General features: G+C 38.3%; 5 protein-coding genes and 1 pseudogene across 5 annotated transcripts; all 6 read left to right on the plus strand.

Annotated features, from left to right (window-relative positions):
* The first annotated feature begins 29,197 nt into the window (after nucleotides 1-29,197).
* Nucleotides 29,198-48,804, plus strand: LOC121884882 (retinoic acid receptor alpha-B-like). The gene is made up of 9 exons (XM_042393970.1): nucleotides 29,198-30,405; nucleotides 41,746-41,900; nucleotides 42,458-42,599; nucleotides 43,174-43,334; nucleotides 43,626-43,802; nucleotides 43,953-44,157; nucleotides 44,311-44,378; nucleotides 45,864-45,954; nucleotides 46,876-48,804. The coding sequence occupies exons 1-9, from the start codon at nucleotides 30,207-30,209 to the stop codon at nucleotides 47,142-47,144; spliced, it is 1,467 nt and encodes a 488-aa protein (XP_042249904.1). The 5' UTR covers nucleotides 29,198-30,206; the 3' UTR covers nucleotides 47,145-48,804.
* A 2,662-nt stretch (nucleotides 48,805-51,466) lies between these two features.
* On the plus strand, nucleotides 51,467-66,954 carry LOC121883855. The gene is made up of 13 exons (XM_042392314.1): nucleotides 51,467-51,497; nucleotides 52,976-53,290; nucleotides 53,789-54,097; nucleotides 55,870-56,163; nucleotides 57,123-57,416; nucleotides 57,995-58,288; nucleotides 59,180-59,473; nucleotides 60,028-60,321; nucleotides 60,880-61,173; nucleotides 61,727-62,020; nucleotides 64,279-64,602; nucleotides 65,805-65,939; nucleotides 66,095-66,954. Exons 1-13 carry the CDS (start codon nucleotides 51,467-51,469, stop codon nucleotides 66,496-66,498), a joined length of 3,576 nt encoding a protein of 1,191 aa, XP_042248248.1. The 3' UTR covers nucleotides 66,499-66,954.
* A 3,985-nt stretch (nucleotides 66,955-70,939) lies between these two features.
* On the plus strand, nucleotides 70,940-79,076 carry LOC121883856 (annotated as a pseudogene).
* A 6,149-nt stretch (nucleotides 79,077-85,225) lies between these two features.
* On the plus strand, nucleotides 85,226-93,268 carry LOC121883857 (ornithine decarboxylase-like). Its single transcript, XM_042392315.1, has 9 exons — nucleotides 85,226-85,247; nucleotides 85,491-85,615; nucleotides 88,871-89,044; nucleotides 89,178-89,350; nucleotides 89,444-89,660; nucleotides 90,576-90,659; nucleotides 91,151-91,313; nucleotides 91,764-91,882; nucleotides 93,008-93,268. The coding sequence occupies exons 1-9, from the start codon at nucleotides 85,226-85,228 to the stop codon at nucleotides 93,266-93,268; spliced, it is 1,338 nt and encodes a 445-aa protein (XP_042248249.1).
* Nucleotides 93,269-101,008: 7,740 nt separating this feature from the next.
* On the plus strand, nucleotides 101,009-107,802 carry LOC121883858 (ornithine decarboxylase-like). The gene is made up of 7 exons (XM_042392316.1): nucleotides 101,009-101,209; nucleotides 101,345-101,517; nucleotides 101,611-101,827; nucleotides 103,176-103,259; nucleotides 105,245-105,407; nucleotides 105,872-105,990; nucleotides 107,515-107,802. Exons 1-7 carry the CDS (start codon nucleotides 101,009-101,011, stop codon nucleotides 107,773-107,775), a joined length of 1,218 nt encoding a protein of 405 aa, XP_042248250.1. The 3' UTR covers nucleotides 107,776-107,802.
* A 2,137-nt stretch (nucleotides 107,803-109,939) lies between these two features.
* LOC121884884 (ornithine decarboxylase-like) lies at nucleotides 109,940-120,791 on the plus strand. The gene is made up of 11 exons (XM_042393973.1): nucleotides 109,940-110,036; nucleotides 114,547-114,641; nucleotides 115,336-115,368; nucleotides 115,551-115,678; nucleotides 115,831-116,004; nucleotides 116,138-116,310; nucleotides 116,399-116,615; nucleotides 116,732-116,815; nucleotides 118,137-118,299; nucleotides 118,743-118,861; nucleotides 120,472-120,791. The coding sequence occupies exons 2-11, from the start codon at nucleotides 114,602-114,604 to the stop codon at nucleotides 120,727-120,729; spliced, it is 1,389 nt and encodes a 462-aa protein (XP_042249907.1). The 5' UTR covers nucleotides 109,940-110,036; nucleotides 114,547-114,601; the 3' UTR covers nucleotides 120,730-120,791.
* Nucleotides 120,792-121,896: the final 1,105 nt, after the last annotated feature.

A 121,896-nucleotide genomic window follows, 5' to 3' on the forward strand; every position in this document is an offset into this window, starting at 1 on the left:
ATAATGAGAAAAGTTTCCTGTTTTAATGAGATATTGATTTTGTGTAATAGCAAAGGTTTCATGATAAAACAAGATAAAATGTTATGTTGTTACAACAAAAAAAAGTTTCTGGTAAAATGATAATAATTTTGTGTGTAGTAATAATAACAGAATATCTCATAATAATATGTAAAACAGAATGTTATAATGTGAAAAATGATCTCATTAAAAAGAGTTTTTTTCAGTTAATCATAGTGACTAACAATATTACTAAATAAGGGATAATATACAGTATGTATGAAATGTGTGAAAAATATGTTTACAAAATCAATAATACAATAATCTGCTAAAATTGGATCTAAGTATCTAACTATCTTTCTTTTTTTTAATTCTGGAGGCATTTTCTATACTCATAATAAGAGGACCTGCTTACTATCAACACTGTCTTCTTGCAGTAGGAAACACAGCAACTCTTGTGTGCGTGAGTGGGTTTACATCAATCTGAAAATTGGTGCTTCAGTAATTTATACACAATACACAGCTAGTAGAGGCTAGCCATAGTGGCTGCTAGTCACATGCTAAAAGGGAAATCAGAGACATAATCCACCAAATTCTCAGTTTTATCAATACACCCATTTCTTTATTTTCTAATGAATCATTGTACTGTGAAAATGGTTCTGAATGAATTCACAAAAAATTGTTTACATGTTTTATAAAGCCAATAGCATATTTTACATCCCCCATGATATGATATCATAAAGTGAATATATTTATAATAATGATAATAATACTAAGAAGAAGAAGAAAAAGAAGAAGAAGAAGAAAAGGAAGGAGAAGAACAAGAAGAAGAAGAACAAGAAGAAGAAGAAGCGGAAGAAGAAAAAGAGGAAGAAGATATATATATATATACATATATATATTTCCACTCTTGAATGAGAGAGAGTGGCTGCACCAGAGATGGGCTCCTGAATACATCTCAAACTTGGACCTAAAAAGTGGGACATTTTGCAAAATAACCTTCAAATCATCTTCAGAAAAGATTCTAAAGAAGAGGTAACAGCATTAATTAGCAGGAACAGAAGAGGAATTACCATCTTTGGAAGTATTTTTTAAATCAAAACAACTAGCTAGCTTTTAACTGCTAACTGCTACCTGCCACTGTTACCAACCTTCCAAAGGAAAAACTGCACTGAGGAAGCTAACGAGAAGAGTTAAGACACAGTAGTGTCTAAACGTTAGTCTGTTTGCACAATTAAAGGCTGCAAATTAATCAGTGTGCTCCATTCCCTTCTCTTTTTTTTAGAGTCTGCTGTCCTCAAACTGAGAAGCACCTGGTTCAGCTGCTTTTTGTTGGAAGATGCGTGGAGTACCCTGTTTCTACTAACAGAAGAGTTATTTTGTGAAGAGAAAGGAAGGGGCCCTTGTTGGTGGTATTCTCTCTCTCTCTCCATGAACTGGTGTGATGGCGGAGCGACCGATGTTTGCAGCAGCCTCTCCTAGTTCAGACTATGCAATGTCTTTGTCCATGTATACGTCTACATCTGTGTCATTGTGTGGAGTGCAAGGGAAATATGTCTATGATTGTCACTTTGTTTTGGACATTTGTAACAAAGACTTTTGCTCCTCAGCTGAGCTTGCTTGGTCTGCGATGCCCAGTGGACCCAAAGGAGACCACGGTCTTGCCTGGAGCTGCACCGGAGAGGAAACATCAAAAGCAGTGCGACAGGACACGGAAGCTGAGCAAGCATGAGAGAATGCAAACTAGGCTAACTGTTAACCCATACAAACCGTACAGCAGTTCCAACAATCATGCTGCCTAATGTTCTCTGGACAGCAAAATGGATTATTTCACTCCCCCATCAGTGCTGGTCACTCGTTGACATGCCAGAGCTGTCTACATCCAACTGAGACATTTACTTTCTTTATCCTTTCTGTTATTGTTTCACTGCTGTGGGCTGGGAGGAACAGCATTTCATTTTTTTTGTGTATGCAAATGCACAAGAAAATGACAATAAACTAAATCTTGAATCTTGAATATGGCAAATTAATGAAGAAAACAAAAAGGTATGGGACAGATTCCGTCCCAAATTAGAAGTGTGAAAAAGACACTCATTAAAATGCCTCACATAGCTGAGCCCTCACATCCTCACAACAAACTGTTTTCAAATCCTTCATAGCGTTACGGTGTCGTCATTTTCAAACACAAGCCTGTTTCAACCTGCCATGAAGAGAAAAAGTTATAAAAGTGTTTATGATACACCAGAGAAAAGTATGATCCGGTGAAGTAGAGGAGAAAAGGAACATAGAGGGGAAAGTGATTTAGAGAGCGGTTGAGGTATGTAATAAGAGACAGTAAGGTGTGATTTAGGGCTGAGAGGAAAATGGAGGAGTGGGGGCGCGTTCTTGGCAAAGATTGAGTGTCATTTAATGCGGGAGTGAGTGGAGAAATTATTGCATGGCTGCTACACTAGCTGACTATAGATGTGACACATCGCTCATAAGGCTGCTATCCCAGCTGAATGGGAATTACCCCATTAACGCAAGCTGAATGCTAACTGTTACGGCACATATTGGCCTGGCAGCAAAGAGCTGAGCTGGCTAATGACTGTATGTCACTGTAATGGTGTGTCTCTATCAAGTGGCTCTGCCTCTGCGGGATGCTTAGCTCTTCGTCGCTCCGCCCGGCCTCGACTTTTCTTCATCCTGCCACTGGATGACCTTCCAACTGGAGATTTAGCTGAAGAAGTCGTCTCTGCTAGAGGTCACAAGCACCTTGTATATATCTTCATCTTCTGCTTTGATATAGTATTGCCTCATTGTAACTTTTAAGCTACCTGGCTTGTAGACAGATGGCATTTTCTTAAATTATAGTCTCATCCAAGTAAGAAAGATTCAGATTACCCCTTTCACACGACTTGGGAACAATTAGCTCTAATGATCCAGGTGCTTCCCATATAGAAGGCAATTCTCCTTGGGCATCCTTCACTGAAATGTCCTATGAGCTGTCACCGTATAGAAAAATAGATGTGTTTAGATGTTGGGTTCCACGATGCTCCAGACATGATTTTTCACACCAAGCATAGCAGAATTTGATACAGCTCTTAGTCCTGATCTTGATTGGGGTCATTTTTGCAGGGTCAACATACCCAGGAGGATGCTTTCACACTGGCTATCTACCACTTGCGCCTGTCTTGGATCACTAGCTACTGTATGTGTGAAAAGGCATACTGAATTCAAAATATGAAATGTAATGCCTTTGATAGCAGTTGTTGGAGAGTTTAACCCTATAAGATAATTGCAGATTATTTCAGTTTTCTTTTTTCATCGGTTTGATTATTGTATTGGTTACTCGCCAAGTTCATTCCTAAGATCTGAAAACAAGGTCATATCAGTAAAACCAGTTGAACAAGAAAGTTGTTTTGTGATAGGTTTTTTATTTTTTGTTACTGTAGGACAAAGCAAATGTAGTCATTATGTCACGTCATCATGTGCCCATGCACACATACATGAAAATGTAGGTAGGAAATATCTTAGTAAGATGATATAAATCACTTCATTTGGATGTAAAACCAAAAGTGACAGGTGAGAAATCATCCCCAACCGCACAAGAGAACTGTGTGAGCGCATCACTTGCAAGTACAGTAAGTCAAAGTTGAAACAGGAAGTCTGTCTGTAAAGTGTTTCTTGCTCTGTTGGACTTCTCAGACATGATGCTGTGTACCCATATCTCAGCACTTAACTTGGTGAGTACAATCTTATCATAAAGTATAGAAAAGATGACAAAATAAGATCCAACTGGAGTCATCCTTTAAGTCTATAGGATTTTACAAGTAGTTAGCATGGAACTCCACCAATTTTATACATTAGAGTTTGTTTACAGGTGTTGGGGAGTCCTATTGCATATGTGAAAAAGCTGTTTGTGGCTCCAGAGGGAGCTGTGTGAAGTCTGATGAATTGACTCAAGCAATGTCACTTGAACCAGCATTAATTGAAGACTACAGGTTTGAAAATGAAAAATATAGAAAGAATTGAGGTTACCAGACCTCTGTAGCCCACTCCTCATCTCTGCCCTCAGCTAGCGACTCCAGGCTACATTAGCCGCTACTAGCATAACATCCAAATCTCTGACTGAACTGTCAGCAGTTTAGTTGCATTGCGGGTGATGTAGGTGCCAGGTTTTGACAAGGAAGAAGAATGCTTGGAATAAAAAAGATGATGTATCCGGTACTGCTGCATCGATTTTTATCCTTTTAACTTCAAACTTGTGATCCATATCTATGTGCGCTACATCGTAAATTTCAAAGAACTTCAATACAAAGTCAAGAGCTTGTGTTATGTAGCACAAGCAGATAGCACTTTAAATGAAACTGTGTTTCTGCGCAGTGGCGTCTGCCATACAAAGAAATGCTCTTCAAAAATGAAAATGTGCTGTTGTTAGTCTTCTAAGAGTTTTACTGCATAGAGGAATAAGATATATCAGCCTTTGGATACACACACAATACTTGTAAGTAGGATGAGTTCATTGTTTTGGTTTGGCTCTGCACATGAGATTTGTTGACAATAAGAAGAATATAAAAAAAAATCAAACAGTCTTATCCTTCAAGCACATAGCTTTACAACAGTTTTAACTAAACACTGATTACTGTGAAATTTTCCTTTATGGCTGGTTGGGTGCTGTGCAAACTCTTGTGGTACACAGAGAGTATAAAGACTGATTTTTATCTGGCACTTGGCATTGCATTTTACCTTCTGACATCACTTTCATCTTTATATCTAACTACAATAAAGATGGCTCCCCTGGGTATGATTGCTATATTCAGGGGGACTGGACTTCCTAGTTGTTCCCCTGAGACTATCTATCTATTCTTGATACAGAGTGTGAGTCTGAAAGCGGTAGGCTATCTGTCATTCATGCTATTAGTTCATGGTTATCATCAGCGGTGGCCAAGGCCATTAGCCCAAAGACATTAGCGTCAGCCATCAGCAAAGCCATTAACTCCTCTCCCTGCTAAAAGGCTACTGTCCCTCACAAAGACTCATTAAGGAGAGGTAGAGAGATATGGCAGAGGGAGATGGAGGGATGGAGGGGAAAGGAAGAAAGAAAGAGGAGGGTGGAGGTGAGTGAGAAAAAGAAACATTGAAAGAGTGAAAGAGAGAGCCCAGTAAAGAAGGAAAGGGAAGACTTCGATCATTTTAATTGTTCATTGTGTCATTTCCCTCCACTCCCAATCTGCAGTTGGAGTAGGACATATACACTTAAGCCCCTTTCAGACATGCATCCCTTTACGTTGATGTCTCACGTCTGAACAGGCACCCTGGTCGCTTTTACGTGAGCTCTTTTCAAACATAGAAAACGTAACATTGCTGGCTTCATCTATCTGTTAAAGTGATGGCTTTTTGTCATTTAGACAAAGGTGTCTCCTCTATATTAACGTTCCCTCCATTCAAACTCCGTTCATGACAGGACATTTATGTAAAGAGCTGTGTGCACACGTGATATCTGGCACTTGGTGTGCAAGAGGGAGCAGAGAGAGAGAGCAGTGAGTTAGAAATCTTATGATAGCATGAAAGAAGACTGTTTTTTGTTCTTTTACAGGCTGCATCACTGATCAATTTTAAAAATGATTTTGCCAAAAAGCCTCAATTAATGAACATTGTGAGCGTGAGGGATTCTCACCACCTCATCTCTCAGTGAATCCACAAATACATTATCATATCAATTTCATCATTTAACGTTATTAGAGAGCAAATTCTGCTGTCCGTTTTATAATATCCAACATTCTTTTTTTTTTTAATTCTCTTATGTTCTTATGCTCTGTGGAGACTATGTAAATCAGTGCATATTAATGTATTCAACAGTTGGCACAAATGAAAAGTGCAAATAGAGAGAGGACCTGCTGGTCTGATTATTATTGTGGTTGTATGAGGGATTTTCTTAAACTTTTCTGCTCCAGTCATACCAGGAGGGGAAAATAGTTTTTATACACTGATCGAACATAAGATCTCTCCTCAACATCTTAAAATTGGCCTTTTTACAGTGTTTCATAGTTTATTAAACCAATTTAGGGCATAATAAACGTTAAAAGGCCAAACAAGACGTGTATTTTACTCTCTCTGCATGTTTTATCTTGTGCTGCTGTGGTCTTTAAATTAATTTGACAGCATTCAAGTCAGGCTTGTGCTTTGTTGTAAGTGGTACAGAAATGTTAAAAGGTCCAACTTACTAATACTGTTGTCATGACTCTTCGTAAAAGTGACCAGGGTGATTATTCAGATATGAGACCAACATGTTACTGTAAAATGCCGTCAGATTAACATAAAGAGGTGCATGTCTGAATGATTAAAAGCCATCATTTTAACAGATGAATGAAGCCAGCAGTGTTAGGTATTCTCTGTGATTGGAAAGGGTAAAATTGCAAACTTCTCACTGCGGACAAGGGTTCCTTTTAAGAAGGAAAGATGGATCTACCTTATAATGTTACATGATAAAATTAGATATCTTCAGTCTAAAAATGTTTCAACTATTGTATAACTGTTTGTTGTGAATCATATAATCGATAATTTAATTAGAATAGGTGATCAGTGAACATAATTAAACATTATTTTATCTTTCTGCTCTTCTTTTGCTTGGCCCTATATGGGTCAAAGGGGCTGCTGCTGTGTTTCTGTACAATTTATAGTGTTCAAACTTATACATTGCATTGGTCTTTCTACAGGACATCAAAACTGAATAAAGTAAGTTACATTGAATATAGTGAAAATAAAGCAGCAGAATTGTAACCACTTATTGACATAATGCAACCCAACGGCCAGACATGTTGATATTGGACCATACTGCAAAATTATGTGGATTTAGTCCAATGCCAATGATTTTAAAATTCTCTCCTCCTTTATGTTTGCATGCCAGCTATGGTTGGTTGAGGTTAGGGAAAGATTTTGGTTGTGGGAAATAAATGGTTATGGTATGGTAGTTACGAGGTTTCTCTTAATAAAAAGGTAAATGTTTAGGTCTGTGAAGGTTCGCAAACATAAAAGACTCAGTATGTCTGTCTGTCTCAACATTGGCATTGGATGAAAATCTTAAATTGTGGAATTGTCCCATATTGACATAATTCTAAGGGATAATGGTAATAATATGACTGTTAGAGGGACCTAAGGCTATTAGTGTGTGTGATTAAAACATCAAACCTTTCTTTCCTTCATTGTGCCCTCCCACTCTCATACTAGAAACACTACTGCTTGAAACAGCTCTGCGGGCATGTTACCATTACCTGCTGCATCATTGCACTGAGAGAGGAGAACTGTGGAAATTGTCATGGAGAGCAGCTCCCTATTGAAGAGGAAAATCAGACACTTAAAAGATATAAGATTGAAAACATTCACCTGTTAGTAGACTGTGCAAACCACATAACCACATCTACATGGTAACATTTTTTTTTTTTTTACTAAACAGGCAAACAGCATCTTGCAAGCAAACCTTTCTATTACAGGCAATCCCACAACTCTGAATTTAGTTATCATAATGGCAGAACTACACCATTGAAAATAAGCAGAGATGCAATGCTGAGGTCACCTCACAAGAAAGGCCACTTCAGGTAACTCCAAGGTTGTCTTGTTTACATGTTGTGTCTTCTTAGCTGTCTTGCTAATGTTAGCCACTGGTAGGGCTCCATTCAGGGGTTGGAGGCTGTGAGAAAGACGCAGCTTCACTGCGGCTAACATTAAGCTTGCTATTGATGGTCAGTAAATATGTCTAAACTGCAAGCTGACTTCTTACTACTATTATATCTCATTTTCTCAGAAAAAAGGTAATTTAACTCATTACTTTAGCTGTTGAGTAATTACTAAAATTGTGTAATTACTTTTTAAATGAGCAATATGTAACATGTTACTGATACATTTTTCTAAGTAACTGGCTCCCCTATGAAAAAACCGAGCCTGAGCCTGAGCATGCATGAGAGATAGATGTAGACGGAAGGAAAGAGAGGAGTGAACAGAAGTGATGGAAAGAGAAATGAAGAAGGGAAAAAAGAGAGGGCAGAGAAAGAGAAAAACGAGGGAGGTGAGTTTACCCTTTGACCCAACGTTCCATTCTGTCCCAGAATACTTTGGGGCCCACTGACAGACGCTTAATGCCTCACATGGACGCACATGAATGTGCATTAGCTTTTGAGCACGCACACACACACACAAACACACACACACACACACACACACAAAAGCAGACAGACAGTGAGCTGGATGTCAATAGGTTTGTTTTGGAGCCAGGATCAGGTGGTTCACTATGTAGGTCAGAAAGAGACTAAAGGAAGAGAGAAGCCATGTGTCAGTATCCTTAATAATTAATCAATTGTTTTTTTTTTCTTTCTCTGCCTCCATCTCGCACCAACTGACACAGACTTGAGACTAAATGGATAAGCTTGTAGGTAGTCAGGCAGACAAATGCGCAGAAAAAGAGACAGCCACACATCACGCTGTGGAGTTTATTTGTCCTCAGGGAGGCTTTAGCCTTGATAATCACCTCAAGAAGCTTTTAGCAAGCGTGCTGTCATCACAAGTGCGTCAAAATTCAGATTGCATGTTCAAATTTCTCCGTATTTTCTGTGGGAAAGCTTGCACATAATCACACCCAACAGATGCTTTTGAGGAAAGACGTTGTGTTCTGGTAGAGGAAGGTGGAGCCCACAAAGGCTTGACGGGTTTCAGAGAAGGGTGGTACTGCTGAATGATTGACGTCTATACCCGAGGAGCACACTTAGATGACCTCACACACACGCAGGCTGGTGACACAGGATATCCTGCTGTAGGCGTCAGCCCAAGGAAGAAGAGGAAGTGCAATCTGCAGAGGCTCAAGGGAGAGAAGCTTCAGTCTTGATTTCTTCGCACGAGACAAAAATATCAGTATGGAAACATCACAAAAACAAAAATGAAGACAGAGGCTATAAGACATTAAACAAATGTCATAAGTCATAATGTCATAAGACACACATTTAGGTGATACTCAAACCCAGGTGAGTGTAGTAGACTGGGGTTGGTTGTCATTTTTTATTTTGGCTGTTATATGTGCACAAGTTCAGCATCTTTTAAAAGATAAACAGTTAATTTACCCTAAATGAAACTGTGCTGTTAATATTAAAATGCATTTATGGTTGGATGTGTGAAGATTTGCAACAACCACCCTCGGATTTGTAACGGTTGCTTCATGCATGAAGGTGATACTGGGGTGAATAAAAATAGACCTTTTTTCACAGCAGACATTTTCAATGTCATACCAGGAAACCTAAAAATACTAATAACTGCTCTACTCCATTCATGTCTGTATTAGCAACACTAGTGATATTTAAGTGATACTCAACACTAGCGGCCTTGAACTAGAAAAACATGAGATGCAAAAATGTCAGTAAAAAGATCATTTGTTATTAAAATGTAATACAATATAATATGAGATTTAAAAAGAAAAAACTGTTTACAGCAGCAACAACTGATATTCTCTTGGGTGAAGGAGAAGCTTTAAACAAAAATATCCTGCAAACATGAAGCAGCATTGATATAGCTAATGTGTTAGCCAACAGCTATTTACACAGCAAACATGGAGCATTATGTAACGTTAATTTGGAGCTGTGTTTCTGTCCATGTGGTGAATGTAAGTCCAATATTCACTCTTTGTTTAGCTCTGTTTTTGGTTTCCACTAACTCCTGAGAAAACTATCTGGCTCTTTAGCTGATAAATACTCCGCTAAGTTCACCAGCTAGCTGCTAACTTTGTATGTCTTCCATTTGGTGCAGAACAGGTAGTGAACTTTTTAGAGCTTTTTCACTGAATACAGCTGCCTGCTGCTGTAAATGAAATTGATGAAAGCAGAGAGAGTGAAAAATTGCAGTCCATAGAACCAAAACAATAAGCTGAAAGGCACTAAAATCTCTTTGGGGCTGAGGGAAACTGCAGTCTTTTTTTTCTTTTTGTGGATTTGAGTGACCCCTTTGATGTTACACATATCTATTTGCTACATTGTTAAAATGGAAATACTGATTAGTGTAGCTTTAAGCTTTAATTTTGAGTGAACATGTTTTAAATTAAAGGATATAACACAAATTTAAGACCAAACAACTACTTATAGCAACTCTCACAGATGACAGTAATGACAGATGTGTTTCTAGTATTTACACTCATGAATAATACATGGGAAATACACTTCAATAGAAAATAACATCCTTGACAGAGAAATACATCTCCAGAGTGTCACTGAAGGGACATTGTGATGCAAAGTTGCAGAAGCGGTTTGACAACTGTGTTTTTAAATTATTCATTTTTCGTGATGTCTTTCTGATGCATGTCTTTCTCTCACATCAAAGCCATTCTCTGGCTGAGATGAAAAACAAAGTTGCATTACACAAAACTGATCTGAACTATTGTACTGCATTGTGTTTGAATTATGTATGTGCGTGTCATGTGTTGGATGAAGACATGAAGAGAATAAAGAGATGGACTTCTGACAGTCACATCATAATTTGCACAGCCACTAAAGCTCCTTGTCAGGAAAACGTAAATTTTGCTTGAATGCATTTGAACAAACTACAGATGTTGTCATTTTTCTTGAGGACAGTCTTGGAGAAACAGGAGCCAGGTAGGAAGCAAGGGAGGAGGCACAGGAAGTGAAGGGAGAGAGCAGGGAGGTAGCGATGGAGAGAGAGAGGGAGGGGAAGCTTGATGCCTGAAGCAGACGGGGAATAAAACAATGGGGGAGCTGTGACATGATGGGATTCCCCTACATTCCCCTGTTTGGCTGAGACACAGAGGCCAGCAGTGACAACAGTGTGTTTACACACAGCCTGCTTGTCATGTGCAGGAATGAGAACCATGGGGCACACATGCTTGTGTCTGTGCACAGAGAGTTTATTGTTACAGAACGTCTGTGAATCAATAAAATTTAATAAAATCTGATGTTAAAAAGGTTGCAGCACAACCTTTTCATTGCATTAAAGGTGCAGAGGAGCATCTTTGCTTTTGTGGTTTTGCACATACTGGGAACGCATACTGTAGTTGCGTATGTGATGAGAGACTGCACTTATGAACACATTGTGTAACAAGTTGCGCAGTGCAGAGCTGTCTGACCTTACACAACAGATCCAAATATTTCCACACACAGTCACACACACACAATCAGTCATGTTTTCACCCACATTACTGTCACTGCAGTAATGGAGTCAATGCAGTTGCAGACAACTAGCTGAGAGCTCTGCTCCTTTGCCTTCAGGCTCAACGGTCTCTTCCTCTTAATGTAGACTTAGGTGTCTCTGCCACTCTGCATATGTGGCTATGTTCTATGCTCCGCCCACCCTTCAATTTGATTGGTTTATCCAGCTTTGTTTCTTTTTTATTTACCACCCTGGTTGGCTTTAGGTTTTTACTCTAGTGCCAAATGGCTCTCAGTGTCATGCAGCTCTGCCAGTGTATTGATATGGCTGTATTGTTTTTGCACTGCATTTCCCAGAGCTCACCTGTCAAGGTGTTGTCAGACTAAAGACTGATTTAGCTGTGTGTTAAAGTGTTATGGTGTAGCTACAGAGCCTATGCACATACAGTAGCTGAATAACTACAGTGATTTGTCGATTGCTTGTGTTTTCTCCTACACACGTTTCTGATGACAGTGGTGAATGAATACAACATGAATTACATTGAAAAAAGGCTCTGTTAGCGTCTCCTTTTCAGTGAAGCATCTAGCAAAGACATCACTGCAAATCTGCTGCTCACTGTGACCCCCGCTCTCTATCACAGTGAATGAAACAATTTTACGGGCAACTTAACACCGCATCTTAGCTTGTACTGTATCTCTCCCGCTTTCTAACCGACACATTTCAGTTGTTTTGAGAAATTTTAATGCCAAGATAGAAAATCAAGAATTCAGACGTAACACAGGCAGTGGAGAGTGACAGAATAGTGAAAGTGACTCAGTTGTAAATTTTCCGCAAAATCTCTGAACATTGTTCAAGACTGCAAACTACTAGCTTACAAGTAGCAGAGGCAGTACCTCTACTACTACTGCAGTATGTCTACTACTGCTACTCTCCATTGCACACTCTTAATCTTTCATATTCCGTACTGTCCAAACTACTGTCTGTTGACTGCTGCCATATGTCAGGGGTGGGAGTGAAGCTGACATCACCTCATAGTTCGGGGGTAGTTCTAGGATACATCATAGATGTTTCACAGAAGTGGACAGAATTACTGGATTTGCTCTTGAAATCGGAAAACAACTCCTGTTGCAATGAACACATGAACAATTGGTTGCATAATTAAATTACTGAACAAGTAATTTACTAACTCAAAAAGTGTTTTTAGTTGACAGGATTGCAAACAATATAGGCTGTCCAGTAACATTTTCTACCTTTTGATTTGCTGTTGTTGTCAGATATGTTTATTGCTTGTCACACTGTGTGAGACGGGTCAAATAAAATCTTAGTCTCAATCTGTCTGATTTCAATTTGATCCTGTCAGAGGCTGTGTGATGAATGCATAGTGCTATGATGTAAACAGAAAAAAGTATATGAAAGCAGAGGCATGTCATCAGGTCGTCATCCGTCTGCAGGTCTTATGCTTTGAAAATGCAACAAAGTCACACAAACTTTTGTTTTGCCTCCATCGTTTTAGTTTGTGTGTGCCATGGATGTATTAAGGAGATTGTGTTTTTTCCCCTAAACTTCATTCAAACATGGCTACAGACATGTCTCACAGTGCGATCTAGGACCATCATTTTGGCTTGATGACTAAAGGTTTCACCACATTTCTCCCATGCTTGTCAATTTTAATCTCAGACAGCCCAAAATTGCATGTGGGCTAAGATCATCTTAGCCTTATGATGCTTTTGAGAAGCAGCGCCAAATGCCCCCCCGCCCCCCATCACTCACTGAATATAGTGTGAAGCTTAATGAATCTGTGCCATGGTGTTGTCAAGATATCAAAATGCTATGGAGACATTAGTGCTGGCGGTAAATTACAAAAGAGCTGCACAGATCAGAGAGCAGTTGCACCACAGAGATAAGTTACAACATAACTCTTAAGCAACAACTAAATATTTACACACACACTTCTAGGGTAAGTGTAAATCATAAAATGTCACAGAACTCTCTCATGGTAAAACAGTAGTTTTTTTGCCACACAGCATAATTTTTTCATGAATTGCTGCCATTTTACTACACAGTAATCCAGTAGAGAACTTATTTATTGACATATTTCAATGCAGCTTACTCTGATATGCTAAGATGCCAAATGGCTCATGCTAGCTTTCACATAGGTGGTGCAACTCAGTATAATTTGTTGGATCAGCTGATTGTGTCAGCTGATGTCTCACCCAACCTGCATCTGCAGCAGCTGCCCGCTGCTCCAACAACATGGGTGCAACTTTCCAAATAGGCATTATTTGGATAAACTGACCACTTACTGGGAGTCTACATGGTTACTTTCTCACCTAAAAAAAATATTAAAACTTAATGAAGTGACATATTAACAGTCCTATAGTGACATTGTTTCAACAGCATTCAGCCTGGTTCCACCATTACTGGGCAGCGGTACACTTCTTCCTCTCATATTGGACTAGGGGCAGACTAGACACTACAGTGACTCACTATCACCCCTGTGGCACAAAGTTGTATTATGAGACAGTACAGGCCAAAGCTAGCTGGTTAGCATGCTAACTTCAGTAGATACCTCTGCAACACAATACATATAGGTCTTTGACATAACATCAAAACTGTTATTTCTTCACATTCTGTTGGTAATTTTACTTAATTTTGGAATGTTTTAAACTAAAATTCTGGCCAGTTCTTACAGATTATACTTTTAAAGTGCAATGCCACTGACGGCTGCTAGATGCTGGCTCCAACTGACTCCCATTCAAAAGCTGTCAACTTCTCTCTAGAAATACTAAGTCAATCATTTTTTCAATCAAACTTTATGGTCTCAAGCTCTAAATCAGGCCCTCTAATAAGTGTGCTGGTGGTCATTTTGGAAATTATTGCTCTGTCAATAAGATTTGAAGACTTATAGCAGCTTTGATGTCTGCTGTGTGGGTGTTGATTGACAGCTGTGATTGACAGTTGGCTCACCTGCTGCTCTCCCTGGCTCTGGGATGTATTATTTTGGTAAGGTAAATGATTCTTGATTACAATACCTGCCCTGTTAGCACAGTTTAGCTACAGTAGCTAACATTAGCCCAAGTGTGCAGCATTCGTTGTTCTCAGTAAGCTAGCATTAACTTGGGTTCAAGGTAGCGGGGTGTGTTTCCAGAGCATGAAAGGCAACACCCCACTCTCCTTATTTGGGAGGTCCTGGATCCAAACAGAAAAGATGGCACCTCTCCACTGGAAAATCCAGCTTGAGCTGGCAGTTTGAAGCCCAGATTTGCTGACTATGTAAGCTAACATAGGCAAACATAGGCAATAGCAAATCTGGGCTTCAAACCAGCTCCAATGCAAACCAACAGGTGATGACAAACCTCACTACATCCATCTTTATACATAATCTATGAGTGGCACCCAGAGTTGTAGTCATGATGCTTGACATGGACTTGAGCCAAAAGACTTGAGGCTCTGCTGAATACCTGCTCACTACCCGTTTCTTCTTCATTGCAAACAAACCACTGGTGCTGCTGCTAGAAGCACAACAGGAAAATATCAAGCTTTCAAAATGTTGCAGATTTTATTTTTAAAAAGCAGGCATGTATGTATGGCTGCATAAAGTCTTCGTTATAGCAACAGCAGACATACTCTGCATTACCTCAGCTCTCCAATTATGTCCTGTACGGTAAACTGTGCTGTCCAAGTCAATCACACAAACACACACATACACACACACACAGAACAAATTACAGGCAAAGCCAGGAATCCTGCAGCATTGTAGAAAATTCAAGAGTGTGTGTGTGCGCCGTCATATACTCGTCATGTTTAATTACTAAATTCAGTTTGATCTGTTATTCTACTCTACTCACGCAAGGGGCACACACACACTCACACACACATCCACACACACACACACACACACACACACACACACACACACAGCTTGCAAAAAGAAATAAAGATGAAGAGCTTGTTTTTAGGTTTACTCTCAAGAGCAAATGCACATATGAGTGTGTGTGTGCGTGTGTGTTTGTGTGTGTGTGTGTGGTCCAGGTGTTCCTCATGTTGTGGGGACGTAAATCTGTTACACTGTCATGTTATGAGGACTCGCCTCCCTTATGGGGACACAAAGCAAGTCGCCTCAACACACAAACTGTGCCAAACTCAAGGCCTGTGGCCCAAATCTGGCCCAGCACCTCATTTTATGTGGTGCACAAGAGCTTGCAAAGAGTATAATTTGCATAACATATGCTGATATGTACATGTATAAATTTGTGGGTAAAGGTCATCTCAGGCATTCAGGAATTACCAGCTCTAAACTTAATTTGATTCTAAATCTAAAATCTGTGAGAACATTCATATCATGCATACTTAATAGGTGGATTTAATATATATATATATATATATATATATATATATATATATATATATATATATATATATATAACAATTGAATATTGCCTAATAAATAATGGCAGGCATATTAATATTAATATGCCCGCCATTTCTATTTTTCCGCTTTCAGAGCTAGTTATTTATTATTAAGGTATTACTGAAACCAATATAAATCGAATGAAGAGGCAATTATGTAATATGATAACAGATAGATACATTTATATAGTCTTACATTTACAACCGGCCCTTTGGGGGCAACCATAATGCTGATGTGGCCCAGGATGAAATTGAGTTTGACACCCCTGCCTTTATGTAAATCATTCATTTTAGGGTGAAGACTTGATTTAAAGTTAAGGTTAGTTTAGGGTTATGTTGAAGTTAGGGTAAGGGGTAGGGTTAGGCATGTTTTGGTTATGGTTAAGGTTAGAATAAGGAAATTAATGTAAGTCAATATAATAACCTCTGAAGTGATGGAAACACAACTGTGTGTGCATGCGTGCCTGCGTGTGTGTACAAACACAATGCATATTTATTCCAATTACTATGTATGTTGTGTGTAATCCATGTGTATAAGCATTGAGTATAATTATTGCATTAGTACGTCCTGTGTGTCATGCTGTCCATTTTATCCAGCCATCCATCATCTATACCTGATATTCTGTGCAGGGTTGCAGTGTCCTTCATTTTAGTCTTTGTTTACTCACTTGCTCCTTCCTAAATGGCTCAGCTCTCTGGACCAATCAGGTAGAATGTTACCGTGTCTTGAGCCAATCACAGGAACATTCACTGACATGTCTCTTTTTTAAACGTCCATACATACATTTGTACTTACCTGGAAAAAAGAGCGTCATATTAGGAAAAAATATTTCTTCCTTGTTGTATAACATGTCATATATGTACAAATCAAAAATATCTGTGTTTTGTCACAAGACGCTTACCTTTATTTCTCTGTTCATGTCAATATAACTTAGTTTGAGTTAGTCTATGTAAAAGCTTAGCTGTCTCTCTGTCTCTCTACGTTACACTTTTTGCATCTGGGATTTGCCTCTCACTGATGCGTAAATAATGACAACAAAGGGATATCCACCAGCAGGGCAGAACACACACACACTAAACCACAGGAGCATCATCATGTGCTATATATAAATACGGCACAGACCCATATACACACAAATCCACACCACCCCGCTGTCCATGACATGCACATAACACGCAAGGCTATATGTATATTTAATGCAGCTTTGCGCATACTAACACACATGCACATACACACACCTACTTACAGGCTGCGACACACATTACACACGATGCTTGAACTGTGTGCCCTCTTGTTGTTTGCAGCAGTACAGTAACAGTACTAACAGAACTCCCTTCAGCATAAAGTGACTCTTAATGCACTGATGAACAAAAACATCCCTTCAGACTTTAGCTCTGTATTTAAAACATGTGATGGCTGTTAATATTGCTAAATATAAGGCACTGAACTGTTCTTTTGGAGTTGTGTTGGTACGACACAGTACAAACACCAACAGGATTCAAGGTTTCCATTTTGATTTTTATATAAAATTCATTTGGACCTTGGTGTACTGAAATGTAGTGAATAAAGTGTCTTAGAAGGGAACAAAGTACATGTGTTTATCATGAAAAAATTAAGCAAAACTTGGATCCACAGTGATTTCAAATTGCTTTCAATTCAGTTCTCCAAACTTGGAATGCCCATCTGCATTGCAGCCCTTGATCAGTATTGTGGTATTATTTTCAGATGGTGTTGCACTGCGATACATTTCTGGGAACACTTTTCGTACATCGTTCGGTTTCAGGTAACATCGGGTAATGGTAGACAAGGCCAAAAATTACTTTAATTTTAAGCACAACTTTGAGTCAATAAAATCCAGCACTCAAGGCATCGCCCTAACCCACAAACAATTAGGGCAGTGCAAGGCAGTTTTGCCCCAGAGGTACCCCAACCAACCACTAGCAGCCACTAACATAGCGTCAAAGAGGCAACCATCACTGGCTTCCCAGCAGCCAACACTGTAAAAGAATTATGTTTACAGGAATGCAGGAACAATCTGAAGTACCGCCACCAAGACGAGGCTGACTAGAGTTCTAATCCATGTCAGTGTTAAACCTAGAGAAGACTCATAAAACCGGGTTCGCTGACGTGCAACCAATTCAAATGACTGAGATTCAGATCCAGATGCCTAAAACAACCTATGTTTAGCATGACTGTAGTTTGACAAGATTATATTGAATCAAGTTCCACTAAAGCTTACTAATGCTAGTCAGTGGACCCTGAGTTTAGATTATTTTGACAAGACCTTTACCTCACAAGGATCTCTCATGGCACGCAAATCATGATTGTTGTCTGTCAGAAGCATAGGTGGAAGTAGTGTTCCATTGTTATAGCAACACAAAACGTGGTTGGGTCTATAAAGCATGTGACTATGACATAGAGACCACTGTTTCTATCCACTTCCCTTTTTCTACCAACAGTCAATGTTTGTTTCTTTTATGCACAAAAACCCCATATTTTTGTAATGGATGTTTACAATTTTGAAAGGCATTGACAAATAATCTCTTTCTGCCAACAAGGGCGCCAGATCAGAAAAGCTTTTGTGGGCTGTTTTGGAAAGCAATAGCTTACAATCTATTTTGTAGTTTAGTTTGGAGGAACAGTTTAACATGTCACTGTGTTACTGGACATCAATCCAGGAAAGTCTGGATTTTGTTAGAAATTAACCAGTTCATACATGTGTTGTCCGACCACATCTGAAGGCAAAAGTGTTGAAGAAGTGTAAATGAGAAATGAGTCACATGTGTAACCTGGTTTCTCTGAGTAACTTGGTTTCCTAAGTGCATGAAAGAGTGGTGGGAGATGATAACAATAATAACAATAATGATAATATTAACTTTATTGATACAGCACTTTTCAAAAACAAGTTACAAAGTGATTTGCATAGTCATAAAAGTGAAGAGAAAAGTAGAATTCATACAGTAATAATAACAAGTGAGGTTATGGCATGAATTACTAAAACAGAGGAAAAACAAAAAGAAAAAACTGATTCAAGAGATAGCAATTCTAAAAAGTCTGTTTTTTAAGAGGGATTTAAAAGAGGAAACAGAGCTATCCTGCCTGATCTCCTCTGGCAGGTCATTCCAGAGTCACAGGGCCCCGATTCCAAAGGCTCTGTCTCCTCTGGTTTCTGCAGCATTCTGGACTAGTTGAGTTTGGAGAAGTTGTATTGACTGAGACAGGAATAAAGTGAGTTACAGTAATTTGAGCAGGATGAAATAAAAGTGTGAATGACAGTTTCCAAATTCATAGCAAATAAAAAAGATCTAATTTTTGAGATATTTTGAAGGTGCAAAAAGCATTATTGAACAGACTTCACCTGGTGGTCAAAAGTTTGTTATTGAAGATAACACCTAGATTTCTGCACTGGGTTTTGATGCAAGAGGACAGAGAACCGAAGTGGCTGGAAAAGTGTTCACTGGAAGAGTCTGGACCTATGATAATAGCTTCTGATTCATCTGAGTTTAACTGAAGAAAGTTTTGAGAGAGCCAGTTTTTAACATCTGCAAAACATGATTATATTTTGATCAATTGTGTTGTGTTGTTGGAGTCAAAAGAGAAATAGATCTGGAAGTCATCCACATAAAAATATAAACTGATATGGTACTTCTGGAAGATTTGACCTAGAGGTACCATATAAGAGAAATAAGAGAAATGGGAGGTGGAAGATTTACAGTCACTAGTGGCCAGAATTTCCTTAGAAAAGATAGGAATAAAACCAATCTGAAATTGCTCAGCAATTACTTTTTCCAAGACCTTGGCCAAAAAGGGAAGATAAGATATTGGGCGGAAATTATTTAAAACAGATGGGTAAACAGGAGGCTTTTTGAGAAGTATTTCAACTGTACCTGATTTAAAATAATCAGGCACTTGATCAGATGAAAGTGAAGAATTGATATTGGCAAGGACAAATAGAGAGATTGAATGAAATATTTCTTTAAAGAAGTGAGTTGAAAGGATATCCAGTGAACAGGAGGATGATTTCATTTTACACAACTACTAGAAGAAGTAGTTGTGTGAAGACTGAAAAACGAGAGCTTGAGAGAGAAGTTCAAGTACAACCTTTGTCCACACCTCCGCATACATTGCATTTAGTGGGCGTACTTCTCAAATTAGTCATTTTCAGAATATCAGAGGGTTTAAGATGCTGTTCATTGATTCAACTAGCTCTTTGGTTGATGCATACTGATGCCTCAAGGCCAGTTTGAGTGACAGCCCCATGTGTTTGAAGGCTTATCAGATGACAAAACACTGCTAAGCGGTTTATTATACTATGAGCAGGATTTTACAACTGGGGAAAGTTGCCATGGCAACAGTCATTTAATCCCCCATTGAAAGGATTTCAATATAAACAATAGAAATATGTCATTTAGATGACAGGAATGTTACATTGCATTGCATTGCAGCAAAAGCTGAGCCAGGTTATACTTTTTTGCTGATGACCATCCGTTTTATTGCCTTTAGAACGCTCTGAATTAGCATCATTGAAAGGAATGAAGGGAAAACCTCTACTTGTTTAAATGCCTTTATTGGTCAGTGACAGTTTAGAGATGACAAGAAAGGGGAGAGAGAGACAGAGAATGACAGCCAACAAAGGTCCACTGCCGGAATCAAACCGTGTAGTTATGTGGCAGTAACCAGTAGGCGACCAGTGTGCACTGGGAATAACTTTTCTTTTCATGCAAATGCCGGTCTGAACACAACCTTACAGTCACACTCTGTTGGATGGCATCTACTATATTTCTGATATTCTGAACCATTCTGAAGTACATCAGGGTTCAGCTGTCACAAGGCCCAGAAAACATTGAACACAAATGGAACAAAACACTATAAATGTACAAACACACCCTGTTTCACATGGCATGTACAGTTTACAGTACACTGTATGCGTTCTGCATGTAAATGTGAGCTATAAGTGTTCTGCCTCCCTCCAACATTGCGTGATCATTTCTGTACTCTACATGATGTGTGATGTCAACCATAAATTGCTCTTTACATGCATGCGTGTGTGTGTGTGTGTATGTGTATGACTATACTTTCTTTTTTACCCCAGGCGCACAGAATCACAGTGTCGTCTTATCATGTTTGTTTGCTTTCTCTTCATCACTTTTTTTCCTCTGTCTGTTTCTGTTTTCATCTCTATTTTTACACCTCTCTGTCAATCCACCCTTCTTCCCTCTGCCTCCCTCTCTCTGTTCATATCTGTCCCTCTATGTGTCTCTCGCCCCTTCATCCTGTCTGTCACCCTGTGATTTTCTTGTCTAACAATTCTCATTCGCTTCCTCTTTATTTCTCTCATTATTCCTCTATTCTGGTATATCTGTTTATCCGTCTACTTCCCTGTCTCCCCTTCCTCATATCTCTGGCTCTCTCTCTGAAAAGTTTAACCTACTTACAGCACAGCTGTCTGATGAATAATGGAGGAGAGACAGTTACTATCAGCGTCTCCATCAGCAGGATCCCGCCTTTGATCTCAGCTCCTCTCCCCTTCCCTCCTGCCTTTCCTCTCACTTTTTCTCTTCTTCTAAGTTTCTCCTCACCTCCTTTCTCATTTCAACTCCTCTTCTGTCCTCTGTTCTCCTTTCTCTTGACCTTTTCTCTTTGTACAAAAAAATAAGAAAAACAAAACCACTCATGAAAATGATGATGAATCTTGAGACACAGCGTTCCAACATTTGGACAATGTAATAGTATTGTGGTTTTATAAAATGTGAATTACATCAGGCCATTAATGCAAGTACATGACACGTTTTGGCATGTTGTGTTTACTTATTGTTTTACTTTGATGAAACCATTGAAATGTTTAAAAAGTTAAAGTGTAAAAGAAGCACAAGTACAGCAGAGTCAAAAAGTCAGCAGACTGACTCAATAAATATCAATTAAAGAGCAATGTCTAGATAACATTTAATAGCATTAGTCACTATAAACTACTGGTCATACCAGACCAAGTAAAGCTGTTGCAGCAAAACCCTGAGTGTGTTGAATTGTGCAAGAGTGTTTCTTATGAATACAACTTTGAATTTGAAAGAGAAACAATGTGTTATTTTTTTTCTTTTTGAAGTAAATTTGTCTCACTTTAAAATAACCCATGGAGAAATTACTCACTCACTTTACCAAATCATATTGTAAATTATCAGCTTTGAACTCATCATAAATGCATCGTATGCACTAAGGCAAAAAAGGTCTAACTAATTTGTTAATAGGTTATAAGAGTCTGTGTATGCTACTTCGAAAAGAATTAGAATTTAAAATGCAAAAGATGTTGCTTTTTTAATGCAAAGTCAAAGGGTGGCTACAGCATATCTTAGCATACATTGAACAAGAGCCAGGGTACATGCTGTCCATGTTGCCAGTCTATCAGTCTAATTACCCAAAACAGCTGGGCACTGAAGTTTTTAGCAAATGTTATTCAATCAAGGGGGAATGGTGAATTTGTTGGGAACTTTCCCCCTCCATCTGTACACATTCATGCCCCATTAATGCATGTTACCAACTTGGCATCTTCCCTGGAGTTTTGTGTTTTCTCTTCTCACAGGTGTCAACCTTCCGTTGCAGACCACCTGCTGTCTGTGGCTGCAGAACACCTGCTTATATATTTATTTATTATTATTGTATTTATTATTATCGTTGTTATTGTTATTATTGTTGTTGCTGTGCTTCTCTGTGTCTCTCCCCTCCTCTCCCGCTCCCTCTTTCTCTCTCAACCCAACCGGTCAGGGCAGATGGCTGCCCTCCTAGAGCCTGGTTCTGCTTGAGGTTTCTTCCTGTTAAAGGGGAGTTTTTCCTTGCCACTGTTGCCAAATGCTTGCTCATGGGAGAATGTTGGGTCTATGTAAGTTAATGAGTAAGGTCCAAATCTGCACTAAGTAAAAAGTACCCTGAGATAACTTGTGTTGTGATTTGGTGCTATATAAATAAAATTGACATAACCATTTTCAGATTAATACATATTTGGTGCACTTCTAACTATTTACAGCACCTGGAACCAAATTTGCAACATGTTTTCAGTTTTTCTTTCTCGTTTTGACATATTCTACTTATCAAAACAATTCATGACTATGCAAGAGTCTTGTTGGATGCCCTAATTTATCTGAACTTTGTGAGTGGTGATCATTTGTGAAACAACAGTGCTTACTAGGCCCAAGGATGGTGTACGCAGGATCAACTCAAAATAAACTACAGTTCATGATAATTAAGGGAACATTTCACCCAGTGCAACATTGTGTCATGGAGTTTTCAATAGTTTTTGGACAACAATGGATCTGTGTCACAGAGGAATAAGATACGTCAGGCTTTGATACACTCACTATTCATTGTTGGTTTTGGTGTTTTCATGAGGTTTATTAACAATGAAAAAAAATTACAACATCATCAAAATGATACTTTAACAATGCAGCTTTTTAGTTAGGTGTGAAACCATGACCTATACATAACCTCTTACCCTGCTGTACCTCACCATCCCTCCTTTATACTCCTTTACCCTCTACTTCCTCCTCCATCTCCTCCACCCCTCCATTCACACTCTCTTCTCCTTCATGGACAGTCTCTGCTAGTAGCAGTTACTGTTGCTCACCTTGTCCTGATTTCTGTTCTGCCATGTTGTATGGATTTTTATTACTGTTTGACATATGAACCTTTAATAGGTGATATGCATTGCTACTAACTAACAACAACCAAAGCTGAGTGTGGAAGTGCATGGCTGGATTAACCTGATCTGGGACGCCCTGGGAGCCACATGAGCTGCTGGGTGCCTACAAAACTCCCTGTTCCTTCCCCTCTGTGTGTAATGTGCACAGTATTCTTATTCTTGAATGAACACATGAATTTAGAAATGAAACATGTAGCACAACATCATAATCATCAACAAAGGTCTTATGTTTTCAAAGCAGGGCATATTTCCACATTCACAAACAAAATTACAAATAACTGAATTACCACAAATTAATTGCCAAGCGGTGTACCAGCCTTTTGATCCAGTGGTGTCATGGGTAATGTGCTTAAAATGCAGTTTATCCACAATAATAGCCATTAGTTGTCTCCAATGAGACTCATAGTATTGAAATCAATAGGAAAAGCCTAAGCTTCTCTCTAGACATAGTCATTGGGCCTCATGCAACAACATTTTCATATTCTTATCCTAAACCTCCCTTACATTATTCTATGAGGTTTTCCTGTGCAAGTTTTCCAAGACAATTTGTGGGAAACTTTAATTCACAAAAACGTGACCCAAGAGTAAAAGGAAGAATTTCACACTGCAGAGCTTTAAGTCCTGGTGTGGACATCAAATTTTAGCAGTATCAGTAGAAAAACTGAGAAAATATAGTTGCCAACGCTGCCATCGCAGAGATGCACAGTGATAACAGTTTGATAGGACATTAGATACCAAAAAAAAAAAAAAGATTGCTAAAGCAAGTGGTCCATGACTAAAATTGGAGGCAGTCAAAGGGACATAGCGGTAATGCAGATAAATAAGAGAATATATTTAATTGGAGGTGATGTTACATGTCAGGTTTTATAAGGGAGGATGTTCACTTGGACAGACCTGCATAAAGACCCTGAGGCAGCTGGTGGAGTGAGAATTTTTCTACTGAACTGTAAAACTCATCATGCTAGTAAAATAGGAAGTAAAAAAAAACCTTTTGTTGAATGCGTCATCAACAAGCCATGCAGAGGAATATTCATTTTACATTATTTCAGCTTTTTTTTTTTTTGTGCAAGTGGTTCCAGCATGAGGCCCAATGAGTTTGTTGGGGTTTTTTTTAGTTTGAGTTTTCAGTTCCTCTTAAACCTCTTCATACTTATTCACACTTTCACTTAACTCAAACTTTAAACATCCCTTTGAACTTCATCACATTACTTCAGCTTTTTCATTCCTTTCACAGTTTTTATGTTTTATATTACAGTTTAAGTTTAATGCTCTTTCCAGGCCTTCTCAAATGTTTACATAGTTGTGTATTGCGCAGTATGTTCAAAGCTGAAGTGGGTGACATCACACACTCACTGTAGCTTCTCACCTTCACAGGAAATTCAACTGATTCATGAACTTATTCTTTAAATGCGATTATAAGTGCTTTCACCTCTTACATGTCAGCTGACACTATAGAGCAGATTTTCATTCTCCAACTGAAAATTAAACTTCTTATACCACTTCAATGTAAACTGGAATTTCAGCTGCTTTCATCATTTACTCTTCAAACAACACTTCAACTGCTTTCAAAGGTTACACATCAGTATCTCAATACCTGATATTTCAACTGCTTTCACAACTTCACTTAGCACCTACACTTAAATGGACACTTCAACTTCATTCATTCATTCATTACACTGAAACTGCTATTTGAGCTTCTGTTAGCATTTTTATTTTGATTGCAACTTCAGTTGTTTCTGTATTTATCTGTTTCCGATGTTTCAGTTGCAACATTTCAGCAGCCAGCACCAGTACATTTTCTTCACAAAATTTAGCCATTTCTAGTTCCATAAGATCTTATGCCACCATGTCCTTGTACAGCCACAATGCCTTACAGAATAAATAAACAGAAAATCAAAATACAATAATGGTTCAAATGTTGTGTGGTTCCCTCTCACACCTTCCCCCTGCTTCCCCATCCCTCATGCTCCATTGATCTCGCCCTCTTTCCCCCCTCATTCACATTCCCTTTAACAGCTTCACTGAGTTGTATTTCTGCTTACTGAGCTGGACATAAACCACAAAAAAGCAATCTTTTTACTGCCTTTTTCTCATTCCCTCTGTTGGTCTGTCTGTGTTTGTATTTTTACCTCTTTATCTTTGTAGCTGCTGAGCTACAACAGTGAATTAAGACAAAGAATGAAAAGACTCCAGGTTAAAGATGGTCTGACATGGTCTGACAGCAGCGGTGTTATACCTTCTGTAGTTAGAGCTGGATGTGTGTGTGTGTGTGTGTGTGTGTGTGTGTGTGTGTGTGTGTGTGTGTGATAGAGAGAGAGAGAGAGAGCAGACAGTGTGTTAAGCCTGTCAGAGAACTGCTGAGCTCAGTGTTCCTGTAACTGTTTGTTTGGGCTGTAGATATAAACCAGTATGTCTGCTATCATGGGTGTGTGTATGTGTATGTATGTGCGTGTTGTTAGGGGAGTTATACAAGTTATATAAGTGCCATTTGAAAGCATAAGTGGACTATGGGTCAATATGTCTATTCATATATTGTGCGGCTGTGCATGCATGCATGCGTGTGTGTGTGTGTATCTAGGAGTGAGAGAGATAAGCACACATTCTGACAGGATTCCCCCACTGAAAACAAACACTGACACACACGCACACACCACCTCACACACACTATTTACATAATAAGAAACATGTGAATATGAGTTTTGACTTTTCTCAATGTTGGTAATTCTCATATTACTACAGTTACACCATCTCTATTGCAAACCTTCTACTCATCACAATCACTGCTGCCTATCACAGTGAATGAGAGAACGTAAACACTCGTGGAATAGTCTCACATTCAGTGATGAAACAAGGTGGATACGTATTGTTGCACGTATCACAAAGTAAATGAAGGAATGTAGACAGAGTTACTGGTTGGAATAAAATGAAAGCATAAAGCCTGATCATGCACATTACATCCATCAAGTGTTGGTGTGATATTTTATCAACAGGAGACATCAAAACATACGCAGTAGGCCGCTATTTAGGCTAACTTTTTAGGTGTAAAGAATAAGGCTGATGATTTTCTTGTTGTCAACAAATCTCACGTGCAGAGCCAAACCAACAATGAATTGATCTACTAACAAGTATTGTGTGTGTATCCAAAGTCTTATATATCTTATTCCTCTGTGCCGTAGACCTTCATTGTTACCCAAAAACTATTAAAAACATGTCAGTGAGCCACACTACTGATCTGGCTGAGATGTTCCTTCATTATAAAGAGTTTGGTCATGGTAGTTTGTTTTGAAACGGCTCCAAAGACCAATAACATTGATCACGTTTTCAGTCTTTGGAGAGTATAGACTGCATGTGCAGGAACGCAGTTCTGTGCTACATATCACAACCTCTTGATTTTGTAAAGTTCTTTTAGAATTTTACAATATACAATGTAATGATGATGATTTTTTGACAATGAAGAAAATATAGAAAATCGCCAACCATATCCTTTAAGGCAAGTCAGTTATGAAACTGTTTCACTGTCATTGGACTAATCTAAGATCAACATTAAGACTTGCTTTCTTTGTAAAACCGGCCCCAGATTATGTACAATAAGTATACGACATACAGTTTGTCAGGTGCAGCTGGTTACGTGCAGTGATTTACCACTTCTTCCACCACAGTGTATTTATTTGAACTTTTCTCTTCACACCACCTGGTTGTCTATCGCCACCAGCTATCTTGGTTTGCTCTTTGCGAGGGATTTCCCGCTTCTCATAGAAAATGTGTAAGGTGTATTTCCGCTGCATAGTGTATCTAATGCTTTTCTTTCCAGTTGATATGCGTGCTCTGCTGCTGCTTTCACATTTAACCCACTAACCCTCATCCTCATCTCCATCTTCATCCTCCCCCTGCTCTTTGTTGCCCCCCCCCCCCCTCCCCCCCCTCACCATTTTCACCTCACCCCTTCCTCTGTGGTTTCCATAGATTTAATGTCCTGTATTGATTAACAGGCAGCGATGAATGTGATGTGTTTCTCCTTTCTCCACTCATATTTTAACCAGCAGCTAATCAATACAGGGAGGCGTCACAGCAAGGACATTGGCTCACTTATAGCAAAAGGATTTAAGCTGTGTGTGTGTGTGTGTGTGTGTCTATGCATTCATGCATGAATGCGTGCACGTGTGCTAATGTGCTTCTACATCTGCATGTACAAAAATACATGCAAACGCCAACCATATTTTGAATGCACATGTAAACACTCAAGCTTCTATAAAATAGTCGCATCAGATTAGACGAGAAACCAGGCAGGTGAGTAAACAATCTGACTCATTTAATGGTAAAAATAGCATCAGTAAAAGAGTGAAACAGTGAAAATAAGATCCAGCTATACCAAGAAAGAAGGTGGAAGGATGAAAGGGTGAGACGGTGACCACACTACAGATAATTTAGAGTTAACTTATTGAAGTACCAGAAACATTTAACCTGTTGTGCAACACTTTAGCCTTGGTGACATTATTTTCAGGATCACTTATACTCATTCTGACTTTTGGTTGTAAAATTTAAAGATTTAGCTTTATAAATACTGCCTTTGTGAAACTGTTGAGTGTTTCTCATATTTTTTCCATATATGAAGGAGTAAAAATCACAAACACCATACAGTATAATGCAGTCTAATGGCTATGTCATTCAGTGTTTATTTTTCTCATTTCAATGTACACTTTCAACACAACAATCATGCAAAATATTCCACGGACATTCACATTTTTCTGATTTTGACTCTGATTCAGTTTTTATGAAGTGGAATAACCTTTGTCATTTTCAATTTAGCATATAGAAAAATTACAGATATAAGAATACATCAATGTATGTTTGGGGTTTAATAATGCAGACAATTGTCTTTTTCCCTACGGTCAGTCCCATCACAGTTGACTGAGGTTTTGTCTTTTCTTTACAATGGTCACATTTTTTTTTCGCTCACCTCTCCAAGAAACACTGACTGCAGCATTTTACTCCCCTCACATCCACATCTACCTCCCTGTCCCTGCTACCTGTCCCGTACATGAGCTTTGCAAGATTGGACCCAACATTTACAAAAATGAATGACTGGTCTCTTCATTCATACTTTTAATGTTATCAGCTTTAACAAAATAATGTGGAAAACATTTAAGTAGTAGAATACTACTAAATAGAATAGTAGTAGAGTTGTTTCATATAACACTACAAATGAAAAAAAATCCAAGTCATTGTAACGTTATTTTTATTTTCCTTTATTGTAATACTCATTCTTGGCTTAGGTCTTGGTGTCAATGCAATGTTTATTACAAATAATATAATTAGTATTAGTATTATAGATGGTTTAAATTACATATGGTAAAGGTGGACCTCATAACCATTCTGCATATTTAACCTAAAATAATGTGTTGTGTTTTATATGCTGATGATACAGTTTGTATGTAAAATGTTAGTTTTTAATGCTCGTAACTACAGCTGTCAAATAAATGTGGTGCGGTAAAATTACAATATTTCCCTCTGAAATATATTGTAGTTGAAGTGTAAAGTATAAAATGGAAATACTCAGGTAAAGTACATGCACCTCAAAACTGTGCCCAAATACAGCACTTACTAACAGGTTTATATATAGTATTTACAGGTAATGTGCTATACAGGTAAGTATGTAAGTATTTAAGTACATATACAGGTATGCAATAATACAGGAATATGAGGTGTGATAGTACTACAGAGTGTAATAGGCTACTGAGATAAGGTAATGTTAGTGGCCAATATTCATGACAGTGTTACAGTATTATTAGTACAAAATACAAAGAGTGCTAGAAAGTTATTTTATTCGTTTATTTGTTTAGCCACATTGTGACAGTTGGCAGGAAACATGGAGGCACGCGCAGGGACAGGTAGGTGGAGCTCGTGCGCAGCTGGTGTCACTCATCAAACCGGAGAGATAGAGAGAGAGAGAGAGAGAGAGAGAGAGAGAGAGAGAGAGAGAGAGAGAGAGAGAGAGAGAGAGGCCGCCGGGTACAGACCGGAGGTTACCACAGGACACTGTTGCCTGTATCGCTGCTGGACCCTCAACAACTAGCAACAAGAGGCGCACAAACCCCGACTGTCTCGGATTCTCCTCGACGTACCTCACCGCCGGCAATTTTACCTGATATTATTCTGATATTCTGCTACTTGGACACAGAGCGGCAACTTCAGAGTCATATGACAGCGCGTATTCAGCATTAATGTGTCGGGACTGTATGTTTTTCTGTTGTGGACGCTTGGACTCTGTGAACCGGAGCGACCGGAGCAGCGCGTTTTCACCGACTGGACCCCTTTACTTTTCGGTGTGAGACACATTCATTTACGGCATGCACGGGTTTAACGACAAACACTGCTGGTTGTCATATTAAGGAATAGACTGTCTACAAAATGTACTGTTCGCCTGGCTGGCTACAAGGAACAGCTAGCGATAGAAACAGTTTAGCTACTCTGTAAACGCAGAGGAAAGGCTGGTAACGATACCGACGTAAAACCTGTACAGAACAGAGGAGACGCCACATGTGTGTCGGAGTAGTAATGTAACGCCACACTGTTTCCTTTTTGTGGTTGTTCTCTTTTTACAATTTGTGCTACAAAGTAACGAGGGCTCGAACTCCTTCAGTACAACAGTTAAGTTTGTGGCACTTGTAGCATTGTGACTGAAAAAAAAGACGGCAAAGAAGACGACAACGTGTATTTTGTCATCTAAACTAGCTCCGTTCGTGCTAAACGACATAACGGAAGGCAAAGTTTGACAGCAAGCTGTGCTGCTCCAAGGGCTGAAAGGTCACAGCGACCGGTCATCCCTCGTTCTCTCTCCTCCTCCTCCTCCTCCTCCTCCTCTTCCCATCAGTCTGTTATGAAGATGTGAACTCTTCCCTCCCTCCCCTTCCTCTTTCTCTCTTCGCCGTCCAGGACGCTTTGATCTTTTTTTTTCTCTGTTTGGTACAAAGAGATCAAACGCGCCTCCCGGGGATGTACGAAAGCGTGGATGTTGTGGGTTTGAGCCCCAGCCCCAGCAGCCCCAGCCCCGGCTCTTTTCTGAGCATGGACTACTACCACAGACCCCCGGGGCTCGGGCCGGAGAAGGGACTCCTGTCCGGTGTAGGAGGACTCCAGCGGCCGTTCGGAGGGTCCTTGGTGACCGGCAGGCACTGGAGCGGATCCAGCCACTGTGAGTCCCATTGAAAAATTATTTGCCATTTTGGACTTGTGAACAAAATAACTACAGGGTACACCACCATAAGTCAGTGTATATAATCTAACTTACAAAAATAAAAATAGAAAAAGGGGCTGCAGGCGGTTTGAACCCTTGTTTATGCTGTGATATTTGTTGTCAGCTTGAGGATGGGATGCCAGGTGGGATACGTCCTAGCCTCTTCTTTCAGTATTAGTTACCCTGCAATCCTTTTAGTTTCATATTCTTATTAACTAGACTACACTCCACTAATCCAAACAATATGCAGCCTCACTCACTTTTACTCAACTAGCCTCATTTCTTGTGTACTCTGTATTTTAGTTCCTCACACCATGTGTGAGTTTGTTTTACTGTACTGTTGGTATCCTCACTATTTAAGTCAAGTGAATATTTTGAGATGGAATGTTTTATATTTTTGAACATTATGATTGACCAGATGAATGAATAATGTCAGGGTATAATAATGAACTTTAACTTTGAAGTAACTAAACTGCTACAAGGTGAGTCTTTTTAGGTTGCATGTCTTCATTCTGCACATTGTGAATACTGTACATGAGAACGCTGTTGGTTAGTTTCAGCTTGTGACTGCTGTTCCTCTTTGCTGATGCACTTTCTATGTGTTGGCATGTTTATAATAATTATATACACCAAATAGTGTAGCTGTGTAAGCTGTTTCCTTAGCCAATTTTATTCATCTCATGTTGACAAACCCCTTATTTTTTGACAGATGCTGCTATTTTGAACTCAGGTCAAGCTGACCCACCTTTGTAGAAGTGTTTGTGCTTGTGATGATGTTACCTGAGAAATTTTCCATCAGGTTGTCAGTGTAGCTGTATGTCTTCACTGTGTATTATAACTCAAGGGTTTGGTTCATGTTTTGAATGGAGTGACCTCAGTAGGTCAGCAGCTGCCTGCACTCATTTACCAAACCTAGCCCTTCCTGAGCTCCAGCTCAGTGCTTCTCACTGGGTGGGAATGAGCTCACAGCATTTACAGCTTGTCAACATAAACCACACTGACTTATAATATATGGATGGTTTTAAACATGTCACAGCTTCTGTGAGTTAGATACCATTTTACACAACACAACTGATAAAATCACACAGTGAGCATAGTATTAGAAGGGTTATGTGGACTTCTAATTGAATTAACTAGAAATGAAGGGGCATGCTTTCCAAAAAGTATTCTACTACTACAAATAATAATATAATTGATGATTATTAAAGCCCCCTGTGTGGGGAATTTTTATGTGATTATGGCACTTTTCAAATAATTATGGCATAATCAGAAAAAGTGAGACAAACCTGGTGAAAATTGGTGCAAAGCCCATTTATCTCAGTGTCCCTGGTTGGAAAGTCAGACATTTTAACATCCTAAACATAGGGGCTTTAATAAAACAGGGTATTTATATGGCATTATAAAACCAAGACAATAAAAGAGAATATAAATACTATACAATTAATACTACACATATTAATAATATGTTATATTAATGGTAACACTAATTATTCTAATAACTAATCCTAATGTTAAAAAACATTAGTATGTGTTTGTATGTGGTTATCATTTGGCATGTAGCGATCATTTCCATGATTTCACAATAAAGGATATTTGAGCTGTATCAGTGTACCATGTTTGAAAGTTTGGAAATACTGTTGCCAAAATGATCTGCGTTTACCAAAACCATAGGATTTATCATACTTTGTTGTGAGGAACATAAACATGTTTTGTTTTTTTTTTCCTTTTTCATTTAATGAAAGAAGCAAATCTCTCAAATCTTACAAGTTGTTGTAACACGAGCAGCCGCACAAGAACTTTGCCTAAATAAAATAAAAGACCAAAATTGGTAAAATTATGATTTAAATCAGGAACTATCTAATGAAAATAAACAATACCAGACGTTTAACGCCAGCTTACAGGGAAGTTTTTGATATCCGGTGCTATGAGCACATTTCAAAAATATATTGAGCTTTGAGAGCTAACTGTGATAAAGACAGATATTTCCATACAGCAGTTTTCTATACCTACTTAACATATGCAGGATGGTGGGGGGCAGGTAGAAATCCCAGCATGCATTGGCTGAGAGGTGTGGTACACCTTGGACAGGTTGCAGGTCTATAACAAGACCAACACACAAACACAGGACCTTCTTGCTGTGAAATGACAGTGCCGCTCCACCCCAGTGTCACATGTTAGACACAGTCAGCCCAAGAGTCAGACCGTAACCCAAGGGTGATGACGTGGTGATGTCATTATGACAGGGCCCTTGCACAACTGAGTTTAAGTCATAAAGAGAGAGAGAGAGAGTGCAAAGTGGACTCCCGTTGGCCTGCGAGAAACAGAGGAAAAGAGAGACGTATAGAAGCAAGAGAGGAGTGCTCATAAATTAAAGCTGTAAAGATAGGGAGGATTGCCCTCAGAGTGTGTGTGTGTGTGTGTGTGTGTGTGTGTGTGACTGGAATGAAGAGTGTCAAAAAGGTTCAAAGGTCAAAGGCCGTATACAGACGCAGGCACACACACACATTCAGCGACTGCCCCAGTGACATGCAAGCAGTGGCTGGGGGATAGTGGTGTACTCTGCGTGTGTGTGTGTGTGTGCGTGCGCGCGTGTGTGTGTGTGTGTGTGTGTGTGTGTGTGTGTGTGTGTGTGTGTGTGTGTGTGTGTGTGCGTGCGTGCATGTGTTTGGGTGTGATCCAGAGCAATGACTCACTGACAATTGGGAAGTGACCTACATCTCTCCCTCTCTTTATTTCTCCTTCTATCTGCCTCTTTCTTTCCTGTGTCAGCTGCCCAGTCATCACTTCTCTGCGCTGAATGACCTCTCTTTCTGTCTGTAGGAGACACACACAATGACGCACATACACACACACACACACACATTCACTCACACTCACAGTTTGTCTGGGAATGTGTGGGTATACTGACCAAGTTTGACCTGAGTGTGAGTGTGTGAAAAGGGTGGAGGTTGGTTGCGTGTCAGTGTTTGTATCTAATAGATGTCTTTATATCTGCGTGTGTGTGTGTGTGTGTGTGTGTGGGATCACACTGCCATCAGATAAAAGCAAAAAGAGTGGCAGTGGAAAGCTGGTTATTAATTCATTCGTTCTTGACAGAGTCCTCTGGCATTGCATGTCTTTGTCTACATTCTACTGCAGGGATTTCTTCTCTCATGTCACATCTTCACATCTTTTGTATTTATTAGACACAGGATATAAAGAAGAAAGAGAATGATATTAAGCTTGACCGCTATTAAGTCGTACCAATTTCTAATTCAGAGTACGCTCACATTGCTGGCATCAGTAAAACTTCAATACAGCGTCAATAAAACTGCTACAGAGCTAAAGCTTGTTGTTGCCATTTTTGTTTACTTTGCATTTTTCTGTTTAGAGCTGCAGCGATTAGTCATTAATTGATTAGTTTATTGAGAGAAAATTTATCAGCAACTGTTTTGATAAGAATAATTGTTTTAGTCATTTTTGAAAGCAAAAATACCAAACATTGTCATGTGATGATTTAATGCTTTTCTGAACAGTAAACTAGTCTACCAATCTGTGGGTTGTAGACTGCTGGTCGGACACAACAAGACATCTGAAGACTTCACCTTTGACTCTGGGAAATTATAACAGCCGTTTACACTATGTTCAGACATTTTATAGATAAAATGTTGAATTGGTGATCAAGATCATTGGTAGTTGCAGCCCTATTTCTGTTCATGACTTGTTGGCAAGTCGATCAGATTTAAACAATGCGCCCAAGTCTTCTCTTATATACCATGTACAGTAGAGATGTCCCGATCAACTGTTTTTTCTAGTCCTTTAATATTGCTGACATTAAGGCCAATCCAATACTTTCATTTACCTAAATGACACAGCCGCCCAGTACACATGCAAAACACCGCCTGAAAATGATATAAGATATAATTAATTCATCCTGTAAGAAATGTTTTAGCCAAGGTTCAGGTTCAGTATACATAGTAGAAATAATTATCTTGAACCACAGAAGATATGCAATGTTAATTAAATATGTATCTAATACATAAATTTGCCACACCTTGTTCTTCACAAAACCGGGAGAATGCAACCTCTGAGATTGACTTATGACTCTGTTTGTGTTGTCGGAACTATAAAAACACTTTTTTTTGCAAAACATGTTTTTGCACCAGTTTTTTAGGTGCAGATGTGATCCATTCCACCCCAAACATGCCGTATTTATCAAACAGACACAGCAGGCAGGAGCCGCAGTTTATGTGTCATATGTGCAAGTGTTTGGAAGGTGCGCCCCTCTCCTCATTGTGTAGGAACCTAAGGGAGGATCACAGTCGATTATGTTTTCTTCTGCCGAGCTTAGTAAGGTCACACAATTTGCAGTTTAGCAGGGAAAATTCTCAGCAGCTGCCCGCTTCTCGTGTCTAAAACGTAGGCGTAAACATAGCGCAGATGTGATTTACAAGAGACACAAGGAAGGTTGTAGAGGGGAAAAGTAACATGCATCAAATATAGGCTTGTGTATAACTAAAGTACAATTATTAGAAACAAAAATTTAAATTAAATGAAAAATGCCCAGCACAAAATCCTAGCCGTCATCAAATGCCTTGTTTTGTCCACCAAATAGTCCTCAACCTAAAAACGTTTAATTTATTATGATGTAAGACCAAGAAAAGCAATGAATTCTCACATCTTTGAACCTGGAAGCATTTTTGCTTGAAAAGTGAATGAAACAATGTATTTATTATCAAAATAGTTGCACATTAATTTTTCTTTTGATCAACTGATCAATTAATTGACTTGTAGCTCTAGCTCTAATATCAACTCCAGATCCTGCTCCCACATAATGTCACCACAGGAAATTGAAAAGTGTACAGGTGAAGTTAGATTACTGACCACATTCTGAGATTATGGTAACTATTCCTTTACCTCTCTGGCTGTATTAGGCCAGTGTGGGCAAATCAAGGAGCAGTGACTGCTTTATAGCAGTTTTGGTTTTATAGGATTGTAGTATCAATGTGGTCAGGTATAAATCTCTTCATTGGACTAAAACAGATATTCCCATCTAGTTATTTTATCTATAAATGGTCTCATAATTGAATTTTTTTAAGAAAATGTACTATATTATGATATATATTGATATTATGATATAAAATTACATATACGCTGTGCATAATGTGGCTCAGCAATGTAGCCACAAAAATGATGTTCAAGACCTCTGGTCTACACCTTGTTAACTGTCTAGGGAGGAGAATTCAGAATAGTAATTAGAGACTGGAGTCGAAGCTGATATAACATGCTCTTCATTCAGGAACTGTTGGCTGGCATAAAGCCAGGACTGCCTGGGGACACCATTTAATGGTATTTTACATAAGATTTGGTACACAGCTTACCCCAGCACTGGCTAACATCTAACATTGTCACTATTGGAATTGAATTAAACTGATCTGAGGGTGGACTGTCTAGGCCAGGAACAAGGACGAACCAGACTTGAAAGGCTGTAACTATGCATTGTTAGTTGTAGACCTAGCTGGGCTAAACCCAGTGGTTGTAATTAATGTAGGCTAATATTAAGATTTACGTTTGACTTTTATGCTCTTACTTTTCTTTCTGCTCTGAATATATATAGTTGGTTACAGTCACAGTTTTGTCCTTGACAAATGTAAGGCAGCTGCAGCTGTAGGTGTCATCACAATGTTTGTATATAGTTCATATTGTGTACAGTACTCAGTTTCTTTGAAATGCATACAGTACAATGACATGCTTCCACAATTGCAGTCTATTGTGTAATCCTGTATTATATAATGACAATAAAGCTGACCTTCCCGCTTCACCTTGGGAAAGCTTAGAGATACAGATCCTGACAGTGATAACAGAAGCAGAGGAGGTGGCCACTGATTGAAGACTAATACACCAAGCCATAGTTATACATTAACATCCAGCTGGCAGCTGGTCTGACTGCAGGCTGCAGGTTAGCTTGGCTCTGGGGATGGTGACGATGGTTGGTCCACCTCTTTGGTCCAGACAGAAAAATTGCAACTACTGGAATGAGTGCCATGAAATTTCATGGGAGCATGTTAGCATTGTCATTGTAAACATGTTAGCATGCTGACATTAGCTTGACATTAACAGTGTGCCTTAGCACAGCTGCACACAGCTGTAGACTCTAAGATTGTGTCTGAAATCACGTCCTCGTTCACTCATTCACTACTCCCTACATAATAGATGCAAATAAAAGCAGTGAAGTGAGATTTGGGAGCCATTTGAATCATCATCATTTTGCGTCATCACTGACAGGTGTAGGGTCATACAGCATTTTCACATCAATAAAATGTGCCACATTGCATTATGGGATTGTAGGCAGAAAGTAATGTACATACCATGGACGCTGTTTTTTTGTTTCTTTTTTGAGGGAACTAATATGTGCATAAATTTTACACTCACAATTTGGACACATGAAATGGTGGACAGTATAATGCACTGATAATATAGCGCACTATGTCATACACAGGCAGTGAATTTGGAAACACGTCGTGTTCATTCCATATTAGAGTTATTGTAATTTACAGTTTCCAACTTGTAAATAGCGTTCACATTAATGTCCAAGTCATAAATATGACTGGGAAACTATTTGTCTGAGTTGGTGTATTTAATAGATATAGCATGATAATGTCAATACAAAGTATTTTGAATTCTCAAATGACCAGCTATGTAGTAATACAGCACTCTGCATGAACACTATTCAGTTGCAAACATGGGACTCTTTCAACACCAGACATCCCATCAGACCTGAACTGCCTTAGTCTTGTTCCCAAGACTCATGAAAAGCCACAAAACATATTATTAAGACATCATTTCATTCATGATTATTAAACCAAAAAACCAGTGAACTGTGGTCACAGTTTTGTTTGGACATGTTGCCGCCTGCGTCATGTCCTGCACACTAAAGCAGAAGCGGGAAGCAATAGAAAGAGATCAACGAACGCACAGATGAAAACAGAATAAGAGACACTTGGAAATAGGAGAAGAGAGAGGGGGAGAGGAACAGAGGGAAGTTTAAAAGAGGTCAGACAGTGCTTTAGGGAACTGTTGGCTAGTGTGTCAGTGAGAAGAGAGCAAAGACAAATAGAGGAGAGATGAAGAGGGGGAAAGAAAGATGGAGGGATGGTATGATGGCAGAGGAGGAGGAGGATATCTTCTCTTTATTTCTGTCTCTCTCCCTCTCTATGTAAACAGAGCAGGCCAGTAGAGGGGAGTTGAATCTCCTCCATAGTGGAATGTCTGGTATGGCTACTAAAGCAGGGGGAGGGTAGAAGTAAGTGTGTGTGTGTTTGTGTGTGTGTGTGTGTGTAAGTGTGAGTGTGAGTGTGTGAGTGTGAGTGTGAGTGTGAGAGTGTTAGGTTAGAGGTTAGAGGAGGCAGAGTGAGAAAGAGAGAAGCAGAGGAGTTGTGGATGGCCCTGGTTTCTTAATCTGAAGGGTCGTGACCTTAAAATGTGTCACAGTGTATCTTTGCCAGGTCTCTGAACAAAAATAAAACAAGCGCTTTGACAGAATAAGCCCGGACACAGAATTAGAGGCAGGATGTTGTGGTTGAAAAGTTAGAACATAACCACGGTGCACAAAGGGTCCGTATTTTCACAAAGTCTGGTTCATACTAATACCAGACCCATCAGATCACCTTTATTTTCACCACACACAATCAATACATGATGAATTTGAGGAACAGACACCGAGATATTCTGACTTTTAGTCTCTAGTATGGATCAAACTTCAAAAACACTGCATCTAACAACTCCCATAATGCAGCTCAATAGTGCCTTTGATTATGCAACGTTCATTTCATATCAGCGTTATCGCAATTACGAAATTTCGATTTGTAAATAGCGTTCACATCAACTTCTTAGTTGTAATGACGACTGGGAAGCTCAGACTTTTTGAAATCTCCAATTCATTCCATGTGATGCTTCACAATATGGAAATTTCTGAAAATGTAGCAAGTACAGACCCTTCACTTCAGCCAAAGTCTGTCAGTCATTGCAATTAAACCCAGATATAATGGATATAGTGTTACATTTTCAATGTGCAGTATTTTTAACCCTCACAACTCATACGATGGTGTTGAGTTGTCTGATGACTGAATCTTTCCCATCGCTACCATCTATCCTATATAGACATGAATGTGGCATTCATGTGGCACACTAATGACATCATCAGGGTTATTTTTTTTCAGACATTTGAAAGATCCTCCAGAGCCACAGAAGATAATTATACAACTGTGAGTAAACTGAACTTCATTAGGGCTTGGAGATATGGAGAAAATCATATATCACAATATTTTGGATCAAATACCACGCTATCGATGTTGCAACAATATTGTAGGGATGACTATTTGTGCTTTCACAAAATATTTACACAATGAGATTTACGATAAATAATCATCGGTAATGTTGATACAATGAATAAGTGGGTAAAAGCAAATAATAGAACAGCTAGAAGAGTCTGTTAAGTTCGGAAAATTCCATCTTGTAATTCAGCCTTTAAAACCAGGAAAAACACTTATGCCATATCAGGATATTACAATATCCAAAATCTAAGGTGATATCTAGTCTCAAGTAGGGGTGTAACGGTATGCCTATTTGTCCCGAACCACTCGGTACAGGATGTTTGGTTCGGTACGTGACTTTCCTTGGTTTGGTATACTCTGTGACCCAAACAATTACTGTCAAAATAGTTTAATGATACACTTACTCTGATGTGCAGAACAATAATCCTAGAGCGTGAGTCCCACCTGGAACATTTTGGCTGTGCACCACTAATACATCCATGTAGCATGCATGTAAGCTAGCCACCTTAGCCAAATTAGCCTGGTTACCCTGGTTACCCTGTAGTGTCGCTGCCATCAGAATGACAAACGAGAGACCCATAACACTGACAGATTGTAACACTATTATTAAAATATGCTCTGTTATCTCTGTAGTGAAACAATACTGCGTCTCCCCGTCCCCCTCCCCACTCTGTGACAGTTGGCTTTTCAATCCGCCTTCGAGTGAAGCCGTTCAGAATGATAAAAACATTTGATTTCTGACATGGTCAGACAGCATGTCATAAGAACCAGTTCTGGGAGAGAAAAATTTAGTTAAAAAGTGTGGCAGTAAAAGTAGTGGTTTGGTCCCTCTGACTGATATATTATTATATATGACATCATTAGATTATTAATGCATCAGTGTTAGAGCAGCATGTTACCGTTGTAGCTGCTGGAGGCGGAGCTAGTTTCAGCTACTTTATATACAGTTAGACCATAAATCAGCAAAGCACAGCTGTCACCAGGTGTCCTGACTCCTTTCAAGAAACAGAAAGGTTGTTTTCCTTTTCCACTGCAGCACAATTAAATTGTTTCAGTAATATTTATGGTCAGTGAGCAATTGTTGGATGTTTACATTTTTCAAAATAAAAGACCAAAATGTGCTTTTTCCTGCTGTAACGTGCTGAATCTGCTGAGATTGTACCAGACAATGACCACAAAACCGAGGTACATACCGAACCATTAATTTTGTGTACCGTTAAACCCCTAAAATCAAGTAACATACCAATATCCACAATGACAGTGACTCATATGAACACAGAGAAACTCCCTTCATAGGAGGGACAAAAAACAAGACAATATGAAACCAATTAACAAAACCAACAAACAGAAAAAAGTGGGTAAACCCTGTTCAGCCAGCAATATGTCCCTAGACACAATGACCCATGATAACCCACACTGTGTAATGAATAATCTATATCGTCCTCTGAGAAACAGAGATCAATGAGATATAGTTTTCAAACACGGGTGGTCCAGAAGCCATATTTAGGCAGTCAATCAGCTCCAAAGTCCATGGAAAATGATATTCATTCCAGCTGTAGACACCATCCACAGGTACAACATACATAAATCTAGGAGCCAAATAAAGGGGCCAGATACACAAAACTCTGTGTAGATTCATGACTAAAAGAAAGAAACCAGAAGGAAGAAATGCTGTTTCACCGATTGTTGCACCAGCAAGGTTCTCTAACAGAAGAACAGCTGTCATTACACGTGACTATTAGGAACAGCTGTGTGACTCTTGATAGCATCCATATCATTAATCATCACATGGACCTGTAAACCATCATCAGTAGTGATATCTCAGAAATATAATCAATGATTAGTTTGTAGTGCACATATCCAAACTTAATAATGTGTGACACAACTAAGGATAAAATAAAAAGAATATTAAAAGCACAATAAAATGTTGACTCCTATGTAGATTAAAAGAATGATATTATTAATCACACAAAGTAATTAATCAATGTTACGTTTGTAAATGTGCCTTTGATTAGCATTTTATAAATCTCTGTAAACGCAAAAAAAGGTTACACAATTAGTGCAGCTGGTTATCAAACTAAACAAACGTTAAGATTCTTATCTTCTATTCCATCTCCACATCATCACATAACCCCCAGATCACTTTAGAAAAACGTGCGTAGGCCTGGTCTGTGAGGAGCACACATTCTCACCATACATCCTGTGCCGTTTATGTGCGCACCATACTATTTCATGTGCTGGAAATGGCGTGTGCATGGTTTTTGTGCACACACATCGTTTATGCATCTGGTCTCAGGTCTAACATTTTTATCAATGTTTCTCTAATTGGGGGAAAAAAAACATTGTAACACATAACTGATGACATGATGACTATCCTGTTTCAGAAATAACAAGATAATTCAAAATAAAAAGCTGGCTTTCAGTTAGCTTATTTATGATACAGCTAACAAGACAAACAGGGCAGTTGGTGTCCAAAATATACTCAACCTGAGTCAATTTTGACATTAAAAGCATAGTCCCCAAAAAGCACTATAGTATTATCTGTTGTATGTGTAGGTCATCTGCTTTAATAGTAAATACAATCATCTGTAGAAAATGCTCAAGATGAAAGCAACAAACAGGACGGTCACCCTTCTCCGCTAATTAAGTAATCGGCTCCTCCGACAACTTGTGCAAACCTTTTTTTTTTTACAGCAGACATTTACAAAAGAGCTGAATTTCAGTGCTGATGCTGCATTTATCATTGATCACTAGCTTACCTGCATCCATGATTCAGTCTTGTACCATCACCATTTGAAATGGTACCAAAACTAGAGGACACTGTCGCTGCAGATAAATGAATACAATAAAAAATGTGTCCAAATCTTAACACAGCTTCAATCAAATACAAAGCACAGATACTGATTTCTTAGCAAAAATGCATTGTAATTGCAGTCTGACTAAATCTAAATCTCCCTGTTTTCCTTCCCTCTGTCTCCTGCTGCAGCAATAGAGACTGAGAGCACGAGTTCGGGGGAGGACCTGCTGGTCCCCAGCCCCCCCTCACCACCACCTCCACCCCGTGTCTACAAGCCCTGCTTTGTATGTCAGGACAAATCTTCAGGATACCACTATGGAGTCAGCGCCTGCGAGGGCTGCAAGGTACACAGCTAAACATATGCGTGAGCTAAACACACAATCCCGACAAACATACACTACACTGCAACACTCACTCTGGGTAACTGTACAGATGCAGGCTGCCGCTAGAAACAGAGCGTGAGACTACCGATTATTTGCATATTGGGTCAGAGTAGAGGCCGTGACCTTTACACCTCCTCTAGGATCTGTAAGCCTCTTTGCTTCATCTAATCCTACCCACACATAAAGAATCTGTGCATGCAATTAGTATCTGCTTTAATATCAGTGTGTGGGTTTTTGTTAGCTTGTAGTCAAGCTCATGTCCTGTTAGACCATGAACTGACTTGCTACCAGCGGTCCATCATCTAAATCACTCACTCTTTACTCAAACAAATGATTTTACTTAAAGCATTTTAAATAGATAAGCTCACTCATCCACTGTGTTTGTGGTAGTTATGATAGTTGTGGATGGAACAGTTTTGGTTCAAATGCCACACAACACCTTCACATTTTCTGTTCAGTCCCTCCTCTCCCACTGTAACTGTATTCCAGTCATTGCCTCAATGTCTTTGTTTGTTTAGGGTTTCTTTCGGAGGAGCATCCAGAAGAACATGGTGTACACATGTCACCGAGACAAAGTCTGTGTCATAAACAAAGTGACGAGGAACAGGTGTCAGTCCTGTCGACTGCAGAAATGCCTCGACGTCGGCATGTCCAAGGAGTGTGAGTACAGTATAAAGATCCACTGTCATCCTGTGTGTCTGTGTGTGTTTGTGGAGAAAAGTGTGGAAAAGGAGAAGCTTCTTAAAAAATCCACTTTACTGCAAACAGTGAAAATGTATTAATAACCTTGTAATCACAATATAATAAAAGCAGAACAGAGCACAGTGACACAAGTGACTTCTATACCTCAAGCATAGGTCATACAGTTCAAGCTTCTACATTTTACATTTGATGTATTTTAACCTTGATATTTGTCTCCCTCTGGTGGCATTTTATATTTTACACATGTCCCACAAAACTCTACCATTAACTTGCAATAATCAGCCTCCTGCTTTTTCAAATCCTAGCAGTTTAAAAGTGGACATTTACAATTATATCTACAAGTACAAGCCAATGGAAAGCATAAAGAAATATTCCTGTTACTTTATTCATCACAAGAAGAAAGCCTTGGGAGAGCAGCCTTTTTATACTTAAAAAGAGATGATAAACAATCAATATGGATTACAGCTCATTTAGGCAACTAAAAGTTTGAAGCATCTGAGTTAAATCTTGCCATCTTTACCTCCACCGGCAGTGGTGCGTAACGACAGAACGAAGAAGAAGAAGGAAGAGAAGAGGCAGGTGGAGGCAGAGGTCTACGTCCTGTCAGCAGACACAGAGCAGATGATTGAGCGTGTTCGCCGAGCGCATCAGGACACCTTTCCCTCCCTCTGTCAGCTGGGAAAATACACCACGGTACTAACACGGACACCACAGCTTTTTATGACTGAGACTCACACACGCAAACATGAATGAATTTGCATTTGTGTTTCCTTTTGTATTTTATAAATGAATCATTCAGTCGATTACATGATTGTCTTGCACATTTCACTCAATAATGACTGTAATAATGTTCTATAACACAGAAGTCAAAACAATTCTGAAGTGAATGAAATAACATAAAATTACATTAAAAAAAACAGCTGTTAAATAAATGAGCTGCTTTGTCTCTCTGCCTTCCATCCCTTACCTGACTCCAACCTGCAGAACAACAGCGCAGAGCATCGTGTGGCTCTGGATGTTAGTCTTTGGGACAAGTTCAGTGAACTCTCCACCAAATGCATCATTAAGACAGTGGAGTTTGCCAAACAGCTGCCCGGCTTCACGACATTAACCATCGCTGATCAGATCACCCTGCTCAAAGCCGCCTGCCTCGACATACTGGTGAGCTTATTACTTTAGTTGCACACAGAAACACACACACACACACGTTAAACAATTCCATAACCAAGACAAGCCTTCCACACATCTGTAACCTGGACAGACATGGCACAGCAGGGAGCATCCTTTAAAAGACTCTTCCTCTTTTCCTAGATTCTGAGGATCTGTACTCGCTACACCCCAGACCAGGACACCATGACCTTCTCAGACGGTTTGACTCTGAACCGCACCCAGATGCACAATGCCGGGTTCGGGCCGCTCACGGATCTGGTGTTCTCCTTCGCCAACCAGCTTCTCCCACTGGAGATGGATGATGCAGAGACAGGATTACTCAGCGCCATCTGCCTGCTTTGTGGAGGTACTGCACTTGATTTTTATATGTATAGATGTGCCTGAAAAAAAGTTCAATTTTAATTCCTGCTCTTCCTAATTGATTTTTTAAATAAAATGTATTAATTGGCTCATCGTAATGTCGGGTGATTTGTGTATGCGCGTGTGTGTGTGCGCACAGACCGTCAGGATCTGGAGGAGTCAGAGAAAGTGGATGTTCTTCAGGAACCAATGCTCGAAGCCTTGAAGGTTGGACATCTAATTATACATACATATATATATATATATATATATATTATTATTATTATTACATTAAAACCATTTCCTTGCAGTAATGTCAAAAGTTTCATTCCAAAATAAGACATCCACCAGTTCCATAACAAAGACATGTACTCATGTCAGACAGAGTGCAACGTGTCATACCCCGAGAACTACGCCCACCAGAGGGGAAAATAATTGGTGCCATAATATGCAAGCAAGGGCTGACATACTAACAAAATCCCTGTAGCTAGCTAAAAACATTATATTTCAGCATGACAAAGGATTATTTTAGCACCATATGTCTACCAGAGATGAAAAGGCAGTTTATAGTGTTTGCTGAAATCTGTTACATTGTATATGTTAAGATGCAATGCATGAATGCAATGGCTGACAACATCTACAGTAGAGATAGCACAACTGTATAGCAAACCACACCACATAACAGGCTGGCACGACACTTTTCACAGCTGATATGGCGACTACAGGTTGTAAACATAGAGCTGCATGCTAGTTGTGCAGTTCAGGTCGGGTCTGTGTCTTCAACCACACAACACACAGCCCTGTAACGTTATCTACTTTTGTCATCTTAAAGGCTCAGATCTTTCACTTCGGCAGCTTATAAAAACTTAGTTGTGGGTTCTTTACCCTGTTGGTTGTGCTTCCCACCAAACAGCAGCTTTTAGACATTTCTCTGTTGTTTGCTAGCAGACAGAAGTGACCAAGTGGCACCTTCACTTGATACAAAGTCAATAGAGAGCAATGAATTGTTTTCCCCTCCAGGGTGGGCAGGACTTAATTGCACTTTGTCTCTACAGCAAAACAGTATTCAAAAATAACAAATCCATTCTTATTTAAAGGGATAGTTAGCCTTTTGGGAAATATGCTTATTTATTTACACTTTCTTGACAAGAATTAAATTATAAGATTGATTGATTAGAGGTGCTGATAGGCAGATTTTGTTACCTTTGGACAAAGCCAGACTAGCTGCTTCCCCTTGTCTCCAGTCGATGTGCTAAGCTAAGCTAACCTGTTGTTGGCTATAGCTTCATATTCATCACAGCAAGTGAATACCTGTATTTCCCAAAATGGCGAACGACTCCTTTAATGCTGCTTCCTCTGAATGGTCTCTCAGCAGTGGTGTGGTAACCATAACAAAAGAATTACAACTGCTGCCAGAGAGAGACATATTATGACAGACTTGATTTTAAAACACAGGAAGTTAAATATTATCAATAGATACATTGTTAGCTATACAAAGAGAAACAGATTACACACACGAGACAAAGTAGAAAAGTGACCAAAACAGAAGACAAGTGTTAATACTCTCAAGCACCAGTGGTTGATGACAATACAGAGATAGTATTATAATCACAAAGCACATTAATGACAACTGGGCCCATAAAAAAACAAACAAACAAAAGACAAACCAACATTCATACAGAGAAACTAATACTTTTACCTCTGTTTGTGTAGATCTATGTGAGGAGAAGGAGACCTGAGAAACCCTGTATGTTCCCCAAGATACTGATGAAGATTACTGACCTCAGGAGCATCAGTGTGAAGGGTGAGACACATGCACACAGATGCAGATGCATGAGAAAGTGCATATGTGGTTTACCTCAACTGCAGAGAGAAGGTCTTTATTTGAAACAGGCTCATGTTAGAAATACGACTTTACTCCTAATTTCTCCTGTTTTTAGTGTTTCATCATATTTGATTAAGATTCCTCCTTGTTTTCTGACCTGCTCACATTTTATATGTAGGTTATGCTGTTTGCTGTTACTGCAAATTCAACACTTTCTCTATTTAGTCTTGATAAATTCAGTTTACTGTCAATTCCACAGTACAGTTGATACAACAGTCATGTCATACTCATTACTCACACCACAATACTGTTTTTATTCACTAATTATTTCCAATTGCATACACTTTTGAGTCACTGTTAATGAATGAAACTCAACACTTCCTGCAGATGTTTCATATTAAAAGTTGAACAGGAAAGGGACGGTGGCATTTTGAGCCACTTGAAAGCTTTTAATGTGAAACATCTGTGCAGGAAGTGCTGAGATTCCTTCCTTAACAGTGATTGAAAAAACGGCAAAGAAGAAGCGACTCAATGTTCCTCAGTGTCATTTATCATCTTTATTTGTTTGTATTGGCTATTACTGAAGCACCAGCTTTTATTTGAGAATATATGGTATGATCACTTTTCAAGTGGGAGTAACAGGTCAATTACGGTAATTATGGTAATAAATACAATTTTCATCTTCGTCATGTCACAAAAACAAAAAGGAGGTTTTTGAATTAATTTTCAAAGTAAATGTAAATACTTGATAACTGTATTGTTGTGGTGATTTCACCAAATTTCTTTGTCTTATGAGAATGTGTCTCATAAAAAGCAGAGTAAAGGGTTAATGATGGAAGATCCCCACATAATGACTTGTTCTGTTATCCTTAAATTTCCTTCTCTGCCTCCTTCTCCCAGGAGCAGAGCGAGTGATCACACTGAAAATGGAGATTCCCGGCTCCATGCCTCCTCTCATCCAGGAGATGCTGGAGAACTCTGAGGGACTGGAGGGGCACGGAGCCGGGGGAGGGAAAGGAGGAGGAAAAGGAAGAGGAGGAGGAGGAGGAAGCAAAGAAGAGGATGAAGCAGTGCCAGGAAGCTGTCATCCATATCCGTCCCCCAAATCTGTTCCCTCTCCCAGCCCGAGCCCCGTGCCCTGCTCTCCCTCTCCCTCCCCTTCCACCTGAAGCTCTCACTCACTCAGCACCTCTGCTCCACACAGCACCACCCGGTGGGCACGATGTGGTACTGCAAGAAAACCATCCACACAGCAGACTGACAGAGAATGAAAGCAGAAAAAAACTGCACCTAAATAACAGATAATCTGGAGGACAAACAGAACAGTAGTGTGACTCATCTCTGGAGTCTGAATGTCTGAATCCATAAACTCTCTGGGTTGATTTTACTGGTAACATGTGGATGTCCACAACATCAATTAAACCGTATGCATGCCAGGAGGAAGGCTAAATATCTTTATACAAGTGCTGCAGATAGGATGTGTGACGATGAATGAGAGCAGGTAGCTTAAACCGTGCTGCTCATTGTTGACATGTCATGGTTTTATACATTAAATGCAAAAAAACGTGATTTCACATTTTTTAAAAATCTTTTTATAATGCCTAAAAGGTTAATTATATGCAGAATCTGGCTTTATTTTTGTCAAACATAAAGTTATCAGTGACATTACCCCACTTTGTTTAGTTATTTTAGACAAATTTTGTTTGTTTGTGACAAAAACCCGCCGTATATGGACAGAAGAGTCCAGTGATATTTAGCTGTACCTACCTGTGTCTTACTGGTCAGAATCCCATTGACCTCTCAGTAACAAGACTAGAAAGCTCAGTCCGGGGGAGGTTTACAATCTGACCTGCAAAGTGTGTGAAGCGAAATGAAGGATCACGTTGACAGATTGAAGGTTGATGATTCCTCTTGTACATTTCTTCCCTTATGAAAAGTCATGTATAGTATGCTAAATCATTATGTGTAATATATTGTATATAAAAAAGGCTGTGAAATAAGTTGTTGGACTGAGACGGGCTGATAGAAGAAGTTATTTTCCTAAATGTACATGTGTATATACTGTATTTCCCTTTTGCAGCTGACCCTGTAAAGACTTCATCCCCAACCCCCCCTCCCCCCCCACACACACACACACACACCGCCTTCTCCTTTCTTTCCCCTCACAGACACATCAGGGAAAAATAATAATCCTTCACTCCATTTTCATTACCTGGAATCAATCACAGAAATGTAAACGTTAATTGGAGATTTTTTTATAGCTTAAAGTAAATGTATTTCTCTGTGTATCACTTTGTAAGAATAGATGTAGTTGAGTCATTTTGAGATGCAGCTCCAGCAACTCAAACAACCTCAACAAACTGTGAAACATAGCAAATTATTCATTTCAAAGTAATGCATTGTCTGCCTATTGGTGGACAATTTCAACCAAAGCAAACTGTGATTCCAGGAGTGCAAACACCCCTCACTGGGTGTTCTCATCTGGTAACAACCCCCCACCCCCCATATGTGTCACTAGAGCCTGCAGATTTACTCTATGGTTTAATGAAGATAATGTGGAAATCTCTTGAGCTTCATCAGTGACGACAGCTGCTGCCAAAACGTGTCTCAAAATGTTCAAGCTGTATTTTGTTTTTACAGTCTACACCACTTACTGTCATAGTCTGTTTACACAGTGCCACTGCCTCACTACAACATCTCTACTGTCAGGTACAATCTTGCAACTCCAATTTCAGTGTTGTCTTCTTTAATGTATGGCAAGGTTTAAACTCATTGGAAAGTATAAAAAAAAATACAGGGAATTCAATAAAGAAGTATGATTTTCTTCTTATATCCTAAAATGTGTGTGTTCTTTGGTGTTCCCTGTGAAATGCTGTATCTATTTTGATATTTACACGTTACCTTATATCAGAATACCCAGGAATATGTACTACTGATCCAAAATCTGCAGTCCAACACGTTTCTTTTTTTTGTGCATGCATGTAGAAAAGTACAAAACAAACAGAAATGAAAAACTGTCAGTCATTGGAAGAAGCTGCTAATTATAATGACATGAATGCCCGAGCAGATAAAAGGGAAAGCAATACAAGGTCAGTCCATTTTGTAAATACATTAGTCATCAACTTTATAAACTGATATTAAAGGATAATGCTGGCGATTTCTTTAATATTATCATATTCCTCTGTGCCATAGAGCTCCACTGTCTGAGGAAACAAAGAGGGAATTTGATAAAAAGACTGTAAATGTGTCAGATATCCACTTGATATGACTAACTCAGACTGCTGAAGCCTCATATTCTACATTAAATCATGTTTCCAAGTTACTTTTGGAACTGTCAAATTGAAAGTAAAATTGCATAATCTGTTCAACAAGTTCTACAAAACTAAACCTCTTCAAAAATATGTAATACTAAGCTTCATGACAAACTGTGCCACTGAAAATTTGATTTGTCATCTCCATAGGAGCAAGCTCAAGCAGTAACACTACATAGTCAGCAATGCACTGCACAAACGTCTAAAATAAAACATTCAGCATGTGGTAAACGCTAAACTCAAGGCTGGTAACACATTCTCTATACTGTGTGTATGTGTGTGTGTGAGTGTATTCACTGAAGTGAGAGCGAGAATGAGAGGTCTGTTTATAAGAAAGGAGAAGTTATACACCCCGCATATGTCTGTCAAAGGTCTTGTTCTTCACACCTATCGGCTCAATATTTCAACACTTCACCGCCTAAATTAAAGATCAGAACATCTATTGCGCTCCAAAACGTCTGTAATGTGATGCTGTGTTATGTATGATTATACAAATAATTACAGGCGTGTTAAGACGATGTAGTGTTGAGAAAATGGAACGTCTTGGCGTTGTACTGTGCCTTGTTGATTAGTTAGTGGGCCTCATTAGTTTCTTGCACAGTTTGTATTACAGTGCTGACATGTTTTCAAGTAACAAATTTTGGTTTATATGGTAAGTTGTATTCATTTCTTGCTTGCAAATGCCCTACATATGGTGAGAGTGACCTTAGTTTTTATAGTTAGCAGCACATCTTGTGTTTGTGTATGGTATATTTGTGTGTGTGTGTGCATACATTGTGTGTCTATGTATATGTCCAGACTGATTATAAAATGTAAACATGTTACAAAACCAATTATGGACATTAAATGCATTATAGCATTACCTAGTTCATTCATTAGCTCTTATTTCAAACACAGAGTGACTGGACTGAATATTTGTTTAAAACTAGATGGAGCATTTTGTTCTGTTGTCCATTAAATTTGAAGTTGCTCCTTTTACTTATTTTAAAGTGTGCACAGATGGCTTTTTGTGAGTTTTGATAGCCAGTCACTGCAACTGCTGTTTCCCTTGTGTTATGACTAAATGTCTACTGAAAAATAAAATGATTGCTTCAATGTCACTGTTGTGGGAATAGTGTTAGTTTACAAACTGCCTGACTGAGCTGACCTAATGGAAAGCTTGCTGACTAATGAAATGCTCCTTTAGAATGATAAAGCTGGCAGTACAGGTAATGTTTTAGAATTACCAAAAGAGCAACGTCCAACTCAACCTGATAACATTAAATTGAGCGGGACAAGGGTTTCAGGTTGAGTGAGACAGAGCTTCTAAGAAAAAAACAACTCACAGCAAAAATAAAGTTATTAAAATATTTGAAAATATAATTATTTGATAATTAATAGTTATTGATGGGATTGTAAAATCTATAAATATGAACAAATATACATCAAAATTGCAGTGGTAGCTCATCAAAATTACATGGATTAGCCTGCAGGAGATGCATACTTAAAGAGACAGAAAAAGGGAGAAGACATCTAATAAAGGAGAGCAGAGAAGCAGCAGAAAAAGAAAATGATTGAACCAATAGAGAGAAAACAGAATAAGAGAAGCCACAGAGGAGAACAGTAACAGGAGCAGCGGGAGGAAGGGCCGTGTCTAAATGGATGTGTGGATTCTATTTCAAATAAACCAAATGATATTAATACAAATTTAGGTTTTTTTCCTCACATGCATGATGAGCTTCATGTATAAAATACTGTCATACTTTGCCAACAGTAGTGTCTCATTCAACCTGAAAGTTATACTTCAACAAAAGAGGGATGCATATGGGGTGTGTTTGGCTATAATTTTAGATCATTTCTAAAGTTTGATTTCTCTGCAAGCATGTAGTCAAGTATTTGAAGTAATAATAATAGTAATTATTATTATCATTTATTTAAGCACTTATTGTTATTGCAAGATTTATTGATTGCAGCACAAACTCTCATTCAAAGATTTCAGCGCTAAGCCTCAGATCTCCACTGACCCTAGAACCACCCCTGCTATAAATTCCTCATCATTTGTCTAAGTGTAAAGTGAGAAAACTTGTGCCACTGAAAACAGAAGCAGAAAACCAGCAAGCCACACTGCAGCATTGCCTCTTTGTGGCTACACCAACCCTCCTGAGCCTGGACGCTTCTCTATGTCACCTGCATTGACCAGGATGTTAAAACCTCTACCAAGACTGGTTTTTGGTGAGTTAAACATGTGCTGTGTGTGTGTGGAGTCAACATGTTGCAGTATGTATGTCAGTTTTTTGTGTTTTCACTGCAATAGTCATGAAACAATTTGCACACATGATGCTGGCCTAATTAATTCAGTGTTTATATTCAATGACTTACAGTTCCAGCAGTTTAAATTATGTCACAATTCTACATCATAATATGAAAAGAGAAACATCTAGATATACCAGGCAGCATTTTTTTAAACATTTCTTTTTAATTTAGTCGGACATATTTGTGCAGAACTGATGTTTGTGCAAAGTGATGTTAACAAAATATTTTGTCGCTGTACCATGGGAATGAACCGTCAGAATGTCCCATGCTGTTTATTGGACAGTAAACAATTGAAAGACATCAATTATTAGTATGACAACCAATCGAGAAATCTATACTTGATACCATTTGATACCAATTGTAATGTCTGTTGCATCTTTCCAATTCTCTTTATTGTGAACAATCAACGATCAAAAGAGAAATTATATAGAAATTTAAAAGACTACATACTGTATAACATCCTGAATATACATTATACAATGTAATCTATTTCAACACGTGTAACAGTTCATGCCATTGAATTAGCAGCCTAAATCAGAAACAAGTATATGTACTTCTATACATTTTAGTTTATATCATGAACTGAATTGTCTTTTTTTCTCTCTCATATAGTCTGTGTTGTCTTGACCTCATTTTCACGTGCTGCAGGTCAGTCCATTCTCCTGTTTGATGCATACATTTCTTGCTGTTTTCCATTTATGTAAAATATGGAAATTTTAATGTTATGACTTCTGTGTCTGAGAGAGAATCGGATCAGATTAGCTGGGTCCATTCGATGCTCTAAACACCTTGGACACACTGGCTGCCATAATCCAAAGTGCTTTCATCTCTATTTTTCACATAGTTTATTCCAGTCCAACATATCAATGAGTGCAGTTGGACAAGTTGCCAAAGTTACATAGCACTTCCCTAAATTACACTTAAGCTTAAAACAAACTTTAAAAACTGTAAAAATATTCTAAAATAATTTTAAAAACAGAGCTAAGCTTTTACCACTTCCAAATTGTTGTAACTTTTGAAACAACGGGTCCTTGATTTCAGACAGAGGTGGATGAGCCCTGTTTGGCTCCTTAGCTTTCACAGTTGTTTGCATTTCCAAACCATTGACTAGTAAATTAAACATAATGTGGGACCTGACTAAGTGGTGACAACTTTAAAAAATGTTCACCAAATTGCTGATTTCACCATAGTTATTACAATTAGCAGCACATCGTGTGTGTGTGTGTGTGTGTGTGTGTGTGTGTGTGTGTGTGTGTGTGATGGCGCCTTGCCCCTAGTAATGATCATAATGATGATAATGAAGTGTTGAATGCGCTGCAGGCCACAGTTTTCCTGCCTGGCTTGAACATTTATGTAAAATGTGGAAATTTTGATGTTATGTCCTTTGTGTCTGACAGGAAGTCAGATCAGATTAGCTGGGCCTGGGTCCACTCGGTGCTCTGGAAGAGTTGAAATCTATCACAACAGTGCCTGGGGAACAGTCTGTGATGACAGCTGGGACTTAAACGATGCTAAAGTGGTTTGCAGACAGTTGGGCTGTGGGTCGGCACTGAGTGCCCCTCAGTCAGCCTATTTTGGTCAAGGTGGCGGCAAAATCTGGCTTGATGATGTGGCCTGTTCAGGCAGTGAAATGTCTCTAGCTGAGTGTCAACACCGAGGATTTGGGGCACACGACTGTGGACACGGCGAGGACGCTGGTGTTGTCTGTGCAGGTGAGACAACTCTTTCTATCACTTAGCTCTTCCATATGTACAGTACTGTGCAAAGGTTTTAGGCACCCTAGATGTTTAGATTCTTATCCATTATGCAATACCATCAGGGAGGTGTCTGATCAGTCCCAAATTTATTCATGACATGACAATGACCCAAGCATACCGCTAGAGTCATAAAGAACTATTTTCAGCAACAAGAAGAATGATGAGTCCTGCCACAGATGGTATGGTATGGCCCCCACAGAGCCCTGATCTCAACATCATGGAGTCAATCTGGGATTACATGAAGAAGCACCTGAGATGGCCTAAACAATTAGCAGCACATCGTGTGTGTGTGTGTGTGTGTGTGTGTGTGTGTGTGATGGCGCCTTGCCCCTAGTAATGATCATAATGATGATAATGAAGTGTTGAATGCACTGCAGGCCACAGTTTTCCTGCCTGGCTTGAACATTTATGTAAAATGTGGAAATTTTGATGTTATGCCTTTGTGTCTGACAGGAAGACAGATCAGATTAGCTGGGTCTACTTTGTGCTCTGGAAGAGTTGAAATCTATCACAACAGTGCCTGGGGAACAGTCTGTGATGACGGCTGGGACTTAAACGATGCTAAAGTGGTTTGCAGACAGTTGGGCTGTGGGTCGGCACTGACTGCCCCTCAGTCAGCCTATTTTGGTCAAGGTGGCGGCAAAATCTGGCTTGATGATGTGGCCTGTTCAGGCAGTGAAATGTCTCTAGCTGAGTGTAAACACCGAGGATTTGGGGCACACGACTGTGGACACGGCGAGGACGCTGGTGTTGTCTGTTCAGGTGAGACAACTCTTTCTATCACTTAGCTCTTCCATATGTACAGTACTGTGCAAAGGTTTTAGGCACCCTAGATGTTTAGATTCTTATCCATTATGCAATACCATCAGGGAGGTGTCTGATCAGTCCCAAATTTATTCATGACATGACAATGACCCAAGCATACCACTAGAGTCATAAAGAACTATTTTCAGCAACAAGAAGAATGATGAGTCCTGCCACAGATGGTATGGTATGGCCCCCACAGAGCCCTGATCTCAACATCATGGAGTCAATCTGGGATTACATGAAGAAGCACCTGAGATGGCCTAAATAATAAATCCACAGAAGAACATTCTTTCTCCAGGATGGTTACAACATGAAACATGGTTACCATGAAAAACTGTGTTAAAGTGAACCGAGGAGAACTGCTGCTGTTTTAAAGGCAAAGCTGCTCACAGCAAATATTGATTTCATTTAGGTTTCTGCAGTTTACTCAACTTTGTGAGAAGTTAATTGATAAATTAAAACAATTTATAGCAATATTTGTGTAAGCATTCTCACTTTACTTTTAGTGCCTAGAACTTTTGTACAGTACTGTATATGTGATAGTAGTATTAAAAGCCATTAGTTTCTTGTGTGGTACCTGTATCAGTAAAACTGATGGCCTTATTAATCAAGATTCATGATTCAAGAAATTTTACACACATAGTGACAGAAATTCCTCTTTGACACAGCTCAATCAAAGACAAAGGTAGACAAATGTGGTTATGACGGTGGTCATTCCAACATTCCACATTTTTGAATGCAGTTGAATGCTTTTAATGCGAAGCAGCAACATTAACAGTGGGCATATTTGCATTAGCAGTAATTTAAGACAGCTGAATACTGAATTGCTAGTGCAGAAAACATACCAACCATAACTAGAATCAAAAATGGGCTTTAAATTAATAAATGTCTTAAGAATTATAACTTACAGGTCTAAGAGACAGTTCAAAGTTAAACTCCAGCAGTATCATCAGGTTTTAGGCATATAGCTGTTTATCATCAGCATAAAGGGAGATTTAAATGTTGTTCACAAAATATGTGGCAAAGTAGAAGCATGTAATTGTTAAATGAATGAGTGAACCCAAAATGTGGTCTTGGGGGACATCAAAGGTGAAAGGGGGCAGCTGTGGAGTAGGCCCCTAAGAGTATTACTGCTATCTTTCCTACTCAAAGTTATACAGTGTATAGTTTTTACCAAAGTCTCCACTTTCTCATGCAAAATAATCTACTTGATCCAAACCAGTGCGGTATCAAGAGCACTCATTCCACTGAAACTGCCATGCTGTTTCGGGTTAACATGGTCAGTGTTTAAACCAAAACACCTGTCGGCATGCCAACCTCACCTAGCTGCTTTAACTTCCTGCTCCAGCGTCACACACTGACAAAAATTCTGAATAACAGTAACTGCCGTGAACTGAAGTTCAGAGGGTTAAACAAGCTTCTTAGAAACATTAGATTAGATTAAAGATGAAAAAACAGTGAAACTAGAAGTATAAAGACGAGAAAAAAACTGTTGCTGACAACAAAACAAACACCACGTGTCTGGTTTCTTAGTAGCAGCAATCCCTCTTTATTTCTGTCACACTGCAGTGCTACTCTGTTATATGAATATTTTCTAATTGTTTCAGGTCCTCTACCAATGACACTCCTAAATTTTTTATGTTTTTGTCTGCTGATTTCTGAAAACAGGACTTGAAGCTCTGTAGTGTGTATTCTTGTTTTATTCTCTATCTTTCAATTTCTTTCAGTGAGCCTCCCAAAGCCTAGCATCTCCATGAATCCTGCTGGTGAGGTTGCTTGGGGTCAGAACACCAGCATCACCTGTTCGATCTCAACTCAGCATTTAGGTAGAACATTCATTCTAAAGAAGACCTCAGGTTCATTCAGAATGACCCAGTCATCAAGTACCAACTCTGCTACCTTCAACATCCTTCAAGTGACTTTTGACAATGAGGGATCGTACCAGTGTCAGTATCAAACAAGGGTTTCAAGTCAAGACTTCACCTCGGTCCTGAGTGACTCTGTCAGACTCTCTGTTACTGGTATGTCCTCAACTTGATTTTTTATCCATGTACAGTACCAGTCTAAAGTTTAGACACACCTACTCATTCAAAGGTTTTACTTCATTTTTTAGTAGTTTCTACATTGTAGAACAATACTGAAGACATCAACACTATGAAATAACACACATGTTTTACATTTTAGATTCCTCAAAGTAGCCACTGTTTGCCTTGATGACAGCTTTGCACACTCTTGGCATTCTCTCAACCAGCCTCATGAGATAGTCACCTGGAATGCTTTTCCAACCATCTTGAAGGAGTTCACAGAGCACTTGTTGGCTGCTATTCCTTCACTTGGTGGTCCAACTCATCCCAAACCATCTCAGTTGGGTTTAGGTCGGGTGATTGTGGAAGCCAGGTCATCTGATGTAGCACTCCACAACTCTCCTTCTTGGTCAAATATCCCTTATATAGCCTGGAGGTGTGTTTTGGGACATTGTCATGTTGAAAAAAAGAGATCATCCCACTAAGCGCAAATGAGATGGGATGGTGTGCTGCTGCAGAATGTTGTGGTGGCTGCTATTCCTTCATTTGGTAGTCCAACTCATCCTAAACCATCTCACTTGGGTGTAGATAGAACTCCATCACTCTCCCTCATAGTCAAATAGCCCTTACATAGCCTCCAGGTTTCAAACTATTTTTCGGTTTGCGGTTAAGTGAAAATACATAAAACATATAAAAAATAGCCTAAATCTTTACTCAACCCTTCTTACAACAGCAACATATAGTCTACATGCAAGATCCGGAACACCTTACCAGTGGAAATTAAAGAGACCTCAGCGAGCACTTTTAAAATTCAAGTAAAAATGTATCTTTACAGACTGGCCTTCAATTAACTGTCTCCCCAACATCTATCTATGTATGTTAATTGCACATTGTGCACTGTAATGTCACACTAATGTATTTTCATGTTTTATTCTCTATCTTTCAATTTCTTTCAGTGAGCCTCCCAAAGCCTAGCATCTCCATGAATCCTGCTGGTGAGGTTGCTTGGGGTCAGAACACCAGCATCACCTGTTCGATCTCAACTCAGCATTTAGGTGGAACATTCATTCTAAAGAAGACCTCAGGTTCATTCAGAATGACCCAGTCATCAAGTACCAACTCTGCTACCTTCAACATCCTTCAAGTGACTTTTGACAATGAGGGATCGTACCAGTGTCAGTATCAAACAAGGGTTTCAAGTCGAGACTTCACCTCGGTCCTGAGTGACTCTGTCAGACTCTCTGTTACTGGTATGTCCTCAACTTGATTTTTTATTCTCGTACAGTACCAGTCAAAAGTACTGAATACAATACTGAAGACATCAACACTATGAAATAACACACATTTTATATCAACAGTTGCTTTTCCAACCATCTTGGAGGAGTTCGCAGGGCACTTTTTGGCTACTATTCCTTCATTTGGTGGTCTAACTCATCCCAAACCATCTCACTTGGGTTTAGATAGTACTCCATCACTCTCCCTCATAGTCAAATAGCCCTTACATAGCCTCCAGGTTTCAAACTATTTTTCGGTTTGCGGTTAAGTGAAAATACATAAAACATATAAAAAATAGCCTAAATCTTTACTCAACCCTTCTTACAACAGCAACATATAGTCTACATGCAAGATCCGGAACACCTTACCAGTGGAAATTAAAGAGACCTCAGCGAGCACTTTTAAAATTCAAGTAAAAATGTATCTTTATAGACTGGCCTTCAATTAACTGTCTCCCCAACATCTACCTATGTATGTTAATTGCACATTGTGCACTGTAATGTCACACTAATGTATTTTCATGTTTTATTCTCTATCTTTCAATTTCTTTCAGTGAGCCTCCCAAAGCCTAGCATCTCCATGAATCCTGCTGGTGAGGTTGCTTGGGGTCAGAACACCAGCATCACCTGTTCGATCTCAACTCAGCATTTAGGTGGAACATTCATTCTAAAGAAGACCTCAGGTTCATTCAGAATGACCCAGTCATCAAGTACCAACTCTGCTACCTTCAACATCCTTCAAGTGACTTTTGACAATGAGGGATCGTACCAGTGTCAGTATCAAACAAGGGTTTCAAGTCGAGACTTCACCTCGGTCCTGAGTGACTCTGTCAGACTCTCTGTTACTGGTATGTCCTCAACTTGATTTTTTATCCATGTACAGTACCAGTCTAAAGTTTAGACACACCTACTCATTCAAGGGTTTTTCTTCATTTTTTAGTAGTTTCTACATTGTAGAATAATACTGAAGACATCAACACTATGAAATAACACACATGTTTTACATTTTAGATTCCTCAAAGTAGCCACTGTTTGTCTTGATGACAGCTTTGCACACTCTTGGCATTCTCTCAACCAGCCTCATGAGATAGTCACCTGGAATGCTTTTCCAACCATCTTGAAGGAGTTCACAGAGCACTTGATTGTGGAAGCCAGGTCATCTGATGTAGCACTCCACAACTCTCCTTCTTGGTCAAATATCCCTTATATAGCCTGGAGGTGTGTTTTGGGACATTGTCATGTTGAAAAAAAGAGATCATCCCACTAAGCGCAAATGAGATGGGATGGTGTGCTGCTGCAGAATGTTGTGGTGGCTGCTATTCCTTCATTTGGTAGTCCAACTCATCCTAAACCATCTCACTTGGGTTTAGATAGTACTCCATCACTCTCCCTCTTAGTCAAATAGCCCTTACATAGCCTCCAGGTTTCAAACTATTTTTTGGTTTGCGGTTAAGTGAAAATACATAAAACATATAAAAAAATAGCCTAAATCTTAACTCAACCCTTCTTACAACAGCAACATACAGTCTACACACAAAACCTGGAACACCTTACCAGTGGAAATTAAAGAGACCTCAGCGAGCACTTTTAAAATTCAAGTAAAAATGTATCTTTACAGACTGGCCTTCAATTAACTGTCTCCCCAACATCTATCTATGTATGTTAATTGCACATTGTGCACTGTAATGTCACACTAATGTATTTTCATGTTTTATTCTCTATCTTTCAATTTCTTTCAGTGAGCCTCCCAAAGCCTAGCATCTCCATGAATCCTGCTGGTGAGGTTGCTTGGGGTCAGAACACCAGCATCACCTGTTCGACCTCAACTCAGCATTTAGGTGGAACATTCATTCTAAAGAAGACCTCAGGTTCATTCAGAATGACCCAATCATCAAGTACCAACTCTGCTACCTTCAACATCCTTCAAGTGACTTTTGACAATGAGGGATCGTACCAGTGTCAATATCAAACAAGCGTTTCAAGACGAGACTTCACCTCGGTCCTGAGTGACTCTGTCAGACTCTCTGTTACTGGTATGTCCTTAATTTTTTATTCTCGTACAGTACCAGTCAAAAGTACTGAATACAATACTGAAGACATCAACACTGTGAAATAACACACATGTTTTATATTGACAGTTGCTTTTCCAACCATCTTGGAGGAGTTCACAGGGCACTTTTTGGCTACTATTCCTTCATTTGGTGGTCCAACTCATCCCAAACCATCTCACTTGAGTTTAGATAGTACTCCATCACTCTCCCTCTTAGTCAAATAGCCCTTACATAGCCTCCAGGTTTCAAACTATTTTTTGGTTTGTGGTTAAGAGAAAATACATAAAACATATAAAAAAAATAGCCTAAATCTTAACTCAACCCTTCTTACAACAGCAACATATAGTCTACATGCAAAATCTGGAACACCTTACCAGTGGAGATTAAAGAGACCTCAGCGAGCACTTTTTAAATTCAAGTAAAAATGTATCTTTGCAGACCAACATCTACCTATGTATGTTAATTGCACATTGTGCACTGTAATGTCACACTAATGTATTTTCATGTTTTATTCTCTATCTTTCAATTTCTTTCAGTGAGCCTCCCAAAGCCTAGCATCTCCATGAATCCTGCTGGTGAGGTTGCTTGGGGTCAGAACACCAGCATCACCTGTTCGATCTCAACTCAGCATTTAGGTGGAACATTCATTCTAAAGAAGACCTCAGGTTCATTCAGAATGACCCAGTCATCAAGTACCAACTCTGCTACCTTCAACATCCTTCAAGTGACTTTTGACAATGAGGGATCGTACCAGTGTCAGTATCAAACAAGGGTTTCAAGACAAGACTTCACCTCGGTCCTGAGTGACTCTGTCAGACTCTCTGTTACTGGTATGTCCTTAACTTGATTTTTTATTCTCGCACAGTACCAGTCAAAAGTACTGAATACAATACTGAAGACATCAACACTATGAAATAACACACATGTTTTATATTGACAGTTGCTTTTCCAACCATCTTGGAGGAGTTCACAGGGCACTTTTTGGCTACCATTCCTTCATTTGGTGGTCCAACTCATCCCAAACCATCTCACTTGAGTTTAGATAGTACTCCATCACTCTCCCTCTTAGTCAAATAGCCCTTACATAGCCTCCAGGTTTCAAACTATTTTTCGGTTTGCGGTTAAGTGAAAATACATAAAACATTTTAAAAAATAGCCTAAATCTTAACTCAACCCTTCTTACAACAGCAACATATAGTCTACACGCAAAATCTGGAACACCTTACCAGTGGAAATTAAAGAGACCTCAGCGAGCACTTTTAAAATTCAAGTAAAAATGTATCTTTGCAGACCAACATCTACCTATGTATGTTAATTGCACATTGTGCACTGTAATGTCACACTAATGTATTTTCATGTTTTATTCTCTATCTTTCAATTTCTTTCAGTGAGCCTCCCAAAGCCTAGCATCTCCATGAATCCTGCTGGTGAGGTTGCTTGGGGTCAGAACACCAGCATCACCTGTTCGATCTCAACTCAGCATTTAGGTGGAACATTCATTCTAAAGAAGACTTCAGGTTCATTCAGAATGACCCAATCATCAAGTACCAACTCTGCTACCTTCAACATCCTTCAAGTGACTTTTGACAATGAGGGATCGTACCAGTGTCAATATCAAACAAGCGTTTCAAGACGAGACTTCACCTCGGTCCTGAGTGACTCTGTCAGACTCTCTGTTACTGGTATGTCCTTAATTTTTTATTCTCGTACAGTACCAGTCAAAAGTACTGAATACAATACTGAAGACATCAACACTGTGAAATAACACACATGTTTTATATTGACAGTTGCTTTTCCAACCATCTTGGAGGAGTTCACAGGGCACTTTTTGGCTACTATTCCTTCATTTGGTGGTCCAACTCATCCCAAACCATCTCACTTGAGTTTAGATAGTACTCCATCACTCTCCCTCATAGTCAAATAGCCCTTACATAGCCTCCAGGTTTCAAACTATTTTTCGGTTTGTGGTTAAGAGAAAATACATAAAACATATAAAAAAATAGCCTAAATCTTAACTCAACCCTTCTTACAACAGCAACATATAGTCTACATGCAAAATCTGGAACACTTTACCAGTGGAGATTAAAGAGACCTCAGCGAGCACTTTTTAAATTCAAGTAAAAATGTATCTTTGCAGACCAACATCTACCTATGTATGTTAATTGCACATTGTGCACTGTAATGTCACACTAATGTATTTTCATGTTTTATTCTCTATCTTTCAATTTCTTTCAGTGAGCCTCCCAAAGCCTAGCATCTCCATGAATCCTGCTGGTGAGGTTGCTTGGGGTCAGAACACCAGCATCACCTGTTCGATCTCAACTCAGCATTTAGGTGGAACATTCATTCTAAAGAAGACCTCAGGTTCATTCAGAATGACCCAGTCATCAAGTACCAACTCTGCTACCTTCAACATCCTTCAAGTGACTTTTGACAATGAGGGATCGTACCAGTGTCAGTATCAAACAAGGGTTTCAAGACAAGACTTCACCTCGGTCCTGAGTGACTCTGTCAGACTCTCTGTTACTGGTATGTCCTTAACTTGATTTTTTATTCTCGCACAGTACCAGTCAAAAGTACTGAATACAATACTGAAGACATCAACACTATGAAATAACACACATGTTTTATATTGACAGTTGCTTTTCCAACCATCTTGGAGGAGTTCACAGGGCACTTTTTGGCTACCATTCCTTCATTTGGTGGTCCAACTCATCCCAAACCATCTCACTTGAGTTTAGATAGTACTCCATCACTCTCCCTCTTAGTCAAATAGCCCTTACATAGCCTCCAGGTTTCAAACTATTTTTCGGTTTGCGGTTAAGTGAAAATACATAAAACATTTTAAAAAATAGCCTAAATCTTAACTCAACCCTTCTTACAACAGCAACATATAGTCTACACGCAAAATCTGGAACACCTTACCAGTGGAAATTAAAGAGACCTCAGCGAGCACTTTTAAAATTCAAGTAAAAATGTATCTTTATAGACTGGCCTTCAATTAACTGTCTCCCCAACATCTACCTATGTATGTTAATTGACCTCAGCGAGCACTTTTTAAATTCAAGTAAAAACTTATCTCTACAGACCAACATCTACCTATGTATGTTAATTGCACTTTGTGCACTGTAATGTCACACTAATGTATTCTGATGATTTATTCTCTTATTTTTAATGTATCTCAATGTTATTTTTATGTATTTTAAGTATCTTTAATGTTTTTTCTTATGTGCATAGCACCTTGAGTTACAACTACTGTATGAAAAGTACTATACAAATAAATTTAAACTTACACAAAAACAAACATTTTACAGTGCCGGCAATGTCCATGTCTGATGGTAACCAGGCGACCAGGCATGTGTATTATACCGTTTTAAATCGACGTACCTAGTTGAAATTTTAAAAAAGTAGGCATATTTTAAACAGCAATTTATGATATACACCACCATCACACCACTGCCGGTAGATGTTTCTTCCATGCACTCGCCTTAATGTCGCCGCCAGTCTCTTGTCTGCAGTCCCAATCAATCTCAAAACTGCACACAGTCTGATGATGACAGGAGTGTAGACTGCTCCTCCTCCTCCTCCTGGTATTCCTTATATTGGCACTATCCAGTTGCCGTACAAGTGTGCCTTGAAAATTGAATAAATCACCAACAGCATCAACAGCAAAGCCCCCACACATCATCACACCTTCTCCTCCATGCTTCCAGGTGGAAACCACACATGCAGATATCATCCATTCACCTTCTCTGTGTCTCACAAAGACACACTAGTTGGAACCAAAAATCTCAAATTTGGACCAAAGTACAGATTTCCCCTGGTCTAATGTCCATTCTTTGTCTTTCTTGGCCCAAGCATTTCTCATCCTCTCACTGGTCTCCCTCAGTAGTGGTTTCTTTGTAGTAATTTGACCATGAAGGCCTGATTCACACAGTCCCCTCTGAACAGTTAATGTTGAGATGTGTCTATTACTTGAACTCTGTGAATCACTGATGCAAGCTCTAATCTGAGGTGCCGTTAACTGGAGATTTCTGAGGCTGGTAACTCTAATGAACTCCTATGCAGCAGAGGTAACTCTTGGTCTTGCTTTCCTGGGGCGGTCCTCATGAGAGACAGTTTCATCATAGTGTTTTGTTTAGTGTTGGTTTTTGCAACACTTGAAGAAACAAAGTTCTTGGATTGACTAACCTTCATGTCTGAAAGTATGGACTGTCATTTCTCTTTACTTAGTTGAGCGGTTCTTGCCATAATATGGTTACTACAGTAGTCAAATAGGGTTGTTTGCTGTATACCAACACTAGCTTCGCTCAACACAACTGACATCTCAAACACATTAAAAAGGCAAGAAATTTCACCAATTAACTTTTGACAAGGCAAACCTGTTCATTGAAAACCATTCCAGGTGACTACCTCATGAAGCTGGTTAAGATATTGCCAATAGTGTGCACAGCTGTCAATAAGGCAAACAGTGGCTACGTTGAGGAATCTAAATGAAATATGAGATATTTTACTTGAGCCTCTTCCACATGTAGTTCCCTTTAAATTACTGGGATAACCTTTCAGGCACCGCTAGTGATTTTCACTATTTACACATGCAGCTACATTCCGGAACATTTCCATCTTGCACCTTCTCACAAAGCCAGAATAGATGGGGCAAGGGTCTTTTGTATTGCTTTTTTGCAGAATAGTATAGATTTATATAAGTGCAGTATCCATCAAAATGTTGTTGTTGCTGGTTTTCAAGTCCAGGAAATTTGAATTGTTACATTATGTTTTGTACCCAGTGCCACTGCAGCAGCCCAGCATCTCCCTGACATCTCCAAACAGAGGGCTAGTCTGGGGAACTGAAGGTGCAGAGGTCACCAGGGGGTACAGCTTTGTCTTCACCTGTTCCGTTAACTCCAGCTTTCCTGGTGGTTATTTCTTTCTCATCTTCTCTGGCTCCAGCATCAATATCACCCAGCCAGCAGTCAACCACTCAGCCTCTTTTAACTTCCCTGTAGCTGAGTATGAACACCAGGGCAACTACAGCTGTGTGTATGAAGTCACTCTGTCCACACAGAAATGTACTTCTACCATGACAACAATAATGAGTGTCGCCATTAAATGTAAGTAGGCAGAATTGAAGCTATGTAAAACTGCATGCGTATCTTTCTCTGCTGTTGTAGAGGACCGTTTGTGGGAGTGGAGACATCAGAACATCACTGACTTTGAATTGGCCCTTTGCTCCGTGAAATCAGTCCCTGAATATTTTTCAAAACAGCAGCAGTTCTGTGACTCGATGGAAAATGCTCCTCATATTTCTTCCTTTATAGATTAAGGAAAGAATCAAGTTTTATATGTTCATAAATGAATATAAATTATAGGATTATACTTATTATACACCATCACCATAAACCATTAAACATTTTGTCATGAAAAAAATTATTGTGCATTTTCTAGGCCTGTTCCATTATTATGACACAAAAAACTACTATTTATGTTTCCAGGTAAAGACTCTAGCCTCCTTCTTTTTTCATTAATAGTCACATTAACAATACAATTAAAAGAAAAATGTGGTATTCTTCAGCTGTAATTCATAAGGTATGACACAAAAACTACCATCTGTGCGTCCAGAAAATGACTGTGGCATTGGTGATAAGTTTAAAGTGTTATTTCCAAAAATAATGAGCCACGGTTGTTTTTCAGGTTCTAGCCCTGATTCACGTTTATGACACCAAAACAACCATCTGTGTTTCCACCTAAGAAATCTCTGTTTTAAATAGAATATTGACAGTATTGTGAAAACAACTACTATAACCTCATTATTGCTGGCATATCACCCCGTTATTACTATTAACTATGAATCTATTTTCCTCTATTTTGTTAAAATATAACACATTAATATTCATGTAACCACATTTTTATTGTGATTAGATTAGCTTATATTTACCACATTATTACCATGTTATATCATATTGTTATTTAAAATGTTGTTTTCCCCATTTTTAGCTCCACTGTTACCCTATCACAGAGATTAAACCCTTATATTACAGTATTCTCGTTATTATTACCAAAATATTAGTCTACCAGGTTATTATCTCTATAATTACCATGGTATGATACCACTATTATCATTTTGTTAGCAACATTTTACCATATTAGTATTAATGTATTACCAAGCTGAAATGTGAATAGTATATCATAATTAGATTCTGAAAGACTTGTGGAAAAAGGCTTGCAGGACTATACCTTTACTATGGAAAATGCATTACACTTGTAAAGTATCAGACAAACAATAATTGTTTGAAAATGTTTTTTCCTCCTATAGTGCCTTTGTTGCTGATGGTGTCCTCAGCGGCTGCTGGGACTCTGCTGCTGCTCCTGCTGGTCTTGTTGGTGGTCTGTCTGGTCCACTGGAGAAGACGACGAGCCAAACAGCCTGGAGACCTCGTCCTGAGTCAGGGTCTGTGTTCATATGAAACTGTTGCTGTTTGTTTCTCCTCCTTTCAAGACACACTTTCATCTAACTGCTTGTGTTTCAGAGTGTGTAAGTAATTGTGTGATTTTTAGAGAATTGTTATAAATATTCATGACACGTTCTGCCCCCTGCTGTTCCAGTGGCTGTCAGGAACAATTATGAAGTCTCTGAGGAGGAGAGTGAGGAGGAACAGCGCTATATGAACTTCCAACCATTGCACACCAAGAAGAGGCAGGAGGATCAAGCAAGAGGGATGGAGGAAGAGGAGAGCAGTGAAGATCGTGTTCACGAGGAAGAGGAGAGTTTTAATCATTACTATGTGGGAGAGGAGAACAATGAAGGTCATGATTATGTAGAAAGCGAGGACATCTATGATATTGTAGAGAACGACGGAGAGGGGTATGAAGATTGTGTGGTAAAAAAAGTAGCTAAAGAGGAGGAAAACAGTAACACTGATGACGACTATGTGAATGTACACCAACCTTTTGCTGAAGACACTCTCGACATTTACGGAGAACAAGAAGATATTTATCAAAATCTTTAGCTTTCTACTGCTGAACAGTATCACAGGACAATTAAATTAAAGTATTATACTATACTATATTATGATGGTTAGTGTGTAGTACATACTGTTTAGAAATAGGATGTAGTGTGGATTTGGGACATGCTGATATATCATAGAGACATGCTGCCAGTGGATTGTTTTACCTGCTAGATAGATCGTTCTTGTCAAACCTATCCCCTCAGGTATTTTTGTAAATGCACCAAACATTGTCAGCATGTAAAAAAATGCATATTGTGTACGCTATCTGCCCAGCAACAAATGGCCAACAAAGTTAACAACTAGCTAAATTGGAGCATTTAGCAGCTAAAATAATGGATATTTTTCTCAGAATTTGGCGAAAACCTAAAACAGAGCTAAAAGGAATGAATTTTGGACTTATTCATCAGGTGAATAAGACTCCAAATGAATGTTGTGCCATGTGGGCTGGATGTGTAAATAGGCAACTGCTATAGCAAATAAATTCACCATATCAACTTAAATTGTGATGGCTTGTTTCTACTGCCCCTGGTGCTCTAAAAATCAATCATTGCAAGTTTTAAAATCAGTTATTGCAAGTTGTCTTCATTTTGTTTTTATTTATGTTTGCCATTTAATTAAAATCTATTGAGCACAACAGTTGAAAACATTACAAGATGTGATGTGATACAAAAAAGATCTGAATCACAAAATCAGAAATCAGAAATTTTGAAGTAAAATTTCACATTTCACAGAAAACCCTGTAGGGCCTGTGTACTTGCTGAGTATATTATAATGTATATCACCACTTCACAGACCAGGATGGAGCTGATAGGACTGTGATTTTACTGTTTCCCTCTGCTTCCACTCATTAAGTTAAACTATGCTAACTAACTCAGGCTCCAGCACCATAGTTCATGTTCAAACATGAAAATGGTATCTACCACACCACCTAACTCTCAGTAAGTTTCAGAGGGACATATTTTGACAACTTTTGGATAAATTGCCAAGAAATTTTAAATTACATTTTAAATTAAAGCTGCAAGCAGCATTGAACAGGCCCTCGTCCCTTTGCGCTCGTCGGGTCGCAGCGCACTCGAAGGGCTTCTGTAACGGGCATGTAGATGTCTTGTTTTCAGACAGTGCAAGACGGAGATAAAACATCACTTCCTTTGTCCACTATTTTGCCCGCTGCTGGGGCTGCTTTGCTGCAATTTCGTAGGGGGCCCTATTAAGCCAGTTTGCATTACTGACTTAATATTGTCATGAGGACGTGTTTAGGCCAGGACTCTTATCAAACATGCAAAGTTTGGGGCAGACTGGAGCATTTGCACTAAAGTTATAGCAATTTCCTCTGTCATGGTGAAACATCAAAACTCAACGCCACGCCATGCCACACGTTTCAACGATAGCTAAATTATAGCATATTAGGCACATTACTGCCACCCTCCGCTTCGGACTGTAGACCAAATATTGAATCCTACACATCAATCCTGTCTGTCAAATAAACTCTAAAAAACTAAACTAAAAAATTAAAGCTGCAAGCAGCGTTGGTCGGGACCTCGCGCTCTGGCCCATCGGGATCAGATCATTTTTCTTTATAAAAATGAGAGATATTTCTTACAAGTTTGGTGTGCCTTTATTTTGAAAGTTTGATTGAAAGGATGAGAATTTTCTGCAGGGTGAGACATGTCTGTCTTGCTCACACCTGTGTCATCAAAATCATGCAAGTTTTGGGTCCATTCACTTGAATTTCAATTAGTAAATTGAAAACTCTTGATGGGTTTGTGTGTAACACAAATTATTTTCCTAATTTTCATCGTCTATTTTTAGAAAAGGAAAGACTTTTAACGCACATGACCTGGTCAAAGTTTGATTGACATGTGTACTGTCAGGTGTGGAGAGACAATAAGTAACTGCAGCTGGACACAGAAAAATACTCATATATTTGAATGGAAAGTGTGAGCAAACCCACACCTTTTTGAACATTTACTGCTTCCACATAGTTTTAGATACAAACTTCATTTGAACTTTAAATGAGTCATGAGACTTTGACCTACAAATCTTGAATTTACATGCGTTTTCTATCCTCTACTGTGCGGGGTATGGCACAGTCCAAGGGCTTCTGTCACAAGCATGCAGATGTTGTCAGACCTGGGCTGACAGGTCTGACTTTACAAACATCTAAAGTTTGGTGAAGATTGGAGCATGTACAATAAACTTATAGCAACTTCCTGTGTCATAGCAAAACATCAAAACTCAACGGTGTGAGGATGAGAATTTTCTGCAGGGTGAGACATGTCTGTCTTGCTCACACCTGTGTCATCAAAATTATGCAAGTTTTGGGCCCTTTCACTGTAATAAGTTAATTAATAATTTGAAAACTTTTGATGAGTTTGTGTGTAAAACAAATTAATTTCCTAATTTTCATTAAGTTTATTTTTAGTAAAGTAAAGACTTTTGACCCACATGACCTGGTCAAAGTTTGATTGAAATGTGTACTGTCAGGTGTGTAGAGACAATAAGTAACTGCAGCTGGATACAGAAAAGTACTAATATTTTTGAATGGAGAGTGTGAGCGAACCGCTAGGTGCTTGGGCCCTAATAAAGGAAAAACCACAGTACAGAGCTACAAATTTTAGTTTTGATTTTATTTTTCTGCAGCACTTTATCACTAAACTGTCACTCAACCCCCACACCCATTCCCCCCTCCTATTCTCTTTCTCTCCCTCTCAGTTGGAGAGGAGAATGTCACTCTTCTTGTGAAATATCCTCATAAATCCCATGATTTTGGCCAAATCCTACATTAAAAACCACATTTTTTTGTAGGAAATTTCGTCGCGAATCCATTGATACAGGTTTCAAAGTGGTCAGGCTTATAGTTAAGACATCAGAACCATTTGTTTGGCACAAAGTCCATTCCTAGAGATTGCCTCCCCATTGGTTTACATTGTAAGGTGCGATGTGGCACTCCAACTTTCAGGGCTTACAATATGTAAACGTGTCAGCGTATAATTTGTAGGTCTTGATGAGACAAATAATTGAGTTTTGGTTCAATCTCTCTATGACATTCCTACGGGCCGTGGCAGCCATATTAGATACATAGGTGGCACTATAGAGCACATTTTGGCACTTTGGGGGGATAATTTTTACATTTTGTCAAATTTATCAAAGGATTTGGCCAAAGTCATGGGATTTATGAGGATATTTCACAAGAAGAGTGGCATTCTCCTCTCCAACTGAGAGGGGGAGAAAGAGAATAGGAGGGCATGCAAACCTTTTTATGGGTAGTGAAACAGGACATACAACTGTTTCACGCTGTTACTTTTGAGGAGGATTATATGCTTCATCTTATGCACAATGTTACACAGTACCTCCACCCAACACAGCAATGACTGCCAAGACAAGGAAGGGAGCCATCTTCCCCAGAAACTGATACATCACACTGCCAAATGGAGCACCCACTTCAGGGTGATAAGAAATTTCAATCAAACTTTGACCAGGTCATGTGGGTCAAAAGTCTTTACTTTTCTAAAAATAGACTTGATGAAAATTAGGAAATTAATTAGTTTTACAGACAAACTCATCAAGAGTTTTCAATTTACTAAATGAAATTGAAGTGAAAGGGCTCAAAACTTGCATAATTTTGATGACACAGGTGTGAGTAAGGCAGACATGTCTCACCCTGCAGAAAATTCCTCACACTGTTGAGATTTGATGTTTTGCCATGACCAAGGAAGTTGCTATAAGTTTACTGTGTACATGACAGTATTCCATCAGTGATGCAAACTGGCTGAATAGTGCCCCCTACGAAATTTCAGCAAAGCAGCCCTAGCAGCAGGCAAAATAGTGGACAAAGGAAGTGATGTTTATCTCCGTCTTGCACTGTCTGAAAACAGCCCGGGACTGAAGACATCTACATGCCCCTTCAACTGCGCCGCGGCCCGACGTGCGCAGAGGTGCGAAGGCCCGTTCAACGCTGCTTGCAGCTTTAATTTGAACTATTGTTGCTGTGCTTCACTGTGATTGGCTCAGCTGTTTCAGAGCTATGAGACCAGGCTTGCTGAAAGTGTATTTATTAATCACCACATTAAAAGTCAAGCTTGACGCTGTATCCAAATCACTGCCTCATTCACTCATTATATAATAGACACTCAATAGTTTACTCACTAGTGTGCAGTAAATTGAGATTTCCGCACTATATAGTAGATACATTTACACACCTGGATTTCAAACACTCCAAAACAATGGCAGAGAGTAAATACGGTGCACTATATAGTAAATGTGGAGTGATTTCAGACTCAGCCTTAGTGTCAATGTTATTTTTTATGATGTACGACAGGATAAGGTGTTGCCCTTTGTAAATCTTCCTGCTTTGCTGGTACTGTAGACTGATGCACTTCACACAGTCCAAGCTCGTCACACCTTGCAAGCTGCCACTCCACTCTCACTAAAAACTGAAAATATGGGTAAGTTGAATCAGAATATTCTCTGGTTTTGCTTTCTTGGTTATACTATTCAGATTGTTGTCTGCTAAAGTGAATACATGTATTCTACATACAAAAATCTGAAAATGTCTAGATGAAATTGCTGTGGGATACATATTCTGTACTGTATACTTTGTCTTTGTATTTACATAAATATTTGGGTGTTGAGGAAAAATTACAGATAGATAGATAGATAAATATAAATATAAATATAAATATAAATATAAATATAAATATAAAACAAACGATTAGACAAAGTGAGTCAGCATGCATGTTATTACAAATGGATTTGTTAAATTCATATTGACATAAAGAAGTCATTACACAGAGCCTTTCTCTCTGCTTTCTCTTCTGCTATGTAATCTAGGCTTATTGACCTGGCTGAGACAGGAGGCACAGCTGAAGAAGATGGTCCTGGTTATTGTGTTTATTGCCTTGTTCCTGGATAATATGCTACTGTCTGTAGTTGGTGAGGGATATATGTATACACACACACACACACACACACACACACACACACACACACACACACACACATACACACAAATATATACATATAGACAGGTGACAAATGAAAGGAAAAACTGGTACAGGTCTGAATGCTTGATCCCTACAGTGAGGGGATTCGCTGTTATGTTTTGGGGGGCATTTTCTGGAGGACACTCTGGAGGACTTTTTGGAAAATGTCTGTTTTCGGGGGAGAAAAAGGCTGTTTTAGTTTGGACAGATGGCAAAAATGGAGAGAAAAAAGGCATCTATGAATTCAGCCGGCTTAGTGTGGACATGGTCTAAGATTTTATCTTGCTTTATTTTGTTGACAGTGCCAATCCTCCCCAGTTACCTGTACACAATTGATCAGGCCTCCACCACCACTTCTGGGAACAGTACTGACTCACCAGTCATTAACCAATCAGTGATTTTGGGCTCCACATTTGTACCTCTACACCAGAACCCAGCTGTCTCCAGTTATTCATCCACCATGGCCCAGGTATCCCCCTTTCAAACTGCTCTGAAACAGGTGATCAGCTGGACAAAGAAAACGTTAAATTAGGAGTGTTGTTGGCCACAAAGTCTACCATACAGCTCATCATTAACCCCATAATTGGGACACTTACCAACAGGTGAGTGACAAGCTCAAAAACAAGCTCAAAAACACACACTCAATTTTCCCTACCTACAGTATATGTTGTATATTGTACAGGTTTGGATACCACATCCCCATGTGCGCTGGTTTCTGTATAATCATCTTGGCAACTACCTCTAAGTAAGTATCACATTAGGCTGCATTCAGACAGACAATAGCTATGCATGAAATAAACACAGCCCCTCATTCATTTGTATCAGTCCACTCCATTTTCACAGCAAGGGTGCCAACAGAGTTGGCTCGGAAAAAAGTTGAACCAAGCAAACTTTTTAGATTTAAGCAATATCTCACGACTGGCCACCGACTGCTGGACAGCTCTCAACAAAAAGCTACATCACAACTTTTATTAAAAATTAACCAGTTAGTTACCAGTTAATGGGTGTCAGTCTATCAAAAGCAAAATTAACCAAAACTGACATCCCTAATGCCAATGTATCATTGTTTACGATGGTGCACTGAACATCTCTGTCATTCATTTTTTTGAATGGATGAAAAAAAATGTAATTATTTTCAAACTGTCAAGTTATTTTAACCACATTTCTTCCACAAGGACAAGCAGTTATTCCTTCATGTATTATAAAATTAAATATCCATGTCTTTGTTTTTTTGGAAGTGTTTGCCTTTTCATCTAGCTATGTCTTACTGCTGCTGGCCAGGTCAGTGCAAGGTGTAGGTGGATCTTGCTTATCTGTGGCAGGTGAGATACATTTACTTTTTCAATATTTGACATTACTGACTGGAATCCACTTGAAACAACAGATAATTAATTAACTGAAAAAATAGTTTTGTGTTTGACAAGTTCAGATAGATTTGAAAATTGACCATTAATATTGACCTTTTTTTTAAATGTAATCAGTGTGCTGTAACATAATTTCATTTTCACCCATTATTTTTATTTTTGTTGTTGTTATTTCATTACCTCTGTTTTGCAGGAATGGGTATGCTGGCTGATGTGTACAAAGATGACAAAGAGAGAGGAAGGGCGATGGGTATATCCTTCACTGGTTTGGCCTTAGGATTGGTGGGTGTGTATACAGACTCAGCTTGCAAAAGTGCTTTATAAAATTCATGATTAGCATCTTTCACTCACACACATGTTCTGGAAAGCGCATTTGCACATGTTCATCAAGTTCTTGGTGAACTTGTAGCTTCAAGTACCTTGGGTTGGCATCCCACTGTATAGGAGGCTGAGTCCCTGTCATCTATTACCCTAGATACTGATTTGCATCATTGCCCACAATGGCCTCATACACCCTGATACCCATAAGTGGATAAAGACTGTGGTATTAATGGTATGGCTAAAAATCTCATTTTTGTCCATCCAATTCAATCTACACCTTCCAGACTTGGGGACTGAACTTTCACACACTTCTGTCATACAGTATAGAACAAAACTACACCCCTGGTCAATATTAATGTTTTAAGTAATTAAATGTTAAGTAATTACAAATCCTGTCCATTTAATACAATTTTATTTGTTTTTAGACAAAACCCAAGAAGAATTAATTTGAAAAAAACCTGAAGGTTTGACTAATTAAACTATAATGAAAGGTCCATATTTAAGAATGAACTGCAACAAAAGTCAACACACCCTTCCTTAGTCAGACTCCATTCTTATATTTCTTTAATATTTTGTATGCCCACCTTTATTTTTGATGACAGCATCGATCCCCCTGGGTGTGGATGATACCAGTCTAGGACAACTCTGCCAACTCTGTGAAGAGATCTTCTGCCACTCTTCACAGATGATTCTTTTCAGATGCTCTTTGCTGTTTTTTTTTGTTTTGTTTTGTTTTTTTTGCTCTACATTCCTCTTTAAAATACTCTAAAGGTGTTCTATTGGATTCAGGTCAGGGGACATACTTGGCCAGGTCATAGTTTTCACTTTTTTCTTCTTTAAAAACTTTTGTGTGATTTTTGCAATGTCATGTCCATATTGCTAAGAACAATGCAATCTTCCAAACAAAGTCTCCATCCCAAGGATAATCTAGAAGTCTACTGAAAATCCACTTGAGGCCTCTTGTGGACCTGATGAATTGAACTCTTTTTTGAAAAAATTTAAGTAAAAAGTGACAGGAAGTAAACAAGTGCATAAGAAATACAATAAACAACAAGAAAATAGTGCAACAATCAACAAAGTGCTAAATAGTTGACGGGGCTTAAGCCTTGAAGTGTTCACAGGGGAGCTGAGTTTTCAGGTGTTTCTTGAATGGACCAAGGAAGTCAGCAGACTGTATAGACACCATATGCACAACTCAAGTTTACTTTTGAAGGAAGAAATTTTCCATTGTGAGAGTTTCAATCCCAGACTACATCATGCTTCTACTCCAATTTTTAACTTTTTCTCTGTAACTTATCACTTATCTCTTATTTCTTATCACCCTGAAGTGGGTGCTCTATTTGGCAGTGTGATGTATCAGTTTCTGGGGAAGATGGCTCCCTTCCTTGTCCTGGCAGTCATTGCTGTGTTGGGTGGAGGTACTGTGTAACATTGTGCATAAGATGAAGCATATAATCCTCCTCAAAAGTAACAGCGTGAAACAGTTGTATGTCCTGTTTCACTACCCATAAACAGGTTTGCATGTCCTCATCTTCCAACCATCAGGGGTGCAAATTAAGGTAAAGTATGACTGCTGGGCTTCCATATTCAATTACTGTCTTGCAGTGACACTTTGAATTGAAGGAATAAAAACCTGTATTTTTAAATCCCAAAAAATAGTCAAATTGATAAAATAATAATAAAAATAAAATAAAATAAAATAAAATAAAATAAAATAAAATAAAATAAAATAAAATAAAATAAAATAAAATAATATTGATGAAACTGATTTACTGAACAATACTGATGAGCCTTGATAATTTAGTAAAGATGACAACAGTACAGTAAAACGTTAATTTCATTGTCATGACTTTATTACATCTTATTCAAATTATCCCTCTAAAAATATTTTTTGTTCTTCTATACAGACAGAAAAAGGGACTTCACTGCTGACTCTCCTGAGGGATCCATACATTCTCATTTCTGCAAGTATTTTAAAGTAGCCAATGACATATATTTATAAAGACAGTCTGATGTCATCCGCTTGTCTTCACATCACAGATGGTTCCTGGCTTTCCGATACCAAACTTTTTTTTCCCATCTTTACGAACATGTCTGTCTCACAGCTTGGTTTTTCACTTTTTCACTGGTTGCTCATTGTGATTTAACAGCTAATACGTGCTGCCTCTCAATTTCTCTCCTTTCTTTTAACCATAACGATGAAGGTCCCTAACCATAAGAAAACATTATGTCAACTCAAACCACATTGCTTACTCAACCTTCGCCTAAACCTAACTAGACCTTAAGCACAGCTTTGCAGCTGTCATCAAAAGATGTCATCCTGCCGATAGAGGTATCAGTTCAGAAAAGATCAGAAAAAATGTGATATTCTGGAGGGAAGATACAAACTATGTGTTTTGTCATTTAATGTGGAGACCTTGCGCCTACATTTTGCTAAACCTCTCATAATACAGTGCTTCTGGTAAGTAATAAGAAAAGAAGGAAATAATGTACCCTTTGTTGCTCTGTGGGACGTATCGAGCTGCAAAATGGGAAGAGCTATTTGTGGTGCCCCTGGCTTCAGAAGCAAAAATCTCATTCTTTTTGTTCATAGACAATGTATCATGATATACAGTTGGAACTCTTGTGCAGCTTGGATCAGCATGAAACTCTCCCGGTTAAATCATCAATTTTATTCATATAGCACCAAATCACAACAGAAGTTATCTCAGGGCACTTTTCACATAGAGCAGGTCTAGACCGTACCTTTTCCAGGGACCTAACATTCCCCCATGAGCAAGCACTTGGCAACAGCAGTAAGGAAAAACTCCCCTTTAATGGGAAGAAACCTCAAGCAGAACCAGGGTCCAGGTGTGTGGCCATCTGCCTTGACTGGTTTGGTTGAGAAAGAAAGGGGGAGGGAGGGGGAGAGGGGAGAGTGAGACACAGAGAAGCACAACAACAACAATAATAACAATAACAACAATAATAATAATAGAAATATGACTAATAGTAATAATAGCAGGTGTAGGCATCAAACAGGACCATGGCAGCAGGTAGTCTGCAACCATGATCCACGGAAGCCTGCGATCCATAACCAGGTGGTTCATGACCATCATCCATAGAAACCTGTGAGATAAGAAACCACAAAAATTCCAGGGATGAAGCCAAGTTAGTAACATGCATTATTATGTATAGGAGGAGAGAGGAGCTTAGTGCATCATGGGAAGTCCCCCAGCAGTCTAGGTCAATAACAGCATAACTGTGCTAGAAAATATCTGTTTGTTTGATAAAAAGTCAAAGGTACAAGACTGTGTACATAAAAAATTTGGGGTATCAATTAAATATGATTCCCAATGCATTGCATTGCATTTTGGCAAGAAGCATCCATATATCAAGCTTAAAATTCTGCCATGTTTTTAGAAAACTGATTTTACAATCTACAGTGTGTGTAAATTGTAAAGTGTTTTGATGCATTTTGAATTAATTACTGCTCTGATTCAGGCCTCTGACTGACAGCAACAGCGGCCAAGGCTCATGGATATTGTCGTATATAGCTGTCCGCCATGCCAAAATGACAGACAAAACATGATTTCTCAGAAAGTTGAAATTACTGAAAATTGTGGTTATAACATAAACCGAGATCATTATATTATCCAGGAGAATCTCGTGTTTCTCTATTAAGTAACGCTGAAGATGTTATTTAGAGAAAAATTTGAAGCAGCGGCCCTTCACACTTTGTAACTCTATGAGGATCAGGAGCATACTAAATGACAATACTTATAATAATACTCTACTGACTCTGCTTTCCAGGAGCCGTGTCCTTTACAACTCAGGCTATTGCCACAATAGAGACATCACTTCCCATCTGGATGATGAAGACCATGTGTGCTAGTAAATGGCAGCTAGGTATTCAAAACAATCATACTGTATTTTATGTTTGTCCTGATACTGACAGCCCATGCTCATATTTATTTCTTGTTTATTTATATATTTGTTATGAATACATTATGTACAATTTCAATTGTACAATTCATTGTGTTTCCTGCCAATGAGAATCCACAATTTTTCAAAGAATCCAAAATCAGTGTATACATTGATGCACAGTTTCTAAGCTTATCATATGAGCACACAGATCTCCATCCCAGTTTATCAGATGTATAGATTCTGGGTGGGGTAATACTGTAGCTGAAGATATTCACCTATCATTTACGATCATCCCCAGCTGCAGATCATCTCCAATCATTAAATGCACAATACGTTGCCATGTATAAGTAAGTGCAAATGTATTGCTCCATCTCACTGTGTCTCTGTGTCAGGCATTGCCTTCTTACCGGACAGCTTATCCTACCTCATTGCATCCAACATCTTTGGTCACCTGTCACACAAAATTGGAAGGTATGTTGGTGGAGGCAAAAACACATAGGTCTTCTTAGAAAAGATACAGAAATACTGTATAGACTGTCCATATATGGTTTTATGCATTGACAGACTTTTTGGAAAGCAGCTAATTACTTTTTTATCTTTGTGAATATTCATTAATTCATTTATGTAAGTTTCTTAATTTAATAAATTACTTCAAATGACTTGGTCATGAATTTCCAAGTTTTAACACCCTGACAGGGAAGTATTTTGTACATACAGGAATTCCAAATCCAGTTACAAGAGAAGAGGTAGAGGGAAGAAGGGGCTAATGGGCACAGAAATAGTTTAAGTGTCTCTCAATAATAACAATGTAAAATGTCAAGAGAGTACTGCATTTCTGGGTATGAGAATTCTTACTACTATACATTGCTGCTAATACCATTACCATGCTAGTGAGTCTAAATTAGTGAATTTCTGCCATGGATGTACATTTTGGAGTGATCCAAAGTGCTAGCCTTTTCACATGTCTTAGTAAAATACAACAAGTATTTTATTGATATCCTATATGTACTTAATAATGACACTGTAATTTGCCGTCAGTAATCTAAAATGTTAGCCTTTTCTTCATGGTTTTGGGACTTAATATACCAAGACCACCATATATACTTATATACAGTACACATATACATTTATATATATAGTATGTTGTTATTCTCTCCCCACAGATGGCTCTGTGCTTTTATTGGAATGATCCTGTTGGGAATAACCACCATCTCTGTGAGTCTCATGGATCCACTACTATCATACATTCTGCAAACGTCCTGACTTTTTTCCTGTCATCTTTGTGTGTCTGCCTACATATGAAATAAAAACAAATAAAGTGCAATATAACTAAATGTAATAAAATGAATGTGTCTTGTCAGACCTTAAATTTGTATCCATCTGTAAATATCTTTCTTTATATTTCAGTTTGGATTTTCCAAGAACATCTATCATGTGATTGCTCTGAATGCTTCTGTCGGCTTTCAGGTGGGAAGTCATGTTTCAAATGTTTGATATTAAACTAATAACTTATTTTTTGTTTTCTCTGTAGGGTTAAATAATCAATGATTATCTAGTTTCTGCCAGGCATAGTGGACTCCTCAATAATGCCCTTGATGGGTTACTTGGTCGACCTGAAATATATGCCAGTGTATGGTACGGTTTATGCTATTGCTGATGCCACGGTCTGCATTGGATTTTCTGTAGGTAAACATTCGTCATCATCATGGAACAGTAGCTCTACTGTGAAAAACAACTTACACCAAACTTCTGTCTCATAAAATGGTTTGTCTTGCTCAATATTTATATAGTACGTATGTTTAAATACTGTACCAAAGAACAAAAGGAAGACATGCCATTTTGCCATGTTGTTGAATATAAATCTGTTTATTGTCTAAAGGTCCAGCTGTTGGGGGTCCTATAGTGGTAGTGATTGGCTTCCCATGGCTCATGGTCATATCTGGAATAGTAAATATCCTCTTCGCTCAAACTCTGTATCTTCCTTTTCAGACCACCTCAACCGTAAGAAATGTAAGACTTGGGAAAAACAATTACTTACATATATTTGTAATATATACAGTACTGTATAAGTAATTTTTCATACTTTCATGATATCCTATATTGGGAGAGGCCAAACTGTTGCCTTGATAGCTTGTTACTGACTCAAACTGGCATATGTACATGGCTAATCAAGACCAAATAAAAAATTTCCTTAATGACCTGTTTTTTGGATTTGAAACAGATTCGTAATTGAGCCCCTCTTAACTTCATTTTAATCACTCAAAACACAAACAAATCTCCACATCCATCTTTTTTCTGACACGATAATAATTAACAATTTGAGATGAATTTGGGGTACTTCATTTACTTTCCACTGCCCTTAAAATATGACATATAAAGAACTATTTTCGCTTATCGTTACACTTAAGTAATGAAGATTGGCACAGCCCTGTTTTGAGCTTTTTTTTTTTCAGCTCACATTTGTGCCGCAATCCTAGCTTAAGCAAAGCTAAACTGTAATATTTATATCCCAATTTTCTACTCAAAAAGTCATAATTATGAATTCTTAGTCATACCTTGTTTAAAGAAACGACCTTAATAGATGTAATTAATACAAATAACACAAAAAATTAAGTGAATATACAAGGTTGTGTGTGACTGTATTTCTATTATTTCAATAGGTCTTTTTATGTCATTTATTCTTATTTTGTCTTTGATGCCATCTAGTGGACCTGGCTGTAACTGTCTTGTATCAGAGTATTGCATGTAGTTTTGTGTTCAGATAGGTGGCAATTTACATGATAATTTTTATCATAAATTATAGAATTATGAATCATGTATAATTTACTTTTTTTTATCATATATTACAAATCATGCATCATTTACATGATATTTTTATCATGTGATTTAGTTTTTTCGTCTTTGGTGCAGTCGAAGTTTATTCAGCTTGTCAGGGATTTAGTGAAGCGACGCCCGCGAGCTAGTTCAGGCAGCCCAACTAAAGCTGCTGCTCCATTCACATGCCATTCCCTCCTCACTGTAACATATATCCAACACACCCGTATAATCATGGCAGCGTATTTAAGCCAGTCAGTGCTCTGTCACACTTTGCTGCATGCGGCTGCCACATAGCTCACATGCTTGCCCACTACCATGGCCACTGCCATTTATATAGCGTTTCAAAAACCCCACCTCCACCTCAGCATCCACTTGTAGGCTCTGAGTCTATCTTCCCACAGGGGGGAAGTTAGTATCATCACTCCCCACTCCCTGCTGTGTGAGATTAATGTTTCCTTACACTATTTCTGTACATATTCTACATTTAAATATTGATCTGCTCCTCATGAATTGGCTGACTGAACTAAATTTAATGATTACTGAAATTTCTGCCTGAACTCCATGCTTACTTCCTTAAAGGAGATCTTCATTCTAGGTATACACTACACTATGACTATCATACAGACGTGCTATCATGTCATCATCCTTTTATCAGTCTAGTAGGCACTATTAGAGCACTATTCCTCTTATAGAGGAAGTTATCATATAGAGCACTATATGGTAAATTGGCATCATAACGGTTTCTGTTCCATATTATGAAAAAGTCATATGACATATTGTGCTGGAACTAAACCAAATACAACAGAATATAAACTGTATATGATGACATAATTATTTCGTTTTCATTTTTTTAAACTACTCTGTAGTTTATGGGATGTTAGGGTTCATTTGGATTCAAGTGATGATGACTGAAATTACTTACAGTACATCTCTACCAAATTGCTGTATCAAGCTGGATCAGGTAGTTTATTGTACTACTCATCAAGGCCATTCTTAAATCCTGCAAAAAACACAGTCATAGAAGTCCACTATTCTATAATCATAAGCAGTATGCAACATTTAAGAAGTGGTGTATATCAATATAATGTAGTTATGAGCAGATAGGAAATTTCAAGTATTTATTCATGTACAGTATTTGTCAGAAATTATAAATTCTCCTACAAAGACATTTTATATCATTACAACTGTTTTTTACTTTATTGCCATTCATTATCTCTTCACTTAGATCTACAACAAGTGTGTTATAAATCATTTATTAATTGTTCACATACTGCTTAGAAATGCTAAATATTGGGATTAAAAGAAAATATACCTTGTAATCCTGTAAATAATAGTTACTCTGTGAAAGAAGTAGATTGTCCATCATTAAAATGCAGTTCATGGGTGTGATTTGAATGAAAACCATTTAAATGAAAAGTAGTCACTGTGTTTGCCTTTGTTCGACGGCATTATGTATTCAGAATGTTCAACTCAAACCAACAGACTGCAGCATGTTGACTTTTAGTAGGTGTGTCTCCACATCCTGGTCAATGCAGATGATGCAGAGAAGCATCCAGGCTCAGCAAGGCAGTGCAGCAGTGTGGGTTACTGCTCTCTGCTTGTGTCTGCTGTGACCAGATCTTTGTCACAGGTGGCTTGTTGACTCAACTGGGAACACCTGGTGCCATTGTTCCCAGGCGATAAAGCCTGGCTGCAGACAGCAGCTGTTCGCTGGCTGACTCTTTGGGCACTCAGCTGCTGCTCTAACTCTCCCCTCTACCCCACAGACGACTTTTGATTTGGTTATGTTGCTTTAGTCTTTTTGACTTAGTTTTTAGGCACCGTACAACGCACCCACACACATCTTCCGCTCATGCACACTGTAAAAAAAAAAATCATAAAAAAAAAAGTCTGGCAGCAAAAGTTGCCAATCACTTACTGTCAAATAACAGTAAAAAACTTTTAGTTATTCTGCAGAGATTTATTTTAAAAATACAGATATACACTTTGACCATTGTCTGCATTTTTACAGTCCAACCATTGTAAAATAAAAATAAAATCTCATTATAAAACATCGCTAGAATGTTAAACAAATGTATAAATCTGCATAAAAAATGAAAAAGACTGCAGAAATACCTTAAAATGATCTAATTAAATGAAAACTTCAATCCATCCACAAGAACTCCCCATCAAAGTACAGATTTCTTGATGTAAAACAGAAAAATTAAGTAAAATTAGATTCAAATTACCCGCTTTAACACCCATTAACAATATCTTGAGAGCTTTAGACTTTTATATAAACATTATTTGAGTATTTGAGCCTTTGAGTAAGGTGAGAGTTTTGAAGCAGGAGTAGTAGAAGAAGAGGAACTTCCTCCAGTTGCAGTAGTGAGCACAAAGCTAGTGGGTTGTAACAGCAGCAAAAACATGCTGGTGGACTGTAAGCCACATATACTGCTTTGTTGTGGTTGTAAAGTGTGCAAATAAAAAAAATCCAAGTTATACTACCGCCCAGCATCAGCCTGAGTCTCTGCCTGCAACACATGACTATTTTGGTATATTTACTCGCCAAATGGCAAATCTATCCGCATTTGGCGCTTGCACAACGAAACAGTATTCTATCTGATGATTACTTTTTTCTGCTGTGGATTGTGTAGACTAATACATCCATTAATTTAGAACACTGAAATTGTTAAAAACGTCAAGCATTATCAAGGAAAAATACCATCTTGTTTGCCTGATCTTGAAGGATTGTATTTGTCACACAGTTGATTAGAGAGAAGGAGAGACTATTCTGCTGTGGTTGAGTTACATTGACTTTGAACTAGTGAGGGACCGCGAACAGAATAATGAAGCTCTGTCATGAAAAGCTGTCAATTCATGAACCGTCTTGTCTAAATCAGTATTAAGTATTATTGTCTAAAACAATATTAAGTTCAAGAGAAAATCAGCGCAGGTATGGGAAAATGCTTTCAACAAGCTTTCAGCTCAATCCTGTCTTGTATTGTTTTCTAGGTCCTGCTAGACACTGTCTTTAAAGCCTGGGTTGCGCATGTTACACTAGAAGCCACTCTATCATGTCTCAAAACATTACTTCTTCATGCTCAATATCTACAATAATGCAAATAGGCAACTCAGCTAAATAAAAACTGTCAAGTATTTTCAAGTCATCTGCCTCAAGTCAAAGTCACACCTAGTCATATGACTTGAGTCCCCCACCTCTAATATTGATTGAACTTTCCTTGGTTATGGAAACAGGAGCTAAATTCCTTCCAGAAACAGACAAATAAGCTAATACATAATCAGTATTAACATACAGATGTGAATCTGCATGCTAAAAAAAGTCTCAAGTTCATATGGCAGATTGAAGGTCATGCTCTTAAAAGTGCCTGAACACCAACGGGTGGGAACGTTGTTGCCTGTATTTTTTTTCAATGTACACACAAAGGCAACTTTGCCTCCTACCCTCACAGCAGTGGCAGAGGGGACCCATGAGGCTGCCACTCTTAAGGAGTGCGGTTTGCCGCTTGAACAGAAGTTGAGCATGATCAAACTTTGCCTCTTTTAGTGCAGGGACATTAAGGGATTAAAAAGGTCTGAAATTAAAATTTGGACCAGATCCAGCTGTTTTTTATATGTGATCAACAAAATCTTAAAACCATTTGTTAAACTGACTGGTATCCTGTGTTGGGATGCTTAATTTGGAGTGATGTAGTAGTCTCTACATTTGGAACGAGTCAAAACTGGTGCAGTATTTTGCACAAGCTTTAGGCAAGAGAGTGATTTTCAGTTTTTGACTTGCAATACAGTGATTGAATTATGCAGAATATACAGTTTAAAATAAAAAACAACAAATAACAAATATACACATTATATATAAAATAACATGATTAAAATCCCTATCATCAATACAGTGAAAATTCTCAAAATTACTGATCATCTAGCCTATCATTAGAAACCGAAATCTTGGTGTAGATGGCCAAAATCAGTTTAACATAATTATGTACGGATTTCTTTATTGTGAATATGTAATTTATTTACATAGCAGTCAAAGTATGTATATCCATGCTTCACTGACTCGCAGGGTTGAGAGAAATTAGATTTGAGGCTTAAAAGAACAGAGCAGCAGAATAGCAGGTCCATCTAGGTGAATATTTTTAATAAAAATAATTTACTGTGTTTTTATGGCATTTACACTTAATGTAGAAAAAACAAAAAAAAACTGTAAAATAATACAGTAAATTTCTTCTTTCTTTTCTTTTTACAGTGCACATTACACTACTGATTATACTGACAGCCAAACTTCATATTGTAAATATTTAGTTAATCTGTTTCATTTGATTCAACAAATTATCTTTTGTTACTTCTGCAACATGGTGTGTCTCCTCCTTTGTTGTGGCCAAAGAACCACAACAAAATAGATGAAATGTGTTTAGAGAAATTTCAAGTTATTGAAAAACTAATGTTACAGAAAAAGAGAGACAGCTATTTGCTTAAAGAGTTCCATTCTGCTGAAGTTATTTGCTACCATTTAGACACTGTGCTACTTTACAGCAGTAAAGGATAGATTCACAGACAAATGGTGAACGTAGCTGCTGATGCACAGAGTGCTGCTGAGCAGAATTAAAAAAAACATTTGTGTTCAACCATGACTTCACAAGAACAAACTGAACTTTTTACAGTCACGCCTCTGAACGGAAGTCCTGTTTTCCCTTTAATAAAGGGTAAACCAACTTCACTAATCTATGTCAACTAAAAATATTATTTAAGCGTGACCCGCTATCATGCAGAGGCTATCATGTGCTAGACAAATATTTGATGGCTGTCATCATGTATGATCATTTGACTTGACAGTTGGTGTTTACATTTTTGCTGTATCAACTGCATGACTAACTGACTAACTGTTCGACCAGTCCATACTGTACATACCCACACTCTGCCGACAAACGTTGTCAAAACTCACACAACATTGTTTCAGATTAAAAATATCAAATATGTCAGGCTAAATTTGGGGGAAATGTGAATGAAGTGATACACCAGACACAGAGATACAGTGATTAAAACCATTCAGCTCACAAGCTGATATAGAATATAGATTCACCAGGTAGAGTAGGTATTCCATTAATCACAAGGTAGTTGTGATGTTCCCAAGGTAAACAGGGTTACTGTTTGTTTTAATACACTAGGTGGGGAAGAGCCACTATTGACCTAACAAAATCGGTGTACCACTGTATCTTGTTTCACTTGTGTGACTTGTGTGAGGACTTAAGAACACTTTTTACAGTTCTGTTTCATAGAAATGCTGTTGTAATGGTTATGTTAATTTGAAAATATTTGAGATTTTCAGGGTTACAAAATATGGAGAAGAATACCAGCCATGGTAAGAAGATAAAAACTTTTCAGGGTGATGTTTAATGTGTTGTAATGTGTGAGGTAAATGTGCCTATGTATGTTATCACTGCATTATTTGGTTTTTGGGTACTATTTGGAAAAATAGATATAATCAAAGACAAACAAAACAGATTTTGTATAATGATGGGGTCTCCAGATTTATATCAACAAAATTTGTTTTATACTGATTTATTTTATACTTCTGACTTTTCCTGTTTGTCATCTCTTGCAGCATCAGTAACTACAAACAAATCAGTTATGCAAGTTTTGTCCCCTGAGAACTGTGACATCGTCATTTTAGATAATGGAAGGACCATCAACAATTTCATAGACAAAAAAATACAAGAGCTTGATTCAGTGGTGAGTATCACAGACATCATGACACTTATGTTACACGTTCTAGGTTACTTTAGTTAGAACCTCATTCCCATTCATAGTGTATTTTACATTCTGTTAACTGTTCCCTTCCTTATGCTTAAGGCTTCACTATGATTATTTAATTATTTAAGAGAAATCACAATAGAACTGTCCCTGAAAATTAATTCAAATGTTTTAACTAAAAGAGGGGAAATTGTATTATTAGATAAGAAAAATAAAGTTAACACAAAAAAATAAATATACAATGTAAAAATAGACTTGCAACGATTAGTCGATTCAACGATCAGTAGAAAATTAATCGGCATCTATTTTGATAATTGATTAATTGTTTCAGTCAATTTTCAAGCAAAACTCTCAAACATTTCATTGTTCCACCTTCCCAAATGTGATGATTACTGTCTTTCCTTGTCATATTTGACAGTAAATCTTAGTGAGACAAAACAAGCAAATTGTGTGGCCTCTGAGAAACTGTGAATGCCATATTTTCACTTTTTTTTAAGACTTCATGGACTAAATCATAAATCGAGAAAATAATCGGCAGATTAATCTGTAATGAAAATAATTGTTAGTTGCAGCCATATATATAAATATTAATAACAGTAATCCAAGAGAATCACAGTTTACTGACCTTTCACATAAAAAAACATTTTACATTATTTTCACATGACTAATTATTACTTATGCCCTTTATATTTTAACTTTTGATGTACCCTTTTTCCCTTAGCAGCAAACAAAATAAAACAATCTAAGAAACAAAAAATTAATTCCAAAAGAACTTTAAATGGCACTTATTAACCTTGTGGCCCACACACACTCACACAAGCCAGTAACCAGAAAAATGAAATTAAAGAAAATAAACTCCATTGTAGGCCTGGTCAACACTTGGTGGCCAAAAACAGTTGAAGCCCCCTTGCTCTAATCAAGCAGAATTTTTTCAAAAGTTGAGAACTCATAATTACAGAGTCACTAGCCAGGTTTCCATCCAAATGTATGCAAATTTTAAACAAATTTCCAAAAAATCGGCAAAAGAAAATTCTAATGAATGCACAGTTCCATCCACTGCCATTATGCAAATATTAGGAGTTGGGTTGTTGAAATGAACTGTTGGTGGTGTTCATTTCCCAATTGGAGTACATCAAACTTATTGAACACAAAAATGACATAACTATAAACAAATAAATTAATACTTTTTTTTTTCCAAATCTTTGTCACTTATTTGATTTACAATTTGTAGTTTACCTGTTTGTTGGTAAGGTCATTTTGAAATAAAATCACATCAAATTTATTAGCAGAAGTCATCACTCCACTTCTCTGAAATGTCCAGATTTTTGCTGGTTTTATGGTCATACTGTACCCTGTAATAATAGAAGAGGTACACAGTAGCTAAATAATAACTACAGTAAAAGTTCACTTTAAGTTCCTCCCAAACATCCATATATTGCTCAGTAGGTCGCACATACTCTATAATAATAGAATAGGTACCTAGTAATTAAAAATAACTACAGTATAAATTCTCTGTAAGTTCTGTACCTACATATATGTATTGATTCGGACTGTGCAGGTACACCATCAGTACAAAAGATTACACCATAACTACGGAGTAATTACGCTGTACGTTGCAAGCTGTAATCTAAAGCATTACCCAAACCTCTGCCAGCATTAGCATCAGCTGGCTGTGGACACCTCGACATTAGAATTAATGTATTCTATATTCTATAGAATATTTTATATACAACACTGACTGTTGTCCTTCAGTGTCTCATCCTCTGAACACTACTGGATGGCGACTTAACACACAAACAGCAAGAAGTACATTATCCCTCTGAACTTACTGATACTTTAAAGCAATCATCTCACATCCTATACGCTGTTCAACTCACTACTTCAGGCTGTGGCCAACAGTGCACATGGCCTATCATTTGTTAGTGAAAATCTTTGTTACTGTTTGTCAATCATACGCAGTGTTATTGACTTTGAATCTTGCTAGCATAATGTTAGTTTTCTGGCTCATAGCTATGCCAAAGGGTTCTATGAGCTGAGTGAACTAGAAATATTTCCTGTTGCCAAGTCATATCTGAGGTTCATCCTATATACTGGAGTAGTGAACAACATTTCCACTGCATAAGAACCTTATGGTATAGTAATGATTGCTCCAGGTATTAGTCAAACCTTCAGATGGTACCAGGAAACTGAGTTATGGCTTGTGAAAAACTTTAGATTTTGATTGCAAAATGCATGAAAATATAAATTAGTGGTCTTATTTTTTTTCTTTGGCAAGTAACTATGGTAAGGAATAAACTCTGCAGAGGCAACGGTCCTCCACTGTGCGTCAGATGGTTCTGGCCTCCATTAATTCCTGATAATGGACATCTCATTAGGCATTATCCCTTGCGTATGCAACCCCAACCTTCCCAGGCTGCTGTGTTACTGACCTGTATTACTCTGAAAATGGTATTACTTAAACGCAACCATGGTTACAGCTGTAGCTACTAATTCAAGTTAGGGGCCAAATCCCATCCCCCTGACTTTACTGCAGAGTCTGGTTGCAAGTGCCTCCATACAAGCACCATGGCAGCTCCTGTAATACATTCATGCCATAAACACGATATTTTGGCTTCAGTTTGCATAGCGGTAGGAAGTGGAGACGCATCGTCCATCTTTATATACAGTCTGTGCATGTAGTTAATAGAAACTTAGCATAGCTAGCTTTTATCATGTAGAGTTGATAGGAATCCTTTGCTTCTGTCTGGCTCACCCAGCTGAACAATTCTGCTTTAGACTGATCTTAGGACTACCCACTCAATTAACATACTGACACAGAAATACAGAAATAAATATATATAGAAATACAGAAATAAATAAATGAAAAAATGTATAAATAAATTCAAGACATTCATTTAATTATGTCCTTTTTTATTACCAAAATGTATGTATTTATTTATTTATTTATTTATACTTATACTTATTTATACTACTACTTGTGCTCCATACAAACCATTTCAGAGGGAGAAGGCGCCACAAGATGATGTAATTAAAAGAGCACCAGTCAAACCTCAAAAAGTGAAAAACAATGTAAATGTAAACAATGTAAACATAAATGCCATACTTCATGTTGCCCTAGGGGCTACATATAAATCTATAATTGTGTGAAAGTATCGTAGAGAGTTGAGATTTTTGAGATTTTTGAGATGTGAATTTTCAAAATAAAATGTTATCTCTGCTTTATTCATTCAGGACAATGAAGACCCCTTCTATGTGGCAAATCTAGACATTGTGTATGAGAAACACCTCAGGTGGCTTACTAACTTACCTCGAGTCAAGCCTTTCTATGCAGTGAAGTGCAACAACACACCAGCAGTTATCCAGATGCTGAGTGCTCTGGACACAGGTTTTGACTGTGCCAGCAAGGTACTGATGAAGTATTTTGAAGATAATCTACAACTCTGTTTTCTTTTTTCACAGTCTCTGTTATTGAGAATGGTTGTTTCCTTCTCATTTTTATTCTCAGTCTGCTAATATGAAACACATTTTGGTCTAACAGGGTGAGATTCAGATGGCCCTGTCCCTCGGAGTGACACCTGACAAAATCATTTACGCACATACAACAAAACCACGGTCCCATATCAAATATGCCTGTGCTCACGGAGTAGATCTGATGACTTTTGATAGTGAGGATGAACTCCTAAAAATTTCTCAGTGTCATGGCAAAGCCAAGTAAGTGAACAATTACTGATATTTTTGCTTCTACATTTGGTGGACACTCTTTTAGAGCATCAAGAAATGCACGTCTTTTGAATCACTTTCCAGACTAGTGCTACGCATCGGAGTGGATGACTCCAAATCACTGCTAAGACTCAGTTCAAAGTTTGGAGCCAGACTGGATACTGTTGAAAAGCTGCTGGAACGAGCTGGAGAGCTGGGCTTAGAGGTCACTGGAGTCAGCTTCCATGTAGGCAGTGGGTGCACTGACAGTTTGACATTCAAGCAGGCCATTACAGATGCCAGACATGTCTTTGACCTAGCAGTAAGTCATTGTTATAGCAATAGAACATAAAAATACAGTACATTTACATGTTTAGTATAGCCATTCATCAAGTTTGTTGTGCAGTGTTTGTTTGCAGTTGCGATGCAAATCCTCTGTCTCAAAAAAGTAAGTGGGCACTCAGATGGAAAACAACCCTGCATTCAAACAAAGGATGACCTCACATAGCGGCAAAAGTTGAGCGTGGGTTAACTTTTGTGTTTAAAGTTTAAACTAAAGAGTTAACTTAGGCATTGTTTTTTATGTTTAATACTTTTTCACTTCTACTTTTTTAAGGATTTTTTTTGTTTTGATTAATTGATTGATTGGTTGACTGACTGACTGATATCTTGGTATGACTTTCTAATAAGGCACTCTTTATAAAAGGTTAATAAGTTCTAACTAATGGCTTTATTAATAGGTAATAAATCATTCACTAATGTTTTGCAGATGAATTATGAGATATTAATAAGACTTCAGGGTTGCCACTAATCCATTAAGTCTTCATTTGTAATTGTTAATAGGTTGTGAAAATAGATTTGAGATATTTCTAAAAGGTAAGTGGTCAACTCAGTGGAGGGGTCTTTCTGACAAGTTAAAGGACATAGTAAAATCATACACATCAATGGGGATTTGTCCCATTTTAAAAACAGAATAGAAAATACTTTGCCAAATCTTATAATGCTTTCTAGTTGAGCCAAGAGTAATATGCCTCAGCTGTTAAGCATTTGAGCAACATCGAGCAAGTGGTGTAGAGAATCCCACAACTGCAACTTGTTTATGGGTGTACTCCTCAGGGACAACCCAGGATATGGTCATCACAGGGTTAGGATCATTAATTGCTTTGTTCGGCCTCCCGAACAAAACCTCTACATGTAGGGTGCTTTAATTAGAAAGTGGTACTGATATGTTTTACAGAATTTGTTCGGCTTCCAGATGAAACTCCTGGATATTGGTGGAGGGTTCTCTGGGAGAGAGGACTTTGAAGTGAAATTTGAAGAGGTAAAACAAAGATAATATACAATGCTAGTGCTTGTTCACCTCAGTATTCTAATGACTCAAATAATTGCAACAACTATTTTCTTGTTCAGTGTTATATTATTGAGGAACCTTTAAATAGACAGTCCACCTGATTATATAATACAGGCATTGTCAGGCAAAAAAATATGAAGACTTTTTTGAGAGGTTGTGGTGGACCAACATATTACAGAAAGCCAAGGTCCAAACATACCTACATATTCCTTATCATTCATGGCTCTATGATTTATCTTTAGTATCAAGGTTTCTCTAAGTCAAGTGATGTTGGAAACATTAGATCAAACTTTGCCATTTGGTATCCACCCAGAAACCTTACCTTTAGTTGCTTGTAATGTCAGTGATACTGGTGACTGTTGGTGACTTTTTATTAGAGTGCCAGCTAAATGTCTGAAATACTAATAAGAGGTGTTATACCCATGAAATATCCAATTAATCTATTGTGTTTTGCCCTCAAGTTTTCCGAAGTCATAAATGGGGCACTGGATAAATTCTTCCCACCTGACAGTGGTGTGCAGATTATTGCAGAACCAGGCCGATACTACGTGGAATCAGCCTTCACACTGGCAGTAAACGTCATTGCCAAAAGAGTCGACATAGATCATATGGCTGAACACAACAGTAATGTATATTTATGTCTTTTGAAGCCACATGAATGTTGCCTGTCCACTTTAAACAAACGCTAAAGATACCAGATTACTTCAGCTGAGTGGCTGTATTTAAATTTATATTCATTTTAAATACAAGAGGTGTGGGTGAAAGTTAACAACTGTCAGATGTGTCTGATGGCACTATGTGGCAATGCATTACTACATCAAGATTAATATTCAGTAGACAGCCATGCTTAGCCTCTGAGTAACCATAATCTTGATTTTCAGGGTTGTAGTTACTCACTTTGTGCAGAGCCACAGACACCTGGTTGCATGTGGATGAGGGCTAAATGAGAGACAATGGCTAAAAAGGATCATTTTCATCATAATTTACCCTTTACTTTCCTCATAAAACATGGATATTTCATAGATCTAGTTACCATTTTAGTAACTTTCATTATTTTTCATGTATTTTTTCCAGACAGTGAGGAAAACAGCTCTGACAGAATGATGTACTACATTAATGATGGAGTGTATGGCTCCATGAGTTGCCTCATCAATGATCCTGCCCACATCGATGTTGCACCATACATTCACAAGGTGAACTTACAACTATATCGCCACATAAGAACATCATTATTGGATGATTCTGTAAAACACCAGATTACATTCAATATCTGTACATTGCAACTACTGTATTATTAAAGTAAGGTAAAGATCAAAGATGGACATTTAATGTTGCCCTTGGACAACATCTTGAGGTGTGGAATTGTTCAATATGTACATAAGTCCCAGGGATACTAGGCCCTAAATTAAGCACAATGACCCAACTTGGCTTCTCCAAGAATTGCCACCTTATTGTGGTGAAGGGGTTTTTGCATCAGAGTGACCCTGAGAGCTGTGTTATCAGGTGCAATAACCCCTGGTAGGGTCACCCAAGGCAAATTGATCCAGGTGAGGGGTCAGACTAAGAGCTATTCATGGACCTTAATATGGCATCTTTGGAATGCTGGAACCTCACCTGGAAAAGGGGAGCCAGGCCTGGGAGGGGAGCTTGCAGGCAAGTGTCTGGTGGCCAGACCTTGGCCCATGGGGCACAGCCCAAAGAAACTACATGTAACCACCACTCTGTGGGCCCTTCACCCACAGGGATTGGCATTGGGGTCATGTGTATTGTAAGACAAGCAGCAGGCGGGCGCTGGGAACCAGGCATGCTGATCCCTGGCACCATAAACTGGTTCTAGGGCCATGGAATGTCACCACTTTAGTGGGGTAGGAGCCACAGCTAGTGCAGGAGGTGGAGCAGTACCTCTACACACAGCACTGGCTCTGGAACCAAAGTCTGCAGGGCAGACCTGGTAAACATGAACACGTAGTGAGGGTGAACTGTAAAAATCTGGCGGAGGCCCCTGTCTGTAGGGTCTTCAACTCTCACCTCCAGAATTTTTTCCTTCATCCCAGGGGAGGTTGGGAACATGGAATCTAAATGGGCCATGTTCAAAACCTGAGACCAGAACACAACACTTAAACCACAATCCAACCAAGAATGCGAGAAAGTCCCCCAAAGTCAAATAACATAAACAAGCTTAACCAAATGACTAGGCAACATAAGTGTAACACAGAAAACCCAAAGAACACAAAGAGTCCCAACCCATGAGTCCATGACAAGAATATGATAACCAGTGTGATGTTGATTTTATATTTCAATGCCTGTGCTCCACATAGGCTGTTGAGGGCAGCGAGCAGAGATACCGGTCTGTCATCTGGGGTCCAACCTGCGATAGCACTGACAAAATAACTGACAACTACTGGATTCCTGAGTTGGACGTGGGGGACTGGCTTCTCATCGACAACATGGGTGCTTACTCTGTTAGTCTAGCCACTACCTTCAACGGCTTTGAAAAAGCACACATTTATGCTGTTGTGACAGCAGAGACATGGCACACCTTAAACCTGTCTCAAACCTACAGCATTATCCATTTATGATCTCGTAACATTTCTGTATAAGTTGGACATTGGCATAGTACTAATGAACATGCATATTTAAAATTTTTCATTGGTTGGTCAGTTTCTATTGACAGGCCTAGTGTGATTATATTGTGTTATTTTCACTGCATTTGAAATTAATTATGTAGTGATTTGGGTATGGACAGTAGTGGCATGTCCCTACCAATGTTAGGGTTCTGCTAAAATGTCCCCACCAACATTCTAATGTTATCAAACAATCACAAGGTTACCAGTATGGTCTAAGCAAAGTGACCAGGTTTGTGTTTTTCTGTAAAAAGTGAGCTGCTTAAATGGAGAATGACTGAGCGAAATATAGGAGGTACCTGACCTGAGGATCTAGAAACCCTCTGACTGTGCACATTGCCAGGTAGCTGCAACAGTAGCAACTGTGAGATGAATGGATGGCAGTGGATTTGAAGCACTTATTAATAGACTCAACAATTAAGACATCACATACAAGAGCTAAAAATGATTTAACCACTATATATATAGATATAGCTAACATTAATCACTTGATATTACTGTGTCCTCCAATTTCAGGCATGGGGTTTTGGCTAATTTGTGTTCATTGCTAAAACATAATTTAAATCTTCCAAGTGTGTAGGAGAACCTACAGTGGCTGCAAAACCTGTGAAAAATGTGAAAGGCCCTCTCTCAAGCCAGTGTTTGGTTTGTCTTTTCTGGGCTGCTGTAGAAACATGGCAAACTATAGAAACACACTGTAGCAACATGGCTGACTTCTTGGAAGAGGATTTGCTCTCTATGTAGATATAACAGGCTCATTCTAAGCTAACAAAAACATGTTTCTTATTTTCATGGGATTATACACTAATTAAAACCTACTCATTAAAAGTATATTCCGTTTCTGCCAAGTCCTTTCCACTAGATGCCACCAAATTCTACACACTGGACCTTTAACATCAACCAACTTCATAATTGTAAAAAGAGCAAAAGATGGAGGACATCATGGTCCTAAAGCAGAACCAAAGTGTCTATAACAGCTGAGCTAATAAGAATGTTCTGTAATCAGAGAAACATCAGTAATATGTGTAGTATGTTAATGAACTAACGCCATCCCTGTCATCCCTTTTTCATAAGTGGATCATGAGTTGAGTTATTATCGAATGGGTTACAACTTGGACATTATTATATAAGGTATGCTTGCATTCACAACTTGTCCAACTGATTTGTTTGTTTGTGAATTCCATTTATCATTTAATTAGGATTATTTTGAAAATCTATCATGTCTGTCATGTCATGTTTTTTAATGTAGTCTATGAATGACATTATTAAAAATAAAATGTAAAATATCAAGTCCTGTTTTAGACAATTTGTATGCAAATGCATGTTGCACTGTACATGTTTGCATAAGTATGCATAAGTAAATGCCCTGCAGAGTCAAGGTCTGATGTGCATGTGTTTGTATGCATGTGTGCAGAAAAAGAGAAAAAGTACACAAATATACAACAGTGTGACACTTGGTATATAGCATTATCAAGCCATTACAAATTATCCACCGTAGAGTTGCTGCCTGAGAGCAATCAATTATCTGTGATGTACAGTATGTAGTGTATAGAGACATGCTGAAAAATGTATTACCTGTGTTTTGTAAAAATAATTAAATGTATATGTTTTCCTTCATCATGTAGGTGTTTCCTCTAGTTTTTGACAACCATGAAGGAATCTTTTAAAATATTTCTTAACATTGTGAAAAAGGTCCATTATTTTCTCTTGTATTATTGCATTTCAATGAAAATCACAGTGACGACTTCTTTAGTTAGTCTTTTTACTATGATATTCTCTCTTTTTGTTTCTAGGGACAGTATTTCTGCGCTGAGCTGTGGTGGAGGGATAGTAACACAAGACAGAATTTTGTTCTAGAAAGACTGTAACTTAATTTGTCTAATTCAGATAGCTATATTACCTGTGTTTTGTAAAAATAATTAAATGTATATGTTTTCCTTCATCATGTAGGTGTGTCCACTGTGTATATGTGTGTGTGTGTGTGTGTGTGTGTGTGTGTGTGTGTGTGTGTGTGTGTGTGTGTGTGTGTGTGTGTGTGTGTAGGTGTGCCATTTTTACCTTTGTATGTTTGTATGTTAACTAGGGTATCTAAAACTAGTTTTTGACAACCATGAAGAAATCTTTTAAAATATTTCTTAACATTGTGGAAAAGGTTAATTATTTTCTCTTGTAATATTGTACTTCAATGAAAATCACAGTAATAAAGTTTAGTGAATGAAAGGAAAGTGGGTATCTTCTTTAGTTAGTCTTTTTACTATGATATTCTCTCTTTTTGTTTCTAGGGATTATTAGTATTTCTGTGCTGAGCTGCAGTGGAGGGATAGTAACACAAGATGGAATTTTGCTCTAGAAAGACTGTAACTTCATTTGTCTAATTCAGATTGCTGAAGACTCATATTAATTTCAGATCAGCTTTGGAATGTATTTGGGTACAGAATGATGATTGTGGATTTTGTGTCGAGTCAGTGACTCACAGTCAATGACAGGGATTAGTCTTTCACAGATAACATCAGTGACATAACACAGCAGTACTTCACACTAGTCTTTGGATGCTAAATCCTGTGTTGTGTCCATTTGGACTGAAAGCACTGCTGCCTGCTTCACTTGAACAGCTATTTCCCCTTGAATTAGTCAAAAATCAGTAACTTTGTTCATGGTTGTTTTGGAGTAGAAAAAGACCCACTTCCTTTATTTTTTGTATCAGTGTTGCTTCTTACTCTTTTCAGCAGAGCAGACACTAAGCAACACAATTGCCATGGTCCAAGGTCACATCTTCCAGGGTGTAAGCAGCTTCATGTCTGTCTCCTCTGTCGTTAAGACCGCACTTACCAATTACTTTAATTATGACAATGACTGGTTCCAAAACCTGCCTCTTCTTTCTGACCTGCTCCCGATAGGACATTTGCTTCTGACTTAAAAGGCTACTGATGTAAGCTTTGCTAGTTCTGAGGAAGTAGGTTTCAGCACCCTCTCTGTGGGCCTTGCTTTTGTCATGCTCCTCTGCGATCTGATGGGCATGTTTCCATGACTGAAGCCTCCACTGATGAATATACTCTCACTGGTAAAAAGGCAACTGCTTTGTTGTGGGTGTTGGAAAGCCCAGCAGTGATTCCTAGTGGACTAAAATAAGAGTGACAGGCTCAGAGAGTCTGCTGCCTCTCTCAGTCACCTCAGCACCATGAGGAGTGGATAACATGGCCGTGTGGACTATTCTGTTGTTGTGCATTCATGAAAAGATGTAATTACCGATTATTTATCCGTAAAGGACATTTCCTATTAAAATTTAAGTTCACTGTTGAGATTCTGTCGAGTTTTAGCCACTCTAGTGAGTTAATTGGTATTATGCAACAGCTAGCCAATTAGCTGCCCCACTGCCATGATTCTTCAGTTCAGCTGCAGTTAATGTGCATATTTTAGCCTTGTCATCATTCAACTGTATGTTAATTTGGTGTAGTTAAGTTAATGCATTTATTACTGTATGAAGAACAAGGGGTTTGCCATATTTTATTGTATTGAATCGCCCTTGCTAAAATTCACTAATATCTAATCTTATGTTCTCTACATAAATGTTAGCTTGCCTAATTTAGCTCATGTTTCCCTACATATGCTCTATCCACACACCACACAAACGCATACCCACAAATTACAACAACTACACCCCAAAGCAAGCACTACACATGGACACAGACTGAGTAATTTGAAATAAACCTTTTAAAAGAAATCCCTCTGAAGCCTGATTCTTTAAAAGGAGTCAATGTCCATATTGGCTGCCTCAACCAGTGGAATTTAGAGTGGGAATGTTTACCTACAAAACAGACTGAAAGTACTAAAAAATGCAGCGGTCTTGTCGAAACGCCTCTCTGAGTTGCTTTTGGGATGGTGTCTCAATAAATAAAAAGACTGTCTACTCAACCTCTTGTCTTTTGTTTTCTGTTGACACTGTGAGTGATAAGGTCCTTTTCCCCTTGGGTCTCAGGTTCTGCACTTGTTTGCATCCTACTTGACAGGTCCTGACACGTTTACAAGGAAAGGATTGGAGACTGAACCACACAGCCTGACAACGAGGGCTCCACAAAGCTAAAATGTTCTTCTCCTCAGGAGATCTATCTACTTCCTCACCTAAACTACTAATACAGGACTAATACAATCATAATTCTACTGTATCATTACATTACAATTAAAATGCGCTTCAAGAAGTAAGACTGATATTCCAATTCTTCCACTCAAGTTGGAAAAGAGGGGATGACACATAGCAATGCAGGGGAGAAAGAGAAAGAGAATTGCTGTTGAGTAAGTCAACACTTGTCTGGTGTGTGCAGAAGTTGTTTGTATGTTTTTGTAGCAGCCTCGAGCCGTTTGTACACAACTTGGTCCAGGTAAACAGTGGGTTTTTGCATGTTTGTAATGACTTTGCATAATAACCATTGGTTTGTAACACATATCTGTCCTGTTGCCTTCACATCATTGGAGGATCTATATGATCTAAAGAAGGCCTTCTTTCTTTCATACAAGCATTCTAATTGGGTCTTCCATTGCTGAGCCACTTATGAAATGATCTGACCCTGAATGTAAGCCTTCAAGACTCTACACTTAAATTTATTTTTATGGGTGCTTGTGCCACCAAGTTAAACATGCCACATTCATGTCATGTGGGATAGATGGTAGAGCTGGGAAAGATTCCCATAATCACAACTTGGGAGAGTTCACACCACGGTAGAATTTTTTTTTAAAATGTATGATTACAGAATTCATGAAGTGAGGCTTAAAATTACTGTGCATTGACAATGTAACACCATATCCTTTAAGTTTGGGTTTAATAGCTATAAATGAGAGAATTTAGCTGATGTGAGGTATCCCTTTTTAATTGATTTTTCAGGCACTTTCTTATTATCAATTCTATGGATTAATCAATAAATTAGTGCCAAGTTGAATACATCAGTGCTTCCAGAAAAGTCTGAGTTTCCTAGTTGTTATTATGACTTGGATGTTGATGTGAACACTTTTTTCAAGACAGAATCTCATAATTCTGAAAACTCTGATATGACATTAAAACGGCCTAATAGTATAAAGCCATGCTAACAGCACTGTGTACTGTACTTAGGTCAGCATACTAACAAGCACACAACAACAATGCTAACACACTGATGTTTTGCACATATAATGTTTATCACTGTCAGTTAGTTTAGCGTGTTGGCATGCAAACATTTGTGGATTGCCCAGAGAATTCACCCTCCAAATCCAATGGCAATCCATCCAATGCTTGTAGAGATATTTTGTTTAAATCACCAGTCAGAAGGATACATACATCGTCTGGGAACCATGAATGTCTGTACAAAAATTTAGTGCCAATCCCAAATTTGGTGCATACCCATCCTGTTTTACAGCACTGTTTACCATATAATCAATATGGATATTTCAGGGGTTTTGCTCAAGTCTGAAAACACTTTGATTTGTGAAGATACAAAAAGAAAGGGTCCAAAATATAAAGTAAGCATTATTTATCATATCACACTGGACCAAAGCAATTGAACTGATACCACTTTCTAAGAAACACAAAGACAATAAAACTATACAAACTATAAAATGGGTTTGCTGGTGGTGTCTATCAATTGCCAATGTCAGGCAGTTGCTGAATGGAAATATTGTTATTTTCAAGCAGATGGCCACTTGGAGTCTGTGTCTGTTGTTGTGTGTGCTGTGTTGTGTCTGCTGTTACTATAGTTATTATCACTGGCTGGCTACTCCGCATCAGACCTGAAATGTTCCCACAGTACCACTGGCCCATCTATCCTGGCTGTGTGTGAGTACATTAGATAAAGCGTACATTTAGATGATTTCAATATATTGTTGTGGTCTTTTTTGTTATAATCTAGGCCTTAAACACATATCAAACATAGCTTGTACATGGACAAAAGTGATGCACGGATTGCAGTTATATCTGCAGATCAGGCAGGTCAGGTCATAAAAAGTTACATTCTGATTAATAGCTGATGGGTCGCGGGTGGTGAAATAATACATTATTAATGAGGAAAATATTAATTACATTCTCTAAAATGTGAATATTGCAGAGAGCAGAGCAGAGCTGCTCCACAGCGGACAGCTTCATTTTTGTAAGGCACAAATTACTGACTCACAACTAAGCAAACTTAGCAATGGGGAATACTAAGAAATATACAGATATGAATTACAATTGTTTCTACAATTATACAAGAGAGATTGCTGGAGAAATTGGTGCACCCAGCATGCTACAATCTTTCCAGACCACATGGCAGCATACATAGTAGGCTTCATAAATATGAAATTGTATTGCAAAGGCACAGTTCACCATTGAAATATTTACAATTGCTGAAAGCAGCATCTCAAATCTTTAAAGTAAAGTTACTCTTTAAAGTAAATAGTTAAAGGGGGCAGATTTAGTGATGTGGGGGCCCCAGGCAAACTCTGTCTTGCTATGCAAAGTAAAGGCAAGGCATGGCAAGGAAAGTTTATTTGTATAGTACATTTCAACAACAAGGCAATTCAAAGTGCTTTACATAGAGCATAAAAGGCATCAAGACAGAATATAAAAGCAACACAAGTAAAAAGACATTTAAATGCAATTAAAAAGTGTTACGAAGGAACAACATTTTGATTTTGGGACCGTTTACATTCACTTTTACATTCATTAAATTGTTTGTCAGGACAGTTCCAGAACAGTGGTGAAAAAAGTTAGCTTGGAGCTGGGATGCACTGCTGCAAACAACCAGAATGGACAAAAGCTTTTTCTCCCTGGTGGTCAGCACTATTTGTCTTATTGTAATGAGTGTAGATAGCTCTCTACATGATAAGAATTTTTTCAACTGCTTTTTCAGGTTTCAAGGTAAATAGGACTATCATGTGTTTTAAAACAGTGGGTGGGGAAAAGCCAGCTAACAAAATCAGAATGTAATGGCAAAGTTATAACAAGTGTCAGCTGGACTTGTGTGAGTACTTACTATCAAACTTACTTCCAGTTCTGTTTCATGGAATTGTTGTTGTTATGCTTAAACTCACTTGAAAATATTTGAATTTTTCAGGGTTGCAAAATATGGAAAAGAATATGGGCCATGGTAAGAAGAAAAAAGCTTTCCAGATTTTTTTTTTATGTCTTTTCATGTGTGATGCAAATGTGGCTATCTATGTTATCAATACATTATTTGGTTGACTACTATTAACAAAACTTGCTCTGTGCTGTGTGTAAACTAACAGTTATTAATATTATGCTTTTGTCTCTTAATGATTGTCATCTCTTCCAGAATCAGTAACTACAAACAGATCAGTTATGCAGGTTTTGTCCTCTGAGAATTGTGACATTGAAATCTTAGAAAAAGGAAAGACCATTAATAATTTCATAGACAATAAAATAGAAGAACGTGGATCAGTGGTGAGTATCAGAGACATCATGACACTTAATTTCTACATACTATATATCTATAATTGCGTGAAAGTATTGTGAGATAAATGAGATTTCAAATTTTTTAAATAAAATGTTATCTCTGCTTTTTTCATTCAGGACAATGAAGAACCCTTCTATGTGGCAAATCTAGACAGATAATCAGTTGTAGATGAAATAACTCAACTGTAATGATAGCTCAAGGCAGATTAAATTTCCCTAGGGGCTACATGTGAAGTATCGTCGAGAGTTGAGATTTTTGAGACATGAATTTTCAAAATAAAATGTTTATCTCTGCTTTATTCATTCAGGACAACGAAGAACCCTTCTATGTGGCAAATCTAGACAGTGTATTTGAGAAACACCTCAGGTGGCTTACTAACTTACCTCGAGTCAAGCCTTTCTATGCAGTGAAGTGCAACAACACACCAGCAGTTATCCAGATGCTGAGTGCTCTGGACACAGGTTTTGACTGTGCAAGCAAGGTACTGATGAAGCATTTTGAAGATAATCTACAACTCTGTTTTCTTTTTTTTCCCAGTCTCTGTTATTGAGAATGGTTGTTTCCTTCTCATTTTTATTCTCAGTCTGCTAATATGAAACACATTTTGGTCGAACAGGGTGAGATTCAGATGGCCTTGTCCCTCGGAGTGACACCTGACAAAATCATTTACGCACATACAACAAAACTACGATCCCACATCAAATATGCCTGTGCTCATGGAGTAGATCTGATGACTTTTGATAGTGAGGATGAACTCCTAAAAATTTCTCAGTGTCATGGCAAAGCCAAGTAAGTGAACAATTACTGATATTTTTGCTTCTACATTTGGTGGACACTCTTTTAGAGCATCAAGAAATGCATGTCTTTTGAATCACTTTCCAGACTAGTGCTACGCATCGCAGTGGATGACTCCAAATCACTGCTAAGACTCAGTTCAAAGTTTGGAGCCAGACTGGATACTGTTGAAAAGCTGCTGGAACGAGCTGGAGAGCTGGGCTTAGAGGTCACTGGAGTCAGCTTCCATGTAGGCAGTGGGTGCACTGACAGTTTGACATTCAAGCAGGCCATTACAGATGCCAGACATGTCTTTGACCTAGCAGTAAGTCATTGTAATAGCAATAGAACATAAAAATACAGTACATTTACATGTTTAGTATAGCCATTCATCAAGTTTGTTGTGCAGTGTTTGTTTGCAGTTGCGATGCAAATCCTCTATCTCGAAAAAGCAGTGGTGGTCATAAGTGGGCACTCAGACGGATGGCCTCACATAGTGGCAAAAGTTGAGCGTGGGTTAACTTTTTTGTTTAAAGATTAAACTAAAAGGTTAACTCAGGCATTGTTTTTTATGTTTAATACTTTTTTACTTCTACTTTTTGGAGGATTTTTTTTTGTTTTGAGTGATTGTTTGATTGGTTGACTGACTGACTGATATCTTGGTATGACTTTCTAATAAGGCACTCTTTATAAAAGGTTAATAAGTTCTAACTAATGGCTTTATTAATAGGTAATAAATCATTCAATAATGGTTTGAAGATGAATTATGAGATATTAATAAGACTTCAGGGTTGCCACTAATTCATTAAGTCTTCATTTGTAATTGTTAATAGGTTGTGAAAATAGATTTGAGATATTTCTAAAAGGTAAGTGGTCAGCCCAGTGGAGGGGTCTTTCTGACAAGTTAGAGGACATAGTAAAACCATACACATCAATGGGGATTTGTCCCATTTTGAAAACAGAATAGAAAATACTTCGCCAAATCTTATAATACTTTCTAGTTGAGCCAAGAGTAATATGCCTCAGCTGTTAAGCATTTGAGGTAAACTATTACATCGTCCAGCCATTGCTTATGAGATTGTCATCGAGCAAGCAGTGTAGAGAATTCCACAACTGCAACTTGTTTATCGGTGTACTCCTCGGGGACAACCCAGGTCATCACAGGGAGGATCATTAACTGTGTCACATAAATTTGAAAGGGTATTAAAGGCCCCTGTCCAAAATTCCTCCAGCTGCAGACAGGACCAAAACATATGGCTGTTGGAGTCCAGATCATACCCGCATTTTAAACAATTCTCATCTGCAGTTTTGCCCATTTGCTGGTCAGATGGAGCCTGTAAACTACTTTAAACGGCAGTAGCCCCCCTCCCCTCCCAACACATGAAAGGTGGATACAGGAAGTCTTACAATGCATACAATCGGAAAAGTTAAGATTCTCACTGAAAGGATCTCTGAATTCCTTCCACAAGTCTCCTCCTAGTCTTTATCAATGACCTCACTCCTGATACTGATGGTGTTTCCTAAGGGGAGCTAGTTGGAAAGGGAGAGATGACCCTCACTGTTTCTTGTCCTTCAGATAAGAGTAATGGCACTGCTCAGACCAGAAGTTCCAATTCATAAACCTCTACATATTGGGTGCCTTAATTAAAAAGTGATACTGATATGTTTTTCAGAATTTGTTCGGCTTCCAAATGAGACTCCTGGATATTGGTGGAGGGTTCTCTGGGAGAGAGGACTTTGAAGTGAAATTTGAAGAGGTAAAACAAAGAAACTATTTTCTTGTTCAGTGTTATATTATTGAGGAACCTTTAAATAGACAATCCACCTGATTATATAATACAAGCATTGTCAGGCAAAAAAAAAAATACTTTTTTGAGAGGTTGTGGTGGACCAACATCATCACATCACAGAAAGCCTCCAGGTCCAAACATACCTACATATTCCTTATCATTCATGGCTCTATGATTTATTTTAAGTATCAAGGTTTCTCTAAGTCAGGCAAGTATGACATTTTATGCAGTGTTGGAAACATTAGATCAAACATTGTCATTTGGTATCCATCCAGAAACCTTACCTTTAGTGGCTTGTAATGTCAGTGATACTGGTGACTTTTTATTAGAGTGTCAGCTAAATGCCTGAAATACTAACCCTTGTGCCTCACTAGGGACCTAAAAGGGCCTTTAAAGTTTTATTTTTTCTGATTATTTTGGCTGTGATTATGCTGTAGCCATGATTTTTGGCGAAGATATGTATTTTTATTCAATTCTGGAAATCCAAACAAAGATCCTATATCAAGTCTATAATACACTGTGTTGAAACAATGCTAACTTTCAGCATGTTAGGGTCCTTTTAGGTCCCATTGAAACCCATTAAAACCACTTTTTTTGATCCTGTGGTTGCTACTGCATAAATTCATGCATTCTGTTTTATAAGACTTTCAAACTGAAGCCCTGGCTTCAACATTTTGGTTTTTACTATTTTCCATCTGATTTTCTCATTTTTAACCCTTTGTGCAAATGCAGCAAATTGTGCTGGTTCCACCAGGGGCATTAATCCTCTATTATGAATACTGCAGCCAAGTATATTACAGTTCCAATGAGTTGTATGTGCGGATAGGGATGTCTAAATGTGATGTATGTGCGTGTATGGAGAAATTGGTGTATGTGTGTGTGTGTGTGTGTGTGTGTGTGTGTGTGTGTGTGTGTGTGTGTGTGTGTGTGTGTTGCCAAAATACAGATACTCAAATCCTTATGGAAAATACAGACCAATGTAAACTCATAAATACTGTATTTTTGATCCCATGGCCACAATATTGTATAACCATGTATTCTATTTTTTTTTCAAACTGAAGCCCTGACTTCAGAATTGTAGTTTTTACTATTTTCCAGCTGATTGAGCAATTTTTCTCCTGTTTGCCGTGAAAAACAAATATATATCATTAGAATTTCTCTCCACTAAGGGCTATACCAGGGGCATTTCATGCATTATCAAGTTTTGCAGGACATTGTAGTAAATTTATTAATCTAAAAACTTGTCTGTATTGATATGGATGTCCAAGGGTGGTGTATGTGTGTGTATGGAAAAACTAGTGTGTGTGTTTGTGTGTGTGTGTGTATGTGTGTGTGCAGCTAAAAAGAGGTCATTTATATGGGCTGCAGGTCACATTACTCCTTTCCCTCTCTCTCTCTCTCACAGACACACACCTTCACCTCAATCACATATTCATTCATTTCTGTTCTGAATTTTTGAATGTTAATGTTGAATTTTGTTAAATTTTGTAAAATAAATGTTGTTCGAAGTGATGTTGTATTTATGCTATATTTCTAGAGCAAAATAAGGTAATATTAGAAAGTAAAAACTTTAGGACACTTTACATACACTATAAGTTAACAGGTCAGATTCTATACTTTAATCTTATACTGCACAAAAAATAATAATGCATACATTTCAATGTTGTTGCTAATCATTGACATATCTCAGACTAATCCAAAAAAAAATCCCATTTGGCTTTAATATGTTGAAAATATTTCAATTTTTGTGTTTTTTTCTTTTATAAAAATTAGGGGTATCATCACAGAAACTGGCATTTATAGGGTTAAAATGATATATAATATTTTTATGCCAGTTTTTGATGGGGACCTTTTAGGTCCCTAATATGCTCTTTTGATACTATTTTAAAGCGAGGCCCAAGGGTTAATAAGAGGTGTTATACCAATTAATCTATTGTGTTCTGCCCTCCAAGTTTTCAGAAGTCATTAATGGGGCACTGGATAAATTCTTCCCACCTGACAGCGGGGTGCAGATTATTGCAGAACCAGGCCGATACTATGTGGAATCAGCCTTCACACTGGCAGTGAACATCATTGCCAAAAAAGTCGACATAGATCATATGGCTGAACACAACAGTAATGCATATTTATTTCTTTTGAAACCACATGAATGTTGCCTGTCCACTTTTAACAAACATTAAAGATACCAGATTACTTCAGCTGAGTGGCTGTATTTAAATTTATATTCATTTTAAATACAAGAGGTGTGGGTGAAAGTTAACAACTATCAGATGTGTCTGATGGCACTATGTGGCAATGCATTACTACATCAAGATTAATATTCAGTAGACAGCCAAGCTTAGACCCTGAGTAACTATAGTCTTGATTTTCAAGGTTGTAGTTACTCACTTTGTGTAGAGCCACAGGTACCTGGTTGCATGTGGTGGAGGGCTAGAGAGACAATGGCTAAAAAGAATCATTTTCATTATATTTTTATTTACTGTCCTCCTTTTACCTTTACTGTCCTCCTAAAACATGGATATTTGATAGATCTAGTTACCAGTTTAGTAACTTTCAGTATTTTTTATTTATTTTTCCAGACGGTGAGGAAAACAGCTCTGCAAGAATGATGTACTACATTAATGATGGAGTGCATGGCTCCTTGAGTTGCCTCATCAATGATCCTGCCCACATCAATGTTGCACCATACCTTCACAAGGTGAACCTCAACTATATTGCAACATCGTTATTGGATGATTCTATAAAACATCAGATTACATTCAATATCTGTGCAACTACTGTATTATTAAAGTAAGGTAAAGTAAAGGTAAAGTTATGGCAAATAATCCAAGGTTAGGGTATAGTTAGGATTAGGCAACTAAAATACTTTGTTAATGGTGCAGAAATTTTGTTGTCATGGTTAAAAGAAAGGCATACATTAATTGCAGATCTGTGAACTCTGGCCTCCTGCATGGAACTCAGACCATGACCTCCACAAGCTTATTTTCTGCTATACGTAAAGGGGACACTACTTCATGCATGGACACTTAATTGGCTTTGGACAAACATCTTGAGGTGTGGAATTGTTCAATATGTACATAAGTCCCAGGGATACTAGGCCCACAATGACCCAACCTGGCTTCTCCAAGAATTGCCACCTTATTGCAATAACCCCTGGTTGGGTCACCCAAGGCAAATTGGTCCAGGTAAGGGGTCAGACTAAGAGCTATTCATGGACCTCAATAGGGCATCTTTGGAGTGCTGGAACTCACCTGGAAAGGGGGAGCCAGACCTGTGAGGGGAGCTTGCTAGCAAATGTCTGGTGGCCAGGCCTTGGCCCATGGGGCACAGCCCGAAGAAACTACATATAGCCACCACTCTGTGGGCCCTTCACCCGCAGGGATTGGCATTGGGGTCATGTGTATTGTGAGACAAGCAACGGGCAGGGGCAGGGAACTAGGCATGCTGATCCCTGGCACCATAAACTGGTTCTAGGGCCATGGAATGTCACCTCTCTAGTGGGGTAGGGGCCACAGCTAGTGCAGGAGGTGGAGCAGTACCAACTAGATATAGTTATGCTCACCTCTATACACAGCACTGACTCTGTAACCAAAGTCTGCTGGACAGACCTGGTAAACATGAACACATAGTGAGTGTGAACTGGAAAAATCTGGCGGAGGCCCCTGTCTGTAGGGTCTTCAACTCTCACCTCCAGAATTTTCTCCTTCATCCCGGGGGAAGTTGGGGACATGGAATCTAAATGGGCCATGTTCAAAACCTCCATCGTGGAGATAGCTGCTCAGAGTTGTGGCCAGCAGGTTGTCAGCATCTGTCATTCAACATACTGGAGGGATTATATATCTCATCTGGCCTGGGAATGCCTCTAGATCTCCCAGGGAGGATGTTGCTATGGAAAAAGACATCTGAGTTAATTTGCTCAGTCTGGTGCCACTGTGACCCAGACAAGCAGCAGAGAATGCATGGATGGACCAAATCTGATATCTTAATGTACAGTAATTTTAAATTGCATGCTAAAAAATAAAATGTGGTTGCAGGCTACCAGTTGCAAACAGTAATGTGACTGATAACATAAAATGGACACAACCTACTTTTGGAATACTTGGAGCATGAAAATTGTAAAATGTGGTGTAAAACATGGGATTTCAACAAATATATTGTTGTGGGAGAATATGATAGCCAGTGTGATGTTGATTTTATATTTCAATGCCTGTGCCCCACATAGGCTGTTCAGGGCAGCAAGCAGAGATACCGGTCTGTCATCTGGGGTCCAACCTGCGACAGCATTGACAAAATAACTGAAAACTACTGGATTCCTGAGTTGGACGTGGGGGACTGGCTTCTCATCGACAACATGGGTGCTTACTCTGTTAGTATAGCCACTACCTTCAACGGCTTTGAAAAAGCACACATTTATGCTGTTGTGACAGCAGAGACATGGCACACCTTAAACCTGTCTCACACCTACGGCATTATCCATTTATGATCTCGTAACATTTCTGTATAAGTTGGAAATTGGCACAGTACTAATAAACATACAAAATTAACATCTTTCATTGGTTGTTCAGTTTCTATTGACAGGCCTAGTATGATTATATTGTGTTATTTTCACTGTATGTGAAATTAATTATGTAGTGATTTGGGTATGGACAGTAGGGACATGTCCCTACCAATGTTAGGGTCCTTGTATTGAAGGGTTAGGGTTCTTGTATGTATTGTATTGAATACATATTGAAAATCAATAAAACATACTTACCAAAAAAAACATGTTTTCTTATTTTCATGGGATTGTACACTAATTAAAACCTACTTTTTAATAGTATATTCCATTTCTGCCAAGTCCTTTCCACTAGATGCCACCAAATTCTACACACTGGACCTTTAACATCAACCAACTTCATAATTAATTAATTGATAAAAAGAGCAAAAGATGGAGGACATCATGGTCCTAAAGCAGAACCAAAGTGTCCGTAACAGCTGAGCTAATAAGAATGTTCTGTAATCAGAGAAACATCAGTAATATGTGTAGTATATTAATGAACTAACGCCATTCCTGTCATCCCTTTTTCATAAGTGGATCATGAGTTGAGTTATTATTGAATGGGTTATTACAACTTGGACATTATTATATAAGGTATGCTTGCATTCACAACTTGTGTAACTGATTTGTTTGTTTGTGAATTCCGTTTATCATTTAATTAGGATGATTTTGTCTGTTATTTTGTCTATCATGTCTGAGATTTAATTTTTTTTAAATGTAGTCTATGATTGATATTATTAGAAATAAAATGTAAAATATCTGTTACAAGTCCTGTTTTTAGACAATATGTATGCAAATTCATGTTGCTTTGTAAATGTTTAAGTATGCATAAGTAAACGCCCTGCAGAGTCAAGGTCTGCTGTGCATGTGTGTGCATGCATGTGTGCAGAAAAAGAGAAAAAGTACACAAATACACAATAGTGCGATACTCGGTATATAGCATTATCAAGCCATTACAAATTATCCACTGTAGAGTTGCTGCCTGAGAGCAATCAATTATCTGTGATGTACAGTATGTAGTGTATAGAGACATGCTGAAAAATGTATTACCTGTGTTTTGTAAAAATAATTAAATGTATATGTTTTCCTTCATCATGTAGGTGTTTCCTCTAGTTTTTGACAACCATGAAGGAATCTTTTAAAATATTTCTTAACATTGTGAAAAAGGTCCATTATTTTCTCTTGTATTATTGCATTTCAATGAAAATCACAGTGATGACTTCTTTAGTTAGTCTTTTTACTATGATATTCTCTCTTTTTGTTTCTAGGGACAGTATTTCTGCGCTGAGCTGTGGTGGAGGGATAGTAACACAAGACAGAATTTTGTTCTAGAAAGACTGTAACTTCATTTGTCTAATTCAGATAGCTGAAGAATGTATTTTGGCACAGAATAATGATTGTGGATTTTGTGCCGAGTCAGTGACTCACAGTCAATGACAGGGATTGGTCTTTCACAGATAACATCAGTGACATGACACAGCAGTACTTCACACTAGTCTTTGGATGCTAAATCCTGTGTTGTGTCCATTTGGACTGAAAGCATTCCTGCCTGCTTCACTTCAGCAGCAATTTCCCCTTGAATTAGTCAAAAATCAGTAACTTTGTTCATGGTTGTTTTGGAGTAGAAAAAGACCCACTTCCTTTATTTTTTGTATCAGTGTTGCTTCTTACTCTTTTCAGCAGAGCAGACACTAAGCAACACAATTGCCATGGTCCAAGGTCACATCTTCCAGGGTGTAAGCAGCTTCATGTCTGTCTCCTCTGTCGTTAAGACCGCACTTACCAATTACTTTAATTATGACAATGACTGGTTCCAAAACCTGCCTCTTCTTTCTGACCTGCTCCCGATAGGACATTTGCTTCTGACTTAAAAGGCTACTGATGTAAGCTTTGCTAGTTCTGAGGAAGTAGGTTTCAGCACCCTCTCTGTGGGCCTTGCTTTTGTCATGCTCCTCTGCGATCTGATGGGCATGTTTCCATGACTGAAGCCTCCACTGATGAATACACTCTCACTGGTAAAAGGCAACTGCTTTGTTGTGGGTGTTGGAAAGCCCAGCAGCGACTCCTAGTGGACTAAAATAAGAGTGACAGGCTCAGAGAGTCTGCTGCCTCTCTCAGTCATCTCAGGAGGAGTAGATAAAGTGGCCAATTAAGGGGGCAGTTTTTCCCGTGTGGACTATTCTGTTGTTGTGCATTCATGAAAAGATGTAAGTACCGATTATTTATCTGTAAAGGACATTTCCTATTAGAATTTAAGTTCATTGTTGAGATTCTGTCGAGTTTTAGCCATTCTAGTGAGTTAATTGGTATGATGCAACAGATAGCTAATTAGCCACCCCATTGCCATGATTCTTCAGTTCAGATGTAGTCAATGTGCATATTTTAGCCTTGTCATCATTCAACTGTACGATAATTTGGCGTAGTTAAGTTAATGCATTTATTACTGTATGAAGAATAAGGGGTTTTCCATACTTTATTGTATTGAATCACCCTTGCTAAAATTCACTAATATGCATCATGTAAATCTGTAACTGCTTGGTTAGTCTTATGTTCTCTACATGAATGCTAGTTTGCTTAATTTAGCTCATGTTTCCCTACATATGCTCTATCCACACACCACACAAACGCATACCCACAAATTACAACAACTACACCCCAAAGCAAGTACTACACATGGACACAGACTACATAACTTGAAATAAACCTTTTAAAAGAAATCCCTTCTCTGAGGCCTGATTCTTTAACTGGAGTCAATGTCCATATTAGAGTGGGAGTGTTTACCTCCACAATGGTGGGTAATGGAGGAAAAATATTCCTTGGACAGAGGGTGGGTAAAATAATGAAAGGGTTGTTCAGCACTGTCACTGTCTCTTTTCACTTTTGTTATCTGTACTGACAATCTCACAAAGGTAAGCCCATGAATCATATTAAACACAGCATGCATGTTTTACGCAGATACCTGCTCCCTGCACTTTCTCCACTGCTGTCTTACCACAAGTACTGCACCAGAGAAGAACAAAATGAACTAAAAGTATAAAGAAATGCAATAGTCTTGTAGTTATGCCTCTCTGAGTTGCTCAGTATTGTGACATTTAATGAAACAGAGTCATTAAAGAATATTTATAGAGGTATTTCACTCTATACATTTAGTCAGTGGCAATATTTGCTCAATACAGCATGACAATGACGATTCCACAAAGCTAAAATGTTCCCCCTCCTCTTCTCCTCAGGATGATTAACTGTTACTTCCTCACTGGGAATTTCCTAACTAGAATTCAGGGTTCTGCTGAATTTTCCCCACCAATATTTTAATGTTATCAAACAATCATTTTAACTCCTCACAAGGTAACCAGTATAGTCTAAGCAAAGTGGCCAGGTTTGTCTTTTTCTGTAAACAAAACAACTCATACAGTTTGTTTTTGGGATGGTGTCTCAATAAATAAAAAGACTGTCTACTCAACTGCTTGTCTTTTGTTTTCTGTTGACACTGTGAGTGATAAGGTCCTTTTCCCCTTGAGGGTTGGGACTCAGGTTCTGCACTTGTTTACATCCTACTTGACGGGTCCTGACACGTTGACAAGGAACGAACCACACGGCCTGACACAAGACTAAAATGTTCTCCCTCCTCTTCTTCTCAAGAGATTTAGCTACTTCGTCACTAGGGAGGTGGCCAAGGTGCACATCCAGTCTTGTCATTCCTCACATCGACTACTAATACAGGATTAATACGGTCATAATTCTACTGTATCATCACATTACAATTAAAATGCATTTCAAGAAGTAAAACTGATATTCCACTTCTGACAGAAAAGTTGGAAAAGAGGGGATGACTCAATGCAGGGGAGAAAGAGAAAGAGAATTGCCGTTGAGTAAAGTCAACACTTGTCTGGTGTGTGCAGAAGTTGTTTGTATGTTTTTGTAGCAGCCTCGAGCCGTTTTTACATAACTTTGTCCAGGTAAACAGTGGGTTTTTGCATGTTTGTAATGACTTTGCATTATAATCATTGGTTTGTCACACGTGTCTGTCCTGTTGCCTTCACATCATTGGAGGATCTATATGATCTAAAGAAGGCCCTCTTTCTTTCATACAAGCATTCTAATTGGGTCTTCCATTGCTGAGCCACTTATGAAATGATCTGACCCTGAATGTAAGCCTTCAAGACTCTACACTTAAATTTATTTTTATGGGTGCTTGTGCCACCAAGTTAAACAAGACTGATGCCGCATTCATGTCATGTGGGATAGATGGTAGAGATGAGGAAGATTCCCATAATCACAACTTGGGAGAGTTCACACCACGGTAGAATTAAAAGAGGTTGTATGATTACAGAATTCATGAAGTGAGGCTTAAAATTACTGTGCATTGACAATGTAACACCATATCCTTTAAGTTTGGGTTTAATAGCTATAAATGAGAGAATTTAGCTAATGTGACGTATCCCTTTTTGATTGATTTTTCAGGCACTTCCTTATTATCAATTCTATGGATTAATCAATAAATTAGTGCCAAGTTGAATACATCAGTGCTTCCAGAAAAGTCTGAGTTTCCTAGCTGTTATTATGACTTGGATGTTGATGTGAACACTATTTTCAAGACAGAATCTCATAATTCTGAAAACTCTGATATGACATTAAAGCGGCCTAATAGTATAAAGCCATGCTAATAGCATTGTGAGGCTGTAATTAAGCATACTAACAAGGCCACAACAACAATGCTAACACACTGATGTTTTGCATATATGTTTATCACTGTCAGTTAGTTTAGCGTGTTGGCATGCAAACATTTGTGGATTGCCCAGAGAATTCATCCTCCAAATCCAATGGCAATCCATCCAATGCTTGTAGAGATATTTTGTTTAAATCACCAGTCAGAAGGATACGTACATCATCTGGGAACCATGAATGTCTGTACAAAAACTTAGTGCCAATCCCAAATTTGGTGCGAACCCATCCTGTTTTACAGCACTGTTTACCATATAATCAATATGGATATTACAGGGGTTTTGCTCAAGTCTGAAAACACTTTGATTTGTGAAGATACAAAAGGAAAGGGTCCAAAATATAAAGTAAGCATTATTTATCATATCATACTGGACCAAAGCAATTGAACACAAAGACAATAAAACTATACAAACTATAAAATGGGTTTGCTGGTGGTGTCTATTAATTGCCAATTTCAGGCAGTTGCTGAATGGAAATATTGTTATTTACAAGCAGATGGCCACTTGGAGTCTGTGTCAGTGCCACTGTAATTTGCATGTATTTTTGTCTATGGATAGCCACACATTCATGGATGTGTGGCTACTTTGATTGGTTTGGCTGAGATATTCTCTATAGACTTACCCTGTAACCATAACTTCTCCAATGCTTTGTGTCTATGTTGCTTGTTTTGTGTTCATGATCATGTATGTATTCATCTCCTGTTTGAACAAGTTAGTTGTACCGTTCACAGAATACTGTCGCTACCTGCCAAACATTTGTTGACCAGTACATCAGTGTCCTTGCGGAGACTAATCAGAGCACAGTCCGGCTTCATGTTTGTCATTCTGCACCAATTAGACAAACCACATTCAAAACCGTGCAATGCATTAGTCAGAGGATTAGTCAATGCATTAGTCAATGGAATGAAATCACAGACAACAAGATTCTTGCACTTATAAACCACTGATAACCTCAACCTCAGATCCCTAAAGTTAAGCAATGATGAATATTAAAAAAGTAAAATTAGCACATTAACACATAACTTAATTTATCTTAATTTACATTCATCACAACACAAAATTTAGACTGCATGTATAATAATACTACAAATAACCAATATATGTTGTACTTTTCAGAGAGGGATGACTACACAAATAGCAAAATTGCTGTGGCCCAGATCTGGCAATACACCCAATACTTTCGGCACTTTCAACCAGCCCACATACCACGTGGAATGATGGCACTTGGGCAGTCCGTTCCTGTTTCTCAGATCTGGGCTACAAGCAAGCCGTATGTCAACCAAGAACAAATGAGATAAACCAGAACTACCAAAAAATGTAGCATCACCAAAGGCCCACATTTGATTTGGGATATTTGGGCTATATTTTCTATTTTACATGTCGGCCATTTCAGACTCACATCTGGGGTCAGAAGAAGACCAGCTGTGCTGCGTCATTGCCTGAAGTGGCCCACTTCTGTATACTATCCGGGTAAACAAACATCCTGTTTTCTGAGCAAATAATGAAAAAGGAAACATTAGACTGACTATGTCAACGAAAATATAAGGCATGATCTGCTATTACTCAGTTATATATGAAATGTTTGCTAATGAGAGGAACAGCAAGGTTTAGAATCTTTCACATGATCTATGATCATTTTATTTGATAGTTGGTGTGAACTTTTGTATTGTATCAACTGCACTATTTAAACCTGTGCATATACTATTAGCCTAATTGATGGTTAATATACAGTGATTACAGACTGAATTTTTATAGGCTATTTATTTTTCTATATTGCTTTCAAAATCATTATTTTACAACAACCACTTCCTGTAAACAAGTACAGGTAAATAATAACAGCTGCTGTGCTGTGTGATTGATTAGATTGACATTTACATGAGTGATCAAAGAGAAAGTTAAAGGCAAAAGACAATTGTTTTTTAAAGGAAAAGGCTGGTGTTAATTAGTCCATCTCTCACTTTGTGACTTCCCTACCTGTCTGTGGTTCTCAATCCAGGGCTCCAGACTAACGGCGTCCCGTCATCCCGGGAAGGGTAAAAAATCTGTTGGGGATGAACAGAGATCTTCCCCGAGATGCCTCCAGGACGAAAGGTCTATATATAATTATATCTTATATACAGTTTCTTATTTATTTATTTTAAACTATCGCTTAGCAAATGGCAAACTGGCTTGAGCGCTGACTACAATGTAGCACGCCTTCTCATGCTGTTATTATAGTTATTATCACTGGCTGGCTACACCCTATGAGACCTGAGTAAAGTAAAGTAATCCTTTAAAGTAAATGACTAAAGAGGGCAGATTTAGTGATGTTAGGGCCCCAGGCAAACTCTGTCTTGCTCTACAAAGTAAAGAAACAACATTTTGATTTTGGGACGAGTTACATTCACTTTTACATTCATTAAATTATTTGTCAGGACAGTTCCAGAACAGTGGTGGAAAAAGTTAGCTTGGAGCTGGGATGCACTGCTGCAAACAACCAGAATGGACAAGAGCTTTTTCCCTCTGGTGGCACTGTTTGTCTTATTGTAATGAGTGTAGATAGCTCTCTACATGATAAGAATTGTTTAAACTGCTTTTTCAGGTTTCAAGGTAAATAGGACTATCGTAAACTGTAAAACAGTGGGTGGGGAAAAGCCAGCCAACAAAATCAGAATGTAATGGCAATGTTATAACAAGTGTCAGCTGGACTTGTGTGAGTACTTACTATCAAACTTACTTCCAGTTCTGTTTCATAGAAATGCTGTTGTAATGCTTAAACTCATTTGAAAATATTTGAAATTTTCAGGGTTGCAAAATATGGAAAAGAACACGGGCCATGGTAAGAAGAAAAAAAGCTTTCCAGGGTTTTTTAAATGTCTTTTCATGTGTAAAGTAAATGTGGCTATCTACGTTATCAATACATTATTTGGTTGACTACTATTAACAAAACTTGTTCTGTGCTGTAAACTAACAGTTATTAATTTTATGCTTTTGTCTCTTAATGATTGTCATCTCTTCCAGAATCAGTAAATACAAACAGATCAGTTATGCAGGTTTTGTCCTCTGAGAATTGTGACATCGAAATCTTGGAAAATGGACAGACCATTAATAATTTCATAGACAATAAAATAGAAGAACGTGGATCAGTGGTGAGTATCAGAGACATCTTGACACTTAACTTTTACATACTATTAATCTATATTTGTGTGAAAGTATTGTGAGATTGAGATTTCAAATTTTAGAATTTGAGTTTAGATGTGAATTTTTTAAATAAAATGTTATCTCTGCTTTTTTCATTCAGGACAATGAAGAAGCCTTCTATGTGGCAAATCTAGACAGTATGTTTGAGAGACACCTCAGGTGGCTTACTAACTTACCTCGAGTCAAGCCTTTCTATGCAGTGAAGTGCAACAACACACCAGCAGTTATCCAGATGCTGAGTGCTCTGGGCACAGGTTTTGACTGTGCCAGCAAGGTACTGATGAAGTATTTTGAAGATAATCTACAACTCTGTTTTCTTTTTTCACAGTCTCTGTTAATGAGAATGGTTGTTTCCTTCTCATTTTTATTCTCAGTCTGCTAATATGAAACACATTTTGGTCTAACAGGGTGAGATTCAGATGGCCCTGTCCCTCGGAGTGACACCTGATAAAATCATTTACGCACATACAACAAAACCACGGTCCCACATCAAATATGCCTGTGCTCACGGAGTAGATCTGATGACTTTTGATAGTGAGGATGAACTCCTAAAAATCTCTGAATGTCATGCCAAAGCCAAGTAAGTGAAGAACTACTAATATTTTTGCTTCCACGTTTGGTGTAAATTCATTTTAAAGCATTGATTCAGTCTTTGAATCACTTTCCAGACTAGTGCTACGTATCGCAGTGGATGACTCCAATTCACTGGTAAGACTCAGTTCAAAGTTTGGAGCCAGACTGGATACCGTTGAAAAGCTGCTGGAACGAGCTGGGGAGCTGGACTTAGAGGTCATTGGAGTCAGCTTCCATGTAGGCAGCGGGTGCACTGACAGTTTGACGTTCAAGCAGGCCATAACAGATGCCAGACATGTCTTTGACATAGCAGTAAGTCATTGTGATAGCAATATAACATGAAAAAATTAAATTAATTTTTAGCAGATTGCTGCTGCTAATAACATTTTGATTGATATGACTGATTGATGGCTGATATCTTTTCTCAGAGTTTGTTGGGATTCCAAATGAGACTCTTGGATATTGGTGGAGGATTTTCTGCGATTGGGGACTTTCAAATGAAATTTCAAGAGGTAAAATTGAAAGAAATATACAATGCTAGTGCTCATTCATTGTTGTGCTGCACCCTCATTACCCAGGTCAAATTGACGAAAGGAGTTAAAAAAGGACATTTACAGAATTGCACAGAAGTAATTACTACATCTAAAACAATCTTTTTCCTGTTTTCCCTTAAGGACTATAGACTGTCAAGGAACCTTTGAATGCTGGGAAAAAAATTGTGCATATTTAAAAGGCAATCAAGCAATTTAGTACTGCACTTCCATATACTAGGGGACTTGTGAGAGACTTTTTTTTCAATGGTCAAAATCAATGCAGCAGAGGCCGAGATATCCTGACTTATAGTTCCTATCGTCTGAGTCAAGCTTCAAAGACCAGACTCCTACACTTCCCATAATGCAACTCAATAGTATATTTTATTACAGTGGTTCCCAACCAAGCACATGGGTCCAGGTCTGAAAAGTGAAGCCAATGCAGAGGTGCCTTAAACCTGCATTCTTTCTAATGGCCAGCAGGGGGTGACTCCACTGGTTGCAAAAAGAAGTCTAATTGTATGAAAGTCTATGAGAAAATGATCCTACTTCCACAGCCTCCACAACCCAGTGGGTGACGTCACAGTGATTACATCCATATTTTTTTACAGTCTATGGCCTGACATCCCTACCAGACAAGCTCAGCTACCCTTCATTGATCCCACCTATTATGTTCTAAATGTGTTTAATTGATTTTAAAATGGATATTATTATGACCATTTTTTCATACTACTGAATTGTCTTCGTTTGGGCTGGGTTTGTTAAGTTTGCCGTCATACTATTAGCACGTGGTGTGTCAGAAGCTGGACCCTCCAACCTTAGATATTATACATAATTACTGTAACTCTTTTCTTGTTAAGTGTACTGTTTTCCCTCAAAGACAATTCGTGATTTCAAAGAACCTTTAAATGAACAGTCCACCTGAGTGTACAAAACAACCACTGCCAAGCATAAAAATGTGAGGATTTTTTTGAGAGGTTGTGGTGTACCAACATATCACAGAAAGCCTCTGGGTCCAAATGTACCTACGTCTTCTTCATTATAAGTGCCTCTCTGATTTCTTTATTATCAAGGTTTCCCTACCTCAAGCAAGTGTGATGACATTTTGATGAAACTTCAACATTTGGTATCCATCCAGCCTCTCTAATTCATAGAAACACATGCAGAAACCAGTTGCTTGTGATGTGAATGATACTGGTTACTGTTGGCCACTTTTTATTTGAGTGTCAGCTAAATTAAATATTAATAAAAGGTGTTATACCATTGAAATATCCTATTAATCTATTGTGTTTTGTCCTCCAAGTTCTCAGAAGTCATTAATGGGGCACTGGATAAATTCTTCCCACCTGACAGCGGGGTGCAGATTATTGCAGAACCAGGCCGATACTACGTGGAATCAGCCTTCACACTGGCAGTAAACGTCATTGCCAAAAGAGTCGACATAGATCATATGGCTGAACACAACAGTAATGTATATTTATGTCTTTTGAAGCCACATGAATGTTGCCTGTCCACTTTTAACTAAAGATACCAGATTACTTCAGCTGAGTGGCTGTATTTAAATTTATATTCATTTTAAATACAAGAGGTGTGAGTGAAAGTTAACAACTACCAGATGTGTCTGATGGCACTATGTGGCAATGCATTACTACATCAAGATTCATATTCAGTAGACAGCCATGCTTAGCCTCTGAGTAACCATAATCTTGATTTTCAGGGTTGTAGTTACTCACTTTGTGCAGAGCCACAGATACCTGGTTGCATGTGGTGGAGGGCAAGAGAGACAATGGCTAAAAAGGATCATTTTCATCATAATTTTCCCTTTACTTTCCTTTTTTAAAACATGCATATTTGATAGATCTAGTTACCTTTTCAGTAACTTTCATTATGTTTCATGTATTTTTTCCAGACGGTGAGGAAAACAGCTCTGACAGAATGATGTACTACATTAATGATGGAGTGTATGGCTCCTTGAATACCATTATCAACGATCCTGTCCAGACCGTTGTTGCACCATACCTTCACAAGGTGAACTTGAATTATATTTGCCACATAAGAACAGGGGGGGGTGGGGGGGTGCTGAGCAAAACTCAGGAGAGACTTAGCAGCCACACATTTCTCCAGTCTATGTTTAGTGTTGAGATTGACACTAAAATGAGAATAGCTGGTCTACTTGAAAGGTCAGTCCACCTTAAGTGAGCCTGGTCAGGTTAGGCTAGCCCATTGTCGCTAACTTTAGGGCTAACCCCCTTCACTTTTCCAGCAGTTGAGGAAACAGCAGATGAGACTTTTCTTGGTCTTGAGAAGCTGCACCATTTATTAACTGACACACTGTAGCCTGTACTGTACATTTACTGCCAGATTGACAACTTACTGCTAACATCTTCCTCTACTCCGCTCATATTTACCATTTCTTTCAGCCACTCACTCTCTCACTCAACCACACACTCGTACACACACATTGCATACTGCCCTCTATGCTACCAAGAGTTTCCCAGGCAATGGCACAGAGGTTGACTCACGTTTTGGAACAGCACTGCACAGAGACACCCCATATGGTATTGATTTCCAAATGAATAGATATTTTTTTATTAAAAAATATTTTTTTGGCCTGGCAGCCTGCCTGGCCTGTACAGTTATAGGGGAAACATTGGGATTACATTCAATGAAGATATAAAATTCTTGCTTTCCACTGTATTTGTGTATGGCAACTACTGTATTATTAAAGTTGAGTTAAGATTGAAGTTATGGCAAATAATCTGTGGTCAAGGTATGGTTAAGTTTACGCAACTAACATTTTGTTAATGGTAGGGAAAGATTGTGCTTATGGTTAATAGAAATAATTCTCTCTCTCTCCTGCATGGAAGTCAGACTGTGATCTCCACAAGCTTGCTTTCTGCTTCACTACACTACTACCTCCTGCTTTGGTTCTTAAAGGATTTGGCTGGTGATTTCTATATTTTTCTTATTATTAACAAATCTCATGTGCAGACCCAGACCAACAGTGAACTTGTCATACTCACAAGTATTGTGCATGTATCCAAAGTCTGTAGTATCGTATTCCTACATGTCACCCAGTGCAGCTGTGTGGCTCTTTGACGTGTTTTTAGTTTTTGGACGACAACAGAGCTCTATGGCACACAGGAATACATCAGACTTTGGATACACACTCAATACTTGTAAGTACAATGAATAGATCAGTTCATTGTAGGTTTGGCTCTGCACATGAGATTCCTTGACAATAATGAAAAATGTCGAAAATCCCCAGTCAAATCTTTTAAACTTGGCATTGGACATACATAAATCTTGAGGTGTGGGATTGTTCAATAAGGACTTGATTTCCAGGGATACTGGATTCTATGAAACACATTGACCCAATCTTATCATCTTAATGTACAGCCATTTAGAATTGTTTGCTTAAAATAAAATGCAGTACATCATGTTCCTGGCTACCACTTACCATTTACCAGCTGCAAACAATGATGTAATTGATACCATAAAATGGACTCTACTTGTGCACTTTTGGAATACTTGGCCTGTGGAAATTGTAGAATGTGATTTAAGAGGTCAGATTTAAACAAATATGTGATAACCAGTGTGATGCTGATTTTATATTTCAATGTTTGTGCTCCACATAGGCTGTTGAGGGCAGCGAGCAGAGATATCGATCTGTCATCTGGGGTCCAACCTGCGACAGCATTGACAAAATAACTGAAAACTACTGGATTCCTGAGTTGGACGTGGGGGACTGGCTTCTCATCGACAACATGGGTGCTTACTCTGTTAGTGTAACCACTACCTTCAACGGCTTTGAAAATGCACAAATTTATCCTGTTGTGACAGCAGAGACATGGCACACCTTAAACCTTTGTCACACCTACAGCATTATCCATTAAAGAACACGTTCACAATTTTTCAAGTCACCTTAAGGTCAGGTGCCCAAATGAATACTGACATGTTTTTCTCGCCATAATCATTCTTACTGTTCATACTGACCATTAGAAGATCCTTTCATAATGCATTTACAATGTAAGTGATGGGGGACAAAATCCACAGTCCTCCTCCTGTACAAAAATGTATTTAAAAGTTTATCTGAAGCTAATTTGACACTTCAGTCGTCCAAATGAGTCAAATCAAGTAGATATCTTTCAATGTTACAGTCTTTTTAGTACCAAAGTCCCTCTTTTTGTTTGTTTGATACTTCCACCGCAGCTGAACAGGGAAACACTGTCTGAGGAAACACAAAAAGGGGATTTGATGCTAAAAAGACTGTAAATGTGGCAGATATCCACTTGATATGACTAACTCAGACTGATGAAACCTCATATAAGCTTCACATCAACTTTTAAATGCATTTTTGCACAAAATGACTGTGTGTATGAACAGGAGGAATGATTACAGCGAGGAAAACCTCTTTCACTGTTCATATGGACACCTGACTGTTGAAAAATTGTGAACTTATCTTTTAATACTCTGTTCTTGTAAATTTACAACACAATAATGCTCAGTAAGTTACTGTATATTTACAGTATGTAAACTGTATTTGAATCTACAGTATGTATCCTCTATTTAATGATCATTAAAGAATGTTACTGTAATACCACTCTGTACTACTACTACTAATAATAACAGTAATAATAATGAAAGATGAGAAAGGGACAATATTCATTATGCAGTTCCTTTTCAAATATTTATTAAAATAAAAACATGTCAGCAATTGCAAAAGAAGCAAAACTAGACCTGAATAAACCTTAAAGGACCAGTGTGTAAGATATAGGGGATCAATCGGCAGAAATGGAACATAATATTCATAAGTATGTTTTAGTTAGTGTATAATCACCTGAAAATAAGAATCGTTGTGTTTTCATTACCTTAGAATGAGCCCTTTATATCTACATAGGGAGCGAGTCCTCTTCCACGCAGGCCACCATGTTTAACCGCCTTGTTTCTACAGTAGCCCAGAACAGACAAGCCAAAGAAGCCTCTAGAGAGGGCCTTTCATGTTTTTTGTGAGTTTCATGGCCACCTTAGGTTCTTCTACACACTTAAAAGGGAAGGGAGAG

This window comes from Thunnus maccoyii, chromosome 18 (assembly GCF_910596095.1).
Source record: "Thunnus maccoyii chromosome 18, fThuMac1.1, whole genome shotgun sequence".
In the NCBI taxonomy this organism is placed as follows: domain Eukaryota; kingdom Metazoa; phylum Chordata; class Actinopteri; order Scombriformes; family Scombridae; genus Thunnus; species Thunnus maccoyii.

What these genes read in the sequence shown, in the direction of transcription:
- LOC121883858 (XM_042392316.1), top strand. Translation starts at nt 101,009, where the DNA reads ATGTTTATCTCTGCTTTATTCATTCAGGACAACGAAGAACCCTTCTAT. An exon ending in GTTTTGACTGTGCAAGCAAG is followed by an intron (nt 101,210 to 101,344) that starts GTACTGATGAAG and finishes TTGGTCGAACAG; the next exon opens with GGTGAGATTCAGATGGCCTT. An exon ending in TTGAAGTGAAATTTGAAGAG is followed by an intron (nt 103,260 to 105,244) that starts GTAAAACAAAGA and finishes CTGCCCTCCAAG; the next exon opens with TTTTCAGAAGTCATTAATGG.
- LOC121884882 (XM_042393970.1), top strand. Translation starts at nt 30,207, where the DNA reads ATGTACGAAAGCGTGGATGTTGTGGGTTTGAGCCCCAGCCCCAGCAGC. An exon ending in GCGCCTGCGAGGGCTGCAAG is followed by an intron (nt 41,901 to 42,457) that starts GTACACAGCTAA and finishes TTGTTTGTTTAG; the next exon opens with GGTTTCTTTCGGAGGAGCAT. An exon ending in CCGCCTGCCTCGACATACTG is followed by an intron (nt 43,803 to 43,952) that starts GTGAGCTTATTA and finishes CTCTTTTCCTAG; the next exon opens with ATTCTGAGGATCTGTACTCG.
- LOC121884884 (XM_042393973.1), top strand. Translation starts at nt 114,602, where the DNA reads ATGAACAGAGATCTTCCCCGAGATGCCTCCAGGACGAAAG. An exon ending in GTTTTGACTGTGCCAGCAAG is followed by an intron (nt 116,005 to 116,137) that starts GTACTGATGAAG and finishes TTGGTCTAACAG; the next exon opens with GGTGAGATTCAGATGGCCCT. An exon ending in GAATGTCATGCCAAAGCCAA is followed by an intron (nt 116,311 to 116,398) that starts GTAAGTGAAGAA and finishes ATCACTTTCCAG; the next exon opens with ACTAGTGCTACGTATCGCAG.
- LOC121883857 (XM_042392315.1), top strand. Translation starts at nt 85,226, where the DNA reads ATGGAGAAGAATACCAGCCATG. An exon ending in GGAGAAGAATACCAGCCATG is followed by an intron (nt 85,248 to 85,490) that starts GTAAGAAGATAA and finishes CATCTCTTGCAG; the next exon opens with CATCAGTAACTACAAACAAA. An exon ending in CAGTGTCATGGCAAAGCCAA is followed by an intron (nt 89,351 to 89,443) that starts GTAAGTGAACAA and finishes ATCACTTTCCAG; the next exon opens with ACTAGTGCTACGCATCGGAG.
- LOC121883855 (XM_042392314.1), top strand. Translation starts at nt 51,467, where the DNA reads ATGTTAAAACCTCTACCAAGACTGGTTTTTG. An exon ending in TGTCAGACTCTCTGTTACTG is followed by an intron (nt 57,417 to 57,994) that starts GTATGTCCTCAA and finishes AATTTCTTTCAG; the next exon opens with TGAGCCTCCCAAAGCCTAGC. An exon ending in AATGAGTGTCGCCATTAAAT is followed by an intron (nt 64,603 to 65,804) that starts GTAAGTAGGCAG and finishes TTCCTCCTATAG; the next exon opens with TGCCTTTGTTGCTGATGGTG.